The sequence below is a fragment of the Drosophila elegans genome, unplaced genomic scaffold (genome assembly GCF_018152505.1).
Source record: "Drosophila elegans isolate 14027-0461.03 unplaced genomic scaffold, ASM1815250v1 contig_814, whole genome shotgun sequence".
Lineage (NCBI taxonomy): Eukaryota > Metazoa > Arthropoda > Insecta > Diptera > Drosophilidae > Drosophila > Drosophila elegans.
The window spans coordinates 2,854,665-2,965,277 of record NW_024546167.1 but is presented as its reverse complement, the minus strand read 5'-3'; the positions used below and the strand labels follow the sequence as shown (position 1 = coordinate 2,965,277).

Sequence of the window (110,613 nt, the reverse complement as noted above, 5' to 3'; positions counted from 1 at the left end):
AAAGAAGGAGCTTTATATTATATATATATATATATATAGCTGCGATTTGTGCGGCGCATACGTAACACAAATGAATACTCACGTAGCTTGGTCCGCTTCATGCAGTCGATGTTGTACGGCAGATCGCACTTCTCCTCGATGGGTGTGTAGTCATTGAAGACCATGCCATCGGCGCAGAGACGCTCCGTGGGCACGCCATCCCTGTAAAGTGGCAAGTGGTTAAGTGGTCAATACGGCACACAGCATTACTCATACGCCCTGTGGCGGCTGCTCCTTTGGGTCACTTACAGACAGGCGTAGTACTTGTCGCACTGTTTGCTGTCCGGATAGAAGCCATTGGGCTCCGGGCACTCCTCGGTGGGCTCGTACTCCCGCTCCTTCTCCGTCTGCTTGCTCTTGGGGACCACGGATGCCTCCTGGACAGGATCGCGGTTGCGGGGCGGCAAGTGCCGCTGGGAGGGGGGTGACCGGGTCCGACGCGGAACTGGCTGTTGCTGCCACGGAAACCGCCCCGCTGCTGCTCCTGGGCCAGTGTGGCGGTCAGACCTGGATGGACGGTAGTAAGGGCAATAATTTAAACTTCAACCAATCAATAATGCATAGCACACGCTGCCCAATTGCACAGCACTCTCCCTATCACAGTTAATACGCATGCTGACAGTGACTTTCTGCAATAACCATTTTAAATTGAATATTGAACATTTCTTTTATCTAATCTAATATAAATCAAACTTTATTTATGTTTATTTGGTTTTTACTACATGTAATTCAATTACTTAGCTATGGAGAGGCAAAAGAGTGTCATATTAAAGTTTTTGTGTCCAACAACTAAAACCATTAAATTAAATTTACATCTGAATCGATTGAAAATTCCTTAATTGCACAATAACATATAGTCCTGTTCATTTGTCATATATGTAAACACCTGGCTGAGCTTGTAAGAAATCATTGCAATTTCAAGCTTTAGTAATAGTGTATTGTTAAAAGATGATAGGGTTTAGTTCTGCTAATCTCGTTATAGTGGTTTTTTGATTGTTTGACAACAGAAATTTATTTAGAAATTTATTATTTTCTTTTAAACTATATATATATTTAAACTGTAGTGCATTTTGTCACAGATTTATTGACGATAAGTAAAGGCTTTTGGGTACTTTTATGATTCATATTAGAAACTATTTTTTTTAATATTAATAATTTATTTTAATGTAAATGGTTAAACATATTTAACTTATTTATATTTGTAATGACAAGATAAAGAGCTCAGCAAATATAAAAATTTCCTAGTACCTTCCTGAACGGAAATTTAAATAATTTTACATTTAGACAAGCTTTTATGTCAATTTTTTCCAAGTGTAACTTGCACGTTTTTGTCTTTTGTTTTTCGGTTCAACATTTCCACTTTGTTTGCGAGAAACCCGTTTGCGGCAACTCAATAAACAGCTACCGATATGTATATGAGTTAGCGCTTTGCTCTGCCGTCTGATTGCGACACAGGCCAGGCGGTCGGTCGAGCGACCTTAAAAGTGAAAGTGTCTCGGGGATTACAAATCTCGGTTTAGGCCCGTAAACAGCTGATTTAAGCCGCAACAGCTGGGTTGCTGAAATTCAGCCTTGAAATGTTGCAATCAGCGGAAAATCGAGACATTGCCACGCACTTCCGACAAGTTGCAAGTTGCAACAGCTTACGGTCGTGCCATCAGGCAAAATGCATCCCGCAACGGACGTGTAGCTCTCCTCAAGGTAAACCACTCCAATCAGGCATTGCAAAAATTGTAGAAAAAAAAAAAATCAACCAAAAACCAAACGAGTGGAGAAACGAGAAAAGACTTCAGTTTTCGCTTTGTCGCCATCGCAGCAGACGCAGTAAACATCAACAATGCCAGCAAGTTGCTGATGCTGATGCTGACGTCGCCCGGCTGACATTCGATTAAACGTTAATAAAGAAACAATTCCACAGAGCAATTAGTGCGTGAAGTGTCAGGCAACATTTAAGCCAGCAACTACACCGACTGCAGCAACAACAAGTTGTCGTTGTTGTTGTTGTTGTTGATGTAGCTGGTATTGCCGTTGTTGCTGCTGCTGCTGTTGTTGCTGCTGCTGTTGCAGCTGTCGCTTGTCATTGAAACATGTTTCGTACACAGCTCGGGACCTAGCGAAAAATAACTCAACACAAACAAGAAGCTTGGGAAGAAAAAGTAGCGTAAGCTTCATAGTTCAGTTGGTTAATACTCTTGCACTGGGATTAATGAAAAGTAAACTGATTTTAAAAATGTCAAGAAAGAATTTTTTCGATTCAGAAAACCAAAATGAGATATTAAACGTCTAAAGTCCTTTAATTTATCTTTATCTAACTTTTTTATATAAGCCAAATAATCAATTTTTTTTATTTCCGGAAAACGAATTTTGGGTTCTAAAAGCTTAAACTCTTTTAAGGCAACAAATTTAAGGCTCAACTGTCTATATCTATATTTGTTTTATATTAACCAAATAATAAATTTCTTTCGATTTACGACAATTTTTTAAAGGCTAAATCATAGCCTATAATTTGTCATATTAATGAAGCAATCAAACTAAATTGAGATACCAAACATTTAAACTCTTTTAAGGCAACTATTAAAAAGCCTCAATTGTCTGCATATAAATTTATAATCACTATAATTAAAAAGTCCAATCAAATAACCAAATTCTTTTGATTTTGGAAAACGAATTTGAAATACTAAATGTCTATACACTTAAAGGCAATTTTTAATGGATCAAATGTCTATAACTTTATTTTTAGTCATTGTTTTATTAATCTAATTAATAATAATAAAACCAACCCTGTCTTAAGTAAAAAAAAGTCTATATGTGAAAAAAACAAGCGATGCCATCACTCTACTTTATATTTTAATTAAAGTTAAAGATTGTTGTATTTAAAATTTAATTTATTTATTAATTTAATCATTTATTTATTTGTATTTATATGTATCATTAAAACCATTTTCATATTAAACTTGGTAAAGTTATTAACCAATTTTGATCACCATAATATTTTTTTCAAATAATGTTTAAATGTTTACGTTGTGCACGACTAAAGAAGGATTGTCTTTCTTGTATTCTTGGATTTATTATCCTCTTGACAAAAAAAAACTTAATATCTAATACTTATTTTCTAACAAAAAAAAATATTGATTCATGAGTTCAGCTGAGTCAACAATAAAACTTTCTTAAAAACCTTTCTCCAAGGGCATTTCTCCTTCGGCCTGGCTCGAGTACGTGTATGTTGTCCTTTCATTTTTATGGGGCTCCATTTTTTTGGCAGTCGCCGAGTAAGCCAAGCGGAGCGTGGCCTATGCGGCTTGGGTTTGGCTTCGAGGGTTTGAGTATGGGTTTGGGTTTGGGGTATGTGTTTGGGCCGGTATTCGAGTTGCCGACTTGGTCGCGTCGCTCTGACAGTCTGTCAACAAGTTTGCCATGGAGTCGCCGCCGTTGTCAACAGACCCGGTTCAACCTGGTCCTGGACCGTTTGACTCGGTTCCCAGTCCGGTTAAACTAGATTAATTGACTGCCTATGCCGTGGCTATGGGGCCAAACTTTTTGTGAGCCGCTGCGGCTTGGGATTTTCGATTCCAGTCACACACGTCGTGGGTGTCGGGCTGTCATCTTGGGAAAGTGCGTGCAGCCATCGTGTTAAGTTCAATGAACATTGAATGGATTAAAAATACACAGATTGAAGCACTTTTTTCATGTCATTCATTGAGCTGATGCGAGATGTATAATAGACTCGAATGGGAGGGGAGGAATTGTTATTTTGGTTGCGAGTTCTGGGGAAAGATGTCTGCTGGCTGGCAGTCTAGAAAGTGTCGAGGCAAATAATTTATAAACTTTTCGCCCAAACACGCTCGCAATCAATTTAAAACTTTTCCATTGTCTCAACGTGCTTGGCATCAGGAGAGTTTTCCCTCAATTAACTGGGAATTTAATTTATGCCATTTATGTTTGTGTACTCGCAGTGCGTGGCTCCAAATTGCTATACATTTAATTATGAGCAACTGCAATACTTTCATGGCCATTTTAATGTAATTACTAAATTCGGCTTTCGCCCCCGCGCGCGCAACAGTTGCTTGCATATCAATTTATGTTTTATTCCGGCGAGTTAACAATATTAAAATTTAATTTTTTGCATATTGGGGCATCGTAGACAAACAAATTTTTAATGAGCTTTCACACAATAAATGAGCAGAGAATTTGCCAGCAAATAAAATTGCCGAATTTTCAATTGTAATGGCAATTGTTGCAGTTGTAATTTCGAAATTTCTGCAAAATCCCAAACCCAAAGCCAACAAGTGTGACAATGCCCACGATGAATGCTATCTGCTGTGTGTTATATATGCTATATATATGGCATTTACACGTGTTTGGTGCCATCGAACGCGGACAACAGTTGACATGATGGGAGGGCAAGCATTGCAAACACAAACACTGCAGATATGCATAAACATGGGTGCAAATAATGTTTACAACCATATTTTTCAGCTTAGTTGCTGCACGCAGAAAATCCAGCTACAGCCAAAGCATTTGCATTTGCATATCGTTGTTTGTCGGTATTTTTGTTGGTTTGTTCCATGTTTATTTGGGTGCGGCGAACAATTAGAGGCGATTGTTTGTGATGCGAGCAGCGGCAGAGCATTAAAGTCAGAGCGCATTATTCAAATAGAGTTTGTACAGCAGGGCAGCATTGCGTGCCATGGTATTGACGTATCATTAATTGGCAAATGCAATTAAGAGCTTTTTCCACACTTACCCACGGCCAAAGCCAAAGCAAATATGCAAATTTTCACAAACGCCATTTTGTTAGTTGACATTAACCTGAACGGACAGATAGATTAATTTAATATTGCAAATTAATATGCTTTCCGGCACTTTAAATGCATTCGAGTGGTAATTTTGATACACTTGGCACTCCATTGTGGCATTCCACACCATCGGCACTGCACTGGGAGAAATCGGAACTCACCAAAATCGAGGTGCGGACGCGTCTCCGTCTCGGACTTAACTGTGCGATCGGTTTGGATCGGGAATGGGTTTTAACGCCCCGAAGTCTCCATTTAAATCGCTGCTTTCGCTCTGCCTTGAGGAAATTGCAGTGAGACGGTTGCGCATGCGCAGTTGGAGAGAACCGGTCTGAGCTTTTCGAAAGCTCAGCACTCTTAATGTCATAGAGTAGATAAACTCACTTTAGGTTCGTGATCGGATATTTTATTAGGCCAATCATTTGATACGGGAATTTTCCCGTACTCAAATTTTTTGAAGAGTAGCAAAACAAAAAAAGTACAATACCGAAAAGAAAGGATAAAACGCTTAATAAAAATTTGTTGTTCAAGCCATTTTGTAAGTTTGTTATCAAATTGCAGGTTAACACTTTTAGCTTTAATAACCTATTTTAAATTTTCAATTTAAGCCACTCATTCGAACGAAATCATGCTGGCAGGTCAAAAATCTTAAAACAAAGTGGAAAACTTTTATTATATCCAAGAAAAAAAGTTCCCAAATATAATCTACTCTTTATGCCCCCCTTATTATATATAATACCAAATTTATTAATAAAAATAAAACATTTGGACATTTTATTATGTTTACAAACAAGCTTTCTTTATCGCTCCTTAGTAGGTTTTTTACGACTTTAAACAAACTTCAACTCGTTTTACAATCATAATAAACTAACATGAAGTACCATTCATTGTAAACCAATCTCCTACATCAGTCATCCTGAAATTGATTTACTGAGTGTAATTAAAATTAATAGTTTATATATATATATATATTAAAACTGATTGCAGGAAAACAGAGGCAGACATAAACCAAAACATTCAGTATGTCAGTAAATACTAAAATATTGTAAAATTCTTTAACTACAATTGGTAGAATGGAATTAAAAGGAGCAAGAATGCTCGAAATTCGAAAGAAGTAAAAATTAAATGAAAACATTTGGTTTGAACTTGTTCAACTCTTATTGGTTTGTAAAAATAATCCATTTTTCGTTGCACAAAAACTGAATATTTCGGGCCTAAACAAAGGCGAAGCCCAAACAAAGGCAGGAAATGGAAATGCCAACATTGCATAAAATGGCCAAAAAGACTCCTGGACCAGGCAGAAAACCAACATCAAACTATGCACGTAAGCTGCAAACAAATGAGCGACCAGGCCACAGAAAACACGACGATCGACAGGCACCAGTTGTCAGAATGAATAAAGGACACTCGGCAGCAAAATGTTTGAGAGCAAACCGGATCCATGATATTTTAGCCGTACAAAGTTGTAACGAGCACATCGCCGCACGAACACTGATGGCAAATTTGTCAAAAAGGCGACAGGACGTGCTCCGCTCCGCCAGGGCATCGATGATTTGCATTTCTGAAATTAACCAAAAAATATGGCAAAATGTCGGACACAAGTTTGGACATGGCCACATGGCCACATGGCCCTGCAGGTGGTTCGTCCTGCTTCTGAATATTCCTGAGAGCATTTGCTGCATCATTGTGCAGGCCCTGAACACATTTAACTTGTCAAAAAGCCCTCCTTGGAGTCGACTTTTCCGGAGCTTGTTTTCCGGCTGCTTGGTTTTCATTTGCCTGTCATCCTGAGCGCAATAATTGTGACAAATTGTCCTCTTCTGGCCAACGCAAACGCCCCAAACGTCAAGAGTTTCAAATTTTCGCAAGATTTTGGGGGAAACTTATGGCAGCTTTGTATGCAAAGTAAATGGCATAATTAAGTGAAATGACATACATGACGATACATTTAACAAATGTTGCGTGCGAATGCAAATCTCAGGGTTCTGCCGGCAAGAAATGGCCTCCGATTCATAATCCCACCGATAAGTCAGTAAAATAGCATGCCCATTTTGTTCTTTAAAATATTGTTACAAATTCAAAGCTGCCATTTCTTAATATCCCGAAGTGGATGGTGGGCGGAATGGTATTCGTTTAGCATAATTTCGGGCGCATTAGCGTCGATTACACAAAGAGACCACACAGAAATAAGAGTGTAGAATGCCGAATGCACAATGCAAGGCAACAATGGCATAACAATCAAGAGTCAAATTAAAACGTTGCGCCAGCAGAAATTCGGTTTTTGTTCTCAGGTTCCAGGCTTCACGCTCCACTCACATTTTGTCCGTTGTCCGTATTCCGCTGTCCGTATTTTGCTGTCCGCTGTCCGTCCGGCGAATTAGTGGCGCAAAGTATGCGGTAGTGGCAGTTCCCAAGTGCCCGCGCTGACTGCTGACTGCGGTCGAAAACTTTACCAAAAGCTAATCATAATTTCTTGCTGATAGTTGGCCCAAGTCCTTGTGCACGGACCATCTACCACCCGCAAACCAGCTTGCACTTTTTATCTATCCCCGCCCCGCCCCGCCCCGTTCCGCTTTATTATTATTTTCAATTCCCGTGAACCGCAGCGCCCTAAGCGCCACGTTATTGTCGTATAATTGAATATAATGGCCATGGAAATGGCGCTGCCAATGGGGGATCCGTCTCCGGCGGGCATTGTTCGACGTTCGAATGGGGGCTTCTCCTACGAAAAGCTCATTGTATTAGCCGGCGATTATCCGACAGCTCCTGCAGAGTCCGCAACAAAACACTCGCCCCGGGGCCCTGCATGTGATTGGGTTCTCGCTTACCAGCACCACATACACAAGTGCTCTATTCATTGACCGAAAAAAAAAATCTCACAAAATGTAACATAACTGGTTGTAATGTCTTCATTAAAATTAATACATTTCGATTGAGTAGATTGTGAGTGGAAAAACATACCCTGCTGGTAAATATAGAAAAACAAATTAAAATAAAAATTACTAATTTTAAACAGACATAGTTTTAGTCAATGACAAATATGGAACTGTTAGTTATATTCAAAAATAATAAAAACAAATAAAAAATAGGAAAGTCTTTGTATGTGCAAGTATACAATTTAAAATCAGAATTTTATCATAGTTTTATTTAACAAAAACTATGAAATTAAAAGACATTTGTTTATTTTAATAAAAAATCTAAAATTTTTTGGTGTCACTAAAATGTTTAGAGATTCAAAACTACTATATAGCTTTAATACATTTTGCACCAAATGGGATATAACAGCCAAACAATATATACCCAATATTTTACAGGCTGTTTTCTCAACGGCTTAAAATTTAAGAGATTTTCATTGTAAGCACGGTTATCACAAACCAAGGTTTCAAAGCCATCCATTTATGTACTTCTAAAAAGTATTTAACTAACAGACTCCTAGGATAACTTAATTTGTAAGTGTTCACATCCAAAAAAAACATATTCTTTTTAGCTTCCAATTGTTAAAAAAAAATAAAACAGAATCAGTTGCACTAGATGCTATTTTAAAGCACTAGACCGTCCTTAAATCGATCGTCGTAAAGTATGCAATGATTTATATCATAATCCTGTCACATGCCTTACCGATTCAACACACATAGTGTGGCGGGCAGAGCTGCGACCAGAGCAGACCGCTGAAATCAGGACCTCGAAAATGTCCTGCTCTCTGGCCGTCGGCGGCATCTGCCTGTCAGCGAGTCGATTTCGAGTTGTCAGTGCCATGCCACACGTGTCACGTGCGTCATTGGACCGCCATTTCATGGCAGCAGTTGGCTGCCGGCCTGCCACGCCCCCCTGTCAACCTGCTGTCTGTTGTTTTCTCCCCCTTCCACTTTTCCGCTTTTTTGGGGCTGCACGGCTGCAGGGCGCGCCTTCCCACTGACCCCGCCCCGTTTTTAATTAATGAGCAACAACGACGGATGGCACGACCCATCGGCAATCTGGCGACCCAGCGATAGCCGAAAACCTGAAACTAAGCCCCTGTTTGGCCGTGTTTGCTATTCATTTGCCGTCCGGACGGGCGTTTTAGTTGGGCATCAGCATTTTTAATTGGGATTATACATAGTTTGGTTTAAGTAGTGGCAAACAATGGCAATGGTTGAATTAACCGCCACAAAGCAGATCAATGGTTCGATGGTTCGATGGCTGTTCCAAATGGCAGAGCGAAGTCCATGACTTGTCATGTGTGCTTCGATCTGCCATCGGGAACCAGCGATTTAGCTGCGAGTCCTTAGCCGCAACCTGACCATGTCCCGGTAGTCATCCGATTGCCAAACATGGTGGCGCTTCAGATCGTGCTGCGTGGCGGGCATGTAGGCGAAGAAGGTGTCCTTGATGTCGCCGTCCAGGTGCGAGTATCCCCGCAGAGCCATCCAGGTGAGACGCGTCTGCTCCAGCGCCAGATCGTTGAGCCTGGCCTGGTATTCCCCATTGAGCCGTCTGGTCTGGCACCTAACCTTGTTGTAGCTGGCATAGGTGACCGCACTGCCCAGGTAGGTGAGACTCCTCTTCAGTCTCAAGGTCTTTCGCCAATGGTTCCTTTCACTCTGATAGAATCTTTCGTAGATGTGGAACGAGTTCTTCACAAGATCGCGCATCTCCTGCCGACTGAAGGTCTTGCCATAGCGATCCGAAACCCAATCGAGGAGCACGGGCATCTTGTGGGCATTGGTTAAGCTGGCCAGCACAAAGTGGGGATTACCACTGAGCACCTTCAGAGCTGCTTTCAGCAGGTTCTCAATCTGCTGATTGTTGTTTGGATCTATGGGATCATTCTGCTGCTGCTCCTCAACTTGGATTTGGGTTTCCTCCGCCTCCACTTCGTTTGCATTTGTGCGGAACATGTCCACAGCACAATTGACAACTGCTCTTGAAATCGGAGAAAGTGACTTATCCTGCTGCAACTCCTTTATCGATTTGGATGTTCCACTATTCAGGGCCTCAATGCAGAGCCTTTCAATTACAGCCTGTTTGTCCTCCAGGTCCACGACATCGTCCTCCCAAGGCAAACGTTCCTCGGGCAGAGCCGGCAGATCGTATATCTTATGGTAGTCCAGCTGAAAACCATCGATGGTCCTGCTTATAAAATTCACGTCAGTTGCAGGACACTGAACTGCAGACCTTTTCAAACGTGTCAAAGTTCTGCTGCACTTGGGAATAAGATCGGCTAGGTTCTGAATGGGTTTCCTTGGTATATGCGGTGGTTCGTTGAGGGTGCTCTTCACTGATTTTCGTCCTTTTGCTGGTAATTTTCGACCCTGAGATGACCTATTGCGCGACCTGCGAATGGGTGGAGTAATCCTTTTAAGCTTATGTAAAACGCCAATGTGGTTATGCGCTTCCAAGTTGAGAACTACATCCTGCATTTGACAGTCGCCAACCCCACAGCGATTGGCCTCTTTTGCATGCATGAGCATAACCTTGATTAAGTTCTCCTTCGTTTGGTCACACAGTTGCACTTTGGGACTCTCCTCGACACCCAGACCCATCAGCACCGAATGATCATGGTCCTTTTTAAAGATGTGTACGGGTGAGGATACCATTTGGCTGCACAATCGACAATTTACGCACTCATTGCCAATTTTCTTCACTTGGCTAAGTGGTCTTCGAGATAGTTCACGGATCTTGTCAGCTGCGCATTCGGTTCCCTTTTCTATGTCTTGAAGGATATGTTTTCGCCGAATCTCCATCTCAGTTTTAGGAACATCGAACTGGGACAAAAAGTCTGAGTTGACTTTCGCCTGTCGTTCAGTTTCCACCGCTCTTTTCAAGAAACGATGGGTTTCACACAGAGGTTCTGGCATCTTGGTGTCAGCCAAGGGCTCCAAGCTAAGCCCATTGAGCTCTTCGGTAAGCAACTTGTTTACTATCCTCTTGGCAGGACACAATTGGTACTGGGCAAACCAGCGTGACGTTTCGTTGGGGATTTGGTGCATCCGATCACTGTACTGGGAGTACTCCGGAAAACGGAGCTTACTGTCGGGCAGTTGGATCTTGCCCTTTGAAATAAACGGACGAGGACGCAAAGGAGGAGCAAAATATGGCAGGACGAAGTCCTTTTGCCTCGGACCAGACTTTTGAACAGAATGGTTTTGGGTGCTCCGCTTCTTTGGTTGAGGCCCAGGTGGCAGTAGGGCATCCAAGGCTCTCAGCGTGGTCGGCATGTCCAGGTGGGCTATACCCGACAGCAGCAGCTGCTCGTTGACCGTATATATATGCTCGTTATCCTTGCGGCACGTCTGGGATTGCTTGTAGGCCAACTCCCACAGGAACCACAGAAAGGCCAGGTCATTTCCCTGGCTCATGTCCATGATGGTCCTGATCCGCGAAGACTCCGGCAGTGGATGAATGCCCAGCTGGGAGACACAGTGTCGCACACGGTACGTGGATCCCTGCTCCATGTCATCTCGCAGGGCGTGGAGCAACTCATCGCAGGCATTCGTTTGGACGGACGACATGCCACGGTACCAGCGCACACAATCGATGTTGCGGAGCAAGCCAACTGCCTTTCCGGACATATCTTAACTACTTTTCTGACAGCCGAAAGTTTTTTTTTGAAGTTTCGTTTTTCAGACTGATCACTTTTAATTTTTGCTGGGTTTTTATAGAGTGCCTGATAAAAAGTTGTGATTAAAAAGCAGAAAGAAGTAATATATCAACAAAAAATTAGCTATTCCTACATACATTTTAAGCTTTTGGGTGTAATAAACTTCTCTATAAGATAAGTACTAAAAAAACACCACGAAACCATCAAAATTAAACTTGTGTGGTCTAAAAATAATAGCTTAAACTAAAGCTTTAGACTCTCGATATGAATTAATACTTATACCGTATAACTGTATGTAGTTTACTTTGAAGACACTAATCTTTCAGGGTGAAGGTTTTTTTTTTTTAAATTTTGATCATGTATTATTGTCTTTAATTTTATGATAGCTTTTCTTAATATATTTTAAAACATAATTTGAAACAACAAATTACTTCTTTTAAACTACTTACGGATTGGATTGATAAATAACATTGAAATCAAGTAATATTATTGAGATTTCGCCAGGAATCGCAACAATAAATTTGTATATGTTTTTTATGTTTACTTGCAGGCCAGTAAAATTTTATGTGAGTCCTTGCCCATTTGGTGATCCACTTTAGATATATTTGCATTATTCAATGGTTTTTATGGCCTAGCCACCAAATAAAATCATAAAATTCTTGTTGTGGTCATATAAATATTTTTTTTTTATATATCAAATATAATACTATGTTGAAGCTTATTTTACAATTTGATGCAGTGTTTTCGGTTTCTTTTGATTACTGTATTACTTTTAAGCTCAATTTTAAGAGAGACTTTTTGATTTATTTCCATTTCAACAGTGGTAATAGCCTTGAAAGATCTTTAAGTTGTTGTAGTTTCAATTGGATAACAACCCCAATCCAACTTCTCTGGTTCTTTCCTCCTTGACTTAGTACCATTTTGTGGGTTTTGCCAACTCGTGCTGCAAAGTTGGTGTTCAGGGATTGAAACAAATGCTAATTACTTCATGGAGTACAAACGACGTCAAGGACTACAAACCAAATCAAAAGCCTTTTACATTTTAAAACGAAATTTAATTCAATTACGCAGCTAAACTGCCCAGCAGAATATGATAACCGCAAACGCAGGACCCTGTGAGAAGGACCATCTCCAGAAGAGGCTTGGGTTTGGATGATGGGGGCGTTGGTCGCAGGACGAAGGACGCAGGACGAAGGGCGTGGTCTTGACTTGGTTAAGTAAGCAAGCGACTCTGGCATGCGGCTAGCTGATTGCATTTGTTGCTGCTCGGTTGTCCTTTGTAATTGTCTGTACTTAAAAACTCATCAGACAAAACGACAGTGCGGCACTGGCCTGGTCTGGCCTGGAATCAGAGCCACCATCGGGGCAGGACATTTAAGGACTGTTTTATCAACTGCACGACAAATATTGTTGCATGCCCCCGGGCGCAATAAGGCGAACTAAGCTCCAAACAGTTGCGTGCTGTGGCCCTGTTGTTTAGTTTTGTCACTCTACTCTACTCCACTCCATGCAAAAGGGACTCCATGTTTGCCAACAAGTGGAGTTGTGGAGTGGCTAAAATGACAGCCCCGATATCCAGCGATCCTCTTGACGGCACACAGTTGGCAAGTATTTAATCAACACTAGACAATCGCACGTTGGCCGCATTAGAAACGAGTTTGGCAAAGGCTCTTCGCCGGATTTCAACTCGGTGGCAATTAGTTTCATTGTGGCAAGGCCGGAGTCCAGTTTGCATATAAATAAGGCAACGAAACTTTGCTAATGCGTCCGATGAAGTTACGCCGACGAACCCGTTTCCCATTTCCCATTTCCCATTTTCCCTTCTCCAGCTAACGCATTTTGCATTTTTAATGCCGGCTAAATCCATGCAATTATGAATTTAATGTGCACGATGAAGTGTATTCGCCGCCTCTTAGTGGCGCAAAATGAAGTGCCCCTCGTCCTCGGCCCGGGCTACCTGTCAAAAGTGTCCGCAACGTTTCACAAGGATCCTTAAATTTTTATGATGACCAAGGAATCGCCCAAGCTAAATATTTACATGCCAGTTAGGTTCCTACTCATTTTCAGTTTCCCTTAAAGCTTTACAATCAACGCCACACACTCAAAACAAATAATTTTTTAAATGCCGATTTTTGCATTTTTATTTGCAGTTTGCCACAGTAAAAATAAAAAAAAATTGAGTATGAGAAACACCCACATTTTTATAATAGCCATGCTTAAAAAATGTGAAAATTGTTTAGAAACTATGTATATTCCAAAGAGTTGCAAAATGATCAACATTAGCATTTATTCAATTTTGAATTCTATTTTAAATTAACTTAAAGTATTGAAAAGTGATTTGTTTTAAGGACCTTTAAGCCGTTCTTATTGATGGGATTTAATAATATTTTCAATTAAAGGAACCCCTATTCCAACTAATTTAATTTCTCAAGAGTTTCTAGATTTTCGTAGCATAAAAAGAGATTAAACCTATTAAACAAATATTTTGTCGAGTGCTGGCAAAGTTGCCACAGTAAAGGATTTGTATATGCTTTAGGGCAGTAAGATCCACACACCCGGGGGCGAGGGGTGTGGCCATGGCAACCGGCTCTCCTTTGTGGGCGGAATCAATTTTTGTATTTTATTTGCCAGAAATAAGGGATAAAGGATGTGGCGGCCACAAAGCGAGCAACTCCGACCTGCGGAGGCGGGGTATTTTCCGGGGCAATCATACAAAAATGCTGTGAGGATTGGTACTGTCAACAGGCTTGAGCCCGCCCGAACCAAAGCCACCATCCCCATCCCCCATCCCCATGCCAACTATCCAACCAGCCAGCCAACCATCCAACTAGCGGTTGCGACAGGACTAAATGCACGAGGACTAGACCGACTGAAACTATGCTTTGAACTTAATTAGCAGCACATTACGAATTTTTACTGCCAAAGTCGGTTACTGCAGTCGCCCGATGCCGATGCGATGCGATGGCGGAAAAGTGGTCAGGTGGGTAGTTGGGTAGGTGGATAGTTGGGTAGGTTGTTCTGGTACTTACCACTTCCTTTGCCCATTTCACGGCAGGACTAATTTTTGTTTTCGACAACGTCGCCAACCGTAGAGCCATGGAGATGGAGCAAAAAAAAAGGGGCCGGAAGCAAGGATTGGGGGCTGCTGGTAGGAAATGTCATGGGCTGCGTCCTCGACGGCAAAGGAAATGCTGTCGAGATTAAATGCACGGCAACGGCCATGGGGAAAAATGCAGTGGACCCCAGGCAGCACAACCCAACCGTCAGCGCGGACAGGTGGTCAAGGTGTGATTATGCCAACCCCAACCAAAACTCAAGCACCCTCCCAATCCCTGTACCATTTCGACCCCTTTTGGGGCTTTGTCTTGCGTGTTGGCGGTGGCTTAATAAGCGCAATGAATTTATGCAGCTCACAAATTTTACCAACTCGCCATTTGCCCGGCACTTTTTCCCCTTGTCCTTTTTGTCCTTCCCTAGCTGTAATTACGCAAAAAAGCTGCAGCTCTGGTTATTTAAAATTATCAGCAAAAGTTGTTAACTTATTGAGTTGGTTCTGTCTGATAGTCGATACCCGGAATTAAACAATTAACCCAGATAGCTTGGCCTAAGGGACCCAGAAATTTAAGTTCATAATTACCGCATTTACCTGGCCACACACCCAAGTCTTAAATTCCCCCAGGGGCCAGGGATAACAGAGCTAAACCAAAGTGAGCTCAACAGAACCCATCATAAGGCGATAAGCACTTTCACCAGGGTGAAAGGAGCAGGGACATGGGAGCTGGTGTGGGACGAAGTGAAAATATGTTTGTAAGCGATGAACTTCAAGTGGCTGTTAGTAAATATAAAGCAGCAAGTGAACACCAAACACAAAACACAGAGTCCTGGGAATCCGAGCATCTTCGAACGGCTCTCGGGCCAACTCCCAAGCCTGTGTGGATATCGCAGTCACTAAGTGGAGCACACTGGACAAGATAACAGAAGAGAATGCACTTGAACAAAATGTATTCAAAAAAGGTTTTTAAAAAAAAACTAATATCCTGTTTTACCTTAAAAAAAATATAATACATATAAATGGGTCATTCTATATATAACTTTTTAAAAAACATATAAGAAGAAACAAACAATTATTTCATTATCCTTAATTTTGTTGTAATTTTGCTTAGTTATTTTTTATTGCGTTTAAAACTTCAAGTACTTAAGACTCGTTTGCTTAAATTGAAGGATATATTTACACAAAAATCTATTAGCTTTTTATCTTTTGGAATAACATGTATTTTGTATTTTTAAATTTTAAATTTAAACCTTTTTTCACAAGAAAATTTAACACCATATTTTAACTAGTAGCTATTGTTCAATAAAAAGTGTTGAAGCTCGACATTCAATTTTTAAAAGGTAATTGAAGTTAACATTCACACTTCATTTGGAGTTGTATGACAACTTTTTTTGGTGGCTAATTATAGAGAGTGTTAAAAAATATGTTGTGTATAATTTATATAAAATATAAAAGTTTTTATTGTTGTACTTTCTTTGTAATTTAACACTTTGCGATTTTAATTGGCCAACAACAACTACATAATCGAGTTGTAATAAACACCCTTTAATTTAATTGCTTTAATGTTTGAGAGGGGACCTTAATTTCTGTTTTACAATAATACTGCCAGTTGTAAGTAATGAGTTTTATGGCTCACTTTATCAACATAAACCTATGTTGTTATGCACAGAAGTAAGAGCTTTAAGGTATTGTTAATGTTTAACAAACGAGTTGAAAACTTGCTAAAGTTTCCATTCCGCATTACGTCGCAGGGTTTTCTTAGCTATTTTTTTGGAGTGCAGCAATAGACACGACTTTGTACCGCAAATCCTTGTATCAGCAGGCAGAGTCACAGAGTCGAGGGGCTCTTTGGCTCTGGCCCGGAGCAGTTCGACTCCCCAAGAATATTCCACAACTCATCATTGCCACGGCACGAGTTACGGAGCCCAGAGAAGTCGGAGCACCGAAATCGGAACACCTCTGGCACGTGCTGCCGCATCCCGATTCCAATTCCGTCCGCAATTTGTGGGCGGATCCGGCAAAGGCAAAGGCACAGCCAACAAACAAAAAGTGCAACCACAACAACTGCAAAAAGCGGAATGCCCGTAAAGAAGCATACAAGTATGGTGCTCACAGAGGAAAAAACTATTTGAAGTCTGTGTATCCGTTTAGGAAGCCAACAACTTCCCTCGGCCAAAGTAAGTAGTAGTAAATACACACACCCACACACCCACACCCGCACACACACCCATACGGAGTGGCAGGAAACAAGGAGCTGCTTCTGCTCGCCGTAAGGAGTAAACTTGTTTCGAGGCCATGCGTACCGTGCCCACGTACTCCCCCCCCTTTCAAAAAGGGCCCTTCTTGAGGAGCTTTTCATAGACGTTAAGACCCGGCTGCACTTGTCGTAGCCCCCTGGAACGCCGCCAAGTTGAAGTTTTCGTAACAAATAAGAAGGACTCGATTCCCTGAGCGGTCCAAAAGTTAAGCCCGCTCAAAGGCTGCCAGCCAGATAAAATGCAAAGCTCTTGAGCGTTTGAAACTTAATAAAAATCCACCAGCAGTTGGCGAGTTCAATGTCAGATGGGATAGGATGGGATGGGCATCCTTGGAACGAGCCACATAATTTCTTAACACATCGCTAGAAAGGGCTCGACGCACACTATAAATAATAAGGAACAATTTTTTTTTTTTTAAATGCGCACTATAAACGGGAAAACTTGGTCCCGCATAATTTCTGAAAGCAAAGTTTCGCAGCTAAAGGCAAATCCTTTGGCCAGTGCAACTGCAAAAAGTGCTTTTCTCATTTTCTTCGGCCAAGATTTTTGATTAAAATATTTATGCATGGCAAAATCTGCATTCAAGGTGCACATTTTTTCTTTTAATTAATTCGCCGTTTAAGGGGAAACTTTCGTTGTGGTGGGCATAAAATATAGCTGACCAGAGAATCGGGAACATGTCTACGCATTTGGCTGTTTTGATTTATGAGTAGGGGCTTTTTGCACTGCAGTCACTATCTGGAAAAGGGATCATCAGCACGTTCGGGGATTTTCCTTGGGCTCTAACATTTATTTCATTGGATGCTGGCAGCAGGCAGCAGGCAACATTCAAAGCATTTCGCACCACATATTCCTTTTGACACCCACTTTAATATTTATGGCCATGAACGTAGCCCTGTCCGCAAACAGCAGTTTCTTTCCATGGAGCTGCACTGTTTTGTTTCAAGCAATTTAACAGCTTTTGGGTGAAATAACAAAATAACAAGCCCGCCAAACCAACACACATCACAACAAACAAACTCCGCACATTCCGTAGAGCGGCAAGCAAAAAGTCAGGCCCAACAATGCGCCACTAGACCATCGTCATCGTCATCCTCATCCTCATCCTCATTTCCATGGCCATACCCATACCCATGCCCAACTCCCAGAGCCCTAAGCAAACAGCGGGGAGATGCAGATGCAGATGCAGGGGACAGGAGAATCAGGAGAATCAGGAACCAGGAACCAGGATCCAGGACCCAGGAACTGCGAAAGGAGACAGACGGTGAGGGCAGGACGGTGCATATTTTTGCAACACAAAATAAACCGCAACAGCAGCAATTTGCGTCGGTTGTTAGTTTGGAGAGTTGCTTAAAATTTACATGGACAGCGAGCACACACATGACTAGACAGCCGATCTATGGGCTATATGGTCTGGGATGCGGATGGGGATGCGGATGCATATGCATGTGTGTGTATGGCCACAGAGGACAGTGCTGCGCCATAACTGAATAAAGTCCATTTTTAAACAATTACCTTTTAGAAGCGCTTTTATCGCAACGGAAGTAGCTTGGCCCAGCCACCACGAAACACTCTTGCCAAAAGACAACGGATTATATTGTCTCCCCCCAGAGATACTTGTTAAAGATTCTCCGGAGACCTCTCGATTAACAGCCATTAAAGCATCCCGAGACGGATTTACATTCCTGGCAAACTCCCAGCGTCTGTCTCTGCCCCCAGACCGCAATCAATCAAATCCAATCTAGGCACACATTCCGTCACATACTGCAGCAATCAGGAGCAGACCTTTGACTTCTGCCATCCCGCCGAGATGCTCGACCCAGTGCACTGGCAGAAAATCAATCATAAATGGGTCATGTGCATAAATTAAAAAGCAAAATTGGAAACTGAATATATGAATTTGAACTAATCACTCCCATTTGAAATGGCTAAGAGACATTAGTTGTAATTTTGATTTGGAATGAATGAATCGATTATGTAAGTAAAAATATCATGGCAAATGGATTTATTTTTTTAATTCTTGTTAACTTAAGGGTGAAATTTTAATCTGTAATTATTTTAATTAAATATGAATATGACAAACGCATTGATTATGTTTCTAATAAGGTGTGTAGAATGTACAAAACTTTTTAAAAATCAACTGAATATTTATTTTGTAAATTATTTTTAATGATCCAATAAATTGTAACTCAAGATTATATAATATAATAAGCTAAATAATTCAAAAGGAAAGATACTTTAACGCAATTAATGTCTTCAACGGTTAGGCAATGCGTTAAGATAATATTCCAGTCGTAAGACGATTTGGATAAAGTGCGACATTCGTATTAAAGTAAACGATGTCTTTCCCACAAATCCAGCACTAGTTTTTGTGCTACAAAGCGTACAGTGCTCAAAGGCAAACATCGCCTCCTTCAACACTGCATCAGGAGTCGAATCCGTGAGTGGGCCACCACGGCGGATACGTGATGTGCCTCTGGAATAACAGAAACTATAATAATTGCGACCGAAGGAACCCCCGAGCTGTGTGCTGGAAGTGCTAGCTTTTATTTGTTGAGTGCTTTTCAAGGTTGTCGCCTCGCCTAGAGATCCCAGACAGCGCTTTCCACTTATGTACTACGTAGGTAAAAAAAAATTAACCCAGACAAAGTGCAGCACACAAAACTCAAGAGTTGCATGCAATAACCAGTGGCAAAATGAGGAACATTAAACGGGAAATACGTTGTGATGGGACCGACATCAATACCCCAAAGCGAGGCTACGCATGCGTGTCCCAAACAGCCACGCCCAGTTCCTTTGGCCATCGCACGTCAGCCATCACTGTACGGTGTGCACTCCACCGACTTGAATTATGAAATGTGAAAATTGTGTTAAATAAGTAAACAGAGGATGCGTTTGTGCAGCATGCACACAAGGCGGAGCATCCGCGCCCCCAATTTTGGCAGCATCGCTGCTGAAAAATAGACACTCCCCAAGTCACGTAGCCACGAACTGAATTTCATATTTCATGGCAACACAACCGCCCAGCAGAGCGGCACAAAAAAAAAAACAACCATTTAGGCAACGATATAGCACCCACATCCCAATCCCTCTTTTGGAATCCCAAACCCAAACCCTACCCCTTTTCATCCCATCCATGACCAGGCAGCAGTTGCAATATTTGATCTAAAATATGTATGCCCGGGCGGAAATTGTTTTTGTGTTAAATGGCGGAAGCAACGGCATTGTAATTAAAATTTGCTTAAAACTTAATACCAAGTATTTAATATACAATTGGAATTTGCCAGGCGAGAAGCAGCTCCGCTTCTCAGGAATGTGGACCACCGGATTGGGTGTGTGTAGTAGGTGCTAGTTGGAATAGCTTTCGTAATTAAAGTTGAGGTGAAACTCCAATTAAATTGCTGTGATTGCGGATAATTATATACATTTCATTACCTTTGACCTGGGGTAGAAATACGCCATTCAGTGAGAGTATCAGTATCCCTGAACGCATTCGACGGCAGCCTAAAAGTATGCAATGAATTTGCCAGGCGACTCCAGTTGCATGCAAAAATATTCTCCCCATTGGGCACCAACACCCCCCACTGTTTTACACCTCCCCCCTTCCACCCCCTCCCAGAGCTGCCCTTTGAACCCCGGACAAGAGCCCGTTCTGGATGCGTATGTATGTAGCTTGTGCATGCTTTAAATAGTTGCCACACATTAAATTTCCGGTCGGGCGTCCGTTCTTTAAATGCTGAAGGAAATGCAATAAACGCCAACTAAAAGCCACGCCAAAAAATTACAAAAATTACGGCTGGCGATGGCAAAGCAAAGGCGGCCAAATGGTGGGGTGCAAATTCCATGGCAAAAAAAAATGCCGAAAATGAAATGACGCTAAAAGTATCGCAATAAAAACGCATTAAAATGCCACACCAGGGAGTAAATAATTTTGTTGCCCCAATCGCAGACGTCGAAGCGTTTTTGTAGTTGCGTACAGGGTGCAAAATTCTTTTAAGTGTGCTCTTTTTTTTTTTTTTGAATAAGACATTATCAATACTTTGATATAAAAATAACTACAATAACTCCTTTTTAGTCGGGAGGTACCTCATAAAGTTTAAAATGGAAAATCACATTAAAAGGCGTGTTAAAACGTGCTGCGTTGATTAAATGATTTTGAATGAATTCTGCATTCACTTCTTGAGATTTAGATTCCTTAGACTTCACATTATGTATTTTCAAATACAAAATTTGTAAAAAATAGAACCTTGTTAGTTAAGGGTGCCTCAGAAATCTTCAAAAATATATATAATATATATATTGAAATTGTATATCTTAAGACCTTAAAGTAAAAAAACTTTGATATTTTCTGCAATCCTTTCTTTAAATCAAGATGAAGATTACTTTATTTATAACAAAAATGATTTTCCACTTATTTAATTTATTTTTTGAATTTCCTAAGAACATATTTTTCCCGATGTAGTCTTTGCAGCCGAATATATTGAACTACAATCGATGCTGAACAATTAGGCGCCGATTCGGAGAGGCTATAGTCCGTAGTCTGGGAATAATATTTTTATGGCCAGTGGCGCGCATAAATCCCGGACAGTCGGCTGGTAATTCAAAATGGACAGAGGAACGTGCAACTGGAACTTAGTAACTCCCGGCTGGATAGCGACTGGGTCCATAATTTATGGCCCCGCTTGATTTGAGTGCATAAATTCCCTGCCAAACGCCTTTCCCTAAGGTCTCCAGTCTGCTCCTCAAAAGCTGCTCAATGAGCCGAAGATGCAGAACATTTTGTAAGGCGATGCGCTTTTAATGTGTTTATTGACTTTGCCCGGGAAATGAGGTGGATAGTTGTTTCGGCTTTTAGGTGGTGCTGTATAAAGCTGAGGGATTAGGCCAATCAATCAAATGCTATCGAGTTAATTAAACAGAATGCTGCTGAAGGAGCTGAGTATTTGGGTCAACTGCTTGCACTTTGTACATATCTATTGCAGGAAAAATACAAATAAATTCGAAGCACATTCGAATGGCAAGGTGAAGTGTGCTTGTCAATTATAAGTGTTAATATATATGAGTTTGCTCCCAGAACTGTAATTGCATATGGAACATGAAATTTCACTTAGATTGCCATGCAACTAATCTGCTTTCCCAGGAACTGGGCGAATATGCAAACTACATTTAATGGTATTTTATGAAATGTTCTCGAAGGACGCTGCAGTCTATTGAAGGAGAGCTCTTCGAGTCGGACAACAATACAAAAAAAAAAATAAAACAATTACACTCAATTGAATGTGTGCATTAAAAATGCAGAAGAAAGTTAATTAAATTTCTCAACTCTGAAAGTGTTCTGACGCACGTGCAATCCAAGCCATACGGCCAAATAAACTTAAATTACAGGTTGTGCAAACAAAGCTATTGCAAACCAAGTTTGAATATTTACTTATGCCTTAAGGTATAGTATTATTAACAAAATCAAATTTCTTACAAAATATCCTCCATCCCTTAATGAAAAAACAATCAAATACTTTTAGCTGTAAATGCCATTCGATTAGAAATTTTATGACGAGTTTAACGATGTATGACATGCCAACTTTTGATGGTTACTTTCCAGGCTTTGATTCCAAAACCAATTCTTAAGTGTTTTTTATTTAGAGATTGTTACAACAAATAACAGATTCGCAAAGTGCTGTTTTGTTGTTACTTTGCTAAACTAAGTCACACAGCCATTCGAAATTTTGTGAACCTTATTCAAAAACCAATATCAGCAAGTGTTTTTTTAAATTTTTACACTCAAAAAATGGTACCATTTTTTTTAAGTGTAAATAACGGTTTTCACCTGTTTTTATTTATTTATTTTATATCTTCACTTCTGCCATACTCTTATATTTGCTAATGTTAAACGCTGTTATATACAAATTTTTTTGTAAAACAAAATTTCTATAGGATTCATCCCCAAATATGTCAAAATTGTAATACAAAGTTTTTGAACATATCTGGTTGAAAGTATATTTCTTTGTAAAGTAACGGAAAATTGTAAGAAGCTTTGTTTTGGACTATAAATTATAAATAAATAACCCAGGTTAGTTGTATTTCAAAAGTACCTTGGTTATTGCCTAAATGTACTTGACTTTTTGACTTGGTTATACAAACTTTTTAACGAAATAGAATACTATTTTATTTAAATAGTGGGTGGCAAGCCTGTTACTATCCATAACTGACAGAAATCGCCCGAATATATTGTAGCACATACATAACTTTTCTGATTGCTGTCCGATAAATCAAAACAAATCGCTTTTGATGTTTCGCTTTTACAAGCTGTACTCGTTATACATGAACAACATGGCCAGCGGGCTCACGTGGCAGCAGGAGTGGTGCCTGTGCGAGAAGCTGCCCCGAGCGGTGCTCCACATCCCGGTGAACCGCCATCTGGTCTGCGAGGTGTGCGGATTGGCCCGACGCCCCCAGACCGGCGTCCACTCCTCCAGCGACGAGGAGACCGAGGTGACCGCCAATCGCCAGAGGATTTTAATGGAGCAACGTCGCACGGAGGAAGACAAAATAAGCCAGGTGAAGGCGAAGAAACCCAATGCCAGAGCCAGTTGCCGGACGAACTGCGTCAAATGCGGTGGCTTGTCCAGAGCAGAAGGTGGCCAGACACGAAATGGTGACCCCAAACACATTAAAAGCAAATTATATTCGGTTCGTCATGGCTTCCACTCGAAGCCAAAAAGAGTGCCACCACGCCGGGAGAAACAGGAACCCTCAGCGCCGCCACCTGAAATGGCATGGAAGCCACCAACACCGACACCGCCACCGCCTCCTCCTCCTCCTCCACCTCCTCCACCACCAGCATCGAGATTACCATGGAAGGAGATGCCAAACTTAATGAAACAAGACGTTTTCAGTGAGGAAAATCACGTACTCCAGAGCTATAGTAATCTCTTTGTCAGCAACTTTGTCCCGTTGAACACACCCATTACGAATGGCCTGGGAGGAGCCATCTCCAAGAGGAGCAGCTACAGCTCCCGTCCGCCACTCTGTCACAGAAGTCGTCCGCTGCCCCCACTGGCCCAAGTACGGACCAACATCTTGGCCAGTTGTCAAAAGTCGCTGGAGGACAGAGAGAAGGGCGGCAGCTCCAGTCCACAGACGTCCAAGGATTCGCTAGATGCCGAAAGCGAGCTGGCCAGCCAGTTCTGTCCCTTCGACCAGTACGAGGGTCCATCAGAGGATGCACTCGTCGTGAATAGTGCTCGCTACCTGCTCCATCGACCCAAATCGTTGTACATTGAACCACGCCGGGATTTGCGCAACAATCGCATCGAGTCCTTGGAAATGGAACTGAGAAGTGGCTATGGTTCACCGGCGCCTTTACCACCCCCCAAAGTCCCCGTTAATCCCGAGAACGATAGTCCACCAGACGTGCAGCGTCCTTGCTTCTTCATGACCAAGCTGGTGCAGCAAAATCTTATGAAAACCATCAATGAAATCGAATTCGATTGTTCAAGCGAAAGCGGCTCCTTGAGCAGCAACACTTCCAGTCCCCCAATCATCCAGAAGACCAAACAAGGAAATGCGCCAGAAGAGACCGGAAATGTAGAAAGGCAGGCAGCCGAGAGATCCGCCATCATTGCCTCGATTTGGGATCAGCTTATCCGTTCACAAGCATCCAAGAGCTCTGTCGATAACTCCGAGGATGACAAGGGCCCTGAATTGAACCAGCTTCCCAATCACGGCAACGAGGACCATGGAACAAGTTCTTTTTTAAGTGATTTATCAACTGATCAGTCTGTACTTTCTTCAAATAAAACTAAGCACGATCAAGATTATTCCAAACGCGTCTCAACAACACTAAGCTCTTCTAGCGGGGAAAGGGATTTCTATAGAATAAACGAATCATCACCAAACACAACTGGAAAAACAATATGTTCTGTGAAGGACAAGCCCAATTCCTTACCTTTAAAGTGCGGCCGTTGCGGAAATCACCGAAATATTAAACAAAATACAGAAAATGATGCCATAAAAATGAAGGGAGATATAATACCTACAGAGCCCGATGATAAAAATCGAACCTGCATAAACATAAAACTTAGAAATGCTATAAGGCAAAAACTGGAAAACATAAGAACTGAAAAGAAGAAATGCTCCAAGATGGAAGATTACGAAGAAGATATGTATAATGTTAATCAGACAATATTTCAAAGAAAAGGGCAAAGATGCTGTCATTCGTATAGAAGTTCATCACAAACACATTGCAAAAATCATCAATGTGTTATACCTTCCATTTTACAGACTGACAAAAAGATATTGGAGAGTAAGGTAAAATCCTACTATAAGTCATTATTAGTTAATACGGAACATGTACCAAATATTTCACCAACCGTTCTAGAATATAAATTTTGTAGACACAACGTTCATTCGATCTCCTGGTCTGTAAGCAAAACCTTCGAGACAGTGGTCTACATATGCTCAGAGATTCCCAAGCTCCGTGTCGCTACCTTTGTAAGGGACACTAAAGTTATTAAAGGGTACATGAAGGAAAGTTACGTTACGAATCGTCCTCCTTTGTCTCTCTACGAGTTTCGTAGGCCTGATATAGATCCCAGCGAACTGATATCTCACAAAGACAAAGAGGCAATTGTAAATGATGATAGCGGACATGAAACTCCAATTGCCCATTTAGCAACTCCCAAGGGATTAGGCCGATCAATTAAGCAACGAAAAAATCGCAAAAAACCCCGTCTACCGGTCTGGCCAGCACATCCTTTGAAATACCGAAGCCGCAAGATTAAATACGAAGAACTTGAAATATCATTTGATATGCAAGAAAATAAGATATTGTTAGATCATCAGAAAAAGGTGATGATTCAAAAGGATGAAAGAGTTACCAATATCTACGATGCTCAGAAGTTTTCCCAGTCGGATATGTTTTGCGACATGAGTACAGAGGAAGAAACAAAGTCAAATCCAATTAATATTATGAAAGGTGATCAACTATTTGTTAATAATAGCGAACCTTCTCCGTCAGTCAGTAAAGAACCCAAGGCAGAGAGTTTAAAAACTAGACCTAAAAGCACAGGTGTTAAGAAATTCAATGAGAATCCCATAAACGGAAACAATGTGACAAAAAATCAGAACAAAATAGCCCAGGTGAATCCTACAACGGCTGCCCATTACAATTCTTCAAAAGTGAGCGATAACATTAGAAAACGAATCGACAATGCGCTGCAACTCAAGCTCAAAAAAATGATGACTAAGCCAATAAAGCTGCTGGGATCGACTGAAACTTCATCGGTTTCAAAATTTTTGGAACCATTTACAAATAAATTGGCTGATACAGAAGAAAGGGATCAAAACTCTTTACGGAACAGCATAGCATTGAGTTCAAAAACAAAAAGAGAAACTAAGATTACAACCAACTCTTCAGATATGACTCCTGTCGAAAAAACTGTTGGAGGAATAGATACTGCTGCGTTATCAAGTGCATCAAAAGATATTTCAGATCCAGGTGCCAGAAAGCTAAGAAAGCCAATTGTAAATTCTGATTCAAAACCAAATTATCCTTGCCAAAAGCCACTGAGTCTTATAACCAATTTTGAGAACTCAACCTCCTCTAGTGGGGAGTTAAAATAAGTTTCGATGGAATTGAGGTTCCATACAAGAAAAAAAGATTTCAAATAAGTGTGATAGATGAATTGTACATGAAATTAAATTAAATTATTATAATATATACACTTTTTGGATCAAGCGTGGCGATAAATGAATTGTAAATTAAAGGTTTTATAATTTAAACACTTTTTGTAACAACAAACTTGTTTATTATTTTACTTTGGTGTATTCGGTGCAGGGTGACAAGTGCACAAAATATATTCGTTTAAAAGTCAAGAATAAATCACTGTCTATAGTTATAACTTCGTCCCGCTTTTCCAGCCATCCTTCGTTATCAATATCTTGGATTTATCCTCCCACAAAACGACAGTTCAAAAACGAATTGTAGGTTGTATATTTTTTTAATAAAACGTTCGAGCAAGAACTAAAAAACGCTCAAATATCTCTCACATCAGATCAGAATTGCCTAGCTTTATTTATATAATAGTTAATTGCGTGTTACACTACTAATTTCTTTAAGTTGTTAGTTCGCTTTAATTACATGTAGAGTAAATATTTATGCACATAAAGACGTATGTGCTCACATCTACGTACTCGCTATGATTATTATCAATTGCAATCGTTTCTTGCACTCGCCCAGTGCTCCACTGTATACATTTACAAACATAGGAATACAAATAAGTAATATTTAGTTTGTTTAAGGGCTTGAGAACTTACGCGGCAAAACAAGGCCCAACTGCAGCCTAGAAAACCTGGGTCAACATAATATTGCGTTTAGGAAATGTTGTGTGTCATGTCTGTACGCCTTCCTTCAAATACATATTAAATGTAAAACTTCAAACTCAATTTCAATTAAAGCGGATTCGGAAAACACCGATCGAAAACTACGACGTCGATCGTATTTTTGTGGGACAATAATTCGCTGAACCTGGAATCGTGTATGTGCTGATGTACTTGATGTGTGATTCTTGTTCTATGTCTTATCAATTAGCTAGATGTGGATCATTAAATATTAATATATATATATTGTGGTTTCTCCATCTTAGTTGCCAGCAACGTTTTGCACTTCACTTGAACTGATTATCTCATAATCTTTACTAGAGCTCTCCGAGTCGGATCCCGAGTTGCGTGGGGTTCTGAAAGCAAAAAATGAGGGGAATTACTAACAATCAATGTGAATTAATCAAAAGTATAGAAGGGACAGTAGGTACAATGTGTATGATGTTAAATAAAATGAATAGGATGCAAAACTTACTCCGTTTATACTTCAAGCTTTGATGTGAGAACTTACGATTTCAGATTTTATATACATCGTTTACGTTTTAAATATTCCGAATTTCACCAGAAACCAGTATTTTAAAAACCATTTACCAATAAAATGAACCTCCACAAGTCACGAAACAAATGTATATACAAATGACATGCTTTGTAAACGAAATAAAATTGTTATGAACGCAAACAAAAAAATTAAATTAATGCATTTTAATCATACAATATTATTTATTAAGGAACAAAGAGGTTTTACAATTAAAAGCTAGAGTTAATGTATCTTGCGCTTTGCAATATTGTTTTTTCAATGAAAAAACAAAACGAAATGCTCGACGGAAACTAAACAAATCATAAATACAAATTCGAGCAATAAAGCAGGAATCCTAGTCATTACTGAGCGGACCCTTCTTACCCAGCTTTGGAATCCTTGGGCTGCGTCTGCGGATCCTCTTCGTCCACATCGTCATCCTCGTATTCATCGGCTCCCACCTTGCGACGCTTGCGGATTTCCATGTCGGTGTCGTGTTCTTTGATAAGCTCGATTTTCTCTGGTTCAAGTGTGGAGACCTCTGCATCGACATCACCATCGCCGTCAACATCCCCATCCGCGTCTACAGCAGTGTCCTCGGCATCGCTTTCCTTCTCCTTCTTCTTGTCCTTTGACTTGGATTTTTTGTCGGTCTTGCCGGAGGAGCTATTTCCTTCACTGTTATAGTTGCTCTGTTGAGTGGAAAAGTTGATTTAATAGGTTCACAAGCAATTAGTTGTTATGTCAAACCAAACCTCGTAAAGCGGCCAGAAGGAGGCAAAGAAGCCCACATCCTCGGTCAGATTGGGGAAGATCCAGAAGTGCAGTTTGCCACCGGTTAGTGCCCATACAATGGTGAATACAATTAGACGCACCACGGTCAGAGCCAGAATAAAGACAAGGAAACCAGCTGCGGCTACGGAGAGATAATAGACACCCTTTCGCAACAGTGGTGGCCACAGGGGAAACAAGCAGATGCCCACGGCGCCCAACAGCAGGATGAAGCCGAATATCCAGTAGTGCAGCGGAATGGGATCGTAGATCCACACGTACGCCTCGGAGCCGTCCACGAAGATCTGTTCGGGATGCATGTCCAGGCGGATTTTGCGCTTCTTTTTCTCCTTCTTCTCTTTCTCGTTGCCAGAGGCACCTCCCTCGCCCTGGCCATTTTCGGCCTCCGGATCGGTGTCCTTCTTGTCCTTGTCCTTGTCCTTCTCCTTGTCCTTCTCCTGGTTCTTTTCCTTGTCCCCTTTCTTGTCGCCACTGGACTTGCCCCTGATCTCCTCCAGCGTAACGGGCACCTTCTTGGCGCGATGGAAGAACTTGTGCTCCAGCATCACGTCCAGAAACTCGATCACCTGCTCACGGGTGGTGAAGAGCGGGCTACTGCCCTCGGCGAATTTGGATTTCATCAGAGCATCGATGGCCTTGCTGGAAGTGAAGTACTCGACGATGTGGCTCAGAAACTTGGTCTTCTTCGTCTTGACGTTCTTCTTCAGCCACTTGGCCACGTTCTTCTCGTCCTTCGAGGGCTTGTCCACCTTCTGGGCACCCGGTTCGGTGTACTCCTGGATAAGAAAAAAAAGAGTAGAAAATTTGGGTCAGAAACTCACTTTCACGATCGATTAGTTCAATGGGGGGGGTTATAGGCAAATATAGGCCACGACACCAATTTCGTATTCGTCACACTCAAGCCGTTGAGATGGCTTTATTATACGTGGGGTTTTGCCAAGTACCGTGCCATCGTCGTATATTTCCTGCTCCTGCTCCTCCTCGAAGTAGTCCTCCTCGCCGCTCATTTTGCGACTTATATTCTTAAGTACTACGAATTTGATAAAACGAAAAACTTGTCTGGAATTGGCAGTAGTTTTCTTGGTCGTGACGTGTTGCACTCGCTCCGAGAGTCTAGAAAGTATTAAAATCTTGACTCTGGTCAAACGAGCTGGCGATCACCACAACAAACAAACACAGGCGCACACCATTACATGGATATAAGCAGGGGCGGGATAAGGCGTAAAAGAAAAGGGGGTTTAAATTCTATGAAATTGATTGGTTGACTTTTGAAAATAGGAAATACGTTTAAAGACTTTTAGCTTTGTTTTGAACATTTTTTGGGGGGTTTTCCCCAAGTCAATCCCCCCATAGATCCCCGCCTGTGGCCAGTGTACACGCGTACTCAAACTTTCCCCAACAACAACAACCAGAGCAGCTGATAAGTGGGACTGCACCTGACATGTGTGGGTAATGAGAGAACCAGAGAGAGAGAAAGAGAGAGAGCTGAAGCTGGAGAGCGAGATCGACTTACAAGACTGGCTTACAGCGTTGCCAGATGGGCACATGAGCTTACAAGCTCAGCTGTTCAAATTGTCGCCCAAGTTAATTGATCGAAAAGTAAATAAGCTGAGATATCCAGGCCGTGCTAAATGCGCAGTCAAGTCAAGAGATTTTCCACAAACAGCTAATTATAGATGTTTGCAGGCGGGGGGCGAGTTTCGGGGTTGTCCAACGAAAAACACTTCCAGCATTGAACTTGCCCCCCCACATAAGTATGTACAAACGTGAATACATACATATGCCTCATCTGATCTTCCATATCAGCGATTCGATTCAATCTTCTCTTTTATGCGAATTCACGTTTTTTTCCTCGTTTTTTTATCAAAACAAAAAACAAACACTTTCGGCATGCCAATTGGACTGTGGCACCCACACAAATGCCTCCCCTAAAGTGGCTGTCCAGTTAAAACCACGTTGAACTTACATCCTTGCGACGACGGGTGCGCTTCTTTTCCGACATTTTCGATTTAGTGCGACGAACTGCTGACTTGAATTTGATTGATTACAACAATTTTTATAATAATTCTGCCACACACGCACCACATAAACATAGATGGTAGAGATGGAACATAAGTCGATGGTTACTTAATCCTATCGATGTTTCTAAAAATTTCACAATATCGATTACTCCCTCGCAACTATCGATTATTTTTATGATCTAAAAAAGCGTCGATATTTATTTATTTTGACTTATTATTTTCAGCAGTCGCAGTCGGAGCCGGTTTAAAACTGGCTACAAATATTTTATATTGAAAAATGTCGACTAAAACGTACTATCGTCAAATCCAATAAAGTAAAAATAAACTTGTTAATAACTTTATTTAATTACTGCTAAACTAGACATTCTTCAATTAATTATTTTTGTGTTATAATTATAACAATTTAATTATTTTTGTTATAGGTTATAGGTTATTTTTATATTCACAATCCAACATTTTCACAACAATGTATAAATACTTAATTTTTGATTGACTATGAAGGTTGGGGAACACGGATAGCCAGTAAAGGATTTGCTATTCGAGTACTCTGGTGGCTACAAGAATTTCGGATTCTTTATTTTTATTATAATATATATTTATTTAAGATGTTCTATAACTTAAATTTGAAAGTAGCTTTCAGCACTTACTTAATAAACAAAATGGCGCCATCAAGAAGATTGTTACAACAAATTTGAAAACCAACTTTAAAAAATTACGGTTTTTAAACAACAAAATGAAATGATTAGCTTGTTAGAACAAATACAAGTTTTAAAAAGCCACGTCAGTCCTTAGTTAAGGGCACTAAGTTTCTTCATCGGAGCATTTTTAAAAGCTGCAAGGTTAACATTAGACAATGATATAGTCTTCATCACATAGATAAATAAAAAAGAAGGTATCCCTTCAGACTGGGGATCCCCAAACGAAACATAAGTAAACTCAATTGTTTTTCGTTTAAAAGCCAAAAGTTTACGAACGATAATACCGTCAACGCTGCTGAACCTGCGGGATGTTTAAAAGCTTCTGCATCCTAAGATATGTCATATAAAAGACTTTGTCCAATAAAATAGTTGCTCAAAACTGCAAGGCGTTTATACTATTTACTATGGTAAATTCACTTACTTGAATCGTTTGTGTTGATTTATTTTAAGCATATACTTACACTTAAAAACAGTTTGATTGCAGTCACATTTTTTACATTATATCGCCCGATATAATATAATTTTATTTAATATCGGGGAAATGTCAATGTAAACTCAAACAATTTAAGTTCCTTACATCCTCTATTAAAATTATCTTTTTATTAATCTTTGTTTTACAACAAAATACAGACTAAATAATAAGTAAAATATATTATTTATTATATATTCTTATTATTATTATTAATAATGACCCTCGCCAATTGAGCGATCAAAGTTTACGCTATTTTGTTTGCTTCCAGTTGTAGATTTAGTTTTGTTTTCAGTTGTGGTGTTTTCAGTTTCGTTTTCCGTGTCAGTTTGCGTCTCGTTTGTTATATAAAGGAAAACTAAAACTATACCAATCTTTTTTTTTTTACCGCCACGCCAAATTTGACTGCATAATGAATCTGTATGATCGTTAAGCTTACTGTTTATTCTTAGAAAAAATGTGTAAATGTATACATGAAAATATAAGATTGAAGTAAAAGCACAGTAAGGGAAAGTCGGGTCGATGCATTCGGGGAACCATTATCAGGATAAGTTAGGTACTCTACATTGAGAACTGTGTTTCACAAGTATGCTTTTTGTACATTTAGTTCGGATGCGATATTTTATACATTTTAAAATTTATGTATGCACATTCGTTAAATAATATTTGGGAGCAACATCTAAAATACAGGAAATCGGAAACACGGTGACCGTCTAACCACCCTTTCTGGGATTGCGTTTCACCCGTTAAAAAATAAAATAAAACATTTATAATGCACAATTCATTAAAAAGGATCTTGGAACAGGTATGTTCTTCATCTGTTCTCTTGTTGAACACCCTCTTCCAGGTCACTTTATTGGCTCCTGCGCGTCTCAGCCCGGACAACGTGGTCAGACCGGGTAGACCATCAGAAATGATTGTCGGCGATTCGAAAGAAATCGTGTAGCCGTTTTGCAATAAAAGCTTCGTATGTGGGGGGATTGGGAAAGATACGAAAGGTTAGGATGACGCTGCCAACGGCAAGGGCAAACAAACGTGGCCAATGGTCTGAGCCGATCTGCGTGCCTTGCGGTAGAACGCCTGTGTAAGTTTGGATAGGTGGGTGGTTATGTGAGGGTTATGCGTTACTGTTCTGTTTGCGTATTTGTCAGTGTCGGTTCTGTTCTGTTCGGTGTACGCTTTAAACTAAATGATAAAATATAGTTTAAACGTTAGTCGTGTTAACTAAATGTTAAAATCTGGATCTTACGAATACGGCGCTCGAATCGTGTTCACTGTAGCCCAAGCGCTTGGTGTGCTTGAACACCTCGTTGGTGATGCTGGTGACAGGCATTGACTGGTCCAGATTCTCCGCCATGTTTAGCACCAAACGCAAGTCGCGTTGCATGTGGCTCAAAGGCTGCTGTGGATTGAAATCGCCCTTGGCCATTTCTGCAAGATAAATAAGGCCCATATTAACCATCTCTGTTTATACTATTCTTTAGGACTAAAACAATTTCAGATAATCGAATCTGCAGGGAATTAAATTTAGACATACCTTTGCCTTTGGCCAGCAGCATTGGTGATTTCATCGAAGTCAAATCGAAGATATCTATGATGTCATTTAACGAAATTGAAAAACGATCAGCTGCAAAAAAAATTATGTTCAAATTAATTTATAAACGCTTAGCAACATTTGAATATAAGACCTACCAAGTGCTAACGCCTCGGCCAACCCGACCAGACTCACTCCCAAAATGGTTTGCAAAATGAGGTTCACTTTACAGGCATTACCGATATCTGCTAGATGTGAACAAGGGACAAATTTAGTAAATTGTTCTGTCGAATGTGTCGTTGGACTAGGCTTCACTTACTCCCTAAGAAGAATGTGTTCTTCGCGATGGTCTTGAAGCACGAGTGGCACTCCTCGAACACTGAGCGATCGCCGCCGGCGAGGATGATGAGCATGCCATCCGCCGCCTCTTGGCGCGAGCCGTGAATTTGTGCCTCCAGATAGCGACCGTTGCACTGCTTGATACCCTCACCTATATCCAACGAGGTGTCCGGATCAATGGTAGACATTTCCACGTAGGCCTTGTTGTTTAAATCCTTCAACTGCAGAACGCCACAGTTGCCAAACACGAGCTGAGCATAAAAAAACAGAAGAGTATATTATTTATGAGAGTTGAATTATGACGCTCCAAGGTTTTCGTCGTCTGTTAAATTATTCCGTATCGTATTTTCCTATTCTTTTGTATTTTACTTTAAGTTAAATTTATTCAGCTTACAACAACGTCGCCATACAAAGATAACGTGAATTTGTTGTATACAAAGCATAAGAAAAAATTGACTGTCATTTTATTTTGGTTTGTGAAAATGTTACATATATGTAAAACATTTTCTTCTAAGAATATTTTCATTAACGAGCATTGTTATGTATTTTTAATTGTAAATATGAAGTTTAGCAAACGCCTTGAACTAGTTGATGAAACGGTATACAATTTCTTAAATCTGTTTGGTTTATTTTTATTTATGGTTAAGCTCAGGGATCATAAATAATAATTATTAAATTGGTTGAAACAGAAAATTTTTTTACCAATTTAATGATTTTTTAGGGAATTATTTAATCGATCACAACATAATTATGATTGTTTTGAGCAAATCAAAAATTATTCAAACAAACTTGACTTTTTTTTTCTTTGCACTGCATTCTTGGAAAAGATTTTAGGTGTTAAAAAAAAATTTTCCGACTTTGAGTAACATATTTTGATCGAAATAATATTGTTCAAAAAATATTAACTATTTTAAGAGTAATTTTTATCACTCAAAAAAAAAAAAAAAAAATTTAATTGTGATTTACTAATAATACTTCAACCAAATTTCAGTTTAATTTTGTTAAATCAAATTAATTATTATTGTGCCCATCTGTGTCAACTATTTTTTAAATTAAACAGAAAAGGAATCTAGCCGAAGCTTACAGCCGTCTGATTTTTATAAAATTAAAGTCGTATTTCTCTTCTTACTAAAATAAAAAATAAAATAAATGTACTTATGTTTTTAATTAATTTTTCGATTGGTTTAGATGATTCTAGGGTAAACAAAATAAAACACACCCACAGGAAGTTTAAAAATCTTCTTATCAGTACAACGTATTAATATGTTTTTGTGACTTACATCCTTGGCGCCCTTGGGATCCGACACGCAGCAGAAGATAACGTCAGCCGCCTCCACCACGTCCATTGGAGTGTCTTTGACTTCGGCTCCGGCCTCCGCAAAGGGCTGGCACTATAGAGCACAAATGTCATCAAATTTAGCTTTAGATTCTCTTCAAAGGACACTCACCTTGTCGATGGTGCGGTTCCAAACCACAACCTTGTGCCCAGTGTATATCAAGTCTTTGACTATGGTCGATCCCATCATGCCAAGGCCCAGGAAGCCGAAAGTCTGCTCTGAGGGCACGATTTCACGATCGGCCAGCGTGTTAGAACGCGAGCTCATGTCGATGACCTGGGTCTCTGGCCGCGTGACCACCGGACGGTCGAGCAGAGCAATTGCATTCGGTGCCCGCTTGGCCGCCAGCGAGGCCAACAGTGCGTCAGTCTCGACCCGGCGTCTGGCCGTAGGCGTGGAGTTGGCATCGTCAACTCCCGCATCCCGCGCTGCTTCTCCGGAAGCAGCACGCCTGCCTCGCTTGGCATTTGATGTCCCACTGGGCGTCTGTTGCGCGGAGGTGCGCCGTTTCTGTGCGGATTTTGTGGCCGATCCCTTGGCCGACTTTACAGACACGGCGGCCACGGACTTGGCCTTGGGCGTCCGCTTAGCACCTGTCTTCGTTGTGGCTGCCTGCGTCGTCGCGGGTGACGCTGAAGAATCTGCATTGTTTTCCCCATCCAAGCCCTCGCCCTCATCAGGGCTGCCCACCACATGGGCCACCACTCCGTTGTTGGCATCGGCAGCCGCCTCGTCTGCCACATTCTCCTCGCTGTCTAGGCCATCACGGATCTTGTCGAAATCGGCTTCGGTGGCGTGATTGGGCGCACCGCAGCTTTTGTTCACCTGCTCGTCTACCTCGGCGGGGTCGTCAATATACTTTTCGATGTCCGTCATGGCGTGTCGGAAAGCAGCGGGCTTGCTCACCTTGGCCAGTTCATCCTTCCAAGGCCCTTCGAAGGGCTTGATGTTGTTCTCCTCAATCCAGGCACTGTTAAATGTCACATACATTAATTATGCTCACTTCTTTCTTTCTCTATTTATACTTACAAATTCCTAGACCCAAAGAAAAACACACACTTGGTATTCGCCCGGCGCTGCTGGCTGAGCAGATCAAGGGGTGGATCCACAATCTATAATAAGTAATGGTTACTTTAAAACTCACTTTTGATACGCTTCCGATTCGAATCAAATTTGGCGAATTTTGCATCTAAAAAGTTCAGCTGTGATCAATATTGCTGATCAAATAACAAAAAAAAAAAAAAAGAATTAAATATCAAAGAAAAAACAATTTAATATTTTAAAAGCCCAACGTAATTTTTTCAACTTTTAAGAAATAAATTTTCTAATTTCCTAAAAGATAAATAAAAAATAATAAAGACCGAATATTTTTAAAATAAACATTTAAAAAATTTCCATGAAAATAATTCAAAAACACAAATAACCAATTGTTACCTCTCACAAGATCAACAATCAAATAACCAGAATTTAATATTTGACACTTTCGAGAATTAAAGGGTTCAGAAACCCATAAAATTCACATAAAAATAAAATAAACAAAATGTTGTAGAAATAATCAAATAAATCAGACCAAAAACTCTTCAACAAGTTCTAGTCACTTCTTGTTGAATTTGTTTTCCCTCAGCCTTAAAAAGCAATTAAATAAATATGCAATATTAGCAATAACAATGCTAATATCTAAATAGAGATGAAAAAAATCTAGTCAGACAAGAAGCCTTTAACAAATTTGCTTGAAAACTACATATACTGCAGAGTTTAAGCTTTTCCTCAGATACAATTTGTACTATCTTTAACAGATAATAAAGAACCAATTTGTATCTCTTAAAATTAAAAATAAAAATTATAGTTCTATGCATTTAAAAAAAAGAACATATGCACAAACTTTTCACCAAATTTGATCGAAAGGGGATTCGGGTTATATCCTTGGCAACGCCTGTTCAAATTCCATACACTCCTTCCGTCGACGCGCGTCACCTCACTCCTCACCCCCCTCCTCCTCTTCAATAACATTACATGCTGGCTTCTTGCGGCTGTACACGATCGAAAGCTATGGCCTATAGCCCCCGATAGCGGCTCCATTTAAGAGGAGGCCATTTCCAGCCCGCCGGCAGCAACAACAAAGCGTGTGCAAGTGCGTGGCCTTTGGCAGCGACGCTGGCAGAGACGCCGACAGAATCATGGAAAAGTACAGTCGAAAACAAACACAACAACATGGCAGAGGCGGCGGCAGAGGATTCGGCAGCGACGCGACGTCGACGCAGCGTAAACATTCCGATCGCTTACCATTCCAGGCCACGGTGTGAAGCCCTTCATTTTGGCCCTGGAATAAAGGAAATGCTATTAGGAAACTCAATTTGAAACTGGGCGGAGAATCGTATTGGGCTATATTATAGCCGCACTAAAAAAAGGCGCGCGCGCGTAAAAAGCGCCAACGCAGAGATGTCGACGTCGCCGCCCGGATTTTACACATGTAACTCTTGTTAGCTCCATTTTGGGAGGAACTCCATGGGTAATGCCCTGCGTGGCGGTCGAAAAACCAGCGCTAATTGCTTTTTTATGCACACTTCACTGCTTTTTTTTTTTTGGAGCGCTAACCGTGCGGAATTGAGGTTATGTGTTTGCTTTGGTTTTTTTTTTCGGCCAGCAGGAGCTGGGAAATCACGGAAATCTTGGGGGTCCTTCGTCCTGGCTTACCATATCAGATCCTTGGGTTTGTAAATAAATTTCTCCGCCGCATCGCCGCCCGACAGCGACAGTTTTTTGTTCTTCGACATAATGTTGTCCAGGCGTATGTTGAACTTGGTTATTTTGCTGGCTTGGGCGGACGGAGCACACGAACTAGTAATTATCCTGGTCGGAGCACAAATCTCGGCGTCGGAGTTCAGTGAATTTCGGAGATATTCGCTCGCAAGTCACCCGTATTTTTCTTTTTTTCGCTTTGTGTGTGTGATGCGCTGCCGAACCGATAGTATTTGCTGGGAAAATACGATAGCTCGCGGGCGCCATTTTGACTGGTTATCGACTAGTGTTGGAAAGAGGCGGCAGTGTCACGTCACACAAAAGAGCTGCCAACCTGGGTCGTAGTCTTAGTTCGTTTTGAATTTAGTTAATATTTTTGTTAATAATTAATTGTTCATCGATTTTATTACAAAAAATAAAAATAAGATGATAATTATTAATTGGTGTTTTATTGAATTACTGTTCACTCATCATGGAATACTAGGACAAGGTTAAATGGAAAGAGGAACTAGTTCAGGAACTACTTAAACTTGATAAATGTCAAAGTGTGTGGTATATTGTTAAATTTCATAGCTAACATTTAAAAAAAACATGAAAACTAAATAAATATGAAAAAAATAATGGTAAAATGGCTGGTGGCAACGATAAGAAGATACGACTTCATTGCTTCACTTGAAATGCTTTTTAAATTTTAACTCCATCAACATATTTTCATATAAGAAAATGAGCTATCGACCTTATTAGAAATTCTTGTTTTAGGAAAACGAAACATTCATAAATGGAATTTAAAGTCCCAATAATTAACGTTTACTAAAACTAGTAATAACCCAAATAATTTAAATAATATTATTATTATACAAATAAAAAACATTCTAAAAATTTATTATTTAGGTATCATAATTTCCCCACAAATTTATTTCATACCTTGTGATCTTAAACTCGAGAAGTTGGGGAAAGTATTTCAGTTAACCGCTAGTCATGTTAAATTGAGTGTCGCTCTAAGCCGCATATAAATTACCACACGTCCACCCCCAACTCCACTTTTATTCTGATATTCAACACTCAACCATATAATCCTCATAAATATGAAACAATCAAATAAAAAAGGAATAAAAAGCAAATGCTGCAGGGGTTGCGGGGACATGCGACAACCCTGCCCAGTCAAACTTTTATGGGCGACCTGGTGAAGCGACAAACAAAAGGAAAAAAGGGAAAATTGTGGCCGTTAAAGGGGTAAAAAGTTGTATTTTTATTTTTGTGAGGAAAATAACCCCTACTTTTGGGTTGAATAATGGCTGGCGTTTTGTATTGCAATTAGCAAGCGCGGGATGGGTGAAAAGGATTTATTGGGACCAGATTGGCATTAATTATGTAGAAAAATATGTGCCGCTAATTTTCACCGTTGCCAAGTGGATAGTATCAAATCTGAAGATAAAATAAATATACGTTGTAGATTTTCTTTTATAACTCAATTGTTAGGTGTTTGAATTTGAACAGTCGGTTAACTAAATCGTTGATTTTAATATATTTGGTGATCAATATACGATAAATGCAAATATACTTCCTTTTTAAATTCTAACCGATCTCAGGCATTTAAAAAACGATTAGAGATGCTATCGAACTTTTTCCACCCCTAAAGTTTCACAGGAGATTCTCCATCTCAACAACAACCTGTAAAAAGTAAAAGTTTGTGATTTTCACTTACGTACTGGCGGGTAAAACCAATTTAGAATCAAAATAAAAAAGACGCTATGTCGTTGTAAACAACGCCAATTTAATAGCACACTTGTTTGGCACTTCTTTTTTCCGAAAACAATTGTTTGTAAAAAATTAAATTACAAGAGTAAAAGATCGTAAAATCTTGCTCCTCGCGCCGAAGAAATAAATGAATTAATTTCTATTGTTTTTGTGGATTTCTGTTTGTCCAAACACATTAAATTATTTCTAGTCCCAAAGTGTATCGGGTTTCAAGTTCTTAGTCGAGTTTGTTTACGCCATTCCAATTACGCTGACACTTTAAAAAATGGCGCTCTCTGTTTACAAGTGAGGGCCTGGAAATGCCTATTGGAAGTCAGTCGGATTTTCCAATCTTGTTGTGAAGGGTCGTTTCCCGTAAAAATTATTCCAGTTTGCTAAACTATAACAAAACAATTGCTTTTTGTTTTTTTTTTTAATTTCCATTAATCAATTTTTTAAAAGTTCATGCTGTTTGGAGCCACTTTTTTCTAGCAAAAGTGATAAAAACAACAATGTCAATAAGCATACCGTAATTGATTTTAAGTATATTAATAAGGAACACTTTTGAAAAGAAGAAAGATAAAAAACGAAAATGACTACATTTTGTTCGAAAATTGTGACAAATAAATTTATTTTCAAAACATTACTCTTAAATATTATGCAAAGTTTGTATAATGGCGTATATTATAATACACAAAACAAATAAGACTTTTATGAAAGTGAAACCAAAATAGATTTTTACTGACCATACAAATATCTACCATTCATACTTTAACTATGTATTCGTGTAAATTATATTTTTAGGTCTTTCAAAATTCCGTAACCCGATTTAAAATCGTTTAATGTAAGTATCCTAAATAAACCAATCTATTTATTATTTTTAAAAATAGAGATTTTTATTGCAGTTTTCTATTATAATGATGTGCGACGGCAGTAATTCCAGTCCCTCTTCAAGTGAGTAAAACTGCTATTTAGAATTAATTTGCTTTGGCTGCTGCATTTACAAAGGTTTTTTCGATCGATATCTGATGATCCGATTTACATATTGGCTGGCTTACATGCTTGGCTCAACCACTGCATTGTTCTGTGATTTTTTATGATAACCACTCTTTTTTCTGACGAAACACTTGGGGTGGTTCGAGATTCAAATCGCAGTAATTCAATTGCTCTGGCGACAAATCCCCTATTTGCTTACGCACATGTTAAATTAACTCAAATAATATATAAAAAGATTGCCTTGCATTTATATATGTAAGTTGGCTTTGGGAACAGTTCCGGCTCTTAAAGTGTTGATAAAACAACAACTTGAAGCACGCCCCACTGCCGATTGTGGAGCACCACTTGCCACTTGCCCCAAGGATGTGGAGGAGGGGTCGGAGCCACTGCAGCAGGATCTAGTGCAGCGCAAACAAACAGCAAATAGGCACAAGGACCTACTTACTTGCGGCTTAGCAGGTTCCTTTGTTTTGCCATTTGGAAGCTGCAGTTGCCGTCGCATTTGCCGCATTTGCTTTCGCTTTTCGCAACTTAAATTAGCTAATTTACTCTCTACTAAATTACAATCCGAATCCACAAATTTAATCCTGTGGCTGGCCTCACAATTTTTGGCTCGCTCTGTGCAAAGTTTCTGACGCGAGGAAATCGCAGTAATTTCCACATGAGTGCACTGCGAAAATGTAAACGCTCTTTAAGCTCAAGTTTATTTAAACAGTCATTTCTTTTAGCTTACCATTAATACATACAAGTATGTACAATTGAGAATTGCGCTAAAAATTCTTTGTAACTAGTTACAGTAAAAATCGATTAGTTGGCTTTTTCTAATTTAAACGAGATTCAGTCGATTTCCAACACAATGAATAAATCATTAAAGTGGATATATCTTGTCGGTCCGTCTGTTTTACGAAAACTTGACTTATTCAGCTTTAAAGCGAACTGGATAAAACTTTAAAAATTCGTTTTTATATTGCAAAAGTCAAAAACGATCGATTATATCAAATACCTGCCGTACGAACAATATAAACATAATTCAAATAAAGTTAACACATCTTTAATTTTTAACTTGAACACGTTTTATTTACGAGTGTCTATTTTTACCAGAGTTATGTCACTTCTTTTCGTAATAATCGGGTATAGATTTTACAGATTTTTTTATATATATAATTATTTATTTGATTAGAATTAAAACTGAATGTTTATTTCGATTCAAATATAGGCAAAGCGAAGGACCAACTTGATATGGACCTAGGAGAATCAATTCTGATAACTCATTATGTGAGTCCCCAGCAATTTAGCTACGTTAAATGCAAAGATGTGCAGGACTCCGCCTCGTCCTTACGCCAAATAGAGCGTGATTTAGCGGATTACTGCCCCAGTAAATTGGCGAAGCATATCTTTCATGATTTTCAGCCAGTCATTGTGCGCTACTTGCCTTGGAATCCGCCCAAGCTCCTAAGGGGTGTGGTGCGTAGGCGGTTGGAGGCCGATCAGTACCTGATCTGGCTTCAGGATTACGGATTCACCTTAAGCTGCCCTGTTGATGAACTGTGGCCTCTGCCTGATCACTTAAGTCGCCGTTTCTGGGACATCAAATGGGGTGGCGTGGCGTTTATCACCCCCCAAGATGGCAGTGCCTGGTGCCAATCAGCCATTCAAACCTTTGACAAGCAGCTGGAGGAAGCTATCCAGCTCACATTTCAAGTCCTATATCGAAGTTCAACGAATCGAGATTTCGGCCAGCTTATGATTAGATGCAACAGTCACAGTGACTCTTTTAAGGATGCTGCAAATTTTCTAATAGAGCGGAAGCATGCCCTCTACGATGACAAGAATTTGTTGATGGTCAGCTCTTCCGCTGATGATTTTAGTTTGGAACTGGCCGAGAACAACTACTTGGGATTCGAAGCACGGCCGCGTGTTAGAGGCATTTTTGAATTAGTGGCTGGCAGCCAATCCTCTGAAAACTCCCTGAAACTTCAGCCAGTTGTGGTGCTAAAGCAAAATTACACTGATTTATCTTTTGTCAATTGTAAGACATTGGAGAAAAAAGAGTCCTCATTCGTTGCATTAAAGGAAGCGAGACGGAATCTGACCCGCCCGGAGACTCAGTACCAGAAGCTGGACGGGCTTCTTCAGAGTCGCAATCCCTTACTCATACCGGAAACTGGCAAGGTCCTGAGCAAAATTCAAAGCAACCGCGACAGTTCCGTGGAGACTGCTCTCAATAGCAGACCAACAAACAATAATCAAGAAGCTCTGACATCAGATATAACTAATTGTTTGAGAAAAGTAGGAAGTCGGATAATAATTCCTTGGAAATCAATAATTTATCTGATTGTTTGCCAAAATTGCAGCTATCACCAATTAAGCAAACCTTTTCCCAATCGAATCCAATTATTGTAAATGATACGGCATCATCAGCCTCGTGTGGATCGTTAGAGCACTTAACTGAATCTTTAACCTTAACTAATGCTGAAAGGCTTCCGCCGGTGATAATACCTAAGCCAAATTTTGTGCCTACTTCCGTGATGTTAAAATTGTCTGCTTCTTCAGTAGCAAAAACTTCGCCTGCATATGCAAATGGAAATGGACCTGACCCATCGAATTCTCAATCAGTATCCTTCTGCATGAATAAAATGGAACGCATTTTTAATGACATGCTTGGCAAGAACAACGACAACAGAGTAAAAAATTCTATTTCCCCAACTTTGATAAGAAATTCGGGGAAGACACTTAAATCCGTCGTAGGAAATAAAGATATTAACATGGCAAGAAAGGTGCTAGTCCACAGCCTCGTGTCAGTGGATCCAGTCACAAGTTTGAAGGAGATCCCTCTTTGCAAGGAGATTCAGATGGCCATGAACGATCTGAATTTTCGCACACCATTGGTGACGCAAGGCTATGCCTGGCCGCATCTCGTCCAGGGCGGATCCCTCATCCTGGTGGATGGCTCGAGAGCAGGTCGCTCCTGGAGTTACTTACCCGTTCTTTGCTCCTCGGTGTTGCGTTCTATGCAGGACACTCCACCCAACTGCTTGGAACGGATTGCCTGTGGTCCCCTGACCATCCTGGTTGTGGATTCTGTAGACAATGCCAACAAATTGGCCTCCCATTGCGACTTCTTGATGAGGGACTACGACACCCAGCAGCTGAAAGTGGTCAATACTCATGCCCATGGCATGACTGATGTACACTTGATGCTGCTCAACTCGTGCGGCGTTTTAGTGACAACGCCGGCGCATTTGTTAGATATATTAAATGTCGATGGACTAACTCTACTGGATCCGGTTAGGTTGCAGTACCTAATCTTTGATGACTTCGATCGTATGCGTCTGGGAAATTCGCAGCTCCTTGACGAAGTGCTGCAGAAAATAAACAGCATGGGCTGTCAAACGATGCAGTTGGTCGTTGTGGCTCAGCAATGGAATACTGAAAAATTCAAAAAGCTCCTGAAGCGAGCAGTTAAACCACTGATTCTTTTTGGAGACTTCTTCGCGGCTGCCATATATGGGGGTCTAAAATTGAAGTTCATCCTGCGAAATTCCGCCTTGAAGCAGCAGCAGCTCCTCGATATCCTGGCAAAACAAAAGCCCCCAAAGAAGCGTACACTGATCTATTGCAAAAATCAGGAGTTGGATGACCTGAAAATTGTTCTGACCGAAGCAGGACATACATGTTTGGGCATTTCAAAGGTAATGCATCAGGTGAGTTAATTTATAGACAAATTGTCTATCTTTATTTAACTAGTTCAAATGATTACATATGACATTTTTTGTTCTGTATATCAGAAAGTTTTGGTTCATCATAAGATTCGTAATTTATTATTAATGGATTAGGGATTAATCGATAAATTTGAACAACATCTTTTAGGAACCACACGAATTGTTGTTGATCAGCGACAGCCAGCTCCAGGAACCGCTGCCAGCGAGAAACATTGAGCTGCTCATCCACTTCAGTCTTCCGGAGTCCTGGTCGAAGTTTGCCTTTCGATTCCACACCATGGCGGACATCATTCGAAATGTTTTGAAGCCACCACTGGAAAACGTGCAGCCCTTGGTCAGCTACTTGATGCTGGACGAGGGGAACTGCAGGGAGTGGCCTCGCACCATGAAGTTCCTTGAGGATCACGGCGTCGATACGAAGGAGTTGATGTCCCAATTTATGCGCACTAGCCAGCAGAAATCGGTTGATAGTCTTCCCTATTGCCCGTACCTTCTGAGCAGCGGGGAGTGTAACCGGAGCTTATGTGATAAGCGTCACCACTACGTCAAAGCTGATTTTCCGTATCCTGGTAATCCGCTGCAGCAATCGGGGACCGTAATCCGTTGCAAATTACACAAAGCCTACAACGCAGCTCACATGGCCGTCTTGCCCATGAAGTACAAGTGCAAAGGTTCACCCAGTTGGATGGATGTGCCCTATCCTTCGAATCCATCGACACTAGTGCTAAAAATGAGCTTGAGAGTGCCCCAAAAGATACATACCCCATATAATGTTAACGATGTATGTTTTGTGCTGTATCACGGACACTTGCGGAGGGTAAGAATCGTAGATATCCCCTCCACACGTCCAATCACTGTCCAATTTATGGACCATGGCACTGAACTAGTGCAGATCAAGCCCAGTGAGTTGCTGGAGTGTCCGGAGAAGTTTAGGACCCAGCCTCCTCTGGCCATGGATATTCGTTTGTCCGGAGTAGTGGCAGCTGGAGAGGAAAGCAAGTGGTCGTCCGACTCAATTCGATACGTTGAGGAAAGCTTTGGCCCCATTGATGGACAGGTAATGCAGATAACCGTAGACTTCGCCGTTCTGAATGTGGTCTATGTAAGGGAAATCGCTTTAATAGAAGAGTGCAGAACAATGCAAACAAGTGTGTACAAAATCTTTTTGCGCAAGGAGCTGATTCGTCGAGGATTCGCTAGGTTGGACAGCAAAGTCATCGATGTTCTGCGAACCATGTCTGAGGATCGGAAAGAAGAAATCGAAAAGTTGAATGCCAACAAAGAAAACATTGGTTATTTTAATGTAAATACCGATTTGGAGAACCCTCAAAAGGATCTCCCTTCTGCACCAAACAGCGAAGTGAATAGTTTGAATGGAGCATGTCAAAATGCGGATATTACTATGCCCCTCCAGAAAAAAATGATGACAGCAATTGACCAACATATAAATGATAAGGTGTCAGTCAAAAGAGAAGACGAAGAGAAAGATTCTTTAGAACCTTTGGAGGATGATGAAAAAGCAGTTAAGGAAAATCATGCTCAGATCGATTCTTCGTTAGACAGTTCTACTGCATTCTTAAACGTCCTGTCTAACGAGTTGAACACTAACAGCCCTTCGAAGAAACAGCATACTCAAAAATTCCTTTACAACATTCTGAATGAGCAAGAAAATCAGGAAACCATCCCGTTTAAAGAATCCTGCGCAAAAGCGTTGAACAGGGATAAATTTGCTAAAGCAGGCCCTAAAGATCCTTCAATGAACCAAGTATCGAAATCCTTGCAGTGTGGCATGAAAGCTGAAGGGTCAGTGTATCCCAGGGTCAAATGGCACCAGACCCACACATATATCGAACTAATAATTGAACAGCTGACGTCAGACTATAATCTCATTGTGCAGGGTAATATCTTAAAGTATAGCGTGACAACCACTTCTCCTCCTCAGAGATGCATCCTGAATCTTCTGGGCGAGGTTGCGATTGAAACACAAAAACAACTAGGCTATTACTTGCATGTTAAGTTGACCAAGGTTGATTTACTAGTCTACTGGCCAACACTTCTCAATTCGCTCTACACTCAACAACAATCCCAATGGTTGATCTTTGATACGGAGAGGGCTCAAGGACCTCCACCATCAGAGGGTCTGGGGTTGTGGGAAGGAAATCTTAGTAAGAAGATAAGCAATGACAACTCCAATCCAGACGAAGACGAATTTAGTTCTTCTACGGAAGACATCTCCGAGTCGGGAGTGGAATACTGCGACTTGGACTCGGTCTTGTATGAAGATATTTAGTGTTATCTTCTCATTTATTCCTTATATATTCAAATGTTTTACTATTAATGAAATGGCCCAATTCATTTTATGTTTTGATCTAAATACATCTACCCACTTTAATATCATTAAATTGTAGCAAAAGTATCGAGCACAATTGCTATCCCTACGACATAGTATCCATACATACATCGATACAATTTATTTGCTTTTCCCTTTAGTACTTATACTTTGGGTATTCCCAAAGTAGAAAGTCGAACTATTGGATTTAATAACAAGCTATGGACTGTCTAAACTTCTTTATTTGCATATATTTGGTGGTTACTCTCACGTTAGGTCCAGTGTTGCCTTCTTTATTTTAGTAGGAAAGAACGACTACCATGGCTCTTCAATAATTCAAAAAAATTTTCAGCAGCCTCTGGGTTGCTAAAATGCTGAAATTTCAGAAAGTTCTGTTTGTATGGAACAGCTGACGAACAGCTTACTGATTTTCAGAGATTCAGACGTTTCCGGGAATGCCCAAACTACCCAAACAAAAATTAAAATGGCCGACAAGTTAACTCAATTTGTTTCCCGCCAAGAATTTTGGGTTGCACGGAAAAGCTATCGGCTGAAAAATTATCGAAACGAGCGGTAAGGAAATTTTAGAAACAGCAAAACCGCATGGACCCCACAACAAATGGAGGGTGCGACCAAATCAGGAATTTTGTAATGTAATTTTATTCATATACGATATTAAATGATACGATTATCAGATTTTGCCACTTAACCATTGTATTCTCATATACATATTTCAAAATAGCGAGTCAATCGCCTTGAAGTGATTTGCAGTACTTTCTAAAAACTTGGTATGCATAAAACAGCTGACCCAAGAAAGTGATTTATTTTGATGTGTTTACCAACACCAAAACGAATAATTGCAACCCTGTGACTTTTTACGACGTTGTTGATCCAGTTATTTTTTGTTTTTGATCGAAGGATGTCCCCGCGGAAGGAGAAGCGAGATGCTCGTTACTGGCGCCGACAGGCAGCCACTCTGCCGGAGTTCGTGCCACCGGCACAGCATGAACAGGACCTGCAGCAGCTGCAGCATCGAGCCTCGATCCTGTGGTCGCCCCAGCTGCTGGAACAGGACGAAAGGAATGTTTGCGAATACCTGGACTTTGCGGCTAGCCACTACAACATCGAGGAGGAGCAGGCTCTCTTTATCCTCCGTCGTCACGGATTCGACCTGACGATAGCCCGTCGTCGCCTGGCGCGGATTGAAACAGCTCGAGGATGTCGCTACCATCGCTGGAAGGCCCAGGATCTCGTCCGCCTCTCGAAGGCCTTCGAGCAACACGGCACCGATTTTGTCAAGATACGGGAGCTGGTGCCGCACTTTCCACTGGCCGATGTCCGCCTGTATTTCTCTTTCATGTATTCCACCTAACTAATTTAACCACCATTGAATGCCTCAGCCAAATACATATGTACTCCAAGCATTGACATTTAGGTTCCCAACTATTAATATCTCCTACAAGCATGGTGATTTAGACGATACCTCAACCTAAACATAATAAATTGAATAAGTCTGTTTTTAGAATGCCTTGAATTTAAATTTGATGATTCGGATAAGTATTTAATGATTATAATTAGCTTGTTACATTTATTCATTAGCAGGCGTATCCCTGACTTAAATAATAAGTCCTAGCATTGGATGAGCTTGTCTTTCTTTTAATACTTTATATATTTGCATAATTCTCTTAGGCTAGCACTAAGTAAATATAGCTATATTAAATACATAGATATATCAATATAAGCTGGTACTCAGAAGTCAGCTTAAGGTCGTAACATATACAGGAATTCTTAAGCTATGTGTAACACTAAACCTAAGATGACGTTATGTACAAATTAAAATCCATAAATCAAAATACAAACAAAAGTCTTTGATAATTCTTGGAAAATGGAAGATGTATAAATGAACTTTGAAACGATTTTGGAAATATAACATAATGAATGGGCTTGGTAAATGCAGAGTAATATCTTTCAGTCTAGTTTTTGGTTTTACAACAAAACAAAAATAAGATAAAACATGGTATAATGAGTTTCTTTCATAAAAGAAAAGAAATAATCGAAACATAAATGTTTGCAATCGGAAGGTGTGGACAAAACAATAGGAGTTATTTTTTTCACAAAATTAAAGTTATTAGTTATTATTAAATGCAGCTATCTTTCAGTGTAGATCATCTACATTCGTATAGTAAAGGTTTGCCAATATTAGTTCCTTAAGATTAAATGTTCTATGCTCGATCGCATCGTTGTCTGCTGCTAGGTGTGAGTTCCTCGTCGCGTTGGCTTTGAATAATACAATGTGGCTATGCTGCATCTATCTAAACTAGGACTATGGTAGACTAAGGGCTGAGACTTTTGCGTACATTTCCTTTGGATGCGGTGCCCGAGTGCTACCACGACTAAGACTACGACTAAAACAAACTGCTCTGCTTGGCTAGGCTGCAGCGGTGCAGGGTCATGGTGCCTCCGGGTTGGAGGGCGAGGGCGTGAATCCCTGGCGGGGGCGTGGTCACCGGACCCCATGACAGCCGCTTTCAGTTGGGCCTCAGCGGCAGCATTCCATAATGTTGCTGCTGTTGTTGCTGCATCATCATTTGTTGCTGCTGCTGCTGATGTTGCTGCTGCTGTTGCTGTTGTTGTTGCTGCTGCTGTTGCTGTTGCTGCTGCTGCTGTTGGCTGGCCATCGTTGCTCCCTGCGAGGTCGTGTAGGTCACGGCACAGGTGGCCGGCTGGGAAACCACCACCGGAGCACTCACTTTTCGCTCCGACTGGGTGCGAATGGGTTGCGGATGGACTGCATTTGGCTGGGGTGGCGGAGCGTACATCAGCATGGGCGGCGGCGGAGGTGACGGCTCCACGCTGGGATGACGTGCCGGCGGCGTGACCGCTGACCCATGGTACGAACCATATGAGCTGTCGTCCGACTGAGCCGACTGTCCCCGATTCCGTGGTCCCGTCACGCCGTACAGTTGCTGGGGGTCGCGTCTGTCGTACTTGTGATTGCCGTCCATGGGCGTGGGATTCGTGCGGGTGCCGTAGACAGGCTGGAAACCTTGTGGTTGCTGCTGAGGATCGGCCATCATTTGCGGCGGAGGCTGCAACTGTTGTTGCTGTTGCTGCTGCTGCACTGCCATGTTGGGCTGTTGCTGCTGGAGCTGTTGCTGCTGCTGTTGCTGCTGTTGGAGCGGCTGTTGCTGTCCTCGCATGGAGCCACGCATTCCATAGATACTCTCACTGCGTTGTTGCATCTGATTCTGGACATTCTGGTTCTGCAGATGCGAGGATTGAGGAGCTGGGGCCACTTGTTGCTGTTGCTGCTGCTGCTGGTGTTGCTGCTGCTGTTGCTGGGTGCGCATGGGGTAGAGACTCTGGGCGGGCACCAGCGGACCTGGACGCGGCACAATGTCCCGATTGATGGCCGTGTTGCTCTTGGCGTACACCGACTGCGATCGATTCAGATTGCTCCTGGTGAGAGTGGGCGAGCGGCAGTACAGGGATCGGGTTCCTCCGTAAAGTGGCTCCTGCTGCTGCTGCTGGTCGTACTTCGAGGACAGCGGAGGAGCCGTGTACAGGTTCTGGCAGTAGTTGCCCTGACCGGTATTGGCCACCACTCCGGTCATTTGGCCCATATTGGCGGTTTGGTGCTGACCATTGCCGGTCACCTGACCGCCACCGCCTCCTCCTCCGTTTCCATTGGACTGACCACGCGGATAGGTGCCCTGCGACTGCTGGTACTTGGCGGGCTTCTCGTTCTCCATGTCGTAGTTCAGCTCGTCCTCCGAATGAATCGAGCTGGAGTCGTTGTCAATGCTGCCCTTGGTATGGCGCATGTGGCGGCGCGAGTTGAAGATGTACTCGTAGACCAGGCCGGAGGCCATGCCGCCCACCAGCGGACCGAACCAGTACACCCACTGGCTGTCCCATTTGTTCAGCACAAACGAGGGACCCAGGGAGCGGGCCGGATTCAGGTAGGGCATCTGCAAGGAGACTCTGGTTAGTTGTCTGCCAAATTAGTAAAGTATTTCAGGGGTTGCATAAGTGAGCAGTCAGCAGTCAACAGTCAAAGTCGTTTGTGTCGTTTCAAGAGAGTTTTAGCTTAAAGTATTCTGCACAGGGCTACTTGTGGGAAAAGTTGGAAAACACTGCAAGGGACATTTTCCCTAGAAAGCCAGTTGATGATAAATTGTTTAAATAATTTAAATGGCTTAAGGACTCGTGGGCCAGTAGCTCTCTTGTGCTTCTTTTTTGTCTTTATGCATAAAAAAGATTGCAAAATGTCAAGGGACAAATGGTAGTTTTAGTAAGAGGACTTTTATTTGTCACTCCACTTTATGCAGGTCATAAATAGAGTAACTACAGAGCAACCCAATAGTGACATTATCCAAAGTTGTCAATGGTACATATCATATGAAAATGAGACTTGTGTGGACTTATTCAGTGAATTCTCTAAATAAATGCCTCTAAACTCTTAATGACGGTAAAATAGACCCTAAATGGGACCTCAAGCTTGCGTTTTTCCGCAAATCACTTAGTCGTAATTCAATCCGCGGTCGATGTGAACTTGACTTTAATCGGTTCCCCTCCCTCAAGAGCTTAGCCAAGTCATCGCATCGCCTTTGAATGCCGCCACTGCCCAACTGCCCGTTATGCCAACAATGCGGCTCAGTGCTGGGAGTCCGTGTGCTAAATTAATTATCTTCTCCCGTCCGCTCGACCTTATAGCATCCAGCAGCCAGCATCCAGCATACAGCATCCCCCATCCCAAGATTAAACTCTCTACCTGAACCCAGTTTATCTCGTCCGTTGTCATGCTGCGATTTTGCACCATCAAAATGACAGAGTCAGAGTCAAAGTCGGCAGGTGCGTTTCGGTTGTTTGTTTTCGGTTCGCAATTCCCCATTCCGCAGTTCGGTTTTGGCGGGTTCTGGTTTTCAGATTTCTGCCCGGCATTCCTTGAACCTTGGGCTTGGGATTGAACAACTTAAGTGAAGTCAACTCACCGACACAAAGCAGCAGGCACTGTAGGCGGCTCCAATCGAAGCGGCCGAGTTGCCCATGAACTTCTTCATGGGATCCGTGGACACGAAATAGCACAGAACCACCAGAAAGGTGAGGATGAATTCCACACCGAACCGTTCCCAGGCGGCCAGAGCAGCGCTATGTGAGATGGCGGCCTGCAGATTGCCCTGGTATCCTGGCACCGTTACCCTGCAAAATGGAATACTAAAGAAATGAGACATTTTTTGTAATGACAATATACTTAAAGGGATTCGGCAACCAACAAATAAATTAAACATCACAATCTCCGGAGGTTTGGGAATTACAAATCTATAGATTTAAAAGTTGAAGTGACTAATCTGATCAAGACTATTTTATAAATACTACCAAATGTATAAAAATAAAATTTATTCGTTTTTAGTTGCTTATCCAAAAAGTTATTAGATTTCTTTAGATTTAGTTGAAAATCTTCAAGTAACTAATCTGATAAAGAATATTATATACATACTACCAAATGCTTAAAAATAAAATGTATTCGTTTATAAAGTTATTAGCTACTGGGCACAAACGGTCAGAAAACACAAACAGTCAGAAGAATCTTTGCAGATTACTGTAGAGTTAGTTAAAAATCTTTAAGTGAGATTAGTCATTATAATTATAGCCAAATGTTTAAAAATATAATGCAATTCGTTTTGAGTTGCTAATCCAAAAATTTATTAGTTACTGGGCACGAACAGTCAGAAAACAAACATGCTTTTGATAAAAACCACACATTTCTGGTATCTGATTGATTCGAGTGCAAAGTTTCTTGAGCTGAATGTCAATGACAATTTATTTTATTTAACCTTTAGGGCTCTGACAGATTTGAAATCAACCCTCCCATCCATCGCCCCTCTGACCGAAACCAACCCCATTAATCTGCTGACACATGAACTGCCTCAACATCATTTAAATTGTCAAAGTTTCAATTACCGACGTTGCCAACGTTGTTGAGCGGCTGTGGGCCAAATTTGCGATTTATGGGTAAATTCAACTGCCGGATAATTTGTTTCCTGATGCAGATGCAAAGTTCCTCGGAAGCCTGATATATTACTTTGCTCAAAAATCTGATTGTTGTCACAGGCATAACACACACACACACACACACACAAATTAAATAACATTTTGCATTGCGGTGCAAGGTAAATATTTTCCTAGCTGTACCGCAATCCTTTGCCTGGCACCCAGCCACACTCATCCACCCACATTGAGAATTCCGGAAATAAATACTTTCGGAATGCACTTAAAAGTACTTGAGCAAATGGAACTACTGGCAATAGGAAATTGCTCCGAGATCCGGCTGCAGTTGGGATTAAGGTGAGAAGTGTGGGCTATGGTCGTCGTGTTTTTTTTGGAGCGGCTTAGTGGGCATTAGGCGGTTTTGGGAGTCCACCACAACTGCTCTTGTGCCTTGATTACAATTTGATCGCTTCGGAAAACATTTTTCCATCGAGTCGGAATGAAAAGTGGTCCTTGTTTGCTTATAAATCTATAAAGTGCTAATTTCACAGACTGGAGTGACCAAAGGCACACTCATCCACACGGATAAACAAACACTCGGTTGGGGAGGAAGCATCTAAGTAGCCGGAAATGGTGGAATGTTGGGTGGTTTCGTACCCTTTCAGCAGCTCTTCCTGTGCAAATTGTTTGCGGAATAAAAAAAGCTCAAGGAAACAGCTCGCATCTAGCTGCAAACTTGAACTGTGAACAGGAATCGTTATCCTTATCCCCAAAAGGGGATGACCTCTAGCCCACTTTTTCCCGCACTAGTTGCCACCGCATATCCGGGTGAAAGGCGAATGGCGAATTGCGAATTGCGGATTGCAAACTGCGGATTGCCATGTGCCATGTGCAACGCCCTCGGTTTGGTTTGCTTTTCGGTCCTATTGGGCTTGCGGCTAGCTTTCTGGCTGGCTGGCTGGGTTGTCGAGGGACTGCGAATGGGAATGGGAAATTTGCACCAAATGAAATTATGACACGAAATCACAAAATCACTAAATGCGTTTTCGCATCGCACGTGGTTTAAAGCAAAATGAATATTAAAGTTTTCATGAAATTCTAACGTGTTCGTTAGCCACCAAGTTTGATTTAATGTGTGTATCTTGCTTGTTGTTTAAATAAACGATAAATACACCTTAAAAGCACCAATGAGAACTGCAGACAGAATTATATTACCTTTTTAAGTTGTTAGTATATCAGTTGCAATATTTGTTTTGCTACTGAAATAGCCCTTTCATTTTATGCTTACATTATTTTTAAAACAATCCCAATAACTTTCAAATAGAACAAAGAGTGCAACAAACATAATTGTGCAATTTTTATGAGCTCTTTTTGCTTGAATGTCGACGACATAACTGTATAACTGGACCACCTGTCCTGGATTGCAACAAGAATGAGGATGGGCATAAGGATTCAGCGGCCAAGTGAAGGCGACCGGAAGCACAGGCAGGATGTCATTTTCAAACCAAGTGCGATAAGCCAGCCGGAGGAGTAGCAACTAGTAAAAGGGGAACAAATGCACTGCCGAACGGATTCAATAATTGAATGTGACACGAATTGATTACGATTTCGATTTCGGTTTCTACAAACCATCCCTTCTGCTACAGGAAGTGTATTTCCAAGCTAGATCCAAATCAACTGGCACACAAGGAGAATACATGCTTTATAATTTATAGTTTTTGAGTTAAATCAACAGGTTTAAGAGCTTGAATTTTGACCGAAATAAAATCCTATATTATATTGTCATGATTAGTAAACATTGTTTTGATGATAGCATTCATTAAAAAATATATTGGCTATTTAATTGCTTTTATGAAAAAGTCTTTAGATAAATCATTTATATTGTCAGTTGTGACGACTAATCAGTGATTCTGCTTATCTTTTTTCGCTCAGTGTAAGCCTTGATCTCTCTTTTTGTTGTCCAGTCCGTTTCGGTTCAGTTTAGCTGCTTAAAATTTAAATTTGTTCGCTTCGAAATCCTGTTTTCTGTTTTCTTCGTGTATCCTCGGCAACAGTAATTTCTGTTTTGGGCAGCAGGTGTGCTCGCATCATTTTTTCCAGCTGCTTTTCGAATGACCAACCAGATCGCAGAAGCGGCTACTCCGGCGACACGTGTTTGATTTCAAGTTTCCGCACCACGCATCCTGCGCAGGCGCAGCCCCGAAGATTCAACTTGGACAAAGGCCCAGCCAACGGACGATGGAAATGTTAATTATGTTTTTCTGCTTTCTGGTTTCATTGCTTTGCTGGCCTCTGTCTTTGGCGGCCTCTACCTGATTTTTATCTTTCGACATTTTCAAAGGCTACTCGCATTTTTGGAACGTGCTCGGCGTGCGTTCTTCGAACCAAAAACAAAAAAAAAAAAAATGAAATTGAAATTGAAATGCGAGGAGCAGCCAACGACTATTCAAATATTTTTGAGCCGGATATCGATACTCAGGTCCTATCCCCTTCGCCGCGTAATTCCCTTTCCGAGTAACGCACAATGTTTTTTCAAGCGTTCCTCGCTTCTTGAAAGATAATGAATTTTAGACTGGGTTTTATCCGCTCAGCGCGGTGGTATTTGCTGCCACTTTGCCACATGTGGCATATGTGTCGCAATTAGGGTAAGTGCCGAGAGACATGTGACATCAGAAAAAAACCAGGAGCAGGAAGAGCAGCTGAAGTGGCAGGTCCTTGGGGCGTGGGTGTATATGAAGTGCCCCCCATAATGCAGACGATTTTTTAACATGTTGTTTATCACACATTCTTTGCCCTGGGGTAAACATAATTTGATGAAAGGATTTGCTTTGCAAGGAAAATAATTGGCATTTCCTACTAACACGCAGTGACAGTGATTTAGTTGCAAATTCTTTGCTCAAGTATATTTTTTATTTTGATAAAGCTAAGCCTTTTGTTTGTTACCCTAAAGCTTAACAAAATCCCTAAGAAATTAATGAAATTAACTTTAACACACGTCATAAAATCACAACGATTTCTCCGAAAAATCCCAGTCCAGCAGCAATAACCTATATAAGTCGAATCTAAACCAATTAATCAGCACACAGGCAGCTGTAGAGAAGGAGTCCAATCCTAAGGGAAACATATGTTCCGACTAAAACACAAACGTGAACTCGTTGGACCCTAAGAAATCCATATCAGCAGAGTACAAAAAACCCGAACCTGATCGCAGTGGCAGCAGCAGCTGAAACATGTTTCTTTGCTCCTCGACTTTGCCTCGTCCTCATCCTCATCCTCATCCTCGTCCCCTTTCTCCACCTCCAACTCCTGATTCTCCCGCACGGATCTGTAGAAAGTAAAGATGCCAACGCACTTAAAAAGAGGCATCACTGAGGGTCGGAACAGATGTCGAGCAGACAATCGGGAAGAGGCATTAACATTAACGTTGCTCCGAAGAGGAGTTGTTCAACGGCAACAAAAAAAACTGGAGCGACAGTTGAAAAATTGCTGCGCAGGCGTAGATATTTCCCATTTTTTCTTCGTCCTGCGATACCAGGCCACAAAGGAAAAACCCTGACAGGCAGCAGATTTTCGGATAGCACACTGGTGCGTGTAGATCCTTGGGCCCAATGCCCAGGGTCCTTTATCTAGGCAGCACAAAGAAGAAGGAAATCACTGCGCAAACACAAGAGTATAGGGGCAGATGTTTTTCCCGGCAGATAGATTCCTAGCTACCTGCGTTCTCTTTCCCTGCAGGTGCTTGTATCTGTATCCGTATCTGTATCTGTGCTCCTAGGTTACCTGCACATTCCGATTATAGAATTTCACATTTCTACGCATTTCACGCTTCCTGTCGAGAGTCCTTGTTGTACAGTCATCGCCCGAAAGTGCTCTTCATCGTCGTCCTGTCACCCTGTGTGTGTGCGTGTGTCCCTGTCTAACAATCTTTTCCGCCTTGATTTACGACCTGGCACAGCGAACAGCCTGTTGGATTTAATTTGAGAGTCTCCTTAGCTTGCTTTTGGGCAAATCCATCCACATGCAGATGCAGGATGTCCTTCGCATAATGCAGTAACTGCCTGTGGTCAGGCGTACAAACATGTACACATTTAAATTCATTGTTGCCTCCACAGAAAATATAAAATGAATTCCTGTTCAATTGACTTTTATGTGTTGTCCTGCACAAAATAATGATTTTAATGAAAGGCTTTAAGGTGCATAATAAATTTGAGCGCTTATCAATCAATAAGTGGGTTAAATAAATTAAGGCTTTCAAAATCTCATCTACTTTTATCTCATTGTCTTAATATGCAGCTACTTTAATCCATAAAATGTATGTCTCTGGTTTTCTGTTCTTTGGCAAAAGTAATTAACTTTCTTTTGTATGTAAGAAAAAAAGGAATGTAATTGATTTCCGAATTTATGACTTACCCATAAAGGAGAGCTGCTCCAGCGATTCCGCCGCCACATTGGGCGGTAATGTACATGGCTGCCCTGATCGGAGATATAGATCGCACTACACAGAGGGCCAGGGTTACGGCGGGATTGATGTGGGCGCCTGAAAGGGGAGCAACATGGAAAATAGCTTTAGATACTTGCGGGAATCGTTTGCGGCCACCCAATGGGAAAACCGTTAAATATCACTTTGACACTTCCACGGAAGGCAATCGGGAATGGAAAATGAGATGGGGGCAGTGGATAACATCATAACTTAATGCTCAACCAATTGGCTGTGAAAAAACAGAGAATTGCGAACCACAAAATGGGGGAGTCGAAGGCAAATCAACAACACATGTTTCTCCCTGACTTTGGTCTTACTAATTTTTTTTTTTTTTTTTGAAGAACGTTTAATTGCCTTGAATGTCAACGCAAATGAACAAATACATAAATACCAGAATAAATGCAAGGGAATAAGGGAAAATAAGTGAAGGCGGTGGAACTTGGCCCGGGGCGATAAGATGCCAAGGAGGTGGAGTAGGTGGAGCCGCACTGAGTGCATTGCCTTTTCGAAAATATAACAAACAATGAATGGGGTTCGTGTTCAGTGCTGCTTTGGCTCGCCATCGCAAACGGGAGTTTCCCACGCAAGTCCAAGGGTCCCGAAAAACACTTGTCACCCCGTTCTGTTATGGTCTGCTCTTGTTTACTGTCTCCTCGAACTTACCCGAGATGTGGAGGAAGCACTGCGTCAGGGTAGCCATCGCCAGTCCGGAGGCCAGAGCCGTGGCCAAAAGCACGGACGACACACTGGCACCCACGCCGACTCCAGCGGCAGCACCGCAAACGATGAACACGTAGAGGAACGAGGCCAGACACTCGCTGATGATGGATCTGAAATGGAGGAGCAGGGCGAAGCCTGGGTTAGGACGGTTCCGCAACTGCGTTTGGTTTGCATGTGGCCCTTCTGCCTGCATGTGGAGTGCGTACAGTGAATATCGGTTAAGAGCGGCAAGGAACGTTAACGTATACAACCATTACTGGACGACAGCCTTTATAAGTTAAAATTGAGACCTTAAATGAAAATAACTATTTTAAACATAATTTAACTAACCTACTTAAAATATAATTACTTTTAAATTCAGCAACCAAATGGCTCTCTAGTTTAAATCCTTAAAAGACAATTACTTTCAAATTTGAAAACCAAAAAAAAATATCTATTAGTTTATGCAACTTGAAATAGTATTAAATCTTTGAAAGTTAAATCGGAATAAAGGTTTTAATCAGAATAGTAATAAGATTGAATAGCACTGTTTAACTTATAAATATTGTGTGCTTAGGTTTAGTTTTAATATTTGATATACTGAACATAATTAGTTTTCGTGACTAGTGCATTAATTAATAGGTTAAACTTAAAGAGCTGGGATTGCATATAATACAAATTTATATATTTTTTTTATTGGTTTTAACGACCTGTAAATAAATACACAAGTCTAAGTCTGCTTAACTCGAGGTCATGGTTGGTTTTAATACTAGGAGAGTTTAAGAATTCACAAGAATCAACTTAGCTTATGTTTACCGTACTGCTCAAATCAAGTTGCACACAAAGCTCTTTCTTGTTGCCCTCAAGCATTGCAGTGACAATTAAGCAGGGGGCGCTTGATGGGGAGGGTCTGGATTGGGTTAGGGAGCGGTCGGTACGGGGAGCGGTCTGTTGAGCAGCTGCAATGCCGCTTGAATCCATTTGATTCCCGCTGGACGTGAGGGGCCACTCGCATTTGCGTGGAACTCAAAGAGAGGAGTCCGCTGCACGATAACAAAATATCAAACAATCCGAAGTACTGATGAATTTCCATAAATTCATAAATTCAAAAGATTGATTTTGCAGTCGTGCTTTTATAGTTGGAACTATGTACGTGTGTGTGTACCCTATCTCCACTATCCCCATTAACTTCAAATTTATTTTTAATAGTCATTCAGGGGGAAATTAAGTCATAATGCAGCATAGTTTAGTTGAAATTTTTTAGCTTGACATATCTTAAAAGAATTCAGAGTCATTGCTCCTGGCTAAGATTTAATTACTCCATTAGCTCGTGATGAAATGTTAATTATTTTAAAGTTCCTTGAGCTAAGGACAGCTTATATTTACTGTATTTGTCAAATCAAGTTGTACACAAAGCTCATTCTTGTTGCCCTCAAGCATTGCAGTGACAATTAAGCTGGGGGCGCTTGATGGGGAGGGTCGGAAGCGGGACAGGGAGCGGTACGGGGAGCGGTATGATGAGCAGCTGCAATGCCGCTGAGTCCATTGGATTTCCGCTGAACGTGAGGGGCCACTCGCTTTCGCGTGAAACTTAAAAAACGGGCGCCCGCTGCACGATAACGAAAAATCAAACTTATGAATTTCCATAAATTCACAAATTCAGAAGTCAGATTTTGCAGTCGTGCATCTTTAATTGAAACTATGTACGTATGTGCACCCCTGTACCATTAACTTTTAGTTATTTTTATAGTCAGTGAGGGGGTAATGAAGTTATAATGCCGCATAGTTTAGTTGAACTTTTTGCGCTTGACATGTCTTAAAATTATTCAGAGGCATTGCTCCTGGCTAAGATTTAATAACTCCATCAGCTCGTGATGAAATGTTAATTATTTCCCAGTTCCTTGAGCCAAGGACTCGGTATGAGCCACAAAGTGCTCGAAACTTTGAGCGTGTTTAGTTTGGCGATTATCTTGATGATGTCGTCTGGAGAACACTTGGATTTCAATTACTTAGAGTTCACACAAAGCCAGATGACATCTAACAATTGCCGTCTAAAGTTGAGCAAATTGAAAGCAAGTGCAGATAATGACTATGAAAACAAAAGGTTCGAAGTAGATTTACACACGGAAAAATACGTTATCAAATATGTTTCTGATGACTTATATGAGTGAAATCTAATAGCAGGTTGATTATTGTAAAATGTTTTTTTATATATAAATATATATATATATATATATAAACAGATAAAAGCATTCATTAAGATATGCAGGACTTAAAAGAAGTTATGCTTTATTTTCATTTCATATGTTTTGAAGAACCCTTAATAATAATATATAACTTATGTTTTGTTATGTCTTCGACTTTAAGAACTAATATTTAAGTTTTACTTTGCAAGTCATGACTTTTTGTCACAATGTTCATGTGTTTTTTTCCCATAAGTGCTGGGACAGACTCACCTCCAGAACTCCAGCGTGCGAATCTCGGCCTGCATGTTGCGTTTGGGCGCCTGCAGGGTGCTGGACAGCCGATTGTTGACCCCGTGGCCTCCGCCGTGCGAATCCTTGCGCATCGCCTCCAGGCGCTCAAACAACGTCACGATATGGTAGTCGATGTTGTGCTCCAGCGGCATGGTGTGCAGACTCTCGTCGGCCATCGCGGATGCTGAATGCGATTTGTTTATGTTCTCTAATTAAGCTGACAAAGTGAACTGAACACACGCGACAAGACGGAGAATTTAGCGAATTTCTTGGCTCAGTTAGACACACACATTTCGCACTCTGCAAATTGCACTCAATTTATGTCAATTGACGAGTTTCTGAACCTTCAACCGATTCGAGGCGGCGACCGATCCGTTGCGATGTTTTAATGACTTTGACTTCGAACCGAAAACACGTCCGTAGTCAAGCGCGAGTGGAGAACGAATAACCGAAGCGAGTCAGTGTCAGTCAGTCAGGTTAGTTCGCCGCAGCCCTCAGGAACAAGTTGAAGTTGCAACTCACCACCACCACCCTGCGGCGGCAGCGACTCGACTGCCCACTCCACCGACGCAGTGGTGGATTCACAACCCCTGCACTGGGACAAAAACTGAGCAGTTGATTTAACTTTAGATGAAGAAATCAAGGATAAAATCTCAAATAAAAACTGTATACATTTGTTATATTTATAAAATCTTTTACCTTCTCCAATTTCAAAGAAAATAGGGGAATATATTAGAAAATTAACAAGTACATATAAGATTAAGTATAAAATAATAGATTTTTAAGCTAACAAAATCGTAGTCAAAAAAAAACATTTTGGAATAACCCTTTTTATCCACTTATATTAGAAACATTTGATTTTTCTGATTTACATGAACATAAATAAATTGTAAGCTTAAAGTACCTAATTTCTGAATGGTTTTTTTTTTTAATTATACAAATCAAGGATTTTTATTTATTTTTATTTAAATAAACACTTGTTTTTAAATAAATAACACAAAATTTATAATAAAACTGACAAAAATAACGCTAAACAATTGTTCCAAAACAAATATTATTATATTGAAATTATAACTTGAAACTTTCAAACCAAGTTTTCCAGTGCATCGGTACGAAATGGAATCGGAACGGTAGGTCCTGTCAACCTGTTGGTGTTGCTGCTGTACATGAGTGTGGTGGTTTGTGTCCACCACCCATTCGGTAACATCATCAAAATCATAAGTTTGTAAGTTAATTGCGCAGCACTGATCAATACCACAGATTCCAGATTCCCTGGACGTGAACTCCGCTCCACAGATGATAATGATAATGATGATGACGGGGAACTCAGGCAGCTGGCCCTGGGAGCCGCTTTCATTGAAAGTATTTCCCTTTTTCGACACATTAATGAAATGTAAAATAATCTGGCTCAATGGCCAAAAAGTTTGATTAGACTGGATGGGATGCCATTTTTGTGGTTACCTTAAAATATTATCATAAACCTGATGACGGTCCCATGACCAGCACACTTGACTGCACCAAGAAAAATATAATTATTCGTTCTGCACCAAAAATAAGTATTAATTTAAGTTATGAAAACTGCCTTTTGAACTAATTTTTTTTTTTTAAATAATATGACTAAATATTGCAAGGAAAATATTGTTCAATTTTTTCTAAATTCTTTGAAACTTGTTTACCCCGAACTCTCCTAACTCACAATCTATATATATATTAGTTCCACATATTTATTTTGTTTATTGGTTTTGAAAAGTATAAATACAGGTAAAATAAATTATAAAACTTGAAGTCTTATAACTCAAGCTATGTAAGTTTGGTAGTATGTACAGCGAACTCCATTGTTCAATGCAAACATTTAATGGTTTAAATATCCCTAGAAAAATCTTTTTTGGTGCATCTCCGGGTCAGAAACTCCAAAGGGAATAGCCGAAAATCCCAGCCTCGGTTCACATTTTACGCATCACTAAAAACTATAATTATGAGCCCTAACCACTTGATACCCCTACCTGTCAATTGTCAAGCTGTCCCCGTGTGAGTGACTTTTCAAGCTCAATGAGCTGTGAAAGTTAAGAAATTATGTTCGGCATTTCGGGGGGGGGCAGAGTGAAATCAATCACGCAGGCGTCTTTGGCCAGCCTACGACGAGTCGTATTAAAGGAAAGGGGAAGGAAAATCACAAAGGCGCAGAAATTTCGACACTGTTCACTTTTTTTCGCAAACGCAAACTCTGGAATGGGGGGCTGGAAGGGGCGTTGGAAGGACGTTGCCTTATATGGCACGACGGAGATGGAGAGCCGAACCACGATGATGATAATGGTGATGGTGATGGCGATGATGATGCGGAGGAGACGGAGACGACAAAAGGCTGCCTCTTCTGGCCACTGAGCGTGGGAACTTTTTTTGCGCACTCTCTGTGTTTTGTTTTTTTCGCTTGTTGTTTTTACGTCGAGGTCGCACGGGGTCGTTCCTTTGGCCGGTCGAAGGTAATAATAAGATGTTTTGTTTCAATCACATCGTCGCTTGATCATCGTCATCATCACCATCATCATCATCATCAGAACCATCATCATTGTCGCAGTTTCTTCTGCTCGTATGCATATAGGCTACGCCATGGGCATAGTCAGCAATTGGTGTACCTAACTTGAACTTTTCGGATCAGATACCACCAGGGGGGGTAGTATAGAAAAAAATAATCTGTGCCAATAACCTTTTCCCTACTAATATTACTAGTTTTCAAGAAATTTAAAAACCTTTTGGATTTTTGAGGAAGCATAACTTTATCCCTCTTACTACGCCCATGTCTGTATTTATCGCGTCGTGGAATAGAAACAGGGTGAGAGTATCCGTATACGCTCATCTAATTGTGGACTTCTCCTTGCACTTTTTGGTGTTTACTCTATTTGTGGAAGAGCAAAAGGAATTGAAGATTAAAGAGGCAGGCTTAGCTTTTATCATTTTGGTGCTTTTTTCTTTGCTTACTCAAAGCTGTAATTGAGTTGCAATTGTAATGCAGTACACATCTAGAAAAATGTATACATTTTAATAAAAGGAATATAGTATTTTAAAATTCTTAGAACATAAAAGAATTATAAGTTTCTCGCAACCACATTGTATTCGTATTATGGAAAAGGTTATGTTTTTATTTATTATGTACATATTTTATGTTTGTTGTGATACCAAAGTATTTTTAGATTATGTAAGATTTTTTACAAAAGGCTTCTTCTATATGTTTCAGTGTAATAACTGTGTTGCGGGTGAGGAAAGAGGATGACTGAACGGAGGGCTATCTTCGAATTATCTTTGGTCCAGGTTGAAGCAGTTGAAAATGGATATGGAGATGGTGTCACGATGCCTCGCCTGCTGGGGCCATGAAAGGGAAAGGGGCCTGAGAAAAGTCCACCGCTTTTGGGGAAGCCGTCGAAGAGGCAATCAGACAGCAGTATCCCCACAGAGTGTGCCCTGATATCATTATTAGAGATATGCGAGCCGAACCGTTGAACTGTTGCTCGTGTTCCCTCTATGAGGCGCTGATTTATGGGTGCCCTGCAACTCCTTTGGCTGGAAAACGAAGCCGTGACTTATGAGTGGCCAAAGCGTGAGTACCTGTCCAAATTTCGCCCTTCGATCTCCTCATCTCGGGATCCTGGCCAGGTAACTGGCCTTGCCCAGATGGATCGCCGATTCTGTTGGTTTTTTTTTTTTTGCCAAAACTAAACAAGGTCAACATTTTTCTGTGGTTTCCCTGATGTGTGGGAAAAAATCACAGGCTGGGAAGAAGAGGCGTTTTGCAAGAAACGGGAGGCGGGGCATCCCAAATAGAACGAACTTTTAGGGAAAATATAATGTATACTCAACATCAAATTCGAAAACAGCGTGCAGTACAATAAGCTGGACTAAATTATCATTCACGTTAAATTGGCCTTAAGCTGTTGCTAACTTATTCTTTAAAGAATATATCTTTATATTCATTGCTTTTATCGAAATATACATTGTAATTGTGATAGGGTCGCAATTCTTATCTCAATCAAATACAATTTACCCCTTTGTCGTACGAATAACGAGTATTAAAATCACAGACTTGTATGACTAGACAGTTTTGCTTATGCCCTGTAACCCTTTGACCTGCGACAATGAAAAGCTGTAGAATCTAATTCACATGATGCTGTGAACATCGGCATATGCAAAACCAGAGAAAAACACGATTTCTGGGTTGGGCAAGGGCAAAAAAGTCCCGAATCGAAGGACTTGCAGCCGGTGCCCGACACGTGCCCCACTTGCAACCCTTTCCCACTGATGGTCGTCGCACTAATGATGTGGCATTATTTTGCATATGGACACAGGAATAGAGCAGCTCGCGGAGAAGGGTTAAGGTCGAAAACTGTCCCCTAATGAACTGAAACATGCTCGAGTGTTACAGTTACGATAATTTATGCATGTGATACAACCATTGACTCGGGTAGGAGGACTCGGATTGTATACAATCCTATAGGATTGTTGTCAGTTACTTTTTTTTGCGGCAACGGACTGATGGCTATGATCTGGCATAGCAATTAAACGAAAAAAGGGTTAGACATTGGTTTTTATTTCAGCTCTGGGAGGTGGAAGTTGTGGTGGTAGTGGTCGGAGTCCTGCACTTGCCGGTTCCCGAGGTTCCCTGGTCATCCGACACAGGTGCGAAAGTTTCAGGGATTGTGGTTTTGGCAAAGTGAAAGCCAACGGAAGGGCAGTGCACTTTAAATAAAATGGAATGCAAAAGTGATTTTTTATTGTCAAAGGAAACATATTTTTGTACAACTTTATAATGCAAATGATGGGGTTTATTTCGAAAACAATTACTTACAATATTGTAGCGCAATAATTTATAAGTCAAATACAAATCGAATTTTACATAAATGGTTTGCTTAACCACTGGAACTCATAAAAGCTTAAAGAAAAATGATTTTTTTTTAAAGTTTATCATTTTACTTCATCAAATTTTATTTGTAATGCATTTAGATATGTATATGCACTTTTTATATTTGAATCATAACCATTTATGATTTGCGGGATTTTTAGATTTAAAAACCCGTTAGAGTTTTTGATGTGTTTTGTATTAAATTTGGTAGAATTTTATGAAACATATTTTAAAACACTAATTTAAACCGTTTTATCAAAATAACAGCGACACTGAGATTTGAGTTGTAATTTAGTTGAAAGAGAATTCTGTGCCATTCTTAAAGTTCAAATAAATATTTTATTTTTAGTTCTTCTTTTATTATATGTATTTTTTAATGAACAATTTTTTCCATAGCAATTAAATTATATGCTAAATTTCTAAATTTTCAACTTCACCCTGCAAATAATATTTAAAAATATATTTTTTAGCACTGGTTAATATGTTGGTTTTATTGAATTTAATGCAATGTTATTTTAACCCCTCAAAAAAGACTATCGCCCACATGCTACTTTTACGTTTTTTAGATGGATGAAAAATAACCGCCTGACGTTAAAAACTCTAAAATGGTCCCTGATCATTAAACGCACAGATTTGATTGTTTGTCCAGAGGAGCAATCCATAAAAACGTCCGCAGTATCGCCAAAAAAAAGCGGCCAGAAAACTGCAAACTCAATCGCAATCAATAGACCGCCTTGAACAAATCGATTTTCGGTTATTAGCCGTCACACAGTCATTAAAAATTTTGACAGATTTTGACAATTTATTGACGTTGCCAGTGGCGTGCACAAAACACGCGGCAAACAACAACAATTGATTGAAATTTACAGAATCGAAAACGGATGCGGTGCCAGCGTTTGACCTGTACAAATTGCAAAAAGTGGACAAATGTTTGTCCTCCCATCTGCAACTTTCAAGTGGTTCCGACATCCCCATCCCCTCGGTGTTGTATCAACCCCCGGGGCGCGCGATAATTTGATTAATTGAAAGTCAGAAGGCCCTTTTTTTGCGGTCTCTGGGAAGGGGTTGGTTTCGAACTCGGCACTTTGGGTGGCTCGAGGAGAAGGAGGGGTGCTTTTGCGGTCGGTGGCGTGAGTAAACGATCCCCGATCGCCTCAAGTAGCTCTATTGTATTCACATTAGCGGGCTTAGCCAACCCCCGACTCGGTTTTATTCGAGTGTATCTATTTCCAATCTGACCGTTTTTTTTATGCACGATTTTTTTTTGGGTAAAATTTAAATATCGCATTACACACAGACTCTTGATTTTAAAGCCCGCCCGAACGCATTCAAATGTTTCACTTGTGGCCGGGTGGGTCAGGTTGGACTCCCTGGACAATTTCCTAACATGTGTTTTTCATTTGAAAATTTAAATCTGTGTTGTCTGCACTTGATTATGTGATAAGTTGGTCGGTGGTTTAGTTGCGACTCTCGGTTTCATCTGCTTTTAGACAGTTGCGTAATTGTTTTGCGCTTGAAGGGCTTCCAGATTGGTCGAGACCAAGGGTTAAGGAGTTGTCTGAACTGGAGATGCTTTGAAACAGGGACCGGACATCATATGCCAGGCACTTGAACATATTTCACTCTTTAAGCAACCTTTTTAGACTTAGAATTGAATTAGACCCACAATTTATTAATTCTGAACAACGACTTCATACGAAATATAAATGATTATGTTTGATTAACTACAAATGTTACAAAATAAATAATAAAATTTAAATGCTAATGCTAAAAAAGAAATAATTTGGTATATTCAATACAAAAGTTTATTTTCTAATATTAAATAATTATAATTTATTTGAAAACTTTTAAATAAATTAATAAATATATGACTTAACAACTCTCACCTTTTATAGATTAAATTAAAATAAATACTCTGGATGAAGGATGTTTAACTCAGTTTAAACAGATAAATTTGTAAACCAAAATCGTTTAATTTATTGTCAAGCAAACAACTCCTTTCCCCACCCACAGCTTGGTGGCATGAAATATTTAGCAATTTTGTGGTGTCCCACTCCACAGAGAGCCTCATTATGGTCGTTCTGTTATTGTTGAAAGCCACGCCCACTGGCCCCAAAATGATAATTGATTTTGGCCAGGGCCCAAAGGGTTTTCGGGATATTATTATTATTGTTCGTGCTGGTGCCGCACACACGAAGGGCCCCAAAAACACGTGGCCTGGTAAAGGACATTCAACTCGCATTCGAGGAGAACAATTGCGAATCGCTTTAAGTGCTCTCACTTTGCAGCTACAACAAGTCTAGGCAATTTTCAATTTCACGCCAGGCCACTTCAGCCGCTTTTCCCACCTCATTTGCATATTTTCCGGCAATTATTTTTTGCATATGCGAAAATTTTCCTCCCATTGTGATTCTAATTCGATTTTGATATTTCGCGCCCATTGCAATTCGCAATTTGCAATTTGCCTTTTTTACGATTTGTTTTGCCAGGATCTTGTGCCGCCTCTATTGATCTCATAATCGAGCCAAGTGGTCTAAAAAAGCAACTTCCTGTGAGGGTCCCTCATTTGCATACGCCACTGAGCCTGCTCTTTTTATGGCGTGCCAATTTTTGATAGATGATGCGTGAAAATATGGGAGGGCAGAGGGGCACACCCGGCTATTTGCATATTTGATTAATTTGTTTGGTTTTTTGGGTGGTTTTTTATGGAAAAATAATAAGCATTTTATTGTGTGCTCAGTGAAGGATCGGTGTGCTTTCTATAGCTCATTAAATTGCAGGGATATGGATTAGAGAGGTTCGAAATTGATGGGGCATGACACATCTTTTGTTGTCGTTTAGGGATGAGGATGCGATATAAATGCACCATGTGTTGCATTAAAATAAGGTAAATATATATGATTCTTAGTAAATAAAAATTAAAAAAAAAAAAACATTGACTGTTTATGAGCATTGTGGAAGTTTGCTGTTTTTTTTGGAATTTATTCGTTATTTATCAAGGCAAACCTCAGAAGCTATAATAAATACAAAAAACGGAAATTAAATTTAAATTTAAATTTAGATAATTAAATTTTACATATATACATACATATACATTTACTTTGTTTCGAGTCAGCAAATAATTTGTTCGTAGATATAAATCCAGCAATGTTCGCTTTAAAATATGTACTAATGGGCCGACTATAATCCAGAGGATTAAGCATGGTTATAGTTACTACCAAATCATAAATAATTATTTTTTATCTTATGATTAATTTGAGGAAATGTAGACTTAAGTTTCTACATGAGGGTTTTCTTTAGGTGGGTTTTCAAAAATTCGGTTTTTGTTCCCTGATTATACTAGTAAGAATACAGTGATAGCGATTTGCATATGCACTAATCAATTGGACATCAGCTGCAACAGCGGCACCTTCACATGTAAATCGGCAACGCACTTAGTGGTCCCAGGATGGTCCTGATTTTGTCCCGACCCTCAGCCGTCGAGTTTTCCCTGCAGGCTGGCAGACACTAATCCAATTGCTGTATGGATCATTAAGCACTGATTGCGTTTATGGTGCAGACGGAACCCGGGGCCTAGGTATTCAGATGCGTATCCGTTCGGATCCAGAGCAAGGACACTTCACTTGCAGCAGTCGCAGCATATGCAGATTAACCCACAGTCAATGGAAAGGGATGAGTTGTCCTGACATCAATTATGCTGCAAGTTCGCCGCATTAGATTTAACAGCAAATCGATTTTACGATAAAAAGAAGAGGAAATTTAAATGCAATCTGGGGGAGAAAAGTGTTAAATTAAATTCCCATTTTTGCCATAACAGATCCACTTTCATTTAGCACTGCCCTTTACAGAGAAAAAATAATTGTGCAAAATAAGGTCCTTAATGTCAATTGAAAATTGAAAATAAAAGGTTTTAAAAATGTACTTGCTCTTTCTACAAAAAACAATGAACAAATAATTGCACACTAATAAAAAAAATTGTAATATCAAGAAATAAAAAAATTAATTAGAAAAATTTACAAGCCCCTCCTACAATATAAAATTGAAAATAAAACGCCTATTTTGGTGTATATTTATTAACAAAAGACTTATATAAAAAACATTCTAAGACAATTGTCTAAAAATGCGGCTTATACCTAAAAAATCAACTCGGTCCAAATATGAAAAAGTTATGTATAAAACTTTATGTTAATAACTTAAAAAATAAATTTTTCCGAGTTTACAAAAGTGATAAAAAAAATAGGGGAAAACCGAAAAACATTATGGTGATTTCTTCTGTGTAGTCTAGTTTTTGATGAGCGTTCTCCATTCAAATGAACCGCAAAGTAAATCTGCATTTGATTTGTCACCCTGGCGCACATGTTGCAAAAAGTTGTGCCGGCAACTGTCGCCACGAAAGGTGACACACACAAAAATAGAAAAACAATTGCCAATTACGGACGAGCAGTTTCCCCTTGTACCTCTACCCACCCCAGTAGCCACCAGCATGGTCCATAAACAACAGTCGAAACAATCGAAAAGCAGGAAACCCAACAGAAAAAAAAAAAACTGAGGGGTGGCAATGGGCAGCAGGAAAAACTATGTGGAAAATCACTTTTGCGCTCATAAATTTCAATAATAAAAATTTGAATGCAGTTGACACGACACCGAAACAAGCATCCTCGCCCTTTTTTTCTGGGCAGAAGAGCAGCAAACAAGGTTAAGTGAAATAAAAATCAGTGAAGTGTATAAACAAGGTTCAAGGTGCGGGTCGGGTCGGCAAAGTGGCATTGGGATTGGGATTGGGATGGGGATTTGTATCTAGATCTCTGAATCTGGATGCTGCTGCACCACCCGATAATTGAATTGGCTTGTCGCATTTGGTTAAGGAAGCACAACCCTTTTTTTACCACCAGACCACCAGAACCATAACTCTATGGTTTTGCATACATGGATTAATGTATTTGGTCATATGTGGGTTAGCCTTTATTGGCACCATATGGAACACGAATTTCAGGGTGGCAGCCTCAATTAATATTTGCGGTTCAAGTGCAAGCGGGATAATCTTGAGGTTCATTGCCACACGGTTTGTTCGGCGCATATTTGCAGAATATTTAGTAAAGTTGTGCTCAGACTCTAAGCCTTTGATGCTAGAGAAATTATTGCATTTATGTTGGGTAAATCCATCTAACCATCTAATAATGGGTTTCTCCATTTTAAGCTTGCAAATAATTGTTATTTTTATAAAACATTTTTAATATACTCTCCTTATCGTTCATTGATTGGTTACAACTGAAATAAGTTACTGTTTTTTGCTTAATAACTTAAGAACTGTAAATTTATTTAATGTCTAGTTTTTGAATCTCAAGGGCTATGTAGTTAAAAATATAAAAATATTTTTTTTAGAAAATCGGAAAAAGATAAAAGATAAAAGGTGCACAAAGTTTGGTACAGAATTTCGCCATTAAGACAATTTATGCTAAGGCATTGTGATTACCGTTATAAAATATTTTTGTTCAATAACATGAGCATAAGATACATTTTGCGCCGACCGACTTAAATTTAGGAAATAAACCAAAAATGTTGAAACCGACGCTAGTGCTTTGCCCTTTCCGACACTTATAGAAATTCCGTCTTTAAACAACTTAAACAGCCAGTGATTACAAATAAGGTGCCTAAACAAAAACCTCATACAGTAAAAAAAATATTAATAAGTAAATAATGTAATATATAGCACACATTATAATAACAGATAAATTTAAAATTGAGGGCAATTGCTTTTGAACTGTTTGAAAGGGACCTATGTAATATTTTTCTTTGATATATTGTATTGGTGTAATATTTCAGAATTACGGTTTTAGTTTCCCTAAAATCGGACGACTAAAACATAAAATCGGAAAAAAATTAACATAATTATAACTGCGCTGTTTTTTATTTGATTTAAATATATGTTTTAATATAGCAGCCATTGGAACGATCGAATAATTTAGCGAAAAATCATCACAGCTTGACTGTGGCTAAGCATATAGTCTTTAAAAATCGCAATATTGTTTTTTAAAGAGTTTTTAATTTTTTTAATATCTGCAAGGGTATATAAATTTCGGCTTGACTAGCACCTATAAAATATTGCATTACAAGCAAAAAGTTTATATTAACTGTCAATTTTACAGAATGTCTAGCGTTTCCTGCTTGTACAACAATAATAAAATACCAAAAACATTACGAGTTTCTAAATTATGTTTCTTTTTTAATAAATATTGTTTCAAGATTTTAGAAATATAAATTAACGTTTTCAGTAATACAAATAAAAAATTGATTTTTAGTTGATGAAACCAGGAACAGATGTGAAATTTGAAAGAGTGCGCTAAAAACCGGACTATCGATAGTTGCACGTTCCATCGATAAAACTTACATATATCGAGCGCACCAATAACAAAAACAAAGAGCACAGTTATTCACGTTTAAGAAAAAACTAATATTTTATTCTGGGTGTTGATGTTAAAGACAGAACGATAAGGTCTAGATGTGGTTTACTTCTTAGCCTTCTTGGGGTCTCCCTTGGCGGCGTCCTCGCTCTCGGCGGCCTCCTTGGCGCGCTTGGCGCGGATGCCGACCAAACGGGCGTCAGTGCGGGCCTGAAAATAACCGAGAATATAAGCATCTAAAGCCGAATGGATTCCTAAGCCTTAAGCTTACCTTGCGCAGCGTGGCGAAGGCCTTGAACTTCTTCTCCTCCTTGGTCACATCACGGAACTCGACCACGGCGGGCTGCTCATTGACAATGGGCATGATGGGGCCCTTAAGCTGGGTGGCCAGCTTGCACTCCTCCACGGTGGACTCGCCCTTGCGGATCTTCTTCTCGTTGAGGGGGAACAGGATCAGCTTGCTGCGGTACTCCTTGAGGCGCTGGATGTTGCGCTGGCGGGACTCCAGGGATTTGTTCTTGCGCCTACGGTCGACGGCGATGCCAATGGTCTTGGCGAAGCTGGCGCCAATGCCTGCTCCCTGTGAAAAGTTTGAGATTGGGTTAGCCAGTGGATTGGAAGGGTAATCTTGCCGTGCGGCACCACTCACCTTCAGCTCCTCCAGGGTGAAACCACGGCCGGCACGCAGCTTGGTGTGGTAGCGGATGGTGGGGCAACGCACCACTGGGCGCAGGGCACCGCTGGCGGGGCGGGGGAAGACGGCCTTGGCCTTCTTGACGCGGTTCGCGTGCCTCCGGATCTTGCGGGCCGGCTGGTTGAACCAGGTCTTCACATGCCGCTGCCACCACTTGTGGTAGTGCTGATTCGGAATCATATTGTTACCCTTACCCATCTTGGCGGTTTAGATTGGCTGCAACAAAGGGCGAAACAATAAAAACATTAATGTCTGTAGATGTAAACGATAAACGGCAAATGCGGCATAACCAATCTGCAGGCCCACGTGGCTGAGTCATTTTGTTTATTTCGCCCTTGATTTAGAGCACTTTCAAAGTTCTATGGGCAGTCACTGAGGACCCAATGTGTCCTCCACACACCGCACACTCGATGGTCAAATTTCCATTGCGTTTATCTTTTATTTTCATTAAATTTCGGGACGCTCACAAAATTCACACACCTTTTCTTCCCAACAACGAATTAAAAAGGAAATCGCAACCAACTTCACGTCGTTGAGCAAACGAAAATTTCCCTTCGAAAAATTCCCTAAAGCGAGCGAAGAGCGAGAAATTTCCCCAGCTATCGATTGGTGATGCAATCAGTGTTAGCAAGAATACCCAACAAAACGCATTTTTTTCGCTCAACAGCCGCATTAAAAATAAAAAACTGTGACGCGAATATTTTATCAGCCATCAAAAATAAGTAAAAATAGTTTCGAGTGCATTTTGAGCATTTATTAACGTTTAATTGCCTTATCGATTGACTGGCGTGTCGCGTGGCAACTCTGAACTGTACCTCTGATACAGATAAAAAACTATTGACTATTGAACCGTCTATCTATAATCGAGAAATTGCGCGCTAATTCCTGCATTGGCCTGCAATCGTAGTCGATTGCGATCGAATCTGAATCAAAACAAACGTCCTAATCCCCACGAGAAACGGAGATGAGTGAAGAGGTGTCCGCGTCGCCGGTGGCCATTGCCGACCTCAAGTACGAGGATGTGTCGCAGCTGAACTTTTCCAAACTGTACTCGCCCAAGATGAAGAGCGTCTACTGGCGCTACTTTGGGTTCCCCTCCAACGACAACAACGAGGTGATCACCAAGCAGAACGTGGTCTGCATCAAGTGCCACAAGGTGCTTACCAATCACGGCAACACCACCAATCTGCGGGCTCATCTCCAGCACCGGCACAAGGATCTGTTCAAGGAGCTGTGCCAGGAGCACGACATTCATGTTCCGCCGCGCAAGACGCCGCGCAACGTGACCCATCCGCCGCTGTCCAAGCGAAATGTGTCCTCGCGCCGGGTGAAGCTGGAGTTCATCAACAACCGCAATCACGACAACGCCTCCGACGAGGAGATGGACGAGGCCGCCGTGGCAACTGCGGCCATGCAGGCGGAGGAGGACGCCTCCTCCCAGACCATGCTGTATGAGACCATGGTGCCGTTCACCTACGACGAGGCCGAAAATCTGGTCGAGGAGGAGGACCAGCGCCTGGTCATGGAACCGAAATACGGTCGCAAGCGTAAGGTGGCCACGCCATCGAGCGCACTGCACGGGCGGGCCATTAAGCACGAGGATGGAGGCTACACAGTGGCCAATATCGCCAATCTGGCCGAGGCACTCACGGACATCATGATCAAGGATCTGCGCAACGTGGAGTTCCTCTACGACGCCGGTTTCAGCGACTTTGTGCGCCAGGCCATGGGCGGATCGGCTCACATGCCCGAGCCGCACAAGATCGAGTCCCTGATCAGCGAGATGCACGCCTCCAAGTTTCTGGAGGTCGGCGAGATCACGCGCGAGTTCACCTCGGAGAAGCCCTTCTCCTTTGCCTTCGAGCACTGGGTGAATGTGGAGCAGCGCCGCTTCCTAAGCATCTTCCACCACTATCTGGACGAGGAGACGCAGTCGGTGAAATGCTTACTATACGCCACCGTGGAGTACACCGAGTACATCGTCTTGGACGATCTTCTGACCGACTTCTATTTGCCCAACTGCACGCTGGCCATCATAAACTACGATGACGAGGAGGACTTGCTTTACACCTATCTGCGGGAGAAGAGTAAGTATTTTGATATGGTTTTACTGTCCTTTGTACTTAAGTCTTTCTAAGTTTTGATGTTTATTTTTATAATTTAATGAGATTTAAAGAGAAAGTATGACTTACTACCTCTTGTTTTACAGATATTCCCATTGCTTTGTGCTACGTTTCGGTCATTGATAAATGCTTGCGACGCGTCTTTGAGCTCGACGAGGTGGCCCCGCTTTTGGAGCAGGTAAAGGAACTCATGCAGCGCCACTCGTCAGAGATCGCTTCCAAGGTATCGGAACTGCCCCCATACAACGAACACTTCCCTTGGACACTGTACGAGACGCTCAAGTTCTTTGCCGAGTCGATCTCGTGGTCTGAGGACATGGATCAGCTGGTTATCTCGGCCAAGACGGTGACCGAAGCACTTAGTGCCCTGGTGGTAAGCATTAATCTAACTTAACATGTGAACACATTTCTTATTGACTTGAAAATCGTTCAGATTGCTTTGGACACACTGCGTGGCGAGGATATCCCCTTGTGCAGCATGCTTTCCCCAATTACGTCAAAGATTCTCATCAAGAAGCTGGGCATTGCCGAACAGGACGATCCGCTAATGATGAATGTGAAGCGCACTATTTCTGGTGTTCTGCAGGCCCACATCATATCCAATGACAACCTGACCGCAGCTGCATTATTGGACCCGCGCTTCCACCGCCTGACCACCATTGACAACCTGGAAAGATGCGTTCGCATGCTGACCCATAAGTATAACAAGAACTTTGGCGGGTCGGCAGAGGGTGAGAGCAACGAATTGGCGGCCACCTCTTCCAGCACTGTGGCCATCAAGTCGGAATCAAGAACGGGAGGAGTCAGTGCAGCTGGGAAGTCGAGTAAGTAAACAAGAAAGTGCATATTATAAATCACAACTAACACAACATTTTCTGTAGAACTGGAACTGCTGTTCGACATTGCCGATATTCCTACTCCTCCAAAGAAGGAGAACGACAGCTGCGTGGAATCGGATCTTAAGCGGTACCGCAACGAGGTTGTCGTCCAGCTGGATGAGTCGCCCATCGAGTGGTGGCTTAAGATGGGTCACGTCTATGGAACGCTGCGTGACTTGGCAACGCTTTACCAGAGCGTTCCCGGCGTGGTGACCCTCAGCTTCAAGAAGGCGCTTCGAGACCAAATATACGACTATAACAAGCGCTTCATGCTCACAGGCAGTCAAATCGACGCGATCCTCTTCCTTCATCATCACAACAATTAGAATGCATTCGACTTTCCCTGTTTTTATATAATACAATTACATTTTAATTACTTTAAATTTAATCCGATCTTGTGTATATGAACATGATTACCAGGGGCAGGGCAAATAGCTAGAGCGCAATTCCGCCGTACTGTAAACCATAAGACAACCTTGGTATGAGTTGAAACATCTATAGGTATCAACGTATAAATGTTAAGAGAATGAACAGACAGCATAGATCCCAATGAAAAACACTTAATCTAAGAATATTTGTTAAATAAAACGAAAACTTAACAGTAAAATTCGCTTTTTTAACTTTCAACAGAATTTAAAATAATTTATTTTAAAAAGTCGATGCTATGTGTATATATATATTCAAAATTTTAATCCAATTTTTGGAATTGGTGTCGTAGGAAAAAAAAAACAACAAATAAAGAGTAAAACTGGGTTTTGGTAAATAAATACATTAAGTTAATCTTAAATATTTCAATTTTTAGTGTTCAGAAAATAACAAACAAGAAAGATTACATTTTTTCTCCGACCTAATAAAATAAAGAAAACAATTTTTATTATGTGTGTTCAACAAAAATGGATTCTTGCATAAAATCTAAGCAACATTTTTTTATTTTTGTTCCTCCAGTTTTATCCTTGGATAAATTCTATATCTTTTATTATTCATAAAATTGGTCACAATCATGCGATTAAAGTCAAATATGGACCTTTTTTTTCGATGTCTAGATTCCCAACGATTTGCCAGCTTCACAAGCCCCTCGCTTCCCTATTGGCAAAAAACTCGGAGAGACAATTTTCACAGGCCCACTTTTGTGGCCCACTTCCGACTACGTTGTTCGTTAGCCATGGACGGAACAGGTGGTGATCTCTAGGTGCTACGTCTGGACTATACGGTGAATGCAAAGGTACTTCCCGGATCTTCTGGCCCGTCACCTGGCCTTGACCTGATGGTAGACACTTTGGCCTTCGTTCATCAAAGATGGCCTATTCAGCATGAGATCTGCCTTTCTTGGCAGTACAAGTCTGAATTGAGCCTTTGGCCATAGGGGAGCAGCTCATGGTGGATGATTTACTGCCAATCCCACCGTATTGTTGCCAGTCAGCATCGATTCGCAGCGTCGATAAGGTCGAAGGTGTCTTTCTGCGTCATTTCGTGTGGCACCCATACATTGAGCTTCATTGTGAATCCAAGCTTCTTCAAATCTTCGACCACCTTCTGACCAGATCGAAAACGTTGAAACCATCGTTGTGCGGTAAAAATGAAAACTGAAAAGGTTTCATCAATTGCACAAACTATATTGCCGGCTTGAGATGCATCATTGCCTTTGTCGTAAATTATGCCAGATTCTCTCTTTATTTTGCTCCATGTTTGCGACATCAATAAACAAACAAATATATTTTCGATATATTGGGTATTTTTCGTTGCTCGCTGGCTGGTCACACTGAACATTGACGTAGTACGTACGCTGCACCCGCAGATTGGAATTGGATTGGCACAAAAGAAGGGCAATAACCAGCGACATTGCGATACTAGGACCAATCCCAGTGGCCTGAGGCACTTGCTCTGCTAGCAGTGGAACCCTGAAAATGCGCCTCCAGCGTGGGCACGACCGCCGAGTCCTGTAATCTGTTCTGTGGGCGAACTTCTGGCGGAGAAGAGTGTATCGGAGCGGAGGGAGTCGGAAAGCCAAGTGAAAACAATATCGGGGCGGCGTCGGCAACGCCAACGTATCAAGAAATCAGAAAGTCCAGTGATCCGGTGATCCGGCGACCAGTAGATTCCCAAACTCCAGAGGACACGATGTGCGGCCTGGACGTGAGACGTTTCTTCGAGGAGTGGCGCATCTGGATACGCCCGCTGCTCATCGTCACCTATGTCATCTTCGCCATCATTGTGGTGCCGCTGCTCATCGTGAACTCCGTTAAGGATGGTTTCCAACGCAACGACCAGCTGATCCTGATTGGCGGCCTGTTTGTGCTGTCCGCCGTGCCCGTCTCCATTTGGCACATCATCCAACACGTCATCCATTTCACGAAGCCCATACTGCAAAAGCACATTATCCGCATATTGTGGATGGTGCCCATCTACGCCCTGAACGCGGTAAGTGGGTCACCGTCACCGTTACCGTCGACGGAATCAGAATCGGATTTGGAGACCACAAGAAATCTAATACCCTCCGTTTACTTGCAGTGGATCGGCCTCTTCTTTCCGAAGCACTCCATTTACGTGGATTCGCTGCGCGAGTGCTATGAGGCCTATGTGATCTACAACTTCATGGTATACCTGCTCAACTACTTGAATCTCGGCATGGACCTGGAGGCCACCATGGAGTACAAGCCGCAGGTGCCGCACTTCTTTCCCCTCTGCTGCATGCGGCCGTGGGTGATGGGCCGCGAGTTTATCCACAACTGCAAGCACGGCATTCTCCAGTACACGGTGGTGCGACCCATCACCACCTTCATCTCTGTGTGAGTGTCTCGAAATGACCATTCTGCTTGACACCCAACTCTAATTGGAATTCCGTAGCATCTGCGAGCTGTGCGGCGTCTACGGCGAGGGCGAGTTCGCCGGCAATGTTGCCTTTCCCTACATTGTGGTCGTCAACAACATCTCCCAGTTTGTGGCCATGTACTGCCTGGTGCTATTCTATCGTGCCAACAAGGAGGACCTCAAACCCATGAAGCCCATTCCCAAGTTTCTGTGCATCAAGGCTGTGGTGTTCTTCTCATTTTTGTAAGTGCCGATGGATGGAGCATTTCGAGTGCATAATCCTTAAGCCAAATTTATCTCAATCACAGCCAAGGAGTGCTGCTCAATGTGCTGGTATATTATAACATAATTAAGGACATTTTTGGATCGGATGTGGGCGACACGAACCTGGCATCTCTGCTTCAGGTGAGTCCATTAGTATTTAAATTAAATTTAACGGGAAGGCTTAAAATAAAAGAATAGCTTGATTAAATAAATTGCTATCCCGTTAAATTATCTAAATCTCTGACCGATTTGTGTTTAAAAAGTGCCTTAAGCAATTATAGCTGATGACTAAGAGCGGATCTTGAGAGCTACTTTCTCTTAATCCAATCTTTTAGAAAACATATTGAGTAATATATGCAAAACAAAAATAATTTCAAGAGAAAGTTCATCGAGACTTGTGTGACATTTATATATGATATGATATTTATTTGATACCCTGCAATCCCTGCCAGAACTTCCTCATCTGCATTGAGATGTTCATCGCCGCCGTGGCCCACATCTACAGTTTCCCACATCACCCGTTCCACATAAACTCGCCGCAGTACTGGAACAACCCGAACCACAGCTGGTGTCGCGCCTTCCTCTCCATGATGGACATCTCGGACATGCAGGAGGACGTCACCGAGCACCTGGGCGTGGTGGGCAGCTCGCTGAGTCGCCGCTTCCAGGGACGCAGCACGTACCAGCCGCTGGCACGCAGTCCTCGTCGTTCGAGCAGCGAATCTGAGTATCTGATCAGCAAGCGGCAGGATCAGCAGCTGCCGGGTCACTCGTCGCAATCAGGTAACATGTATGGTGCCACTTCCAGTCGCCTGATCGTGCCCGTGTATGATGGCAAGCTGAACGCGCTGCCCGAAAACCGCCCTACTCACTCCCAATCTCGATTTCCCCTAGCAGGCTTGGCCGACGATGGCAACAGTAGCAATAGCAACAACTACCAACAACAACAACTACACTTGCCAGGCGCGTCGGGCTCTCAGCCATCGACGCGACAACGTGATACCCTGCATCTTCGCGAGCGGGAAAGAGATCCGGGTGCGGGTGCGGGTGCTGGCGGAGGTGGCAGCTTCCTGCGCCTGCCCACCGGTGCCGGAGCAACCTCGGCGGCCGCTCCCATTCCCGAGTCCACCGATGACTATGCCCTGCTGTTGGGTGGCGGCGCAGGCAGGTGACACCGCTACCACCAGTACCACTACCAGCACCATCAGCACCCGCACATTGACGACGCTTTCGAGGACGAAGATGGCGTGGACGTGAGCCAGCAGTTGAATGCCTCATCGCTCAGCGCTTCGCTGTCCGTTTCGTTTGGCATGTCGAGCAGTCTGAAGTTTAGTGCCACTGGCAGCAACCAGTCGGCGTCCGAGTGGTCGAACTCAACGGGCGGGGATGATGAGGCTGACGACGACGATGACGTGGACGTGAACGTGGACGGAGAAGATGGGGAGGATAACGACGAGCAGCCAGTTGTCGTTGTTGCCTCCACGACGCGGCGCCGTCGCGATCGCGAGTACATCACCTAGACGCGCTGACCTTAAAACCTTCTTCAGTTATACATATGTACGCTATTACTATATTTATTGTTTCCCCCATATCTTGATTTGTGTAAGTTAGGCTTAGAATACTCATGAAACGTGCACTTTCTAGCGGCCCCATCAAATGGGGTGTTTTTGAAAACGTGGCCTTAGTTTTCATTGCGAAAGCAACTTATTTTACACCTCCATTATTGTAATCGTTTTCCTGATAGCGCACACAAGCTGATCCACACATCCCTTAGGCCAAAGAATCATCATTACATATGTGCGAAATGAAGTCAGATACTTTGTACGATCGATTTTTATGTGCTGATTTTGTAAACATACCTTTCCGAAACGATATTTTTTTACTCTATACATCCCCGCTAGTAAGGTCTCGAACTTTTGTGTGGCAAAGTAGTTAGTTAGTAATACGCCTGAACCGATTGTGAATTTTGTGACTGCCGCCGGTCAGAAAAGGGCGTGACTTGTGTTTAAATAGAAATTCTTATTGTAAAACTAATATACACTGTAATAATATAATTTTGAAAACTATTTGCAACCGCCTTTTATGTTTTATCTACTGAAATTTTTATTATTTATTTCTAACTGCACCCATCTACCTACTAACATTGCTATTCATTCCAGTCTTCGACTCATGAGCTTTTTTAATTCATATATTTTAATTTTTGTTGATGCGAATCGTAAATATGTGATAACAAAAGTTTAACAGTTGCCTACATTCCAATTATTTTTATTTTGGCACCTCCGCTTTTCATTTGTTTTCATTTTTTATCGTACTCTCCGTCGTAAGATAAAGTAGCAAATGTTATGATTTCTTACTGATATGAATTGGAATGTTGAGAACTTATTTGTCAATTAAAAAAGCAACGTCATTTTATTTGTAACATTTATTGAAATTATTGTTAAAGCACTTCGATTCCTATGTCTTTTCATAATACTTGTTTTTTTTTTTTACATTTGAACGAAGATACAAAACAAAACAGAAAACTTTAAATTAAAATTGACGAAAACGGAGACAATGTCTGACACAGATACGGAGTAGACCGAAGTACATATAAAGGCATTCACGGAATTCACGTTACGAACATAAATCAAATCGAATACTAAACGCTGATAATATAAAGAAAACAAGTAAACCGAATATCAATCAACATCAATTAAAAACAAATTCAGTCCAGTGATTACTTCTCGTGCTGCGTGCGCATAATAGTAAAGAATCCCAGTAAATTTCGACATGGCATGCCACCAAAACGGTAGGCATCCCGATTGCTTTTAGCATACACACATACACACAGCTGCTGCTCCGATCAATTGTTGTAGTTCTGCCTGCCGCCCAGCTCGAGAAGATATCGGTCCGGATGGTCCATCCAGTCGGCGGCCGTAAGCTTCACGGTTCGCTGTCGCTCGGCCTCCTTGATCTGCCACTTCTTGATGTCCAATTGCACTTCGCGTGATGACTTGTCGCCGCAGCCCCAGACCTGGTGAGGAGATCAAAGAAAAAGCGGGAAGCAACGTGTAGTTGTCTTGTTGTTGGTTGACTGTTGTTGGGTAAGGAGAATCGTAGACTTAGTTAAAATGCATCGCTAGAGCACACCTGGCCATTAAAAGCCACTGGTGTGCTGTTTTTAACAGCTTAGACTGGAGATTATGCCGTTTATATACGATATACGTCTATGAATTTTACACTATATACCATATATGCATATACACATATATAAATATACCCTGTTGAATAAGGCTTATTGTACATGAATGCGATTAAAGTACAGAGAAATATTCGAAATGGTTTTTTTTAGACTACTCTGATTGTCACAAAAAAAATGTGGTTTGATTGATTGATAATTAATTTCCATCATCTATTTGAGGGTCTGACCCGGTGTTTGACCCACCTTGTTTGGAATTTATGATAACTAAATGACTTGCTTTTAATTCATTTCGGAGAGTCTGTAAAAATTGAATTTATAAAGTGCAATTTAACTTAAAATCGGACCTTCCTCTAAGTAAATTTATGTTTGTTGTTGCTTAATTTGTTGTTACACAAAAATTCCACTGAAGAATTAATAGTTAAGCAATACCTCTATGGACATTAGTCCAGCTGCCAGGCCCTTGCAGTCCACGTTCTCGAAATGCTCATCGACTGCAATAATGGGTTTCCGCGGATCTGCGCCGGCACGTAGTCCCTTCGGGTAGCCACGTATGCTGGTGTTAAGGTACAGAATGTTGGCCTTCTTCTCCAGTATCACAAACCTTTAAGGAGCACCATTAGTAAGGATTGAAAATCTCGTTCATTTTGGTACCCACTTCGGCAGCAGTTGGATAACACAGCTGCCTTCGCCGCCCACGAAAAGATGGGTCTCCTTCCACTCAGTGGGCGACGCTACGCAATACGTCTGCTCGTCCTTGGTGTGGAGCAGGACGAGGGTGGGTCCCCGGTAGCCGAGGACGTGGTGCAGAAACCGATTCGCGCCCACGCCATGCTCGTTGGAGTCGTATAGCAGCGTCCAGTGCGACGGCATCATCGACAGCTTCTCCTTGAAGATCTGCACGGCGGTCGAGGCGCTGAGGTTGTTGTTGCCCTTGTTGGCCGGTGGAGCCACGGTCTGGGGCTTGGAGTAGAGCGGCGGCAGGGCTCCGGCCAGCAGCCAGGCCTGCGAGAGCGGCATCAGCGAATCCAAGTCCCGACCTCCTCCACCTCCGCCGCTGTGGTCGGTGGCGTCTGTGAAGGGATTACGCTGCTCCAGCACCGGAGTCTGCAGCTCGATGCCGCACGACTGGCTCTGCAGCTCTAGGCCACGGTAAGCGGTGGACAGCGTGTGAACACAGTACTTGTGCACGAGCAGCACCAGTCGAATCAGGTTCTGCTCAAACCAGCGGCACACGTAGCCCAGGCTCAGGCTGTCGTGGCACAGGAAAATGGACTTGGTCACCGAGCCGAATGTGCGGTTGATGGCCGAGCAGAGCACGGCGTTGCCCGAGTGCTGCATGGCAATGGTGTAGCAGATGTGGAGCAGACGCGTCACGCCCGTCTTGTCGATGAAGTCGGGATTGTCCTCCTGGGCGTACATCTTGATGTAACACTCCAGCGTCTTGGCGTCGTCCATGATGCCCAGGAAGCGTTCGCACTGCTGCCGAAAGGCGACAACGCCCAGGTGCTTTGTGGTGGCCTTGGAGTTCGAGTGCATCAGGTTGAACAGCCGCTGGCCCAAGTCCGCGTACTGCGGAAAGACTTGTGACTGGCAAAAAAAAAAAAAAAAATATGTGTTTTATATGAGTGCGTCAGTTGTTATCAGTTAATTACTCACCACAAAAACCTCAGCCACTATGCCATTGATGCCCAGTTTGGCCGACGTCTTTTCCCTGAGGATCTCGGCCAGCTTTTCCACCGGCACCAGCTGGGTGAGATACTTCTCGGTGACATCCGCCCCAGAAGCAGACCTCGTCATCGAGCCCTGCGTCTGCTGCACCTTCAGACTGTTGTGGCTGCCGCCCACGTCAGAGGCTCCGTTGTGGGAGCTGTGCTGCTGCTGCTGTTGCTGCTTGTGGAGCTTACCACCCTCCAGGGGCGGCTCACTGGCATCCGACTCGCCCTTGGAACTCGTGTTGCCCATTTTGTTGACGCTTCGTCTTTGTCTTCGCTGATCCCAATCCCACCACTTCGACGCAATTAGTTCGCTGGCAGTGGAAACGTACAACGAAAGGGCATAAAAAAGGCCAAACGCAGGTTTGCACTGGGGAGCAGTTCACGATCGCAAGGCGCAACAGGTGCAGGAACGTTTTGGCCAAAGAGACAACTGCGCCGCGTCGCAAAACCTGTTATGAAACACACAAACACAGCGCTAACGAATCAGGTAAATATATTTACATAATTAAACGCAAATTAAGCTTTGAAACGAGAAAACGAAAACAAACCTAAGCAAGTGTGACCGTGCTGGAGTTGCCAATTAATGCCAAGTTTAATGTGGTTTCAACGCGAAACCAAAACAACATTAGCAACAAGAAAGAGGGTATCGACTGGGAAATACCCACTACTTTTGGTCCCGCTATAAAAATCCCATTGCCAACATCAAGATAAGATTATTAGAAAATGCAAATTTTTAATAAATTGGAGGTGCACACAAGTAATTTTTTCAGATTTTTCCCATTGCATTATATTATTATATTTATAATTATAAATTAATATAAAATTTTAAATATTTATGAATTATAATGATAATAACTTTCATATAGAGACGTAGCATTCTTATAACGAGAAAAATTTATCGACCGAGTTCTAACGCTAGATACCTTTTGCATACCCAATATACCCAAAGTAATGGGTATAAAAGGTAAATAAAAGCAAAACAAATGGTAGCGCCAGCAAGCACTCTTCAAAATAACCCCAATTCCGACGAAGATGAGGCCGTGCCGACGGCGCCAACTTCCATGCTGGTGCTGGACGCCAAGCGGAAGAGCGCCTTCCTGCCGTACCGCCCGCAGTCCACCGTTCTGACCAATCTGCAGCGCGGCAACACGGAGGCCACCTTCTGTCCCGTTGAGGTGTCACTATCCTTCCACGAACGCGCCGGCCAGGGCGAGATCACCGAGGAGCAGGTGGCCGCGGAACGGACACGCCAGAAGGACATTGATTACAAGGACGGACACGGCTTCACGGCCCTTCACTGGGCAGCCTCGTACGGGCAACTGGTTTCAGTGCAGCTCCTTGTCGCTGCTGGGGCCAATGTGAACACCATGGCGGATATGGACCTTATCAGTCCTCTTCTCCTGGCCGCTGCCGGCGGGCACAACGAGATCGTCCGTTTCCTGCTGGAGCACGGAGCTAATTCGGCTCACATGGACATTGTTGGCAATACGGCACTCATGTACGCAGCGGCCGGAAATCATCCGCACACCTGCAACGAGCTGCTGGCCAGGGACTTGGATCTGAGTGCCACCAACGAGGACGGAGACACCGCCTATTCCCTGGCCGTTGAGCATGGCGCGCATTTGGCACAAGCTCTTCTGGAGCAGTACATGACGGCCATTATTACGGCGGGAGCCTTCGGTAGTATTTAATTTTGGGTAGATTTAAGGGATTGCACTGGTGTCACAGTCATCAAACAAACATGTTTTTATATCTTATATAAAAGGTAATTGTTAAAATAATTAATTAAAGATATTAAAAAAGTGAAAATTTTTTTAAGAACTAAAGTCGAGGGTTTATGCTAATTTAAGATTAAACCAGACTAAGTGACCGGAAGGTTGGAATTTCCGAAGACCCAATAAAGTTAAGTTGTACTATAACCGATTTCAAGAGCCCCTTAAAACCTTTGATTTGAAATCCTAAAGCATTGCCACGTGTACTTGTTAAAACTCAAACATTTTATTCTTGCTCTTGCGCGTCTGCTGTTCCTTGCTTAAGCTGCGTTCCTGGGCCTGAAGCGTGGCCAGCTCCTGTTTATGGCCCTCCAGCTGCACATGTAGTCGCTTCTGAAGCTGTGCATCTCCTGAATTTCTGTCCAGGGACTGCTTCACCTTGGCCATGTCGCGCTGCTTTCGGCGGATTTCGTCAGCCACTCGCACTGATTCCACGTTAAGTGTTTTGGTCGAGTGCTGCTGTAGTTCGTTGGTCTTAGCCTTCTTGGCCACCTGCTCGCCCTGCTGACCGTTTTCCCCAGGGCCGAGAACACTGGCGTTCAAGAAGGTAAAAACATCTGTGCGTTGCGACTCCCGGACGTAGGCCTTTTCATCCGCTTTTCGCTGACGGCGCTGGGCGCGCTTCAGTTTTCGTTCCACGCTGAAATAGTCTTTGTCCCCGTTGGCAGCCTCACGCAGCTCCATGCAAGCATCTAAAGATCGACCCTGGGGAAGAATCTGGGCGCTTACAGGGGTCACAATGCCCCTTCCATCCGACCCCAGACCCGTACCATGGATGTAACCCATTTTCTCCATGAGCTTGGATCCGATGCCCTGTGGGGTTTGGTGGTTAGAGAGACTCAAATCGCTGAATGTAACTGAACTGCACTACTTACCCGCGTGAATTCCTCCCAGGCGCCCAGCTTTTCCGTTGGCTTAAAGGTAAACAAACTCAACTCGACCATGCGGGCTCTTCTGGCTTCTTCCAAGTCATCCATTTCCGAGTCGCCTTCGTCGCTGCTTTCGTCGTTTAAGCTCGAGTTGCTGTCCTCGCTGGAGAGTTCGTCATCCTCATCCGAGTCCGTGGTCAATGGAAACAACTCTTCGAACTTAAAGTCCCGCTCCCGCTCCTTGTGATCCTGGCCATCCAAACGCACCCGGCACACCTGCTCCACGAAATTTACACAAAGTACACGACCACGATGCCACAGGCGGTCCGGCAGCAGGGCAAACACTGGACGACTGCGGGAAAGTTTGTGGAAATTGGGTGGGTTGTATTTCCTAATGGAGCTACCAGACACCAGAGCGCCGTGGGAAAAGCGACATCTCGTTTCGTCAAAGCGGCACTCGCCCTCGAGATAATAGGAACAGGGTAGCATTTCCCGATGCGTGGGATTCGTAAAGAGCACCCTTAATCGTGCATCCAATGCGCCTTCGCTGTTTATGACCACCTCATCGTCCACTCCACAGATGAGGGCATTATGGTAGCAGGTGCCCCAACTGTGCTCGTGGGGGGCGGAGCACTTCTCGCCCACCATGGCCGTGTACTTGGCCCGTAAGCCAGCCAGCTGCCGCTCCTCATCCGCAGCGGATTGGGTGGCGCTAGCCTCCTCCAGCTCGTTGAGTTCGCTTCTGAGCCGCTGCAGCTCGTCGTCCATGTCATCTCCTTGCTGAGGTACTTCATCGGTTTGTGCTTCATCTTCTGTTCCTCGGGTGAGGGCAAGTAGCTCCTGTAAATTTGACTTGAGGGCCAAAAGTTCCTGGCGTTGCGGCTCATCCGTGGCATTTTCTAACGCCTGCTCCACTACGAGCAACTGTTGGATACAAGGATTGTCATAAAGGAAGTTGGGAACACATTGGATCACCTTTGCTCACTTGTGCTTCGTATTCATCCATAGTTAGGGCTCAAAATCATGGCGCGGCTTCTGTCGATTGTTTGAATTCAGATTTTCGAAAAAAGATGCATGCATATGCGTTTAAACATAAAAACCGTGTACAATAAAGGTCAACGTTATAGCACTTCTTTAGTTAGTCAGCTTAAGCATATTATATATTAAAAATATTTTGTATTCTGATTCCTTGAAACATAAATACTATTTAAAAAAAAATAAAGAAGATATTTTAAATTTGCAATTTATCTTAAATGCAAATAAAATGAAGTTCTACGAAATAAACAAACTATTTACCTGACCGCAGCTGTGCGTAGAGAAGAATCATCTGGCAACACCAACAGCTGTTCGCGTAGGACTTTTTCAACACTGTCCTGCAGCAAAAACAACAAAACGCCGGTAAACTCGTGTTGTTTTGATTTGTCGGTTACATATTATTAGATTTAATTGAACTAATATGTTTTCCCTGAATTACACAACGAGAAACTTGGTGCCTCGATTGCACCGCTTCACTAGCAAGATTGCCGTGGACGTGGAGCCAGCGGTGATCTCTGCCCTGGAGCAGGCCACCCTAAAACCGAGAAAACATCCCGGCGTGGTGAGGCCCAATCATGTGGAGCTGCCCAAAAAATTGAGTGATACTCTCAAGCGCATCGTGGGCGACCATCCCATCAAGAAATTAGTCCACGATGGCCAGCAGCTTAACGCCTACATCAAATCTCGCCACCCGCCACCGACGCTGGAGGAGATCGAAAACAAAAAGCGGAACATCATCGAGGAGGTAAATTCCAAGATGTCTCTGGATCGCCTGGCCACGCTCGACGAGGAGGAGGCGGAGCGATGGAAGCGCAAGCGGGAGTTGGAGATCAACAAGCGGCTGGGCCAACGCATCTACGCCTGGAAGCGGATCGAGTACGGCGCCTATGAGTCCCTCGTCTACGCAACAGCTCGTGGTGCCCAGGAGTACGCGGTGATGAAGCGCGTCCTCACGGAGCTGGCCCAGCGGGACGATCAGTTTCGGCCGCGCAGCTTCTTTGATTTCGGATCCGGCATCGGCACTGGGATGTGGGTGGCCAGCGAATTGTGGCGCGACCACATCTATGAGTACTACAACGTGGACAGGTCCAGGGAGATGAACGAGATCTCCGAGCTCATTCTGCGCGATGGGCAGGAGAACAAGCAGATAGCCCTGCGCAATGTATTCTACCGCCAGTTTCTTCCCGCCATTGAAACCAACTACGATTTGGTCATTATTTCTCATACACTTTTTGAGTTGGCCGACAAGGAGCAGCGGGAGGATGTTCTGCGAAATCTGTGGCGAAAATGCGATGGCTACATGGTCATTATGGAGGAGGGAACTCGTCGTGGCAGTGAGCTTGTCAATGAGGCCAGACTGTTTCTGTTGGAACAGGATCAAGAAGGTCACACTGTGGCACCGGTAAGCTGGTTTACATATGCCTTAATCCAACTAATTCGGTTGTGCATACCTTTAGTGTCCACACGATATGATCTGTCCACGTCTAAGAGATCTAGCTGATCGAACGCCCTGCAATTTTCCTGTTTCCTACGCACCCCTGCGCTTGGGTAGCGACTCTTTGGCGGACCGCCACACCTCCCTCTACAGCTATGCCATTCTGAAGAAGGGCCCCCAAGCCGACAGCTCCAGTTCCTGGCCGCGGGTTGTGCGTCCCACGTTGGTTAGGTCAAAGCATGCCATCTGCCGGGTCTGCACTGAAGGGGGCAATCTCCAAGAGGTCATCTTTACAAAGTCCAAGCATGGAAAGTGAGTAGAACAATTATTTCCTCCTTTCAGGCTTCTGATTATCTTCTTTGCAGGTCTGCGTATTCTTGTGCAAAAGTCAGTCGTTGGGGTGACCGCTTGCCCATGTCGCTGGGACAGCCTCAGGTCAATACCAAATCCACGGAATCATCCACCACAGAACAACCTGTCTTGGCGTAGTTAAAACTGTTAAATAAATATACTAGGCATAAAGTCACGCCCTGAAGCTAATTGATACTAAAAACTGGCATCCAATTAGTCGATTTAATTATGTGCAAACAAATCGGTGCGGGTGGAGCTGAAATTAATTAAATAGTTGCATTTAAATTAACTATACAATCCAAACGGCAGGGCCGCATGCTCATTGATACTAAATTTCTTTCCGCGGCCAACACACCCTCACCCAGATTTTAATGTATGGCAAGACAAAAGGCGGATATGACTGCGGATGGGTTGGCCCCGCCGTATTGGATCAGCTTGTTATGTAATGTCACCAGTATACATATTTAGGAATCGTTGCTTGGCCAATGGTCGGCGATGTCCGAACGCCCAGTGTGTTCATGTACATATGTGCGGAGGGATATATAAAACGACTTTGTCGCTATTTCATCAATGTTTCTAGTTTTTAGATAATAATTTGAAACATATGTATTTCTGTTTTGAATGTAATATGTATGTTTAAACATAATTAATTTAAATAACGTTGTTACAGTTTCAATATTTAAATAAAAATGTAAAGATCAAAGAGGTTTCAATCTTTCAATTAGTGATAATAGATTCCTCAGACGAAATGTCTGGACTATATCTCCGTTTCGGAGGCCAATCCCATGTTGGCTGACATTTAGTTCTGCGAGTTTGGAAGTCTTAATGGGAGACGCGCCCTTTTTAACGACCGCAGATCATCCCCGCAACCATTAATCGCCCTTTGAGGTCCTGTGTTGCCAAAAAGGGCATAACGTGGTTGGAAAAGCATGTGGGGCGCGAAAAGTGGCACGTCGATTGGAAGGGAAGTGGGTGCGGAAGGTTTACTTCCATGTACATGGAGTTTTAGGGATTGGCTCTTGGAACAAGGTGTGGCATGGAGCAACGGACCGTGGATACATAACGATGGATTATAAATATTGCAGGCGAAGCACTTGGCATCGCGAGGTACTATCCTTTGGGATTTTCTTGATTAAGGCTTACATTAAGTTAAATTTTGAAGAGCTCATTTTATATCTTATCACCTAGAATAATGTTTTAAATAGTTTAAGAGACTTCAAAACAAACTTAGTTTATATTGTGTTAATACAATAGTATTATTTAAAAACAATTTTAAGTTATTTGTTTTTTAACTGTTGAGATTCGGTTTTTATATACATTTGGTAAGGGTATTAATATTTATTTTAGATGTGAAACTTAAAATAGTGAATTATATATCTTCATGATCCTGTCTGTTGGTTTCCCCTCAAATTTGTATTTCATATATTTGGATATCATGTTATAGTAATTTTTCTTTTGAAGCCAGTTAACTTATAAAACAAAACACTAAATAGTTCTTAACTGTGGGGGGATAAATTTATTGAATCAATGTGTATAACTATTTGGATACATCGATCTTTAAAAGACAATATAAATTAAATTTAAAATTAATCTCATCAATCTTTAAAAGACAATATAAGTTAAATATAAAACTAATCTAGTCAAAAATTCGTCCCTTAAGATCAAGTGTTCTTAATGAAATTTGATTTAATACATATGTAACTCAAGAAGTGATTAGTGGCTGTATTTTTACATCCGTTTAATCTGAGTCAAATTCTTCTTAGCTTATTAAATGAGTTTAGCAAAGTGCCATTATATTATTTTATTTACCATAACTCAACTAAATAAATATATTTATACATTTATTTGAATTATTTAAAACAACATATACATATAAATTATGACTGATCCTGTTTTTCCTATCCACCCACCTGATGCTGACGGTCTAACAATATATTTTTAGCTGCTGCCCGGGAGATGGAATTCTAAAACTGGGTTACATGAGAGGCTTCGGTTACGCTTTTTCACGCCCCACTGCCTGTGGGACTCAAATTTAATTAGGAAATGCATTTGGCGAGTCATTAACCCATTTAGAGGTGCGTATACAGAGTAAATGGCAGGATATGTGACAGGATCCCAGGGCTGTTCTACATGCCGGGCAAAGTCCAAGCCCAGTTTCTGGGCGAGCACACGTCATGGCGACCCTGTGGCACTGGCACTGCCACTGGCATCTCCATCTCCACTTCCACTTCCACTTCCATTTGGCCTCTATGTAATCACTCCGGGTGATACTAGGTGGGGTCGCTATAAAGGCGCGTTCGCCGATGGTGTCAGCTGTCGCTCCGCTTCCACTTGGCCTGGGCTATTTGTATTAGTTAGGTGCGTCCCACAACAACAACTGTGACTAAATAATGGTGGCGTTTAGAAAGCATGCGCCGCTGTTGCAAGTGGAACTAGTACGCTAGTGCTGGTGACCCACACCCACCCATCCACCCATCCATTCAGTCGCTCCAGCCAACTAGCCAGCTAGACAGCTAGCCAACCCCAACCGAGGCACACTCAGCCAACCAGGCAGCCGGCATTGTCAGCGCTTCCTTTTGTTCCGAGCCTCCAGCTCTAATGCGCTGTACATAGTTAGATGGGTAGATGGGTAGATGGGTCGCCCGGGTCCGGGTTGATCAGAAGTGGCTACCTACGAACTGGCGCCGACTTCTGGCCATCAGTTCGACTTCGAGCGCGGCCAGGAAAAGTTGCGGTCGCGGTTAAAGTGGCACGGCACTCATATATCCAGTGATAGTGATTCATCTAAATGTGTGATTCATCTGGGCTAGCTCCTTTGGCGGCATATTTCATTCGCGCCTGTATCTTGCTGAACCGTTTACCATATTGGCCTTCGATCCGGTTGAGCAAAATTTCAGGTGTGTGAGAAATTTGTTAAGCATTCATCCAAAAAAGTGTTCCCGAAAAAATATGGTTTAAGGAGATCTTTTTCTGGTGAGTATGACCAAAATTTGTTATGAAATTTGAAGACTGGAAGACGTTCATTGTTTACCTCAGAAATTCGAAAGCATTTTAATATTTAAACTTTTGAGAATGGATTGGTTTTTAAATTTGCAGTTATATTTTAAGTCTTTATTTAACATTGATTTTTCTAAGTTACATTAGATTTCAACTGACTGTATAAAAATTTAATTGAGAACACACAACAGTCCATCGCCAAATTTACTTAAATATTTGAAAGTGGGAAATATTCTTAAATTATATATTGATAAAACGTTACTATCAAATGAAATCCACTTAAAATGTGAACAGCATTAATAAAACTGAGCTTAAAGCATATAATTTTTAGTCATAACAAACAATCAACAAAACTGTGAAAACAAAACTCTTTCAATGAGCCTGAGATTTTCTCAAAGATCATGTTTAATCGCTATAAAGCACCTATATTACCCACGGGTTATCATTTTGGTGGGTTTTCGGGCGCTACAAAGATTTATTGCACCCGATCTGGACAGTTCGCCCACGACAAAAGCTTTAAAGAAGCCCCGAAAATTTGGACTTTGGTTATTTTATACAAGTCAAAACATCGAAAACGACATGGACAGCGCATGATAAGTGAAATCAAAGAAAAACCTTTCCGGATTAGTGGTATGTGGGTACAATGATAGCAGTAAGTATTTGAACTGGGACCACCTCGATTAGCTAAAACAAGGAATTAAGCGAATGCCTTGATTTCGTCCCAGAAGTGATGAGATCCCATGCGCCATTTTTACGATTTCCTATAGCTCTTATATGGCGCGAACGATCATAAATTGTAATCTTATCGTTAGCTTGGTGTTCGCCGGCGTGCAGATTGTGGATGTAGTCAATATTTAAACTTATCAAACACTTATGTAAATTGTTATTTATAGTAGTGGGACGAACTTCTTCAGTCATCAAGTTTTTGCCTTTTCATTAATCCCCTGAACCAGCTTAGAGCAAAGTTCAAGCCCAACCAGCGATCATTTGTTGGAACTTGATAAAGCCGTGACGTTTTCAAGTTTTTATACTTTGCTCTGTTCTCCATTATTAGCTTGGAAGCATTCAGCACTTAGTATATCAATCGGCTTTTGTTTAGCTCGAGTGGAGAACGGCCAAAGTCCGCCAGAGGATTGAATCATAGTGTCGGTGCGGGGTTCGTTTGATGGAGCAATTAATACGATAATAACTAAATAAGCACTTATCAACGAAGTTCCAAACTGAGGAAACGACAAGTGGGACAAAGCTAAGAAGAGTGTGAAACACGAATTAGAAAGTTCTAACAAAGCTATTATTAAAAATTCATGGTGATCCGGGTTGAACTAGGTCGAGGGTACTAAAATATAGTAAGTTGATACATAAATAACTATTCGAAATTACCTAAAGATTAGCATAAGCTAAGTATCTAAGAAATGTTTTGTTAAGCTTATTGCTTTGCAGATTTATTTTATTTTACTCTTAATGGACCAAAAATATATAAATCTAGAAAATAGTGCTACAAGTCTGCGAGCAATATTTAGTTTGATCATCACATGGAATACGAAACAGAAAGTAAAAAAAACCCTGCTATCATTGAAATTCAAGGTGATCCGGGTTTAACTAGCTCTAGAGTACTTAAGATAGTAAACTGATATAAATAAATATTAGTAATTACCTAAAGATAAGCGAAATACCTAACTATATTATTGATTTTCTATTTTTTTAATCTGCAAGAAATATTTAGTTTGACAATTAGCTATTCTACTTTGCTGATTCTACAAAATTGAAATAGAATATGTAATGCTTTGTTTATATAAAAAGGTACATATATATCAAAGCAGGTAAATCTATTATTGTTAAGCATACAAATGTTTTTTTTTTGCATTAAATGATTAAACTAATAAGAGCAAATTCGTAAGGCATTATTGTAGCCTAAAAAACATTTCTACTTTTAAGATTTTGTTTATGTTTTTCAGGGGTTTCATGGATATTAAAAGAACCCTAAAAAAACCGATCTTCCTATAAAACCAATAACCTTCCTCTGCCAATGTGAATTAACCACCAGGGTCCGATGAACAGTGAACAAGGAAGCTAATCGGTGAAGTAACTCTGATTCACGAGCAATCACAAAGAGCCTTAGTAAGTAAAGTCGCTGGTTGGTGGGCACATTGTGAATATATAGGCATTGTAAACTGGCCCGATAATGTTGTTCGGGGCTAGAGCTCGCTATTGTTTCGCCGTACGTTGCCGTTGGCACAAAACAGAACAAAACCGAAATTAAGAAAGCGACGGCGGCGCGGGAATGTTTATTACGTATTACGTATACGACTATTATGGTGTGTCGAAGAAATTCGATATGTGGACTTGTGACCCAAGCACGATCCCCAACCCATCCTCCTCCCCCCTCCGTTGTCAACCGGGGCAATGGCAATCGGGCCTAGATCGTACTGCCAAAACTCAATCAGCTGCCACAGGTGAGTATCTGTATCTGTGTCTGTATCTATGTATCTGTATCTGTATCTGTGTGCTGCAGGTGCGGCTGTGTGCGCGAACGGTTCTTATCAGCGAAGGAAAACGACAATATAACAACGTCGAAACACTAATAACCAATGCGAAATATACGCCAGCAGCGAGAGCCGAGCGATCTTTGAGAAAGTGTTGGGCGTTTAGCGATTTCCGAGAGCAAAATAAAGTGGAAAAAACGGAAACATTGCTTTAATTTAATTTAACAAATTTTATTTTTAAAACCACAATCCGCAAATCTTGTCGGCCCAGAAATATAAAAATACGAAAATATTTCATTATGGATAACAGTATACTAAGCCAAATAAGTTAAAATATGTTCAAAAGTTACTGAATGCTTCTCTTAAAAAGTTGAATTGTTTAAGGAGTAGTCAACATAGGTATATTTTATAAAAAAATCATTATTAGACTTCAAAAACTACAATATTTATGTTCTTTAAGTTTAAAAAAAAAGCTTTAGCCACAAACTGTAAACGACAAATATTGTTAATTTTAGAACCTAGCTTAAAGCTGTTAGATCAATTCGAATATATGTTTGTAAAATACAAACATAAATTTTAAACGTTAGTTAATTTATACATATAAGACTAGATCCATACATTCAAATTTTAGAAGAATAGCCATAGTATATAGGAAATTGTTTAAGCAAACAGGTTTGTAATTAATTAATATGTTTACAATATTATTCAAAAATTTTTAAGTTAATATCCATGAATTCATGTCTTTTTAAGTGGTTTCCCGCTAAAGGTTAAAAACCTGGCCATCTCTGAGCGCCTTCGATAAAGCCTGCGCTTAACACACACCCACACACGCACACCCACACCCACTTGGGCGCCGAGATACACACACCAGCTGAAACGGCCGATCGTGTTCTTTGTGGCCAGTGAGTCGTCAGCTGGGCCGACGCAGCGATTCTCCGACTTCTGGGGGAACGGGAACGCGATCGGGAACTGCTACTACCATATAGCCATATAGCGGCTAGCTGGGATCACTGTTTGTTTACTGACCGCCAGTCGCGCACGTCGCTTCGAAGACGCTGTTACTCGGTTGTGCGGATCGCGAGTTAAATCACCGGAAAGCAGTTCTCCTTGCAATCCCTGACACAGTGTGATAGTCCTGACTCTTAAAAGGGTAAGGACTTCGTTTGCAACGCGTCTTAAAGAAAGATCAAATGCCATCTGAAAGAGGATAATAAATATTTAATAAAATATTTTTAAGTGCACGGCTTAAAATTAATAAACTTTCAAACAAAACCCAAACGGACAATGCTATCGAACTTTAGGAGTTGTGAATAATTCTTATATACTGGATCAAACAATCCTGAGTGACAAAATATATTTCCAACAAAATGTGAAATGTTCAAAAACACATAACAATAAGTTTTATAAAACATGAAGTTTAAATAAATTGGATTTTTCATGAAATCTTATATCGAGTGACATTAATAAAAAATCAAAATAAATCTAAATTAGGGATTATGTTTGATAAATAAATGTTAATTGTGGGGGTTACATTTGAGTTGTGCTTTCAGTCTTAAAACTAAAAAATGTGCAAAAGCAAATATATTGAAGCTACTTTACTTAATGTAGATTTATTGATTATTAGGGCATACGCAACCAAATGAAAAGTCGTTTTTAATAAAGAAATTTATTGGCCAACACTTATCAGTGAGTTTAGATGTATCAGTCTTTGTTAACAAATGAGCCGCATAAAGGCAAGTGCTAAATGACTTAATGATTCATGCTTTGGTATCTACTGAGGAATAGATACAAGTGATTTGATTCTTTTGGCCTCTTTAGACCTGCCAAAATGGGTCACTTCCTGGTAAAACTGCTTAATCCGCTGTCTGAGTTTTGCATTTGCAGTATGTGAAATATGTTAAATCGATTAGCTGACAGAAATCAATACGAAAATAAAACCAGGGCCCAAAGATGAGAGGCGGGTGCTGTTTCTGAATTATCACATTATCGGAGTATAAACAGAAATCTGTTCCCAGTGATCGGGAGTGATCGGGATGGCGTTGCTCCCCTTTTCCCCCCCCTCCGAACTCCGATCGAACAGCTGCTGTTTTCGCTTTCATCTCTCAACTGCACCGCAGAAATTCAGACGGAGAAGGGGATCCGTGAACCGGTTTTTTCGGTCACCGATGCGAGGTACACCACTGTACAAGGTAGACAAAACAATGTTTCAGGGCAGCATCAGCACATATATGTGTGTACATAAGTTCGATCGCCGGCATTGAGGGCGATCTAAGTCCCCAAAATCGCAGGCAAACACGAAATGTGAGGCTCATAGGTCGAACAAAGGAAGTCCAGCAAAACGTGACCACAGAGCTCTGGTATCAATCAATATTGAAATACAGCCAACTGATTAAGGCCCATCAACGTCACTCTAGACCGCTAGGGCTGCTCCCTTCTTAGCCCCCGAATCCAGGGCATTGACTTAGGTAATTGTATTTGGCAGCTCTGATAACTGACTCAAGTGCAGGGTTCAAGTGCAGTGCTCATTAGCGAAGCGCACACCTTTACCAACGGCAGAAAAAAAAGGGGAAATGTCCCAGTGCCCAGGCGAGAAATTTGCCCAGATTGAGATAAGACCTAGAGTCTATATACCAGATGTATATAGCAATTCGTCAGAGCTACGACAACAATTTCATATGCTCTAAATTTCCCTCACGGAAAAACAACGTTGTTTTGATTGCATCTGATCGTCTGATCGTCTGAAATCGAGGTATTAGTACCATAACTACATTTGGTAATTTCTAATTATCTGCCTTAAGAACTTAAATTGATTTGTCTTAATATAACACATTACTTTATACTTCATATTTGTTTTAATTAATAATCAATTATTTACAGAAATATTTAAATTCTCAATGAATTAAATGAATTAAAATTCAATATCGCTTTTATAATCTATAACCAGACCTATATGTACATACGTATATAGTTATAGCTGCATTTCCTCAGGGAAAAGTTCTGTTGTTTTGCATGTTTTGCATCTTACACATGATTATTCCCCAGGAACTTAATTAGAAATTGTAATCGAAATAAAACATCTGCATATTTAGAGAAATATATATTTTTGTTCCATTAAATTAAAATTCAATATCGCTTTGACAATCTATAATCAAAACATCTAAATAGTTTTAGCTTCGTTACCTCAAGAAAAAAATGTGTTGTTTTGATTGCATCTTATCGTCTGAAATCAGGGGAACTAGTATTGAATTGCTTAGATAATATCTGCAGACTTAAATTATTAAATAATATAAATGTAGATGAACAATGTGTAAAGTTAAATTAAATCTGGCTTTGATTATCTATGACCAATCTATCTATATAGTTATATTTAGCTTTTGTTTTGATTACATTAGAGAACAAGTTTCTTAATACATATGATAGGTTCCCTTTCTAAATTCCAAACAAATTGCCTTGATATATCATATTGGTTTTTACAGTCTTTAGTTAATAAATTACACAAATACAGATTCTTTCTACTAATTTTAATTTACAACTCGCTTTTATAATCTATAGCCAACCCATCTATGTATATAGCAACAGCTTCGTCATTAGCAGATTCCATTTGTTGTTAATTCTCCGCATGGGACAATGCTTTTGTTTTGATCAGTTCGGATGGGATGGGATGGGATCGGATCGGATCGGCGGATCAATAGCAGATGTGCATACGACAACACTCGCGATTCCACTCAATTGTGGCGTTTTATTGTTTGCCCGCCTCCGCCTCATCGGGTGTACCTTGATCTTTTCGCAAATCTGTGCAGTAAATGTACTCGCGTTTAATTGTCTCTTGCGGCAGCGCGAAATGTGGAGTAAACTGCGTGCTACATTTTCGCTTATGTAAACTCGCATTTAACTGGGACTGTTGCAGATAATTGAAATGTTTCATCAGCCACCCAATTTGACAGCACTTCGGTTTATGGGCATTAGCTGCGTATTTCCTGCCACCTTAAGGGCGCTAGAAATATACAATCTCAGCCTGCGATCGGGAATAGCCAATCTGACTGATGAGGCTAGATGACAAAGGTTGATCGATCTGTCAGCTTTCGATCAAAGTGCGAATTGAGCTGCAATGAAACCCGTTTTTTATGGGTGAAGCAAAAGCATTTATGATTGGTCAGCAACAGGTTGCACACAATATTCCCAGATTTACTCACGCACCTTGCCTAATCAACCAAAACAATCAATATTTGGACATATATAAAAAAAACGTAATCTTTAACTCCCGTTAAGCTGAAATAAGAGAAGATAAACAGGGTATCCTGCGGGGTTACAAAACTATAAGTATTGCAAGATAATAACATCTAGGTAAAAATAATTTAATTGAATTGAATTATTATAAAGTAGGTCTATAAAAATTTAATTGACTTAAGTAAAACTAAGGCCGTCAGTTATCGGATATATATATAGGTTTTGTCTAAGAAATTTTGTATTTTTTAATTACACTGGCCTACAAATTTAAATGGTTTAAAAGGTTTCATCCTCCAGAGATCAAAAATTGAAATGGAATTTCTTATTTGTGAATGTTCCATCCTCGAGATAAAGTGATAAAATTATTTTCGGCTTTAAGTGAATTTTTATTTTTATTGGTTTCTTAAATTATTATTTAAGACTTAATTTTTTGTATTTTAAAGATTTATTTTATGTTGTCGGAACTTCAGTTTTACCAATTTATTTAAACTTGGTCGAGCTCTGGCACCTATATTAAGAAACCTAATCTTATCAATAATCAGTTTCAAATTTATCAATTTTAATTTGTAAACCAATGTTACTAAACAATTTCTTGTATCTCCTTTTAGTTGAAAGGATATCCCTAGAATCCTAGAATGGCGACACCGCGGGAACAGTTCTTGTTCGGCAGCGACAACGGAGTTGCTGGACTCGGTCTGGGCATCGAGATCGGTGAGGTGACCTCCGGTCGCGTCTACAACTCCACCACAGTGCCTATGAACAGCAGAAATGGCCAGACCAGTGCGCCGCCCAGTGCCACGCCCCCGCCCGTTCCCACTCAGCCGCAGGTGGCCTACAGCAACGGGTCCAAGCAGTCCGCACTGGAACCCGTGGAGGAGGAGGAGGTGCACTTCGACACCGATGCCCTCAACAACCTGCCAGCCCGCGAGCCCGTGGACATGGAGTTCAGGGAGCTGTCCCTCACCGTGAAATTGGGCTTTAACCGAGGTGAGCCACTCAAAGAAGGCGTCATTTACGATCCACTGCCACGATCGCATGATCTAAGATATGGTTCGATAAGATTGCAAGCGGAAAACTTAAATTTAGCTAGGAGTTATGACCCAAAATGGGTGCTAATGGGTTTTATGATCAGCGGCTACTCTTTGTGCAGCTATCGCCGGGATCGACATTATATAATTTATATCCAACAATTACCGCCAACCTTACAGATAGTGTTTTGAAATAATTGTTTTAAAAACCAGTTTTATCAATGAGTTTTAAACCAGTTCTAAGAGCTTTTCAATTGACTTATATAGATGAGAGTGCCTTGCGAATTATGGCTAATTTAAAAATATGTATGTTTGGGAAGCCGAACAAATGTTCTTCAAGGTCATAATTTTCGGCAATGCTTCACATACCAATCAGCCATAAACACTTGCTTGCTAGTTCTTTTACCAACTTCGTTTCCCATTGATTAGATAAGCGGCGATCGGAGCGATCACACCTCCTTCCCGATTTTATAAGTATATTCCGGCAGTTAGTCATTCATAGATTCCCTTTCCGTAGAGTCAACACAATGAAGAGCAGTTTTCACTTCTCTATACGAATAGAGTGTTTGAACTAGAGTATTTGTAGTCCGATGTACTTGTTTGGACAAGGTTTGCTTGCTAATTTCAAAGTTCAGAAGGAAGCAAACAGCAATTGATATCGAAATGTGCTTGCCCCTGGTAACTTGATTAGAACCCATACTAATTTACGCCCCGTGGCGGTAGTTAAACTAAAATAAAGATAATATGTGTGGTCAATACTTCAGTAGATGGAAATCATTCCATTGTTATCGAAATGTAAATGGGGGGCAAAGGTCTTTGAAATTAAATGTACGTTTATCAAAAATTATTCCAATTTGTATTATATATAAATTCTACACTCAAACTAAGTAATTTGCCTTTGATATAGATTTGCACAAATTGACTAAAATGGATTTAAGTGTTATGAAGTAGATAAAAGTATAACATTTGCTGATCATAGAACTCCTGTCAATCTCAACTAATCAACATTTTTAATTCTTTATTTTTTTAAGTTTTGATTTAGTAATAATTAAAAGTTTCATAATAACATGACTATTCTGAAATTTTAAACTTTTAGACCATTTTGTTCTTCAATATTCTTTGTTTGGCATCGATAAATGTTTTGTATTTTAAAGGTGATTCACTTGAGGAGAATTAAAATCTGTTAAAACAGCCTTACTTTTTAACGAGTCGTAAGCTTACTAGCCGTTAAGTTGAGTTAAGTTATAGCCTGCTATTAATTAAGGGAAATCAGGGTTCACTGCACGTGTACGCACACGAATTGGATACTTCTCCATTGGTACCCTGAACCTTAATACCAACGACCGTATAAAATCCAGTGAAATATCTGTGAAGTGTTAATGGTCGTTTATTAAAGCACCTACGTAATTTCGCAATTTTTCAGGTGAAAAGGAAATCTTGCACAATGTATGCGGAAAGTTTCCTGGCAGTCAGCTAATCGCCATAATGGGACCTTCGGGTGCCGGAAAATCCACTCTGCTAGATGCCCTATCGGGTTTCAAAACGACGGGCGTGGATGGCTCCATCTTGCTCAATGGTCGACGACGTGATTTGCGTGAGTATATCGAAACTTTTATAAAATATGTACATATATGTACTAACTGGTTTTGTTGTTAAGCCTCCTTCCGTCGGATGTCCTGCTATATCACGCAGGATGATCGTCTGCAGCCCCTGCTGACTGTGAACGAGAACATGCATATAGCCGCCGATCTTAAGCTGGGTCAGACAGTCAGCTACGAGGAGAAGGAGAGCAGGGTAAGTCCAAGAGATGCCACCAAATGTTAGTCAGTATAATAGTCTCTATTTTTTGTAGATTGAGGACATCCTGCTGCTCCTTGGGCTGTACGATCACGATCAGACCTTGACAATGCGCCTGTCCGGTGGTCAGAAAAAGAGGCTTTCCATTGCCATGGAGTTGATTAACAATCCCACTGTGATGTTCCTGGACGAGCCCACAACGTAGGAAAAAATAGATTTTAAGCCATCCTAGCCAAGATATATATATTTTTCTTTTTCTCCGCCAGTGGCTTGGACAGTAGCTCCTGCACAAAGGTCCTGGAACTGCTCAAGAAATTGACTAGCCAAGGACGCACCATTATCTGCACCATCCATCAGCCCACGGCCAAGTTGTTCCAGATCTTCGATCAGGTCTATGTCTTGTCGGCTGGCAACTGCGTCTACCAGGGCAGCACCCAGAAACTAGTTCCATTCCTGCAGACGGTGGATCTGCCATGTCCCATGTACCACAATCCAGCGGATTACAGTGAGTCCAGATAGAATAGATTCCCTTGGTTAAGGGGTAATAATAAAGTTGTGTACTCTGCGCAGTTATCGAACTGGCCTGCGGTGAATATGGCTACGACAAGGTGGACACCCTTAAGGGCGCTGCGGAGAATGGAAGCTGCCTGACCTGGTTCGGCAATCCCGGTGCGGTGTTGCGCTCCGAGGCTCTGATGAGGAAGTATCCGATTCCAAAGAAAACCAAAAGCCGCTCCCTGGAGGACACCAGTTACTCGAATCAGTGCTCGGTGCTGTTGCGAAGGGGTTTCATCAAAGCGAAACGTGACACCACCATGACGCACTTGAGGATTGGGGTCAATATCGCAGTGGCCGTTCTGTTCGGAGCCATGTACGATCACACGGGACGCGAGGGATCTCGAGTTCTGGACAACTACAATTTACTATTTGCCATACTCATGCACCATTCCATGACCACGATGATGTTGACTGTTCTGACTTGTGAGTTAATTGTTTCGTTAATTGGATAGCAGGAGTAACTTAATCGATTTACCTCTAAACAGTCCCCATGGACATCTCCATACTGATCAAGGAGCACTTTAACCGCTGGTACTCGCTCAAAGCCTACTACACTGCCATTTCACTTGTAGACCTGCCCATATCGGTGAGTAACCCTTCTGAATTGCCGCAATTTCCAATGCCAACTTGAGTTATCCCGCGTACAGATTATAAGTTGCTTCCTCTTCACGGCCATCGTTTACTTATGGAGCTATCAGCCTATGGAGTGGATCCGCTTCTGGATGTTCTTCGCCATTAGTTTACTGACCGTCTTTGTGGGCCATAGTTTTGGATTGATGATTGGTGCCTGGTTTGATGTGGTCAACGGCACTTTCCTGGCTCCAGTGCTCACCATTCCCATGATGATGTTCGCCGGCTTTGGAGTGACGCTGCGGGATCTGCCCGGCTACTTAAGATGGGGCAGTCACATATCATACTTAAGATATGGGCTAGAGGGCTTCATAGCAGCCATCTACGGCCTGGATCGCGGTGTCCTGCAATGCGAGGAAGCGCCCTACTGCCATTACAGGTAGTTACTTTTTGGCACTTTTGGTGTTCTTAATTTTTAAACGACGTTGTGCCCACAGGTATCCAAAGAAATTCCTAGACGAGATTACCATGCGAGGAGATCAGTTCTGGAACGACGTCTATGCGTTGGTTGCCATGATCTTTATCTTCCGACTGGTGTCCTATGTCGTGCTTAAGGCCAAGTTAAAGTCGATCCGATAGGAGCGTTGGGAGAAACACACCTGTAGCCCATTCCTTGTATTATACATTAATTGTTGAACATTATGTTTAGTGCTATTAATATTTAAAGAATATGTACAAGTACATAAAACACTGTTAAATAAAAATAAAGCTACGATTTGTAACTAGCCTATATCACACGATTCAGTTGGCCAAGCCTTGGGCAACCTCGGATTCTTCTCGTCTATCTGCTTGTGGTTTTAAGAGCTGATGCAGTTCTTTGGCACTGGTGACCATATCCGCGGAGTTCAACTAAAAGATTTTGCATTAAACTCAACTCAACTTTATATTTTAGAATTGTCGTAAAGCGCTTACCACAACTACTTTTCGGCCAAGGGATTCCAGCAGCCTCTTCTTGAGACGCATTAACGATGTGGGATTCTTGCTGAACTTTAGGGTCTGTTCCGTAGTGAGCAGTTCTACGAAATACACACTTTCCTGGTCCCCCATTGTCTGAACTCGCAGACAAGGCAGATTTATTGCAGCAATGGGGCAGACCAAGTCCACGCCCTCTACTTCAGCATCTCCACTTAGCTCCTGCGCATACTTCGTCAAGTCTGGGCGATCCCTCAGCAAATAGGCTGGTGCGGGATTGAACTCCTTAAAAGCTTGTTCCGTCTTGAGTTTTGCCATCGTTGGCTGCTCGATGGCTACAGCGGACCGCAGGACATTTAATCGACTATCAACCTTAGGCTGGGCTCTCTGTTTTCTTTGGGCGGCCTTCAGTTCTTCGGCTGCATCAATCAGGTCCTTAGAGTAGTGGCCCAAGGTGCACAATGATAGGCAGGTGTCTACAAGGTTGTCCGGGAAGTAATCATATTCCCCATGATCCAATTTTCGAAGGGCAGCTAGCTCGAGTTGTCTGATTTGCTGCGGATTTAATTCACAATTGAGTTGGGCACTGGCCCACAGGAATGTGGCCAAGTCTTTGGCGCGCAGGTCTCCGGGCTTCAGCAGAGTCATCAGTCGCTCTATAACGATGGCCAAGCACTCCTTCTGGTCCCAGAGTTGCTCGGCAAAGAATGCGAAGATGTGGCCCAAGCCCCGGGGCTCAATAAGCGCTATCCTCGCAGGATCCAGGCATATATCCTGCAAATGCTGGCACACTCGCTCGTCCTTCACACGCTGCAACCGCAAAGCCTTGACATAGGAGATCAGCAAGGCGTCATTTCCGGCATTGAGCTGTACACTCAATGTGGCATTAACGAGGGAGGATTCATAGGCACTCCGGGCGTGGCCCGTAACCAAAGTGGAGGTCTTGTAGGCCGCATTGCTGATCACAGCGAGGTCCAGTTCACTTAAGGCGGGCAAATGAGCGGGTAGCTGCTCTTCAAGCAGCTGCTGAAAGTCCTCAGATGATTTGGCCTGCTTCTTCTGCAGACCCAGATAGAAGCACACCTGGACGAATCGCTCCTTGTTGGCGCGGAAATCCTCCTTTACCAATCGCATCATGGCTGAGTGATAGAAGTCCGTTCGCTTCAACCAGCTGGGCATGAGGAACAGGAAGGAGTAGAGCGTCTCCAGCACCGTACTGGTCTCCATTTTGTCCAGCTGATTGGCTGCATGGTTATCCAAGGCGTTTAGGGCGGCCACAAACATGGGCACCGTCGCATTGGAGCGATAGCTGGAGGCCTGGATGATCAGGGCGGGCAGTTGGGCCGCCTCCGTCTTCTGCACGGTCCTCTGGAAGTACCGGTCGTCCGTGATGGGGAAAAAGTCGGCGTACCGGACCGTCGTCTTGGGCAGCACGTGCTCCGGATCCCTGTACCGCTCCAGCGCAATGTGCTTGGCAAAGCGGGTGAGCAGGGTGCCGGTCTCTTCGGCGGTACTCCGCATCACATCTTTGGGCGTGAAGGATGCATAGCTCCTCAAGGGACCGCCGTTGGTGGAGACCCCGGCAAACCGACGGAGCAGGGCGTACATCTTCGATGCACTTTTTTTTTGTATTTATGTAATGAATTTACAAAACAACGTGCACATCCAGATCGCAAAGTTAGAACTGCTTCTGTTTTCCAACACTGCCTAAATTCCCTTGTAAGCTGCAGTGTTAATAGGTTTTCAAAGTAGCTAAAACAAGTAATCTGGCTAATTTTAAAATATTTTTTCATAAAAAAGCCTTGCCAGCATGTATTATTTACTATGTAATCAAATTAGAAAGTCTGTCTATAGTTGTTCATAATTTACAAATAAAATGTATATTAAGAAATTAAATATACTGTTAAATTCACAAGAAAAAGCTAGATTAACAGCACTGTTATCGCACTGTAAGCAGCACTGGGCAAACACCTGTTCCGGTAATATAATAGCCACAAAATGAAGAAAGCGGCCGGATTCGTTATTTTTCGGCGTATTTGCGGGGAAATACAATACCTGTTGCTGAAGGCTTCCTACGGCTCATTCCACTGGAGTTCCCCCAAGGGCCACGTGGATCCAGGCGAAGATGACTTTACCACAGCTCTGCGGGAAACTAAAGAGGAAGCCGGGCAAGTGCTTTACCAATTCCATTCCGTGATTGTTTAAACTTATTAAAGCACATCTACAGTTACGACGAGAAGGATCTAATCATATACAAGGATACTCCGCTAACGCTGAATTATGAGGTGCAGGGAAAGCCGAAGATTGTGGTCTATTGGCTGGCGGAGCTGCGGAATCCTTGCCAGGAACCTGTTCTCTCCGAGGAGCATACCGCCCTCAAGTGGCTGCCCAAGGAGGAGGCCAAGGCGTGCGTGGGCTTCAAGGACAACCAAGTGATGATCGACAAGTTCCACGAAATGATTCAAAACAAGCCGGAGTAAATTGACAACAACATCAAAATCAAAACATTATTCGTTGTAACCTTGCGCAACACTGAAATTAAGATAAATAAATACAGTAGCAGAAAAAATACCAAAAGCAAATACCAGAATTATGTCAGGCCAGCCCTGTCAGCGCTGTGCAACACTGTTTTCAAGGCATCTGAGAAAATTGCTCACAATTCGTACTCGCTTCCATTGATTTGTTGTGGCAGCCAATTGAGCACTCTTCAAAGCCCAAAATTGTACAATCCACACACCGCAGCACCATGGGCTCCCGGTCACGCACTCCCAGTCCGTCGGGCAAGCGCCGCCACCACAAGAGCAAGCACAAAAAACGCAGTAAGTCCCACCACGACCACGAGCGGCCCAGTACGCGGGCGGATAGAGACAAATCATCGGAGGTGAACAGCCACGGACGGCACCGCGAGCGGGACCGGGATCGCGACCGGGACAGACATCGCGGCGACCGCCACACGGAGCGCGACTACCGCCACTCGCCCTCGATCCTCAAGTCCCGGAAGCGCTCCTCGTCGTCGAGCAGCGACAGTCAGTACTCCGACAAGGAGTCGCAGCGCAGCAAACAGAAACGCAGCCGCTTCAAGAAGCTGGAAGAGGTGAGTTGGCCTCATCATGGACCATCCGGAGCCCTGCATGTATATGTCCAAAAGTGGATATTCAAACTAGAATTTGATTTAACCAGCTAAGACTACGGCTTTTCCGTTTACTTAAGATGCCTTCAAATTTTAATACAGTCTTTTTGAGGCCATTTTCCATAATTCGAAATATTTTTGTCTAGAAAGATGGTTTTCTTCTTAAAGTCATGTCAAGAAAAAAAATATATGTAAGGTAATTACTAAGGAATATGCTTATTCCCTTTAACCTATTGACTAACTAATTGCATCCATACTTGGTAAATGCTCTTGAAAATCGGGCCTTTATGAAGTTAATGATAAAAGTCGAGACTTAATATTCCATAAAATGAAACAGAAAACCCTGGTGCAGCCCAAAAATAAATTAAGAAAATAAAAAAATTTTGTTGGAATACTTATAATAAGTAAATTGCAAGCACCATTGCCAATTTATTGGCTTGTTTATCAATTTAAAAAACATGGTAATTTTTTCAAAACGCAATGTGTTTATGTGAATTTAATGGCAAATTACCAAATTCTGGATTCCCAAAGAATTCGCGTTCCAACTTTTTCAATTAATTATTTTGATGTTTTCAACTCTGTTATGTTTTTAACAAGTGAATAATAACAGATCAGAATATACATGCAGAGCTCTTGGTCCTAACTCTCCTAAGAAATCAAATAAATGGTATCCATATCCTTTTAGCAAAACCAACTGCAGGTCGAACGGCTGGCCGAGATGGAGCGGCAGCGGCGGGCCAAGGAGGCCGAGCAGAAAATCATCGAGGAGGAGGCCGCCAAGCGCATCGAGATGCTGGTGAAGAAGCGCGTGGAGGAGGAGCTGGAGAAGCGGCGGGATGAGATCGAGCAGGAGGTCAATCGACGTGTCGAGACCGCCAAAGCCGAGATGGAGCGCGAGATGATGCTGGAGCTGGAGCGACGGCGCGAGCAGATACGCGAAGAAGAACGCCGGCGCGAGGTAGGTGCTCGTATTCAGATTCCGCTGGACGACTGCTGCTATCACTGTCAGAAAAACGTACACAATGCCACATCTACCGTAAACTCGAACAAACCCAAAACAGCAGTTCAAACAGTCGTCTTCACTACGTTAGGCGAAATCGATCCGGCGGCGCTCTCAGCCACGGCTCACTGGGCGTTCATCCATCATCCGTCACCCATCATCCCATGTCCCATCGGCATTCCCCTAACAATAGATATAAGCTTGCATAACCCCGGGCACTGGGCGCCCTCTAACCGGCTATATCACTAACCAGTCGTCACGCCTTTTTCAGAGCCCCACCCACCTGCAGCCTGCCACGCAGTGAGTCGGGATGTGAGCGCCACGGCTGATTTCGCCCCTTTCTTCTTGCCAATAATTTTTGTAATTTTTATTTTTCCTACCAAAAAAGCCATAATGACGACACTGCCATGTGTCGCATGTGTCACAGTCACAGTTACAGTTTTGAAGCCCATTATTGCAGACCTCTTTGCATACTCTTAGCTTCATCTTTTGTTCGTTCCTACCCCCACATACTGTATCATTTTAATTTTGGTATTGGTTCTTGTAACTCGTTGTTGTTGTTATTGCGCGCGAACTCCGCTTCAGTAGGCCCGTGCAACGAACGTGCTGCTCTTGTCCCGTCTGCAAGTGGGTGTTTTGTGACCCGAACCCGCAAAACACTTGCGTGCACTACACGTTGAGCCGCAATGCCGGAAATTCCATGGACGCACTTCCTCCACAACCCCCAAAATACAAAAAATCCACATAAAAAAAACAAAGCAAATCGAAGTGGTGTCCCCAAGTTAGTTCGGGTAGTTAGGCTGTCTAGTTGTGGGGCGGGCCGACTGATTTAAGTCCCAACTGTACCTGTACGCTGCATGCAAACCAAATCAATGCCAATAAACGACGGGTGAGTTTCCTACGCCAGCGATGTGATAAGCCAGCAGCCGTAAGGATAACAGGCGCGACAACCACCTTAACTTGCCTTGCGATCGGCGAATGGACGCCAATGAGACCCAAAGACATACCCCAAATGTTTAGCCCTATAGATCTCTGTCTGTAAGATTTTTAATAACCGGATTCACATTGGATTCTTGACCGTACCAATTGCCAAGTATTTGTGTTTGAGTTTTTTGTTTTTTCGAGCAATTAATGTACGTCTGGATTAGCGACAAACTCCACAAATCATATACCCAAATCGAAAATCTGCAAAAAAAAATCTATAAATTAACACAAATTTAGCCTTTGTACTGGAATAATGACCTATTTAAATAGTAAGTAGCAACAATAAAAAAAAAAAAATTCAAATGAAGACCAACCATTTAGCAAATACTTAGTACATTTGTTTATGTTGTGTGCTCCTTTATTGTAATAAACTAAAAGAACAACCTACTTTAAACATACTTATTAGACACTACTAAATGTTTTACTTTCTACCAAAATTTTCTTTGTAACTTATTGTTAAACATAAAACTAGATTCTAACTGCCTTTGCAGCTCATCAAGCAAAAAAAAAACTGCAACCACAAACGTGCGTCGAATTCGTCGCACAGTTTGCATCGCTGATGTCAAGAGACTGTTTATATTTATGCCCTAGTTCTAAGCTTCCGGCTAACAGGTTGACTTACGTTATTAATCGTCCTTTTGTTTGGGTTTTATAGGAGGATGAAAAGCAAAAACGCGAAGAGCTCGAAGAAATTTTGGCCGAAAACAATCGCAAAATCGAAGAGGCGCAAAGAAAACTGGTGAGTCTAGTTTTTTAACTAATGATTTCTAATTCTAATAATTTCTTTCATAGGCCGAAGAACGGTTAGCAATAATTGAGGAGCAGCGGCTCATGGACGAGGAGCGGCAACGCATGCGCAAGGAGCAGGAGAAGCGCGTCAAGGAGGAGCAGAAGGTTATTCTAGGCAAAAACAATTCCAGGCCCAAGCTTTCGTTCTCCTTGAAACCGGGAGCATTGTGAGGGACGTAGGCATCTGTCCGGTGACCGTCGCACCTTTTTCTTGTTAACAGCTTTTGCTTTTTTTTTTACCTCAGTGGCTGCTGTGCCTGCGCCAAAGACCATCCACTCGTTTTCATTGTTGTAATTGTGTTCTATATTGTTTTATTATTTAAGGACGAGCAATGGTGTTTGGGGGCAGGCAAAGCGAAGCCAATAGATTCACCGTTTTCAAAATTGCCAATTACTGAACATATACGGCTCTATATAGTACAATACGCTAGCGATTTATTTAACCTTTTCTACATAAACAATTCAAATGTGAGACAAATGATTTTGTGTAGTGCATCGTACTGTTGACACAGCTGAATAATTAACAAAAAACCAAAAAAAAAAAGATGTCAGTGAAATATATATGTAATCCATTTGCAATTTTTTGATATTTCAAGAAAACATATAACGCAACTGAAATCGATAATAAAATCTTTAGAAATGCCAAAACGTGAATTTTGTATCTATTTTGTAAAATTTAACATCAATCTGTGGGTCAGACATTTATACTGTGAACTGAAAAACAATTAAAGGTAATAAAATTCCTTGAAAAATATAGCAAACGTTTACTAAACTACCTGTTGAATCTTCACATTTGTCAGCCAATTATTACTTGGATTTCTTAAATATGTGTTGCCAAAGCACAAAGTAGTGTGCCTGAAGAACTAAACACCATTCGCTTAGCATATTTGACAGAATTGCCAAAACATACAAGCAATTTTTAGCTCCTACACCACCCTTCCATTCCGATCCCTGCAGTCAGTTATATCGGACACGATCTCCGCTGGTGTACATGTCGCTAAGTAGACACAACTTATTATTTATAGATACTACTTCAATTTAAATGTCTTGTAGCTGATTGGGTTGGGCGACGCTGGACAGCGACCGACAGCCGGCACGCCCGCGCGGAGCGGTGGAAATGGAGCTTGTATTATCGATCGGAAGGGGAGACGGAGGAACTGATCTGTCCAAGTGCGTGAGCAGGCGGCGGCGATGCCAAATTGGTGCACGACCACTCACAGTCAGAGTCAAACCACTCGCACCGAAATCGTAATGTGGTTCTAAGCGAATGTGGCGCAAGATATGAATACGCATACGCACTGAGCCACTCCAATCCATAGCAGTCCACTGCACTCCAACCAACTCCAGCAGAACCCACCCCACTTGACCAGCCTATTACTTCATATCGAATTTGGCAACGAGTTTGCTACGAGGAGTCCACGGTGCCAGCCTTTGTCGCATTGATTTGTGTGCGGGGCACATGCGTGAAAGGCAACGACGCCGCCACCTGACCAGCCCAGACCCAGATCCAGATCTAGATCCACATCGAGATCCAGATCCAGATGCATTGCAGCGATCTTGGGCGGCACACACGGGCGGATGTTGCAATTTGATTAATTAATTAAGTGGAAAATCGGCAAAGCTCTTAGCGGTTTTTTGTCTGCGAATGTCAACGTGCAATTTGTTTGATGTGACGGCGATAATGC

General features: G+C 41.8%; 19 protein-coding genes and 1 long non-coding RNA gene across 29 annotated transcripts in view; 11 read left to right on the top strand and 9 right to left on the bottom strand.

Moving 5' to 3' along the window:
• LOC108142042 (protein obstructor-E) overlaps positions 1 to 5,091 on the bottom strand; it is a 7,179-nt gene extending 2,088 nt beyond the window's left edge. The window contains 5 exon segments of the mRNA XM_017265721.2: positions 83 to 201; positions 289 to 457; positions 460 to 546; positions 4,784 to 4,848; positions 4,997 to 5,091. Of these exon segments, the coding sequence (XP_017121210.2) occupies positions 83 to 201; positions 289 to 457; positions 460 to 546; positions 4,784 to 4,844 (436 nt within the window). The 5' untranslated portion in view covers positions 4,845 to 4,848; positions 4,997 to 5,091.
• A 3,851-nt stretch (positions 5,092 to 8,942) lies between these two features.
• On the bottom strand, positions 8,943 to 11,443 carry LOC108141726. Its single transcript, XM_017265218.2, has one exon. The coding sequence runs from the start codon at positions 11,381 to 11,383 to the stop codon at positions 9,083 to 9,085; it is 2,301 nt and encodes a 766-aa protein (XP_017120707.1). The 5' UTR covers positions 11,384 to 11,443; the 3' UTR covers positions 8,943 to 9,082.
• Positions 11,444 to 22,729: 11,286 nt separating this feature from the next.
• LOC108141655 lies at positions 22,730 to 25,242 on the top strand. Its single transcript, XM_041710350.1, has 2 exons — positions 22,730 to 25,029; positions 25,100 to 25,242. The coding sequence occupies exons 1-2, from the start codon at positions 23,008 to 23,010 to the stop codon at positions 25,145 to 25,147; spliced, it is 2,070 nt and encodes a 689-aa protein (XP_041566284.1). The 5' UTR covers positions 22,730 to 23,007; the 3' UTR covers positions 25,148 to 25,242.
• Positions 25,243 to 26,704: 1,462 nt separating this feature from the next.
• LOC108142022 (translocation protein SEC62) lies at positions 26,705 to 30,514 on the bottom strand. 2 transcript variants are annotated; one of them, XM_017265698.2, is made up of 4 exons: positions 30,375 to 30,514; positions 28,372 to 29,184; positions 28,001 to 28,308; positions 26,705 to 27,455 (listed from the first exon to the last, which is right to left on the bottom strand). In XM_017265698.2, exons 1-4 carry the CDS (start codon positions 30,408 to 30,410, stop codon positions 27,362 to 27,364), a joined length of 1,251 nt encoding a protein of 416 aa, XP_017121187.1. In that variant the 5' UTR covers positions 30,411 to 30,514; the 3' UTR covers positions 26,705 to 27,361. The 2 variants fall into 2 exon arrangements, with proteins under 2 accessions (XP_017121187.1, XP_017121186.1); XM_017265697.2 differs by lacking the exon at positions 30,375 to 30,514 and adding an exon at positions 29,353 to 29,539.
• Positions 30,515 to 31,690: 1,176 nt separating this feature from the next.
• Positions 31,691 to 37,780, bottom strand: LOC108142000 (putative oxidoreductase GLYR1 homolog). 2 transcript variants are annotated; one of them, XM_017265665.2, is made up of 9 exons: positions 37,501 to 37,780; positions 37,090 to 37,126; positions 35,836 to 35,918; positions 34,918 to 35,776; positions 34,750 to 34,860; positions 33,450 to 33,720; positions 33,289 to 33,378; positions 33,134 to 33,223; positions 31,691 to 33,027 (listed from the first exon to the last, which is right to left on the bottom strand). In XM_017265665.2, exons 1-9 carry the CDS (start codon positions 37,578 to 37,580, stop codon positions 32,828 to 32,830), a joined length of 1,821 nt encoding a protein of 606 aa, XP_017121154.1. In that variant the 5' UTR covers positions 37,581 to 37,780; the 3' UTR covers positions 31,691 to 32,827. The 2 variants fall into 2 exon arrangements, with proteins under 2 accessions (XP_017121154.1, XP_017121155.1); XM_017265666.2 differs by having other exon boundaries at positions 33,289 to 33,375.
• Positions 37,781 to 40,202: 2,422 nt separating this feature from the next.
• On the top strand, positions 40,203 to 46,290 carry LOC108141654 (putative ATP-dependent RNA helicase SoYb). The gene is given in 5 exon segments (XM_017265124.1): positions 40,203 to 40,236; positions 41,495 to 42,510; positions 42,513 to 42,525; positions 42,832 to 43,982; positions 44,149 to 46,290. Coding segments are annotated over 5 exon segments (4,356 nt in total).
• Positions 46,291 to 46,918: 628 nt separating this feature from the next.
• On the top strand, positions 46,919 to 47,781 carry LOC108142052 (REST corepressor). Its single transcript, XM_017265735.2, has 2 exons — positions 46,919 to 46,982; positions 47,248 to 47,781. The coding sequence occupies exons 1-2, from the start codon at positions 46,933 to 46,935 to the stop codon at positions 47,699 to 47,701; spliced, it is 504 nt and encodes a 167-aa protein (XP_017121224.2). The 5' UTR covers positions 46,919 to 46,932; the 3' UTR covers positions 47,702 to 47,781.
• A 116-nt stretch (positions 47,782 to 47,897) lies between these two features.
• On the bottom strand, positions 47,898 to 60,403 carry LOC108142051 (neurogenic protein big brain). Of its 2 annotated transcripts, none has more exons than XM_017265733.2 (5): positions 59,956 to 60,403; positions 57,464 to 57,630; positions 56,731 to 56,857; positions 51,324 to 51,546; positions 47,898 to 50,300 (listed from the first exon to the last, which is right to left on the bottom strand). In XM_017265733.2, the coding sequence occupies exons 1-5, from the start codon at positions 60,150 to 60,152 to the stop codon at positions 48,858 to 48,860; spliced, it is 2,157 nt and encodes a 718-aa protein (XP_017121222.1). In that variant the 5' UTR covers positions 60,153 to 60,403; the 3' UTR covers positions 47,898 to 48,857. The 2 variants fall into 2 exon arrangements, with proteins under 2 accessions (XP_017121222.1, XP_017121223.1); XM_017265734.2 differs by having other exon boundaries at positions 51,324 to 51,531.
• A 10,894-nt stretch (positions 60,404 to 71,297) lies between these two features.
• Positions 71,298 to 72,461, bottom strand: LOC108141947 (60S ribosomal protein L13). Its single transcript, XM_017265589.2, has 4 exons — positions 72,443 to 72,461; positions 71,918 to 72,178; positions 71,540 to 71,848; positions 71,298 to 71,478 (listed from the first exon to the last, which is right to left on the bottom strand). Exons 2-4 carry the CDS (start codon positions 72,158 to 72,160, stop codon positions 71,374 to 71,376), a joined length of 657 nt encoding a protein of 218 aa, XP_017121078.1. The 5' UTR covers positions 72,161 to 72,178; positions 72,443 to 72,461; the 3' UTR covers positions 71,298 to 71,373.
• Positions 72,462 to 72,561: 100 nt separating this feature from the next.
• On the top strand, positions 72,562 to 75,570 carry LOC108141946. Its single transcript, XM_017265588.2, has 4 exons — positions 72,562 to 74,049; positions 74,172 to 74,458; positions 74,519 to 74,909; positions 74,967 to 75,570. Exons 1-4 carry the CDS (start codon positions 72,927 to 72,929, stop codon positions 75,287 to 75,289), a joined length of 2,124 nt encoding a protein of 707 aa, XP_017121077.1. The 5' UTR covers positions 72,562 to 72,926; the 3' UTR covers positions 75,290 to 75,570.
• A 1,145-nt stretch (positions 75,571 to 76,715) lies between these two features.
• Positions 76,716 to 80,101, top strand: LOC108141822 (transmembrane protein 184C). Of its 3 annotated transcripts, none has more exons than XM_017265401.2 (6): positions 76,716 to 77,381; positions 77,472 to 77,749; positions 77,808 to 78,014; positions 78,080 to 78,176; positions 78,488 to 78,818; positions 78,930 to 80,101. In XM_017265401.2, the coding sequence occupies exons 1-6, from the start codon at positions 77,082 to 77,084 to the stop codon at positions 79,205 to 79,207; spliced, it is 1,491 nt and encodes a 496-aa protein (XP_017120890.1). In that variant the 5' UTR covers positions 76,716 to 77,081; the 3' UTR covers positions 79,208 to 80,101. The 3 variants fall into 3 exon arrangements, with proteins under 3 accessions (XP_017120890.1, XP_017120889.1, XP_017120891.1); XM_017265402.2 differs by having other exon boundaries at positions 76,717 to 77,381; positions 78,933 to 80,101; XM_017265400.2 differs by having other exon boundaries at positions 78,488 to 80,101.
• Positions 80,102 to 80,442: 341 nt separating this feature from the next.
• LOC108141824 lies at positions 80,443 to 83,504 on the bottom strand. 3 transcript variants are annotated; one of them, XM_017265404.2, is made up of 5 exons: positions 83,480 to 83,504; positions 82,873 to 83,406; positions 81,872 to 82,803; positions 81,646 to 81,817; positions 80,443 to 81,048 (listed from the first exon to the last, which is right to left on the bottom strand). In XM_017265404.2, exons 2-5 carry the CDS (start codon positions 83,176 to 83,178, stop codon positions 80,878 to 80,880), a joined length of 1,581 nt encoding a protein of 526 aa, XP_017120893.1. In that variant the 5' UTR covers positions 83,179 to 83,406; positions 83,480 to 83,504; the 3' UTR covers positions 80,443 to 80,877. The 3 variants fall into 3 exon arrangements, with proteins under 3 accessions (XP_017120893.1, XP_017120894.1, XP_017120892.1); XM_017265405.2 differs by having other exon boundaries at positions 82,873 to 83,380; positions 83,480 to 83,494; XM_017265403.2 differs by lacking the exon at positions 83,480 to 83,504 and having other exon boundaries at positions 82,873 to 83,412.
• A 345-nt stretch (positions 83,505 to 83,849) lies between these two features.
• Positions 83,850 to 84,850, top strand: LOC108141826 (DNA-binding protein RFXANK). Its single transcript, XM_017265407.2, has one exon. It carries the CDS (start codon positions 83,915 to 83,917, stop codon positions 84,620 to 84,622), a length of 708 nt encoding a protein of 235 aa, XP_017120896.1. The 5' UTR covers positions 83,850 to 83,914; the 3' UTR covers positions 84,623 to 84,850.
• A 57-nt stretch (positions 84,851 to 84,907) lies between these two features.
• LOC108141825 (zinc finger CCCH-type with G patch domain-containing protein) lies at positions 84,908 to 86,726 on the bottom strand. Its single transcript, XM_017265406.2, has 3 exons — positions 86,558 to 86,726; positions 85,579 to 86,496; positions 84,908 to 85,516 (listed from the first exon to the last, which is right to left on the bottom strand). Exons 1-3 carry the CDS (start codon positions 86,576 to 86,578, stop codon positions 84,914 to 84,916), a joined length of 1,542 nt encoding a protein of 513 aa, XP_017120895.1. The 5' UTR covers positions 86,579 to 86,726; the 3' UTR covers positions 84,908 to 84,913.
• Positions 86,727 to 86,955: 229 nt separating this feature from the next.
• On the top strand, positions 86,956 to 88,564 carry LOC108142116 (methyltransferase-like protein 17, mitochondrial). Its single transcript, XM_017265814.2, has 3 exons — positions 86,956 to 88,009; positions 88,065 to 88,354; positions 88,408 to 88,564. The coding sequence occupies exons 1-3, from the start codon at positions 87,029 to 87,031 to the stop codon at positions 88,529 to 88,531; spliced, it is 1,395 nt and encodes a 464-aa protein (XP_017121303.1). The 5' UTR covers positions 86,956 to 87,028; the 3' UTR covers positions 88,532 to 88,564.
• A 2,900-nt stretch (positions 88,565 to 91,464) lies between these two features.
• Positions 91,465 to 94,739, top strand: LOC121467895. Of its 2 annotated transcripts, none has more exons than XR_005977913.1 (4): positions 91,465 to 92,020; positions 93,346 to 93,843; positions 93,903 to 94,545; positions 94,624 to 94,739. It is a non-coding gene; the product is annotated as an uncharacterized LOC121467895 (long non-coding RNA). The 2 variants fall into 2 exon arrangements; XR_005977914.1 differs by lacking the exon at positions 91,465 to 92,020 and adding an exon at positions 92,106 to 92,736.
• A 169-nt stretch (positions 94,740 to 94,908) lies between these two features.
• LOC108141818 (ATP-binding cassette sub-family G member 4) lies at positions 94,909 to 102,843 on the top strand. The gene is made up of 10 exons (XM_017265395.1): positions 94,909 to 95,023; positions 98,709 to 99,087; positions 100,552 to 100,722; positions 100,786 to 100,922; positions 100,981 to 101,126; positions 101,192 to 101,430; positions 101,496 to 101,906; positions 101,969 to 102,069; positions 102,131 to 102,492; positions 102,551 to 102,843. Exons 2-10 carry the CDS (start codon positions 98,736 to 98,738, stop codon positions 102,690 to 102,692), a joined length of 2,061 nt encoding a protein of 686 aa, XP_017120884.1. The 5' UTR covers positions 94,909 to 95,023; positions 98,709 to 98,735; the 3' UTR covers positions 102,693 to 102,843.
• On the bottom strand, positions 102,753 to 104,725 carry LOC108141819. The gene is made up of 2 exons (XM_017265396.2): positions 103,026 to 104,725; positions 102,753 to 102,962 (listed from the first exon to the last, which is right to left on the bottom strand). The coding sequence occupies exons 1-2, from the start codon at positions 104,631 to 104,633 to the stop codon at positions 102,855 to 102,857; spliced, it is 1,716 nt and encodes a 571-aa protein (XP_017120885.1). The 5' UTR covers positions 104,634 to 104,725; the 3' UTR covers positions 102,753 to 102,854.
• Positions 104,726 to 104,930: 205 nt separating this feature from the next.
• LOC108141821 (bis(5'-nucleosyl)-tetraphosphatase [asymmetrical]) lies at positions 104,931 to 105,607 on the top strand. The gene is made up of 2 exons (XM_017265399.2): positions 104,931 to 105,193; positions 105,253 to 105,607. The coding sequence occupies exons 1-2, from the start codon at positions 105,024 to 105,026 to the stop codon at positions 105,503 to 105,505; spliced, it is 423 nt and encodes a 140-aa protein (XP_017120888.1). The 5' UTR covers positions 104,931 to 105,023; the 3' UTR covers positions 105,506 to 105,607.
• Positions 105,608 to 105,649: 42 nt separating this feature from the next.
• On the top strand, positions 105,650 to 109,576 carry LOC108141820 (UPF0430 protein CG31712). Of its 2 annotated transcripts, XM_017265398.2 has the most exons (4): positions 105,652 to 106,119; positions 106,841 to 107,113; positions 108,795 to 108,878; positions 108,932 to 109,576. In XM_017265398.2, exons 1-4 carry the CDS (start codon positions 105,772 to 105,774, stop codon positions 109,097 to 109,099), a joined length of 873 nt encoding a protein of 290 aa, XP_017120887.1. In that variant the 5' UTR covers positions 105,652 to 105,771; the 3' UTR covers positions 109,100 to 109,576. The 2 variants fall into 2 exon arrangements, with proteins under 2 accessions (XP_017120886.1, XP_017120887.1); XM_017265397.2 differs by lacking the exons at positions 108,795 to 108,878; positions 108,932 to 109,576 and having other exon boundaries at positions 105,650 to 106,119; positions 106,841 to 108,542.
• Positions 109,577 to 110,613: the final 1,037 nt, after the last annotated feature.

What these genes read in the sequence shown, in the direction of transcription:
- LOC108141822 (XM_017265400.2), top strand. Translation starts at nt 77,082, where the DNA reads ATGTGCGGCCTGGACGTGAGACGTTTCTTCGAGGAGTGGCGCATCTGG. An exon ending in GTGGTGTTCTTCTCATTTTT is followed by an intron (nt 78,015 to 78,079) that starts GTAAGTGCCGAT and finishes TCTCAATCACAG; the next exon opens with CCAAGGAGTGCTGCTCAATG. An exon ending in ACCTGGCATCTCTGCTTCAG is followed by an intron (nt 78,177 to 78,487) that starts GTGAGTCCATTA and finishes AATCCCTGCCAG; the next exon opens with AACTTCCTCATCTGCATTGA.
- LOC108141826 (XM_017265407.2), top strand. Translation starts at nt 83,915, where the DNA reads ATGGTAGCGCCAGCAAGCACTCTTCAAAATAACCCCAATTCCGACGAA.
- LOC108141820 (XM_017265397.2), top strand. Translation starts at nt 105,772, where the DNA reads ATGGGCTCCCGGTCACGCACTCCCAGTCCGTCGGGCAAGCGCCGCCAC. An exon ending in GCTTCAAGAAGCTGGAAGAG is followed by an intron (nt 106,120 to 106,840) that starts GTGAGTTGGCCT and finishes ATATCCTTTTAG; the next exon opens with CAAAACCAACTGCAGGTCGA.
- LOC108141726 (XM_017265218.2), bottom strand. Translation starts at nt 11,383, where the DNA reads ATGTCCGGAAAGGCAGTTGGCTTGCTCCGCAACATCGATTGTGTGCGC.
- LOC108142116 (XM_017265814.2), top strand. Translation starts at nt 87,029, where the DNA reads ATGTTTTCCCTGAATTACACAACGAGAAACTTGGTGCCTCGATTGCAC. An exon ending in AAGGTCACACTGTGGCACCG is followed by an intron (nt 88,010 to 88,064) that starts GTAAGCTGGTTT and finishes GCATACCTTTAG; the next exon opens with TGTCCACACGATATGATCTG. An exon ending in ACAAAGTCCAAGCATGGAAA is followed by an intron (nt 88,355 to 88,407) that starts GTGAGTAGAACA and finishes TCTTCTTTGCAG; the next exon opens with GTCTGCGTATTCTTGTGCAA.
- LOC108141818 (XM_017265395.1), top strand. Translation starts at nt 98,736, where the DNA reads ATGGCGACACCGCGGGAACAGTTCTTGTTCGGCAGCGACAACGGAGTT. An exon ending in TTCCTGGACGAGCCCACAAC is followed by an intron (nt 101,127 to 101,191) that starts GTAGGAAAAAAT and finishes TTTCTCCGCCAG; the next exon opens with TGGCTTGGACAGTAGCTCCT. An exon ending in GCGCCCTACTGCCATTACAG is followed by an intron (nt 102,493 to 102,550) that starts GTAGTTACTTTT and finishes TTGTGCCCACAG; the next exon opens with GTATCCAAAGAAATTCCTAG.
- LOC108142052 (XM_017265735.2), top strand. Translation starts at nt 46,933, where the DNA reads ATGGACCCCACAACAAATGGAGGGTGCGACCAAATCAGGAATTTTGTA. An exon ending in CAAATCAGGAATTTTGTAAT is followed by an intron (nt 46,983 to 47,247) that starts GTAATTTTATTC and finishes TTTTGATCGAAG; the next exon opens with GATGTCCCCGCGGAAGGAGA.
- LOC108142000 (XM_017265665.2), bottom strand. Translation starts at nt 37,580, where the DNA reads ATGTCGAAGAACAAAAAACTGTCGCTGTCGGGCGGCGATGCGGCGGAG. An exon ending in ATCCCAAGGGCGCCAAGGAT is followed by an intron (nt 33,721 to 34,749) that starts GTAAGTCACAAA and finishes TTTTATGCTCAG; the next exon opens with CTCGTGTTTGGCAACTGTGG. An exon ending in GAACACATTCTTCTTAGGGA is followed by an intron (nt 33,379 to 33,449) that starts GTAAGTGAAGCC and finishes GTTCACATCTAG; the next exon opens with CAGATATCGGTAATGCCTGT.
- LOC108141824 (XM_017265404.2), bottom strand. Translation starts at nt 83,178, where the DNA reads ATGGGCAACACGAGTTCCAAGGGCGAGTCGGATGCCAGTGAGCCGCCC. An exon ending in TAGTGGCTGAGGTTTTTGTG is followed by an intron (nt 82,804 to 82,872) that starts GTGAGTAATTAA and finishes TTTTTTTGCCAG; the next exon opens with TCACAAGTCTTTCCGCAGTA. An exon ending in GTTATCCAACTGCTGCCGAA is followed by an intron (nt 81,818 to 81,871) that starts GTGGGTACCAAA and finishes TGCTCCTTAAAG; the next exon opens with GTTTGTGATACTGGAGAAGA.
- LOC108141819 (XM_017265396.2), bottom strand. Translation starts at nt 104,633, where the DNA reads ATGTACGCCCTGCTCCGTCGGTTTGCCGGGGTCTCCACCAACGGCGGT. An exon ending in TTGGCCGAAAAGTAGTTGTG is followed by an intron (nt 102,963 to 103,025) that starts GTAAGCGCTTTA and finishes AAAATCTTTTAG; the next exon opens with TTGAACTCCGCGGATATGGT.
- LOC108141825 (XM_017265406.2), bottom strand. Translation starts at nt 86,578, where the DNA reads ATGGATGAATACGAAGCACAA. An exon ending in TGGATGAATACGAAGCACAA is followed by an intron (nt 86,497 to 86,557) that starts GTGAGCAAAGGT and finishes TGTATCCAACAG; the next exon opens with TTGCTCGTAGTGGAGCAGGC. An exon ending in CCTGGGAGGAATTCACGCGG is followed by an intron (nt 85,517 to 85,578) that starts GTAAGTAGTGCA and finishes CAAACCCCACAG; the next exon opens with GGCATCGGATCCAAGCTCAT.
- LOC108142022 (XM_017265697.2), bottom strand. Translation starts at nt 29,415, where the DNA reads ATGAGCGGCGAGGAGGACTACTTCGAGGAGGAGCAGGAGCAGGAAATA. An exon ending in CCTTCTGGCCGCTTTACGAG is followed by an intron (nt 28,309 to 28,371) that starts GTTTGGTTTGAC and finishes TCCACTCAACAG; the next exon opens with AGCAACTATAACAGTGAAGG. An exon ending in CCCAAGGATTCCAAAGCTGG is followed by an intron (nt 27,456 to 28,000) that starts GTAAGAAGGGTC and finishes TTTTGCTTTCAG; the next exon opens with AACCCCACGCAACTCGGGAT.
- LOC108141947 (XM_017265589.2), bottom strand. Translation starts at nt 72,160, where the DNA reads ATGGGTAAGGGTAACAATATGATTCCGAATCAGCACTACCACAAGTGG. An exon ending in TCACCCTGGAGGAGCTGAAG is followed by an intron (nt 71,849 to 71,917) that starts GTGAGTGGTGCC and finishes AACTTTTCACAG; the next exon opens with GGAGCAGGCATTGGCGCCAG. An exon ending in CCTTCGCCACGCTGCGCAAG is followed by an intron (nt 71,479 to 71,539) that starts GTAAGCTTAAGG and finishes GGTTATTTTCAG; the next exon opens with GCCCGCACTGACGCCCGTTT.
- LOC108142051 (XM_017265733.2), bottom strand. Translation starts at nt 60,152, where the DNA reads ATGGCCGACGAGAGTCTGCACACCATGCCGCTGGAGCACAACATCGAC. An exon ending in GTGCTTCCTCCACATCTCGG is followed by an intron (nt 56,858 to 57,463) that starts GTAAGTTCGAGG and finishes CTCCCCTTTCAG; the next exon opens with GCGCCCACATCAATCCCGCC. An exon ending in GGAGCAGCTCTCCTTTATGG is followed by an intron (nt 51,547 to 56,730) that starts GTAAGTCATAAA and finishes TCATTTCTTTAG; the next exon opens with TATTCCATTTTGCAGGGTAA.
- LOC108141821 (XM_017265399.2), top strand. Translation starts at nt 105,024, where the DNA reads ATGAAGAAAGCGGCCGGATTCGTTATTTTTCGGCGTATTTGCGGGGAA. An exon ending in GAAACTAAAGAGGAAGCCGG is followed by an intron (nt 105,194 to 105,252) that starts GCAAGTGCTTTA and finishes GCACATCTACAG; the next exon opens with TTACGACGAGAAGGATCTAA.
- LOC108141946 (XM_017265588.2), top strand. Translation starts at nt 72,927, where the DNA reads ATGAGTGAAGAGGTGTCCGCGTCGCCGGTGGCCATTGCCGACCTCAAG. An exon ending in CACCTATCTGCGGGAGAAGA is followed by an intron (nt 74,050 to 74,171) that starts GTAAGTATTTTG and finishes CTTGTTTTACAG; the next exon opens with ATATTCCCATTGCTTTGTGC. An exon ending in CAGTGCAGCTGGGAAGTCGA is followed by an intron (nt 74,910 to 74,966) that starts GTAAGTAAACAA and finishes CATTTTCTGTAG; the next exon opens with AACTGGAACTGCTGTTCGAC.
- LOC108141655 (XM_041710350.1), top strand. Translation starts at nt 23,008, where the DNA reads ATGTTTCGCTTTTACAAGCTGTACTCGTTATACATGAACAACATGGCC. An exon ending in AAAAGATATTGGAGAGTAAG is followed by an intron (nt 25,030 to 25,099) that starts GTAAAATCCTAC and finishes CAACCGTTCTAG; the next exon opens with AATATAAATTTTGTAGACAC.